A 144,179-nucleotide genomic window follows, 5' to 3' on the forward strand; every position below is an offset into this window, starting at 1 on the left:
GGTGTGTAAGGGGTGTAAGGGAAGGGTAGCAGCTCTCACAGGTGGGCTCGCCGCACTCCTTGGGGTGGCTCGTCCTGTATTGGTCCTCACCTTCACCCAGCTTTCATTTGTGGCTGCAAGTAGCTGCTAGCATGCTGCATTGGCCACACCCCGGTAAACCGCTTTGACGGATGGGCCAAACTAGGCAAGGGCAGACTAGGCAAGGGCAGCCGTCAGGTCTACTACCTGGGCAAATTCAGGTTTTGTCTGCCCTGGCATGCAAAGGCTGATCCCAGTGGATTGGGCAGATGAGACTAATCTAAGGTCCAACAGCCTTGAAGGCATTCCATGTTGTGGAATGTGTAGAGCTCAACAAGTCACAGAAGATGTCCTCATCTGCCATTGCATCTGGATCTACCTCCAGCCATCTCGATTCCTCTTGTCACTGGACCAAGATAGGTCAGGACAAGAAATTGTGGCTGACGATGCACAACTCTCCCTCAGTAAAATTCAATTCACATGCAAGTCATGCTCATCATTTTCTTTATCTGTCATCCATTATCCATCTGTTACCAGTCCTGTGGCGATGGGTGAGTGACGTAGCAGCAGGTGTGAATTCACTGGGAGCTGTAGCCGTGAACCAGCGCACAGGCGGCTCACGCCATAAGGTCGTTTTTCATGAGAAGGAAGCAGTAGTGGAACTTGGCAGCCCCCTGAGTGACTGAGCAGCCCTTTTTAGGTCCACACTACTCACCACCCTAGAATGAGGAAGGGGCTAGAAAAGGTGCCCCTTCACCTACCCTGGCCAGTAGGCAGCAGCTGGCAGGGATTCCATCAATGTGGTCGTAAGTCAATCTCTAAAATGGAAGTAAGGGAGACACTGGTCACCACTGGCATGTGGAATGTGCGCAACCTCATACACAATGCCACAGCTGACAGACCTGAAAGAAGAACTGCTCTTGTCTGTAGAGAGTTGGCTAGGTACGATATCCAGGTTGCCGCCCTCAGTGAGACTCGTTCACCTCAGGAGGGTCAGTTCAAGGAAATTGACGCAGGTTGAAGTGGCCATGGAAAAGAAGAATGGCGCAAAGCCGGTATAGGTTTTGCTGCCATGAACCATCACGTCAGTAAGTTGACTTGCCTTTCCAGGGGTGTTAATGATCATCTGATGGTACTTAAACTCCCCTTGCACAGCAACAGGTAAGCAACTCTCATCAGTGTGTATGCCCCTACCATGACCAACCCTGATGAAGTCAAGGATAAATTTTATGATGACCTACAGTCCTGATTGCTGCTGTGCCAAAGCCAGATAAGCTAATCATTCTTGGTGACTTCAACACAAGAGTTGGTGCAGATCACCAGGCGTGGGAAGGGGTCATCGGAAAAAACGGGGTTGGTAGTTGTAACATCAATTGTCTCCTCTTGCTAATATGTATGCTGAGCATGAGCTCTTAATCACCAACACAGTTTTCTGCCTCCCTAACTGCAATAAGACATCTTGGATGTCTCCCTGTTCCATGCATTGGCATCGAGTCGACGATGTCATCTCCAGGCAGAGAGATAGGCAGGATGTTCTTGTAATGAAAGCCATGTGTGGTGCAGACTGCTGGACTGACCACTGTCTTACTATCTCAACGCTAATCATCAAGATCCATCCCCTCAGATGCCACTGGGGATCAAGATCCAGAACCATCTCAAGGCTCAAACAGGCTGTAGTGAAGGAATCTCTCTCAGAAAAACTCGAGAGTTGCCTGTGTACAGCAAAAGTGGACAGGCACTGCATCGAGGATGACTGGGTGACCTTCAGAGATATATTATACTCCATTGCTCTAGAGGTCCTTTGGCTTACCTCTCATATGCATCAAGATCGACTTGATGAAAACAATGAGGCCATCCAGAACTACTGGAGGAGAAATATCGCCTCTATAGGGCATGATGCCCACCGTAACATTCGCAAGACTGTCCAATGCAAGCTCAGAGAGATGCAAGATACTTGGCTGATTCAGAAAGCAGACAAACTCCAATCCTATGCCAACAAAAAAGACTGAAGGAGATGCTATAATGCTCTGAAATCTATCTATGGGCCCCAGTCTACAGATTCATCATCAATTCTTATTGCTAATGGGTCAACACTGCTCAATGAAAAAGCACAAATTTTAGAAAGATGGGTTGAACACTTTAACCACATCTTCAATCAGCCTTCATCCATCAATTTTTGAAGCAATCAACAGGCTGCCATAGGTTGCCATCATCTGTTCTCTTGATGACCCTCCCACACTGTTACAATGATGAAATCTATGAAACTCTTATCCAGTGGCAAAGCTCCAGGTGAAGTCTACAAGGCTGGAGGTCAATGCCTGATCAAGAAGATCACAGATCTCCTTCAGTCTATGTGGGATCAAGGAACAATCCCACAAAAATACAAAGATGCCTCCATTGTCCACCTGTACAAGCAGAAAGAAATTCTCCAATTTTGTGTCAGTCACAGAGGAAACTCACTGTTCTTCATTGCTGGCAAAATTTTCACCAGAATCCTTCTGTACTGCTTAGTGCAACATCTCAACTAGAATCTGTTGCTAGAGTCAGTGCGGTTTCAGACCAGGTTCAGGAACCACTGATATGATGTTTTCAGTTAGCCAGCCTCAGAAGAAATGCCAAGAGCAAAACATGGACCTTTACACCATGTTTCTTGACCTGACCAAGGCCTTCAACACATCCAGTCAGGGGGGTATTTGGAAGGTAATGGAGAAATTCGGCGGCCCTGAGAAATTAATCACAATGGCTCGACAGTTCCAAGATGGCATACTCGCGCATGTCCTGGATAAAGGTGAGCCCTCTGACCCATTCCCAGTCACTCATGGAGGTTGCATGCTAGCACCAACCCTCTTCAGCATGTTTTTCACTGCGATGCTCTCCGATGCGTTCCATGGTAGTGATCCTGGATATCGCACGGATGGGAAGCTGCTCAATCTGTGATGGCTCCAGGCAAAATCCAAGGTCTCCAAGGACATACTTCATAATTTCCTGTTTGCTGATGACTGTGCACTAGTTACCGGTTCAGAGCTGGACACACAATGCAGCATGGACTTGTTCTCCAATGCATGCGACAAGTTCAGCCTTACTATTAGCACAGAAAAAACTAAGAAATACACGGCCTGCTCCAAGGAAGCCCTAACTTGAACCCAAGGTTTCAGTCCACAACTAGAACCTGTCAGCAATGGATAAGGTCACTTATTTTGGCAGAACACTCTCAAGCTGTCTTTATCAATGACGAGACACATGCAATAATTGTCAAAGCAAGTGTAGCCTTCGGCTGACTTTGAATATCAGTCTGGGAATGAAGAGGAGTAGGTCTGCCGACCAAACTGAAAGTCTATAGAGCAATAGCCCTGCCCACTCTGCTTGACGCATGCGAGAAGCTCAAACACTTTCACTTCAGCTGCTTTCGGAAGCTTCTGAAGATCAGATGGCAGGACAAAATACCAGACACTGACGTGCTCACCCAGGCTGGCATGTCAAACATCCACACCATATTGAGACAGTCACACTGAGTTGGGCTTGTCATGAAAGCAGAATGCCTGACACTTGCTTATCAAAACAATTATTCTGTGGACAGCTTGAGGGTAGGGTGCACTCTCATGGCAGTCAAAGGGAGTACTACAAGGACATACTGAAGGTTTCACTTAGGAGTTTGGATATCGACCCTGAGTCCTGGGAGAAGCTTGCCCAGGATCGCTGCACCTGGCGCAACCAAATAAAAAGGGGTGCAGCCTCCTTCGAAAGCAAACGCATATCAGAGGCAGAGAGAAAATGCAAGGAGAGGAAATCCTGAGCCAGCAGCTCGTCAAAAACTCAATTGTCTGCTTTATCCTGTCCTATTTGCAGCAGAACCATTCGGGCGCAAATCAGCCTGAGCAGTCATCAGTGTTCTGATGAAAGGTCACAAACCTGAAATGTTAACTCTCCTTCTCTCTCCACAGATGCTGCCTGACCTGTTGAATATTTCCAGCACTTTCTGTTTTTATTTCAGTCTTAGCAGTCACCTATGTATGCATTGGAACCCTACAAAACACCCCAAATGATGAACATGGACGAAAAACAACTCTCTTGGAATGCAGAGCCCTTATGCAAGAATAGATGGCAAACTGGGAGATGGTGCAAATATCACCTGCTCAACCAGAAAGAAGCCCAACTTAAAAACATTTTGTTCTTTGGTAGAATTACCTAAAATTTATTACTTTGCACTATTTTTCTGTGTTGGCCATTCTTGGTTGGCAGTTGGCAACTCACCTTTTTAGCTATTTGTTGAAGAGTGAGAAGAGATGAATTGACAGGGACAAATGGTGGAATTATTCAATGGATGGTTGGTTAGTAGCAGAACTGATTTGTGCCAGTGAGACTGGGGGTTTGGATCGGGTGGGAACAGAGGGGTAAGGGGGAATTAAGAGTGACTGTTGGATGTGTTTGTTACATGGGTCCAGTGATGGTAACTGACTGAACCTTACAACTGTAAGGAATCTCTGGCATCCTGGGCAGCAATGTGAGCTGCTGGTGCTGCAATGGGTTTCCATCTTCTTTCTCCTCTTCCACCTCCTCTTCTGCCTCTGATTTTTTCACAATGTGTCCTCCGTGCCTTATTCTTTCAGCAGCACTAATCCTCATTGGAAGGGTGTCTTGCAGGTGTCATTAGCCAAGTTTGAAGGGGTATCTTTGTCTCTAAGCAGCACCCCTTAAGTCCATTTGCACATACAAAGAAGTGAGGGAACTTGGATGTGACTCTGGCAGAGCCGTGGAGGGATCCAGAGGCAAAATAATTGGGGCCAGTGATCACTTTCACAGTCACTGGTAACGTGTAACTAGCAGGTCCAGCAGGAAGCAAGTATTGCACCAGAAGGCTGTAGATGTCTGCCACAACCAGACATGCCAATCTCAGATCTCAGGCTCCTGAAACACTGCTCTTCTGAGAGGAAGTGGGCCTCTGCCTGTACACCCTGTCACACAAGCGGTGCATCTTGCCAGCTCCCCTCACTGATTCTCCTCTCTTTGCTTGGATATGGCGGAGCAGGCCCGGAAGGCCGAACGGCCTATTCCTGCTCCTATTTTTTATGTTTCAATGTTGCACTTTTCTTTGCTGACCCCCTGCAGGTCTCTCCATAACATGCTGTTGCTGTAGGTGATGGCCATCCTATTCCTTGTTCAAGGTCCAATCTAAGGTAGCCAATGTGACACCCATCCTGATCTGAGTCTCAAACCTCCAAACTGTAGAAATTAACCTCCCATCATAATTACAGTGAGCATATCCTTGCCCAACAACAATTTCAACAGCAACTTGCATTTATATAGCATCTTTAAGGTAATTAAACACCCCAAGTCACTTCACAGGAACATTATAAAGCAAAATTTGACACTGAGCCACATAAGGCAATATTAGGGGAAGTGATCAAATGCTTGATTAAAGAGGTAGGTTTTAAGGAGTGTTTTAAAAGAGGAAAGAGAGGGAGAGAAGTAGAGAGGTTTAGGGAGAGAATTCCAGAGCTTAGGGCCTAGGCAGCTGAAGACACAGCTAGTGACACAGGAGAAATTAAAATCAGGAATGCCGAAGAGCCGAGAATTGGAGGAGCACAGCTATCTCAGAGGATTGTAGGACTGGAGAAGATTACAGAGATAGGGAAGGGGCAGGCTATGGAGTTTTTGAAAATAAGGATGAGAATTTTAAAATCGAGGTGCTGCTTAGCCAGGAGCCAATGTAGGTCATCGGGTATACCAGTAAACGGGACTTGGTGCGAGTAAGGACACGGTCAACAGAATTTTGGATGACCTCAAGTTTATGGGGGTATAATGTGGGAGGCTGGCCAGAATAGTCAAGTCTGGAAGTAACATAAGCATGGATGAGGGTTTCAGCAGCAGATGAGCTGAGGCAGGGTGGAGCTGGGCGATGTTATTAAGTTTGAAATAGGCAGCCTTAATTTCTTCTTTGGCCTCCTTGTCTCGAGAGACAATGGGTAAGTGTCTGGAGGTGGTCAGTGGTTTGTGCAGAAGCACCTGGAGTGGCTATAAAGGCCAATTCGAGAGTGACAGACTCTTAACAGGTGCTGCGGATAAAATTGGTTGTCGGGGCTGTTACACAGTTGGTTCTCTCCTTGCGCTTCTGTCTTTTTTCCTGCCAACTGCTAAGTCTCTTTGACTCGCCACGCTTTAGCCCCGCCTTTATGGTTGCCCGCCAGCTCTGGCGATCGCTGGCAACTGACTGCCACGACTTGTGATCAATGTCACAGGACTTCATGTCGCGTTTGCAGACGTCTTTAAAGCGGAGCCATGGACGGCCGGTGGGTCTGGTACCAGTGATGAGCTCACAGTACAATGTGTCCTTGGGGATCCTGCCATCTTCCATGCGGCTCACATGGCCAAGCCATCTCAGGCGCCGTTGGCTTCGTAGGGTGTATATACTGGGGATGTTGGCCGCCTCAAGGACTTCTGTGTTGATAGTATGGTCCTGCCACCTGATGCCAAGGATTCTCCGGAGGCAGCGAAGATGGAATGAATTGAGACGTCGCTCTTGGCTGACGTATGTTGTCCAGGCCTCGCTGCCGTAGAGCAAGGTACTGAGGACACAGGCTTGATACATTTGGACTTTTGTGTTCTGTGTCAGTGTGCCATTTTCCCACATTCTCTTGGCCAGTCTGGACGTAGCAGAGGAAGCCTTTCCCATGCGCTTGTTTAATTCTGCATCAAGAGACAGGTTACTGGTGATAGTTGAGCCGAGGTAGGTGAACTCTTGAACCACTTCGAGAGTGTGGTCACCAATATTGATAGATGGGGCATTTCTGACGTCCTGTCCCATGATGTTCGTTTTCTTGAGGCTGATGGTTAGGCCAAATTCATTGCAGGCAGCTGCAAACCTGTCGATGAGTCTCTGCAGACACTCTTCAGTGTGAGATGTTAAAGCAGCATCATCAGCAAAGAGGAGTTCCCTGATAAGGACTTCGCTTTTAGACGGGCAAGGTTGAACAACCTGCCACCTGATCTTGTGTGGAGGAAAATTCCTTCATCTGAGGACTTAAATGCATGTGAGAGCAGCAAGGAGAAGAAGATCCCAAACAGTGTAGGTGCAAGAACACAGCCCTGTTTCACGCCGCTCAGGATTGGAAAGGGGTCTGATGCGGCGCCGCTATGCTGAATTGTGCCTTTGATATTGTCATGGAATGAGGTGATGATACTTAGTAGCTTTGGTGGGCATCCAATCTTTTCTAGTCGTCTGAAGAGACCACTTCTGCTGACGAGGTCAAAGGCTTTGGTGAGATCAATGAAAGCAACATCGAGGGGCATCTGTTGTTCATGGCATTTCTCCTGTAGCTGGCGAAGGGAGAACAGCATGTCAATGGTGGATCTCTCTGCTCGAAAGCCACACTGTGCCTCAGGATAGACCCGCTCAGCCAGCTTCTGGAGCCTGTTTAAAACGACACGAGTGAAGACTTTCCCCACTATGCTGAGCAGGGAGATTCCACGGTAGTTGTTGCAGTCACCACGGTCACCCTTGTTCTTATAGAGGGTGATGATATTGGCATCGCGCATGTCCTGTGGTACTGCTCCCTCATCCCAGCACTGGCAAAGCAGTTCGTGCAGAGCTGAAAGGAAAGCAGGCTTGGCACTCTTGATGATTTCAGGGGTGATGCCGTCCTTCCCAGGGGCTTTTCCGCTGACTAGAGAATCGATGGCATCACTGAGTTCCAATTTTGTTGGCTGTACGTCCAGCTCATCCATGACTGGCAGAGACAGGGTTGCATTGAGGGCGGTCTCAGCGACAACATTTTCCCTGGAGTACAGTTCTAGGTAGTGCTCCACCCAGCGGTCCATTTGCTTGCGTTGGTCAGTGATTGTGTCCCCTGATTTAGAATTGAGCGGGGCAATCTTCTTGACGGTTGGCCCAAAAGCTCTCTTAATACCATCATACATCCCTCTGATATTTCCTGTGTCAGAGGCCAGCTGAATATGACTGCATAGGTGTTGCCAGTAGTCATTTGCGCAGCGCCTGGCAGTTCTTTGTGCAGCGCTTCTGGCTGCTTTAAGTGCTACGGATGTTAACTCGCTGGGGGCTTTCTTGTAGTTCAGCAGTGCAATGCGCTTAGTGGCTATGACAGGTTCCAGCTCTTCAATGTGAGATTGAAACCAGTCTGCATTCCGCTTCACACAATTTCTATAGGTGGTCATTGCTGAGTCATAGATGGCGTCTCTGATGTGGGCCCACTTGGTCTCTGCATCCCCTGTAGGAGTGTTTTGGAGGGCTTTTTCAAGTGAATTTAGAAACTTGCGTGACAGCTGTGGATGAGAAATTCTGCTAGTGTTGATGCGCGGGCGGCCCTTCTACTTGGAGTGATGCAGCTTCTTTGGTTTGAGGCTAACCTTGCTGCACACCAGGGAGTGGTCGGTGTCGCAGTCCGCACTGTGGAAGCTGCGTGTGATTTGAACATTGTTTAAAGAGGCTCGCATGGTGACGATGAGGTCCAGCTGGTGCCAACGACGTGATCTTGGGTGCCTCCAAGAAACCTGGTGACAGGGTTTAGTGTGAAAGAATGAGTTGGTGATGCAGAGGTTGTGATAGGTACACAACTCAAGCAGTCTCTGTCCATTCTCATTCATCCTTCCAATGCCATAGCGCTCAAGGCAGGAGGGCCATGAGTCATGGTCGGCCCCAACCCTGGCATTAAAGTCCCCCATCAGGAATAGGTGTTCGGTGTTTGGGGATGCTACTAATGATATTATGGAGTTCCTCATAGAACTGGTCTTTAGCTTCAAGTGGGGAGCAGAGTGTTGGAGCATAGATGCTGAGTAGGTGTACTGGACCAGAGGCGGTGAACAGTTGGATGGACAGTATGCGTTCCGAGCCATTTGAGGGTGGCTCTATCATGCTGAGCAAAGAGTTTCTGATGGCGAAGCCCACTCCGTGCTGTCTTGGTTCTTCGGGATCCCTATCCTGCCAGAAGAAGGTGTAGTCTTGCTCTCTTAGAAATCCGCTTGCAGGGAGGCGTATCTCCTGAAGTGCCGCAATGTCCACATTGAGTCTACTGAGCTCGTTGTTGATGATGGCAGTCTTCCGAGAATCGTTGATTTGTGTAAAGTCTTCCGACAGGCCAGAACACATGGTTCTGACATTCCAGCTTGCAAAACGAAGGGCTGGTAACTTTTGTCCTTTTTTTGTTGTGCTGTTTGGTGCGGTGTTACAGTCCACTTGTCGGGCAATGACCCGGAGCTCCAAGCACCCATTGAAGCAGGTGGACTGTGGCGGGACAGAACCTTACTGACCGGTTTGAGGCGGGCGGTAGCTGTCCAGTGAGATGCGATGACCTCTCCCACTGACAAAGGCAACCCGTGGCGCCCAATCTCTACGCCAATTGAGCTGGACTTATAACCCGTAACTGCTGCCTTCTGTGTTGATTTGGTCGGTGTGAGGCGACTATGGAGTGACCTCTCCATGGCGCATGTCTGGGCGGATGTATGGAGGTTGCGTGATGCCCAAGCGTCAAAAACCCCCTCTCGGCCTTCCTGGTGGGGTCCAAAGGAGTGCGGAGCACGACGTTTGGCACCAGTGTGGCTGCAGGAACTGCCGGAAACATGCCAAAGGTGACACATGACCGCCTTCGAGGTTCCGCTTCGGATTTTCTGTTAGGGTTGACTCCCTTAACGTTGGTCTCTCCCGAGACGCCCACAAGGCAGTGGGGTTGATGGGGCCCCTACACAGGGGTAGGTGGATGCCGGTGGGAGGAGGTGGAGGGAAGGGGGGGAAGGGGGAAGGGGGGGGCGGATGCGAGAAGGAGGAGTGCGGTGGGAAGGGGTGGAGGGAAGGGGGTGCGGGGGGAGCTGGGAGGGGGGCTGCAGGGGGTAGGGGAGAGGGGTGCAGGGGAAGGGTTGCGGGGGAAAGGGTGCAAGGGGGGAACTGGGAAGGGGGTGCGAACGGAGGGTAGGGGGAAAGGGGTGTGAGGGGGGTGAGCTGGTAGCGGGTGGGGGGGGAGGGGGTGCAGGTAATGAAACATTGCATCAGCTCCCACCGATGTCCCTTTTACAATGGTGCTCGTCGTAGAAATGCTATATTCAGCAGCTTCCATTCCCCTCTCCAGCCGCCCATGCTTTTAAATAACAAGTGATGCAGGCAGAACAGTTAATATTCTCTACAGTGCAATATAGAGTCCGCAGCGTTACTCGTTCTTAAATGTCCAATATAATTGAAATTGATTGACGAGCCGCCGAGTGACCGGGAGCCGCTGCCGGGACCATGTGGCCGCTCTTCCTCCTGATCGTCGCCGTGGACGGGCTCCCTGAACACAACCAAGTGGCCTTCCAAGCTTGGCCACAACTGGTAGGGTCTTCATCAGCAGTCCTTACCTGGATTGCCAGCCGTTCACCCTCTCTCTGCGGTGAGTTCCTCTCCCGGCCTTACGCGACCACCGTCCTGGACAGTGCTTATTTAGTGTCCTTAATGATGGTGTGCATATGTGGTCAGAAGCTCATAGCGGGGTAGAATATAACAACAATATTCAGCCAGGGAGAGAATGGAGTCAGTAGCTAGAGAGTGGAGTTTGTAGTGGGAACCGAAGACGATGGCTTTAGTCTGCCCAGTATTTAATTGGAGGGAATTTCTGCTCATTCAGTTTTGGATGTCAGACAAGGTGTCTGATAATTTAGTAATAGTGGATGGGTGAGAGGAAATGGTGATGTGGTAAACCTGGGTGGTGCTAGCATACTTGTGAAGTGCTGTGTTTTCAGATGTTGTCGCCGAGGAGCAGCATGTAGATGAGAAATAGGAGGGCACCAGAGATAACATTGCGGGAGGGGGAAGAAGAGCCATTGTGGGTGATACTCTGTCTACGATTAGATGGATAAGAATAGAACCAGGCGAGTACAGTCCAACCCAGCTGGACAACAGTGGAGAGACATTGGAAGAGGATGACGTGATCAACTGTGTTAAAAACTGAAGACAGATCTGCACTGTGGCATGGATAAAAACCTGATCGGAGGGATTCAAACATGGAGTTCCAGGAAAGATGAGCATGGATTTGGGAGGTGACAATACATTCACGCACCTTGGATAGGAAAGGAAAGCTGGAGATGGGCCAGTAGCTTGCTAGGACGGTGGGGTCATAGAACATAGAACATAGAACATAGAACATACAGCACAGAACAGGCCCTTCGGCCCACAATGTTGTGCCGATCCTTTGTCCTCTGTCAAGGACAATTTAATCTATACCCCATCATTCTCCTTTATCCATATACCTATCCAAAAGCCTTTTGAAAGTCCCTAAAGTTTCTGACTCAACAACTTCCCCGGGCAAGGCATTCCATGCCTCGACCACTCTCTGGGTAAAGAACCTTCCCCTGACATCCCCCTTATATCTCCCACCCTTCACCTTAAATTTATGACCCCTTGTAACGCTTTGCTCCACCCGGGGAAAAAGTTTCTGACTGTCTACCCTATCTATTCCCCTGATCATCTTATAAACCTCTATCATGTCACCCCTCATCCTTCTCCTTTCTAATGAGAAGAGGCCTAGAATGTTCAGCCTTTCCTCGTAAGACTTATTCTCCATTCCAGGCAACATCCTGGTAAATCTCCTCTGCACCCTCTCCAAGGCTTCCACATCCTTCCTAAAATGAGGCGACCAGAACTGCACACAGTACTCCAAATGAGGCCTTACCAAGGTCCTGTACAGCTGCATCATCACCTCACGGCTCTTAAATTCAATCCCTCTGCTAATGAACGCTAACACCCCATATGCCTTCTTCACAGCCCTATCCACTTGAGTTGCAACTTTCAATGATCTATGCACATAGACCCCAAGGTCTCTCTGCTCCTCCACATGCCCAAGAACCCTACCGTTAACCCAGTATTTTGCATTCATGTTTGTCCTTCCAAAATGGACGACCTCACACTTTTCAGGGTTAAACTCCATCTGCCACTTTTCAGCCCAGCACTGCAACCTATCCAAGTCCCTTTGCAGACGACAATAGCCCTCCTCGGTATCCACAACTCCACCAACCTTTGTATCATCTGCAAATTTACTGACCCACCCTTCGACTTCCTCATCCAAGTCGTTAATAAAAATCACAAACAGGAGAGGACCCAGAACTGATCCCTGCGGCACGCCACTGGTAACTGGGCTCCAGGCTGAGTATTTACCATCTAAGACCACTCTCTGCCTTCTATCAGTTAGCCAATTCTTAATCCAACTGGCCACATTCCCCACTATCCCATGCCTCCTGACTTTCTCCATAAGTCTACCATGGGGGACCTTATCAAATGCCTTACTAAAATCCATGTACACCACATCCACTGGTTTACCCTCATCCACTTGCTTGGTCACCTGCTCAAAGAATTCAATCAGGCTTGTGAGGCAAGACCTACCCCTCACAAAACCGTGCTGACTGTCCCGAATCAAGCAGTGTCTTTCCAGATGCTCAGAAATCCTATCCCTCAGCACCTTTTCCATCAACTTGCCTACCACCGAAGTAAGACTAACTGGCCTGTAATTCCCAGGGTTGTTCCTATTCCCTTTCTTGAACAGGGGCACAACATTTGCCACCCTCCAATCACCTGGTACCACCCCCGTCAGCAGAGAAGATGAAAAGATCATTGCCAACGGCTCTGCAATTTCATCCCTTGCTTCCCATAACATCCTTGGATATACCCCGTCAGGCCCGGGAGACTTGTCTATCTTCAAGTTATTCAAAAACCCCAACACATCTTCCCTCCTAACGAGCACTTCCTCGAGCTTACCAGTCTGTTTCACACCGTCCTCTTCAGTAATACACCCCTTCTCATTCGTAAATACCGAAGAGAAGTACTCATTCAAAACCTCACTTATCTCTTCCGGCTCAACACACAGTCTCCCGCTATTGTCCTTGACCGGACCTATGGTCCCCCTGGTCATCCTCATATTTCTGACATACGCGTAAAAGGCCTTGGGGTTTTCTTTTATCCTACCCGCCAAGCATTTTTCATGCCCTCTCTTAGCTCTCCTAATCCCTTTCTTCAGATCCTTCCTGGCCATCTTGTATCCCTCCAGAGCTATGCCTGTGCCCTTTTTCCTCAACTTTATATACGCATCCTTCTTCTTCCTAACAAGACTCTCAACCTCTCTTGTCAACCACGGTTCCCTCACATGACCATCCCTTCCCTGTCTGACAGGGACATGCTTATCAATGGCCCCTACTATCTGCTCCTTGAAAAAGTTCCACATTTCGACCGTGCCCTTCCCTGCCAGCATATGCTCCCAACTTATGCTCCTCAGTTCCTGCCTGACAGCATCATATCTACCCTTCCCCCAATTGTAAACCTTGCCCTGTTGCACATACCTATCCCTCTCCATTACCACAGTGAATGCTACAGAATTGTGATCACTATCTCCAAAGTGCTCGCCCACCAACAGCTCTATCACTTGCCCTGGTTCATTACCTAGTACCAAATCCAATATTGCCTCCCCTCTGGTCGGGCAGTCTACATACTGAGTCAGAAAAGCTTCCTGGACATACTGCACAAACACTACCCCATCCAAACTATTCGATCTAAAGAGTTGCCAATCAATATTTGGGAAGTTGAAATCCCCCATAATTACTACCCTGTGACTTCTGCTCCTTTCCAAAATCTGTTTCCCAATCTGCTCTTCCACCTCCCTGCTGCTATTGGGGGCCTATAGAAAACTCCCATCAAGGTGACTGCTCCTTTCCTGTTCCTGACCTCAACCCACAGTGCCTCAGTCGGCAGATCCTCCTCGAAAATTCTTTCAGCAGTTGTTACACTATTTCTAACTAACAATGCCACCCCCCCCACCTCTTTTACCACCATTCCTAATCTTATGAAAACATCTATAACCAGGTACCTCCAAGAACCATTCCTCCCCCTCACCTATCCACGTTTCAGTGATGGCCACAACATCGTAGTCCCAAGTGCCCATCCACGCCTTCAATTCACTCACCTTATTCCTGATGCTTCTTGCGTTGAAGTATACGCACTTTAACCCTTCTCCGTGCCCATCTGTCCTCTGTGACAGTGCTACCTTCCCCAATACCTCACTACACTCTTTGTCTTTCTGAGTGGACCCACTGGTCCCTGGATTACAAGTCCGGTTCCCATCCCCCTCCCAAACTAGTTTAAACCCTCCCGAACAGTACTAGCAAACCTCCCTCCCAGGATATTGGTGCCCCTCTGGTTCAGATGCAGCCCGTCCTGTTTGAACAGGTCCCATCTTCCCCAGAATGCAGTCCAATTATCCAAGAACTGGAAGCCCTCCCTCCTACACCATTCCTGCAGCCACGTGTTCAGCTGTGCTCTCTCCCTATTCCTAGCCTCACTATCACGTGGCGCCGGCAACAAACCAGAGATAACAACTCTGTCCGTCCGAGCTTTCAGCTTCCAGCCTAACTCCCTAAACTCACTTCTAACATCTGTGCCACCCTTCCTTCCTACGTCGTTGGTGCCAATGTGCACCACGACCTCTGGCTGCTCCCCCTCCCCTTTAAGGATCCTGAAGGCGCGATCACAAACATCACGGACCCTGGCACCAGGGAGGCAACAAACCATCCGTGCGTCTCGCCTGCGCCCACAGAACCGCCTGTCCGTACTCCTCACCATCGAGTCCCCGATGACTAGTGCTCTCCCATTTTCCCTCCTTCCCTTCTGAGCCACAGTGCAGGACCCCGTGCCAGAGGCCCGGTCACTGCAGCCTGCCCCCGATAGGCCGTCCCCCCCAACAGTATCTAAAACTGTATACTTGTTGTTGAGGGGAACGACCACAGGAGATCCCTGCACTGACCTCTTCCCACCTCTAACTGTTACCCAGCTGCCTTTGATTTGTGGAGTAACGACCTCCGTGTAGCTTCTATCTATCAACCCCTCAGCTTCCCGAATGATCCTCAGTTCATCCAGCTCCAGCTCCAATTCCCTAACACGGTCTGATAGGAGCTGGAGACGGATGCACTTCCAGCAGGTGAAGTCGGCAGGGTCACCGGAGGTTCCCCTCACCTCGAACATTCTGCAGGAGGAGCAATACACTACACTGGCTGCCATTTCTTTTATTCAATTACCCCTTAGTTAAGTACAACTATAGATATTAACAAAAACAGTAAATAGCTTACCTGCTCAGTCCTTTTTGGTTAGAGGAGGAGGGTAAAAAGGGTCTTATTATTAGGTTAGAGGAGGAGGATGGGTGGGACACACTACATGCGTAGTGGCTCGGGTTTACTCAGCTCCGCACCTTTAAGGAAAATACCTACCCAGGAGTCCTCGCTGCCGACCAGCTTCCGGTTCCTCCGGCGCCAAAAGAAACTCAAAGACAAGGAAAACAGTAAGTAAAACAGTAAGTACTTACTTTTAAAACACAGCTCCTGATGCCTTCACTCACCCAACGAAGAGTCGCTACCTTCTCCTGCTGCTCCGCCGGGAAATGAGGCCGAGTCCACGGAGCTCCGCACCTTTAAGGAAAATACCTACCCAGGAGTCCTCGCTGCCGACCAGCTTCCGGTTCCTCCGGCGCCAAAAGAAACTCAAAGACAAGGAAAACAGTAAGTAAAACAGTAAGTACTTACTTTTAAAACACAGCTCCTGATGCCTTCACTCACCCAACGAAGAGTCGCTACCTTCTCCTGCTGCTCCGCCGGGAAATGAGTCAAGGATTGTTAAAACACAGCTCCTGATGCCTTCACTCACCCAACGAAGAGTCGCTACCTTCTCCTGCTGCTCCGCCGGGAAATGGGTCAAGGATTGATTTTTTGAGGAGAGGGGTGATGAAAGCAGATTTTAGGGAGAGAGGGCAAGTGCTTGATGAGAGAGAACTGTTAATTAATATCAGCTAACATGGGGACCAGGAAGGGAATGTAGGAAAGTAGTGGTGAGCACTGTTTATTTTTTGCAGTATTTGCCTTTAGTTCCATGAATTTCCATTGTGTTCTTCCCTTGGTTTCAACGGCAAGTTTCAGGAAATCTAGGATACCCATGGAGGCACCATTATATTTGAACACCATTTGAAGTTTTGATGCAATGGAGCAATTACCATATTTAAACTGCTTCCCAAAGGATGTTTGGTGCAACTTGTCAAGCACACCTGATTAAACTTGAAAGCTGGCATGTTGGAACTGGCTTCAGACACGATCCATTTTCAGCCACTTTAACCTCGAGCCTGCACTTAAATCCACATGCTCCTCCACATTAAAGGTGCCCCTATATTTTTCTATTTTGCAAGAAATGTTGTATTTGCTTGCAGTGTAGAGAAGCTGTCTGAACAATTTTCCCCAGGTGACAAAAGTTGTTAAACTGACCTTGCTGGCATCTGTTTGCTAAATTCAGTTGCAATCAATCTCTCTAATCTCCTTTATGATCTTTTCCCTTGCCTCTGGAGTTTGCTGGGTCATTAAGAGGACACATAATTAGTATGAGGCAGGCTGACATCCATGCCACTATAGATTCATTTTGGCTGTCTGCCTGCTCCAAGCTTCCAGAAACTCGTACATCCACCAATTGTACAGGGGAGTGTTGGGGACACTCCCCTGTAGTCCCCATTTGAAGTTACCTTCAGGCTCCATTTGAAGTTTAAAAGCAAAATACTGTGGATGCTGGAAATCTGAAATAAAAACAGAAAATGCTGGAAAGTGTTGGTTTTTCATGTTTGTGCTTTTGGACAGAGCTGTTCATTATTCAGTCATTAACACTCTCTCTGCACTAATGCTTTGTCTTTCACCACACCATTAGCACACTCCCTTTGCCTTTTCCCCTTGACCTCCTTGTCAGTTAATCTCTCCTGCCCTCTGCCCTATCACACACCTACCCTTTTGTTCTCTTATCCCCCCACCCCTGCTTCACTTGCTTAAGACCTATTATATTTATAACCTTTGCCAGGTCTAATGAAAGGTCACAGACCTGAAACGTTAACTCTGCTTCTCTCTCCACAGATGCTGCCAGATCTGCTGAGATGATCTGGAGTGTTGCCAAAGCTTCAGTTTTGTTAACAGATTGAACCTGTTCCGCTCAGGTGATTGTGTGAAACAACAGTTCACCTGCAGTGTCTTCACCTCGATCCACCTCATCCATTTTGGTCAGATGTTCCCCCATTTCGTGGATGCTTTTAGTGATGCGTGGAATTGTCTTGCCTCCCTTCAGCTCTAGGTGGTGTAGTTCTGCAGTCTGAGCTCTGCCTGCTCTGTCTTCTCCCCGCGTTCCTGCTGCTGGACCTTCTGCAAAGTTTAGCCCAGTGCCCTCTAAACCTGCATACCTTGCACATGTCTGCATATGCCGGGCTGTTGGGAGAATGCACAGTTACTGCACACCTTGTTCTGCCTGGGTGCCTTGGATATTGTACCGACAGGCATTTTGGGCCCTAAGGCTTGCAAACACTGTCTCCCTGCGATAATTAGCTCATATCTGCTTCTGTCCTGTAGCAAACTCTCCACACCGTGTCCCTTCGGCTTTTCCAGGAGGTCTTTCTGGAATGCCTGAATAGGACTGGAGGCGATAACCAACTCCATAATTCATTCTGAAGTTCAGTATCAGAGAAGTCACAGTCTTTTGCTTTCTCTCTGCATCGGTTAACAAAGTCATCCAAGCTCTTGTTGGCTTTCTGTCTATACCGCATGAGTTCCAGATGGTGTACTCTGAAATTAACTTTAATCCTAAACTGACTTTCGAATGTTGCCCATAGCTTAGGTGGATCCTTCTTGTCAGGATCAGATAAACCAGAGGTATTTGGTGTACTTGTCCGTAGATCACAGAAGGCAGCAGCACAAGTAGATAAGGTGGTTAGGAAGGCATATGGGATACTTGCCTTTATTAGCCAAGGCATAGAATATAAGAGCAGGGAGGTTATGATGGAGCTGTATAAAACGCGAGTAGGCTACAGCTGCAGTACTGTGTACAGTTCTGGTTGCCACACTATAAGAAGGATGTGATTGCACTGGAGAGGGTGCAGAGGAGATTCACCAGGATGTTGCTTGGGCTGGATCATTTCAGCTATGAAGAGAGACTGGATAGGCTAGGGTTGTTTTCCTTAGAGCAGAGAAGGATGAGGGGGGGACCTGATTGAGGTATACAATATTATGAGGGGCATAGATAGGGTAGATAGAAAGAAACTTTTTCCCTTAGCGGAGGTGTCAATAACCAAGGGGCACAGATTTAAAGTAAGGGGCAGGAGGTTTAGAAGAGACTTGAGGAAAAAAGATTTCACCCAGAGGATGGTTGGAATCTGGAACATTCTGCCTGAAGGGGTGGTAGAGGCAGGAAGCCTCACAACATTTAAGATGTATTCAGATGAGCACTTGAAACGCCAGAGCAGACAAGGCTACAGGCCAAGTGCTGGAAAATTGAATTAGAATAGATAGGTACCTGATGGCCGACATGGACACGATGGGACGAAGGGCCTATTTCTGCGCTGTATAACTCTATGACTTTATTGATTCTGCGCAGACCTTCGTTTCCTATGGAACCTGGCCTCAAGTCACTGGAGTGGGACTTTAACCCACAACCTTCTGATTCAGAGGCAAAAATGTTACCACTGAATCAAGGCTGACACCTAAGCAGCTGACTTTCACTGAAATGAATCTTCCTCCTCCTTAAGAACTCAGGGCTATTTAAGATGTAATTGCCTTCATTTTCCATTTGAAATTAAGCACTCATATTCTAAAGACCCTGGCTTCAATACGTCCTGATTATATTTTCAATTGAATAAAATATTTCACCTGCAACCTATTTTAATCCTTATGTATATCTGGTGAATGTTAACGTCCTATGAAATAGATCAAAACTGCATCAGAATACAGACATACCATGAGTAACGTATGCATCAGTGCAATGAACAAGAATAGAGCTCAAGTTTTCAAATTTACGGTTGCGGAACACACATCACTATGCACTGATATGCACAGTAAACTAAAGGTCTACTTATAAGCCTGGAAAATAATATTTAACTGTTGTAGTAAGGCACTTAACCATTGCGTTGTTGAGCTATCTGCATGAACAGAGATGGTAATGGATGCTTCATAAAAAAACAGGGAGCATAAGAATGCCAGATGAGAGCAGCAGGGAAATTTTTATTGCCGGTTCTTCAGTTTGTCATACTAAAGACAATGATGACTTGACACAACAGAAAATTGCCACATTCAGTTTAACTAATTGACACAATGGCATATGATGAGAAATAAAAGAATCTTCTTAACATGAAAAGGACATTCCAAAATGTGTAAGAATATAATGGTTCTCAGAATCTAATTGCCAGTTGTGTTTTACAGTAGTTTCATACTCGTGAATGCAATATACTTATTTACTAAGATGTGTGTGTAAGATGAAAACTACATTTCTGCTTTTTCATTCACCACCAGTAGATGTGTGAGTCATTGCATAGATACAGCACAATACATTCTCCACAGTACAACACATTCTTCTACAATACAACAAATTCTCTGCAGAACAAAACATTCTCCACAGTACAACAGTCTTCACAGCTTCCTATTTAGTGGGATTTCGTAACAGATTCTGTGGCCATACTGAAAATAGGCTTTAAGAGTTCTTTTTTAACATTCAGCATATTAGTCTAAAATCAAGTTTCATTCAGTAGCCTCAGGAATTCATACAGCAACTAAAGACACATTTAAAAGTTTCTGCCCAACGCAATATTCTGATTTTTTTTGCATTTAGTGTGTTAGTTGCCAACATGTCCTGAAATAATCCCATTACAACAATGCTAAAGATCAGAGAATTTTGCCTTGTGCAGAAACCCAACTGTACAAAGACATCCTTTAACAGAATATGTATACATTAAAATCTACACCTGGAACATTTTACTTATTTAATTGTTTCAACTTGAGAGAATGGACAAATTATTACAATAGTGGAAATGTTTGATTTTGTTCCATACAGTTATTTTCCCTTCTTGTTTTCCCACTGATGTAAAGCCAGATGTAATTATTTGCAATCATGAAGACCCTATTCAGAGATAAATATGATTGAAAAAATATTGAGTTGTGGCAGAGGAGAGTAACAATTTAATTTAATGTGATCATAGATGTTGGGCCGGATTTTATTTTGGTGGCAGGCTCCTGGCAGCCGGTCGGAAGGTGGAGGGAGGCACCACCTCGGCCTACTGTCGGCCCTCTGTTGCTGTTTAATGGTGGGCAGACAACTAACTGCCCGCCTTTGGGGATGCCATCCTTTTAAGGGATGAGCTCCTGCCTCCAGAGCTGCCGGCCAACTGGAAGGCTGGCAGCTCTGCAGTACCGGCAGCATCGCTGGCAGCAGTGGCCACTGCTGGTACTGCAGGAGGTCTTGCAGTACAAGGAATGGAGGAGACCCAGGGAGAGGTGAGTAGGGTTGGGGTCACTGTGGCCATTCAGGCAAGCCTTAATGGTAGGGGGGGGGGAGGGGTTAGTGTGGGCATGTTGGTGAGGATGGGAGGGGCATTCTTCCCTAGGGGCAGCCCCTGGATTTCCCCCAAAGGAGGGACCACCCTGACCCCACTAGGTTAAATGGCCACTTAAGGGCTTCAAATGACCTGAGGTGGGAAGGCCATCCCCACCATTTCAATATGGCAGGGGGCCCAGGCGACGTTGGGAATGGCACCCCGCACCATTTTGATTTCCCCCTCCACCTCCATGCTCGTTTTCAAGGGTGGAATAAATCCTGCCCATTTTCACACTTGATAGTGCTAAGGATATTTTATGCATTTTCATTCACAACGTTAAAGAAAACTGGCAAAATAATAGTAGAAACAACAATTAAAAGTGCAATAACTGTAGTAACAAGAATAAAAGCTGAACAATGGGCTGGATTTTATGGAGTCAATGGGGGTCCCAATTCTGGGCCTAAACAGCGAGCGGAACCCTACTTCACCCCGTTGGAGCCCCTCCCCTCTCCTGGCTCTACTTCACAGCACTTGGGCACATAACTGCATGATGCTGGGGTTGCTGTCCCTATAAGGATGGAGATCCCACCTCCAAGAGCTGCTGGCCAATGAGAGGGCTGCAGCTCAGTAGTATCAGGAACGGTGGCTACTGCCAGTACTACAGGATGCCTGGGACCAGGACCAGCGCTGGAGCCCCGGGCCCGAGGTAAGTGTGGTGCGGTCACCCGGGCCACTCTGGCAGGACCCAGCGAAGGAGGGGGGAGTGGACATTGAGGGCAGAGCGTGTGTTAGCTGAGGGGTGGCCTTATCTGCCGAGGGCCCTCTGTGGGCCACAGATTGCCCATGGAGGAGAACACCCCCAAGCCTGCCAGGAGGCTGCCTCATTTTACTGGGCAACCTCCCCACAAGGCGAGGCTCCCACCAGTCGTTGGTAAAATACCAGAAGCGGTGGGCAGAGGCCTTTAGTGACGATTAATTGGCCACTAGATTCCAGGGCTCGTGTTGGGCACTCCGCCTTCCTAAGCAATTTTATGGGCCTTCCCCCCAGGCTCCGTTCCCATCCCTAGGTGGCCCATAAAATTCAATCCAATGTCCTGGGAGCATAGGTAAATATAATATGAGCATCGTTCGAGGAAAGCTTCATATCAGGCACTGAAGATGGTGTAATTTTGAAATCTAGAAATGGAAAGCCAGCAAGTTATAAAGTAATAATATGAAAATGACTTCATAAAAATGAACCTAACACAGGCAGTCAAGCCAACATTTAAAATAAAGAGGAGTTTTGGATCCAATTTTTACTTCCCATCCACAGGAAGATGTTCCCCAGGTGCCAGTCAAGGTATGGTCCCAGAAAGAGCACCCCTGCTTCTTGGGGGCTGACCAAAAATAAAAATTCCTTCAGCCTTTTTTTGAGTGTCATCCTGCAATTTCTTTAAGGACTGCTGGTTCGGCTGCTCAATGTCTGATCGATTGCGAAGAGCAAGCATAGGGCAACACACATCTGAATTTCCTCAATTTCTTTTGCGCTGGAAATCAGCATTACGTCATTGTTTCAGCACAAGTTTTCAGAAAATTCTGAGATCGTGCATCTGTATAAACCAAGATTTGCTACTCAGTTCCTACCCTCTGAGTGTTTTATCTTGAAGTCCAATATCATGAAGGCCTAATGAACAAACACCAGCTTCAGTATCAGGTTTTGATACCAGCACTAGGTCTCCTGTAGTCCTAACACTGATTTCCACATGTACCTCCTCTCTAAACTCTCTAACCTAAATCTCATTTTCAAGATCAAAAAAGGAATTCTTAAAAATGTTCCAGAGAAGTCATTATAATGAGAATTAGACTTGTATTCATGTACCTTTATATAGGCATATCTCAAAGTTCTACAATATTACTTTCTTTTGAAGTGCTTTGACTATTGTTATGTAGGAAAATATAGCGCCAATGCATATTGCAATGAGATCTTTAATACCAAACCAAATAATTGGAACAATCAGTTGAGATCTTGGCTTCACATCCTGTCTGAAGAATGGTAATTCTGACAATGAATCACTCTTTTTGTACTGCACTGGTGTCAACCATGATTTTCCTGACACAAAGGGATCTATGGTGAAGGGTCTAAACACTAAAGAAAGTAAATTGGAAATTAGGTGATACTGCTGGTAATTTCCTGATGTTCAACTTTTGGAGTTGAGCCTCATTTGGTGGTTCCACCTTCCACTTTTCATCCCGCCTCAGCTCATCTGCTGGTGAAACTCTCATCCATGCCTTTATTACCTCTAGACTTGACTATTCCAACACGATCCTGGCCGGCATCCCATCTTTCACCATCCATAAAGCTAAACTCATAAAAACTCTACTGCCCATGTCCTTAGTTACATCAAGTCCCATTTACCCTTCACCCCTGTTCTTGTTGACCTACATTGGCTCCCAGTCCAGCAATGCCTTAAATTTAAAATTCTCATAGTTGGTTTCAAATCCTTCTATGGCCTTGCCCTTCCTTATCCTCCTGTCCTACAACCCTCCAAGATCTCTGCGCTCCTCCAATTCTGGCCTCTTGTGCATCCGCCATTTTAATGGGTCCACCATTGACGCTCGTGCTTTCAGCTGGTGAAAATCAAAGCTCTGGAATTCCCTCCAACAAGCTCTCCACTTCTGTAGCTCTCTCTCCTCTTTTAAGACGCTTGCTAAAACATCTGTCTTTGACCAAACTTTTGGGTCCTCTTTCCTAATATCTCCTTATGTTGCTCCGTATCAATCTTATTTGATAATGCTTCTGTGAAACAGCTTGGCATATTTTACTACATTAAAGGTGCTATGAAAATGCAACTATTTGTTGGTAGAGCACTTTGGAATTTTGGGCAGACGCTATAGATTCTTTTTGAGTTTTAAATGAATGGTTAGAAAATTGCATAGCTTATATCCACATTTCCGATAATTCAATACTGTTAAGTGAGGCTTCCTGCCACACTATTCAAATGCTGCCTTAATGTCAAGAGCCTCACCTCTAGGATTCAGCTTTTTTGTTCACGTTTGGACCAAGGCTGCAACGAAGTCTGGAGCTGGGCCGTCCTGGTGGAAACCAAACTGAGCATCAGTGAGCAGGTTATTGGTCAGTAAGTGTCACTTGATAGCACAGTCAGCGACATCTTCCATCACTTGGCCTTTCCCTGTTCCTAAGAGTTCCTACAAGAATGCTGAAACCGTTTTGTTAGCCTTTATGATTCCACTAATTATGATCTTTCTCCTTATAACCTGTGTGCTTTTCCTGTATTTTCCCTGAGTTTTCTTTTGCTGTCTTGCCTCACAGTGCTTGGTGGTACATTTTAATTATGGGAGTGTAAAATGGACAATATCGAGTTGGTCGGCCAGTATACACCCCATCTAATTTTCCCTTCCATTGACTTCAAGATAAATCAGGTGAGGCATGGAATTCATTATTGCCTGTTTTACATGGTCACCCAAAGTTAAAATTACCCTCCTTGCGCTTACTCAGCATGAAACATAGAAACTGAAACTCTGCTGAACACTCAACATTTCACTGATGTTGCATTAGTATTGGAGCTATGGTCTATGACCAGTACAAGTGGTATATTTCCAGCCACATATCCTGGTTAGAACTTAAATTCGGCAACCGATGAGAAATTTCAGCACCTGTGGTTACAAATGTACACTAAGATCCTCTTCTAAAAGATATATTTAAATATTTAGAGACTGTGGGTAGCAGCATTCATACTGTATGTACCTTTAAATCAACAGTGAGTATGTTCATGTGTTAGCCAATGAGTTGTACTGTTTGGCTTTATAGCAATGCCGTAATTGTAGTGTAAGCGTACCCTGAAATGGAAGTTGAAAAAACCATGTACCAGTGTGGTAATGCTTCCTTTTGACACTAGATTGACCTGTCCCAGAGGGTAGCTCTGCAGGCTTAATTTTAAAGTGAACCAGTTAATTTCTTGGTTGGTGTCCCAAAAAGAGTTTTAAAAAGTGAACAAATGCAATGCAAACCTTCACCTCAGGATGTGATCCCAAAATATACATCTGAATACCCTCATGCACAAAGCTCAATAATTTAATACAATAAGTGCCACAAAATGAACAGTAAAGGGAAATAAGCCACCATTTTACCTCTGGACGGGTTTTAGGTGAGTACATGGCAAGGTGAATTGGAAACTCACCCACTGCTGCAGAAATCAGGACCAGGCTGTTTTAATTTCCAGGCCACATTAACATTTTGTCAGTCCATTTCCGGCCTGAAGTAAACAGGATATGGATGGAAAGCAACTACTGGCCTCCAGAAAGTTAGGTAGCACACAGCTGCCTTCCAGCACTCATCTAAAAGCAGAAATTTATTCCGCTCTTGGAGGTGGGGTGGGGGCACAGAGGTGGAGGGGTGCAAACAAGTTGGCAGGGGGCGGCGCTTCCAATGTTCAATTCTGTGGATGGCAGAGGGGCCCGCCTCCACAGGGAGATGCTGCCAGGTAAAGCTTGGCGGCCTCCGAGCGAGGTTGGGGTGTCCCTCCTTTGTGGGCAACCCAGGGTCACTGGAATACCACCCCCCCCCCACCCCAGTGGTGACCGCTGCTCCCCCAGGAAGACCCCCCATTCCCTCACTAAACCCCTGGGAAGACCCACTCACCGTCACCAACCCCGCACTCCCCCTCCACCCCACCCCATTACCGGGGCCTGCCTGAATGGTTCCAGCGATCCCAACCCAACTCACCTGTCCCACAGTCTTCTCCAGTCCTGCAGAGCCTCCTGCAGTACTGGCAGTGGCCACTGCTCCCAGTGGCACTGCCAGTACTGCAGAGCTGCCAGCCTTCCGATTGGCCGGCAGCTCTGGCAGCAGGGGCTCGTCCCTTAAAGGGACAGCATTCCTGATGGTGGGCAGTTAATTGTCTGCCCCCTGTCAAATGGCTTTGGGGCTATAACAGAGGCCAAGGTGGGGTCTTACCCCATTGCCAGAATAAAATGCAGTCTTAAGTGTGGGGGAGTGAGCTCTGGGAGGGTCCAGGCAAGGGAAGGTAGAGGTGCAGGACAGGCATGACCTAAATTTCCCTTGAGGGGCCTGGAGGATCAAGAATAAAAATCTTCAATTTTAGGGCCTCCACATCCTGATGTTCTTCTGTTCAGGCTAGCTGAAAAGCAGCAGCAGCTTCCCCAATCAGTACTGACTCAAAATCGCAGTTAAGGCTCAATAATGGAATATTTTCATTTTTAATGATGGTCTCTTCCAGATTTGAGTAGGTGGCTTAACCACCTGTCCAGAAGCCTGTGCAAAAATTGTTTTCAAATCAGGGCAGCTCGAAGGGTGGTGAGCAACCAGGCTAATTTTAACTGTCCACCGGCCTGGTTTTGGAGTATAAGAGTAAAGACATTTTATTGCAATTAATAGGGCCTTGGTAAGACCACACCTGGAGTACTGTATACAGTTTTGTTCTCTATACCTGAGCAAGGATATACTTGCCTTGGAGGAAGTGCAAAGAAGGTTCATCAGACTGATTCCTGGGATAAGGAGATTGTCCAGTGAGGTCAGATTGAGTAGAGTAGGCCTATAATCCCAGGAGTTTAGAAAAAGGGGCTCTTCAGGGTACGTGCTGGGAGTCTAGAACACGGGGTCAAAGTCTCAGAAAAAAGAGTTGGCCATTTAGGACTGAGATGACGAGAATTTTTTTCACTCAAAGGATTGTGAACCTTTGGAATTCTCTATCACAGAGAGCAGTGGATGACTAATCATTGAGGATATTCAAGATAGAGATTGATAGTTTTTGGATACTAAGGGAATCAAATAATATGGGGATAGTGTGGGAAGGTGAAGCTGAGGCAGAAAATCAGCCATGGCCTTATTGAATGGTGAAACAGAATCAATGGGCCAAATGGACTATACCTGATTCTATTTCTTGATTTTTTAATTTTTCTGTTGATGGATAGAATTAATATTCTTCCATTGAGAGACTTAATCAGGTGACTAATGTTCCAGATAAGTGTCATTTCAAAGATAAGGTAAATTTTAGGTAAATAAACTTCCATTGTTTCTTTGCTGTCCAGAAAATAATTGACGATTTATTTTAGTATCTAAAATCTCATTTAAAGTACCAAACACAGATTACACAGTTCCCTATTACAAATGTTTTTGTTATTAGATAAGAAACAATATGCTTCTTGTTTTCTTTTCCTTGACATTTTCACAGTTTTTGTTTGATTGATTTCCTTTTCTTGCTTGAATATTTGCTATTACTAATTACATTACACAAAATAACTTTTTTTTGCCCAAGTTAGTGATAGAAGGTGGGAAACAAAATATAATGCAAATTCCCTATCCCTATCTCACACACAAAAACAAATGATGAGAAGTATTTCTGCACTGTTTATAATGGTATCGGGCTGTACTGAATGTCCCAAATGACAGAAGCAATTTGAGGAATTGCAAAGCTACAGCAAATTCCAATTGCACATGAATATTTAATAAATAGCTCTCGAACATACATCTAAATGAAAAAAAATCAAACTTGCGCTGTATTATTATATATCAGTTATATATTTGATGCTGTTACATAGCATTTACAGAACAGAACAGGCCTTTCGGCCCAATGTGTTTAGGTTGATGTTTATGCTCTGCAGAAGCCTCCTCTCACCCGACTTCATCTAACTCTATCAGCATAACCTTCTATTCCTTTCTCCATCATGTGTTTGTCTTGCTTCCTTTTAAATGCATCTATGCTGGTCATCTCAACTACTCCATGTGATAGCAAGTTTCACATTCTAACCACCCTCGGGTAAAGAATTTTCTCCTGAATTCTTTTTTGATTTATTTGCGACTACCTTTTATTCATGGCCCCTATTTTTGGATTGCCCCACAAGTGGAAACATTGGGCCGGATTTTCAATCCCTGCTGAGAGCAAGAATGGCAGTGATTCGAAGATCGCGCTTTCGGAGGTTGGCACTGGGACCCGCCGCCTTTGGAACGCGATCCTATTTTTAAACATCAGCCAGCAGAGAGGTAATGGATTGGGTGCCCATGTCCAATTAATTACCTATTGAGCTAATTAAAGAGCTCATTAACAGGTTTGTCAGAGCAGGGAGCTACTTTTAAATGCTGCGAATGGGGTAAATGCCATGGGGTGGGATGGGAGCGGAAACACAGCCGGGTAGTGAGGACGTAAGCATTGTGGAGGAAGATGGAAATGGCTGGTTAATTTGAAGCAGAGGCAGCAAATGAAGCTTAGCTGCCTCAGATGTGTTGCATTGAGGATATTGTTACAGATGAAGGAGTTAAATGTTACATTGGAGATTGACATGTGGGAAGTGAGCCCACTGGCATCACTGTGGCAACTAGGCTTGGCACACGAATGCCTGATGAGTGTTAAAGGCCCAGCTGACATTGGACAGAGCAGCCAGGATAAGCTACAGCATACATACCCACCTGGGCAGCAGGAGGCCAGAGGAGTACAGCAGGGGGCTGCAAGGGGAGGCGCTGCCCAAGACATTGGGTGCACAGCCCAAGAGTCAACTACCTGCAATGACAGAGCGACAGTGCCATAGGAGGCATGCGCCTATCCAGGCAGATGGTCTCGGTCCTGTGTGCTCTGATCCATAATGATGTGAGAACTCACAGCTACATGGCAGTCCCAGACCTGCAGCCATCAAGATCTGAACTTCTATGCAACTGGATTGCTCAAGGGATCAGCTGTGAACCTAGGTGGCATCTCGCAGTCAACATCTCATTAGGTCATCAGACAGATCACGGATGCCATTTTTAGGAGGGCAGGGACTACACCCACTTTGACACAGATGAGTCTGCACAGACACAGGGGACATTGGGTTTTGACTCCATTAATGGATTGCTTCAGGTTGCAGGGCATCATCAATTATATCCATGTGGCCATGAAGGCCATGTGGCCAGTGACTGGCCAGTCAACAGGAAGGGCTTCCATTCTCTCAACGTCCAACTGGTCTGCGACCACAACAAGAGCTTCCTCTATGTGTGTGCTTGCTTTTCTGGCAGCTGCCATGATTCCTTCATCCTCCGCTAGTCCAGGCTGCCTCTATCCTTCACTCCATCCCCCAAAGTGCATGGATGGATCCAAGGGGACAAGAAAAATCCCTTGAAGAGATGGTTACTGATCCCTCTTTGGGAGCCCCAGACAGAGGCACAGAGATGAAACAACCATTGCCAGCTGCTCAGCAAGACGAGCATTGAGCATGCCATCGGGTTTGTGAAGATGTGATTCCGGTGCCTGAATCGGTTAGGTGGCACCCTCCAATGCCCTCTGAAAGGGTCTTGGTCATTGTGGTGGTCTGCTGTGCTCTCCATAGCATGTCCCTCCAGAGAAGTGTGTATCTTAAGGACAGTGAGGCCCTGGAAGGTGACAGCGGAGGAGCAGAAGGAAAGAGAGGAGGAGGAAGAGGGCTGGTGGGGGATAACACTGAACAGAGAGATGGCCTCCTCCTGCCACCCTCTGGGAAGAGGACCTGCCTCCTCTCCCTCACAGCGTCCAGCATTAGATGCATGTGGGCATCAATCAAGCGAGGGTCTGCCCTACCCCTAATGCCAGGCCTCCAGCTCCCCTGTGACATCTCGTTTCCCTCTGGTGCTGTGGAAGGCAGATTGCTCCCTTAGGACAACCAGCAACCTCAGTGATGGCTGCCGTGGAGGTCTTGATCTGACCCACTGCCATTTTTAATCCCACTGGCTCCAAGAGGACAGGATACCCGTCTCCATACCAATTAAGGCTTCCACTTGAAAATTGCAATCTGAATCAGTTTCCCAGAGGTGGCAGGTTTCTGAACCAAAACCAGACCAGGCTCCTCTTTCCCATCTCCAATTTGAATATCTGGCCCATTTTCTCTATGCCTACCTATGCCTCTAGGCACGGACAATCGCGATAGGTGGCGGGGCGGAGGGTTGTTCGCTAAACGATCTTACCGGGGGCAGGATAGGCCGATGACAACCTTCCTACTCAAAGGCCAATTGAGGCCCTTATGGGGCCTATTCACGGCCAATTAACAGCCTCTTCCTGCCGCTGCTGGATCTTAGCAGCGACAGGGGGTGCCTCCGCCATGTAAAACGAGGCGCCTCCCTGTGGGATTGATGAGGGGGTCCCTCCTCCGTGGGCAATCTCTGACCTCCCCTCTTGCCCAGGGCATTCCGGACTGGCTCCGGCAACCCCACCTCACCTACCTCTGCTCCAGGGTTCCAATGCTGGTCCTGGATCCGAGGCCTCTGCAGTACCGGCAGTGGCCACAGCTCCCAGTGGTGCTGCTGATATTGCTGAGCTGCCGGCCCTCAGATTGGCTGACAGCTCATAGAGGTGGGATTGCAGTCTTTAAAGAGATGGGGATCCCTGCTCATGAAACTTTGATGTATAAAGACCAGAGGATCATTCTGGGGGCAGCAGGAAAAGGCCGAGGAAGGGCTCCCCCTGTATTTTTGGCCCAGCGCTGGAAGCCCTGCCTCCTACACAAAATCCAGCCCTCTGACTCTATCTATAAGTAAAAAAAAACTAAAAAAATTAATGGTTTGAGATTAACAAATCCAAATCCTACCTATATATGTATATGTATATCAGCCTTTTCTACAGAAAGCAGCTCTGGCCTGTTCAGTCTTTCCTGATAGTTATAACCTCCCAGTTCTTGTAAATCTTTTTTGAACCTTCTCCAGTGCCTCTATATCCTTTTCACAACATGGAAACCAGAACGATTCACAGTATTCCAAGTGTGGTCTAACCAAAGTTTGATACAAGTTTAACCTAACTTCTCTGCTTTTCAATTTTACTCCTCTAGAAATGGACCCCAGTTCATTCTGTGTATTTTATGGCTTTTTTGACCTGAGTTGTTACTTTTAATGATTTGTGAATTGGTAAATCTCTTTGCCCCTCTACCCCAATTAGTTTCTTATTTTCCAAAGAGTCTGAGACCTCCTTGTTTCTCCTACCAAAATACACCACCTCACACTTCCTGTATTGAAATTCATTTGCCATTTACACACCCATTCGTCAAATTTATTAAAGTCTTCTTGATCTTGGTCCAGTCGTTCTCAGTATTAACCACAACCTCCAATTTGGTACCATTTTACTTATGATTTACAAGTCCAAATAATTTATATAAATGACTAACAACAGTGGTCTGAACACTGATCCCTATGTGGAACATCATTTTCCACCTTGCAGCAGTCTGAGCAAATACCCTTATCTGTTTTCTGGTTTGTAGCCAGTTTGCTATCCATTCCATGACAATCAATGTTAACATATATGATAATATTAACTTTCTAACAGAATGAATTTGTAAAGGAAATTACTTAAGAAGGCAGCTTCATGTTATAGAGAAGAGACATATGCTTTTGCCTTTCAGATAGAATTAGTTTTTTAAAATGTAAGTCATCAACTATAGTAAGAAACAAATAAGCAACAACTATTTTCACATTTGTTTTTTTAAAATTACATTTTTACGAACATTTATATTTTATCACGTCATTGTACATTTCCATGATACATTGTTTGCAGGAGAAGTACAAGATTACAATATATTTTGAGGGAAGTTATTTCTCACAGACTTTCTTGAACATGAAATACCTTACTACTCATAGCTCGAGACAAAAACCACATAACACAAAAGGGATTTAAATAACTATTTGAAAAGGAAGAATATAAAAGGATATGGGGAAAAAAGCAGTGAAACGGGATGATAGTAGCCAGCTTCAATTGAAGAGCTCTCGAATACAAATGACATAGCTCACTTCATTCCTTCATTTTAATTTCCGATAAGTACATAATAGCTGTTAATTATGCTTAATTGTAATGTGTAGGCTGCATGATAGTCTAAATGCAGTGAAGAAAAGTAACATAGGAAGCAGAAACAACTGCTGCGAGACAACATAAAAGCTAATTCTGCCACACAGATGTAACCACTTTATTGAGGAGTTATTGGAAAGATATGGTGGAGACTTTCAATTTGCATCCAGAAATGTGGCTGAGTGGGCAGAGCTACTGCATTGCCCACCTGATGGTATCAGCGCGAGGCACAAACTCTTTTTAGGTTCCAACTTCCTTTGCCACCCACCTGTCCAAAACCTGCCCAGAATTATAAAATGTAGTGGTACTAAATGGGCTGCCAACTCACTGTCACCCGTTTTACATTGTCACACAATGTCAAGATTTACCCCAAAATTTGCTTGGGGAAAAATAGGTATTTTTGTCCTTTGAATCATTTACATTGAGGTGCTAGGTTGGATTTTATGGGGCACCTCTGTGACGGGGTTAGAGGCAGAGGGGCCCATAGAATTGCAAAGGGAGGCGGGGGGCAGAGGGCATGTCGCCTCCTTGTCACCAAGCAATTTTGTCGGGAGCTGGCTAGTCCTACAACAGCCTTTCCATTCGGAGCACACTATTAATGGCCTCTCCCCCCACCATTGGGATTTAACCAGCGGCAGGGGGTGTCTCTACCATGCTGGGGGAAGGTGTTCACCCAGTAACATGAGGTACCCTCCCTGTGGGCTTGGGGGGAATCCCTCCTCCGTAGCTCAGGGAGGACCCCTACTGGGAAATACTCCACTTCCCTGGACACCTTCCCCTGCAATTAATGTCCACCCTCTCACCCCTCTCGCAAGGGCCTTCCGGATTGGTGCTGGCGACCTCACATCACATCACCTACCTCTGGTCCAGGTTTCCAGTGCTGGGCCTGGGTCCAATGCCTCTGCAGTATCGGAAATGGGCACCATTCTCTGTGATTGGCTGGCAGCTCTTGGAGACAGGATCCCGGTCTTTAAAGGAACGGGGATCCCGGCTCTGGGCACTTAAGTGCCAGAACAATGTAAGATTGCGCCGGCGGAGCTCGGAAAGACCAAGTCAGAGATCCCCCCGCCTTTTTGACCCAGCACTGGGAGCCCTGCTGGCGCCACAAATCCAGCCCAATAATATTCCCTATTATGTTTTCTTTTATTTCCACCTTCTTTAGGAACATGCACTGTGCATATTCAGACAGGCTCTTAAGCCAACAACTCGGAAAAATCTTTGGTGTTTAGGATGTCTTCTGACTTTGTCTTTTTCCTTCAGGCCATGTCTGTTTTCATTTCATCCGATGATCAATAAAAATGGGAGCTCACCATATGTTGGGGACGAACTTGTGTACAAGAGCATGTTGCAAAATGCTAGTACATCCATGCACTGCACCATAAATTGTCAATACCAGTATAATTACAATAGTATTAAATAGAATATAATTGGAATAAATGAGTTTTTTTTTAATCTCCTTGTAAATTCTACAAAGAAATTGCAATACACTTGAGCCAGAGTACATTAGTGATGATTAATGGTTTAAGTGTTTGGATCCCTAAATACAGGTTATAGTTCTGAACATGAATAAAATTTAATTATCTTAAATAATCTTATAATTTTAATTGGGTTTTCGTTGACAGCTTTCAGAGATAATTTAAAAGCATAATCAATCAAACCTACACAAGTTGAACTTTTATTTCCCACTACTTCCCTCAGTCTCAATCATGTAAGGCTTCTGAAGTTAGTTTGCAGGATCATATCAGAGCCTAGAATCCATGGGAAAAAGTATACCTTATTTTAAACTTCTCCTGTAGTATCCTGTAGGATTTCTTTCCAAAATGACTACACCTCAAAAGTACTTCATTATTTGCAAAGTGCCTTATATCCTGAAGTCATGAAAGATACTATAAAAATGCAAGTCTTTCTTTTACATCACAGTATTTGTCAGATCAATGAATAAAAGTAATTGTTTTTCTACAAAACAGTAAACTCAGTCGGGGGTGAGGGGGAGGAATTGCTTTTGGCCTATTTTTGACTGGAAAATGTGCAGAGCAATTATTTTGATCATGTGAGTGAGAGGCACAAGTGATTTTCATGCTCGTGCCTCATTTGGTTAAAGGGGGTCAAACTGCCAGCACTACTCGAGCTGTTCATTGACAACTCACCTAATCAGCGTCAGGAAGTTCTGGCCTCCTTGATGAGATTTAAAGACAGGATACCTCTTTTAAAAGGGAGGTTATCAAGCCACTTGAATTCTCTTTGCAACAGTCAAAATGGAATTTGTAGCTGGTGCTACAAAAGCCCTCAGATTCTCTGATGGCTCATTGATGGCTCATTGGAGGTCTTGGTACAAGATGTTATTGGAGGAGGGAGGTGATCTCCCTCTTGGGGAAGTCCAAAGCTCTCCTTACAAGTGATGTGGTACCAGTGGCAAGTGGTGGCAGTGAAGAGTAATGCCAGGAGCAATGACGCCAGGACCTAACTGAAATATAGGGTGACATTTAATGAGCTGGCTAGAGTTGTTAAAGCAAGACTCCTACCTGTCAGATATGTTACTCTCTGCTCAGCCCTGCACCACCTGCTTTCCCTCCATTGCTTCCTTAACTCTTCTCCAATCACACCAGCACACGTCATTCCATCTCCTCCTGCAGCTTCTAGTACACTTTCCTGCTGCTAATGTCCTCACACTTCTGACACCTTTTACACAACATCCATATGTCTGTCCATATGCTCAAAACATCTCACTAGACGACCACCAGCACACTCCTATCTTGTAAGAGAAGCTTGTGCCTAATACCCATGAGCAGACATGCAAAGGAAAAAAGAAAGCATATGTCCATGTCCAGTCCACACTGGAGGAGCAAGCATTCAAAAGAGGGTGCATCACCACTTCTTACCTTCTTTTTTTCTCTTCTCACTGCAATCTCACCCTACTTCCTCCTCCTGCTGCTGGATTTCCTCTTCTCCAGGTGACTCTAAGTGTTGACTCTTTGCAGGGCAAGATTATGGAAGCAGATAATGACAAATTTGGAAACACTATCAGGCTGTACTGCAGAGTGCCTCCAGAATGGTCCAGACAATGGAACCTCTGCTTCACAGAATTGTAAGGTCAATGATTTGTACAAGAGCTCTGGTGAAGGTTTGATTCTGATTATGGTTCTACACTGCATCTGTGCCCAGGTTTGTGAAAGAAGTCATGGACCAGGTGATCAGGGATTATCCCTTGTCCATAAGCAGTTGGCCTTACACCTGGTACAGAGAAGGGCCACAAATTTCGACTCTGTAGTGCCTGTTTTATCAGCATTACAGGTACTCTGATGACTATATTGGTGCTGTTTCCTGTTCTCACCCCAAACTGGAAAACTTCATCACTTTTGCTTTAAATTTCTACCCTTCTCTCACCTTCACATGGTCCATCACTGACACTCTCCTTCCCTTCCTCGACTTCTCTGTCTCCATCTCTGGGGATAGGCTGTCCACTAATATTCATTATAATCACATCGACTCCCACAGCTATCTTGACTACACTTCCTCACACCCTGCCTCCTGTAAAGGCTCCATTCCATTCTCCCAGTTTCTCAGTCTCCGATGCATCTTTTCTGACGATGCAACCTTCCACAACAGCGCTTCTGATAGGTCTTCCTTTTTCCTCAACTGAGGACTCCACCCTACAACTGCGGTTGACAGAGCCCTTGACCGTGTCTGACCCATATCCCGCATGTCTGCCCTCACCCTGTCCCCTCCCTCCCAGAACCACAACAGGGTTCCCCTTGTCCTCACTTTCCACGCTATCAGCCTCCACATCCAAAGGACCAGCCTCTGCCATTTCCGTTACCTCCAGCATGATGCCACCACCAAACACATCTTCCTCTCCCCTCACCAGTCTGCATTCCGAAGGGACTGCTCCCTCCGCGACACCCTGTTCCACTCCGCCATCACCCCCAACATCTTGTCCCCTTTCCACAGCCCCTTCCCATGCAATCGCCAGAGGTGTAATATTATTATTATTATTAGCTATCCCTCGCAGGTGAGGATAATTGTCTTCTGTGAGTCCGAAGATGGCTGATGAGACCAATTTGGAATCTACAGACTTTATGGCACATAGGGCATTTGTTCTCATGTGGGATGTCTGGTCATGTATGTTTGGGTCATGGCTTGTTCTTTCTGCCGCTTTCACTTTTCCTCTTCATTTTGTCAACGTTGGGGCTCAAAATGCTAGGATCCTTCCCACAGGCTCTGCCTCCATCTGGTTCAGTCCAGGGCGATGGTCTCTCAGGAGTTGATGTCAATGTTGCATTTCTTCATATTGGCTTTCAGCATATCCTTGAAGCACCTCTTTTGTCCTCCGCCAGTACGTCTGCCTGACTGAGCTGGGCGAAGAAGACCTGCTTTGGGGGCCTGGTATCTGATATCCAATCTATATTACCAACCCAACGAAGCTGATGGAGGAGAATAATAGCCTCGATATTTGTGGTGCCTGCTTGTGAGAGGACACTGATGTTGGTGTGCCAGTCCTCCCACTTGATATGTAGGATCTTCCACAGGTAGTGTTGATGAAATGACTCCAGTGCTTTGAGGTGCCCCCTGTATGTTGTCCATGTTTCAGTCCCGTATTGTAAGGTAGGAATCACAACTGCATGGTAGACCATGAGCTTGGTTCAGTTTTGATGTTGCGATCTTCAAACACTCGCATCCTCAGGTGACCAAGGGCAGCACCAGCAGATTTCAGGCAATGTGAGATTTCTTCATCAATGTCAGCCTTCTGTGAAAGATAACTTCCAAGGTACAGGAGGTGTTCCACATTTTCCAGGCATTCATCATGAATCCTAATCATTGGGGCTGGGGTGTGTGCATTTGGAGCTTGCTGATGGAGGACTGTGGTCTTCTGAATGTTCAGTGTGAGTCCCATCTTCTTATATTCCTCAGTAAATATATTGTCAATTCTGTGAAGATCTGTTTCTGACACAGCACTTACTGCGTGTCATTAGTACATTGGAGCTCAATGACTGAAGTTGGAGTGGTCTTAGTTTTTGATTTGAGCCGCCTGAAATTAAATAGTTTACCGTCCATTCCATAAATAAGCTGCACTCCAGTAGGGAGCTGGTCTATAGTCAGACGGGCATGGCTGCTAGGAAGAATGAAAGAAGAAATAAAAACAAGAAATGCTGGAACCACTCAGCAGGTCTGGCAATCTGTGGAAAGAGAAGCAGAGTTAACATTCTTCCGAAGAAGGGTCACAGACCCGAAACGTTAACTCTGCTTCTCTTTCCACAGATGCTGCCAGACCTGCTGAGTGGTTCCAGCATTTCTTGTTTTTATTTCAGATTTCCAGCATCCACAGTATTTTGCTTTTATATTAGAATGAAAGAAGAGTTGGGGCGATGACACAACCTTGTTTAACTCCTATCTTAACCTCAAAGCGGTCTGTAATGGATCCGATACTAAGGATCACCATTCGCATCTCATCATGAAGCAGGTGAAGGATGGTGACGAATTTTTGGAGGACATCCACACTTCAACAGAATCTTCCAGAGTGCCTGACAAGGTGTAATACCTGTCCTTTTACCTCCTCTCTCCTCACCATCCAAGGCCCGAATTATTATATATTTGTTTTTTTATGCTGCCACAGAATAGAGTCTAGCCAGAGAGGTTCTTAGACTGTATTGTTTAAATATTAATATTTGTTGTATAGTAACTATATACACTCCACACTAGCCTGTGTGTCTCCTTCAAAAGCCATGCTGTAACTGTTCTCAATTCTCTCCCACATGATCTCTTACATCATCATGGTGGACGGTAATCTTTACAATGTCTCAAGATTAATCCTTTGATACCCTTATACATCTCCCCCCAAGTCTTTATCCCAATATATATTTACATACATTCACTTTTTTATTTACATTCTACCTCATCTCCCCACCCCACCGAAGTCTCTGACTTCATAGATTCAACCTATCAGGAGGCTTCACAACTCTCCCTAATCTTGTTGTCATTGGATGTGGAAGATTGGTAGTCTTTCTTTGATCCTTTGCTTCTTGACTTGGATGGCCTTCATTGAGGTTTTGGTGCTTTTTGAATTTTTATTTCATCATTTGAGTCTTCTAAATGTATGACCGTTTGACGTCTATTTCTCCAGATAGAACCTTCTTGAGTTCATACTAGAGAAGATCGCTGTTGATTCTTGTCTTTCTGGAGAATTACCCCTTCTCCATTTTGGTCTCATACCTATACCTTTTGCCCTTCTGACAACTTTGGTAGATGTCTTGCATGGTATTTTCTGTTATAATTATGGGTCTGTTTGTTTTAAAGATGACTTTTCTTTGTCTTGTACTTTCTGATAATCCTTGCTTTGCAATCCTGGAAGTAATTTCTTGAGTAGAATTAGAAGTTGTGTTTGAAGTTTTCTTCCCATTAAGAGTTCTGATGGTGCTAATCTACATAATAATGGAGTAGTTCTGTATGTCAGTAATGCTAATTGGAAATCTTGATTTTTCAACATGGTTCTGACTGCTCGCTCAGCTTCTCCATTTGATTGTGGATACTTAGGAGAGCTTGTTAGGTGAACAAATCCACAATCTTCTGCAAAGTGTGTGAAATAATTGTTTGCAAATTGTGGTCCATTATCAGATACTATCTGATTAGGTATACCATGAGTTGCGAAAACTTCTTGTGAAACTCTGATGACTGCTTCAGTAGATGTTATGTAACTTAATTCCATCTTGAGAAGTAATCAACTATAACTAGATAGGATCCTCCCTCAAAGAAGAATAAATCCATCGCCAACCATTTCCACGGTCTAGTTGGAAATTGGGTCGAAAGTAATGGTTCTCTTTAATCTTGTCTGTGTACCTGAACAAATTTGTTGGACTTGCTTCTTCCCAAGTTCTGTAACTGTGTAGCACTCCTGTAGGAACTTGCTGCATTTCTCTTTCTCGCTCTGGTAGTCTTTGAGCGGCATGGTAGGCTGTGCTGTGTTGTACGGGTTCTCTCCGCATTGTGCAGGCTCTCTGGTGGAATCCGGTCTTTCTGCAGTGCTCAGGTCAGGTTGGGGAACTCTCTCTCTGTCCTGGCTCCTGGATTCTTGTTATTTATCTACTTAAACTTTCTTTATAAGATGAAGGACAATACAAGCTCTTCTACTCAAGAGTGAGAACTCCTGATTTCTTAGGACATAACATCTGCTTTCCCTTATATTGAAGCGTTGCTTGTAACTTCCCCTTTACTTCAAGTACAGCACCTCCTGGGCCATGTAACTGAGTTTCTGTTGGTTGCAGAATGTGTGTGGAAAGCAAAGGATCTTTATTTGACAGGATCGTCACACTCGCTCCGATGTCGAGTTTGAAATTTATGATATGTCCATTGACATATACGTCTGCTGACCAAAATGCTTGTTTGGGATCATTGATTTTACCCAGAAAATATTCCAATTGGTCTGCTGCAGGAGGTTGCATAACTTCATTTACCTCTCTATTGTTAACTACTTTTCCTTTAGAGGTTGAGGTAGTTGAGATTTTATTTTGGTACATCTTACTGAAATGCCCTATTTTTCTGCAATAAAAGCATTCTGCTCTATTGATGGGACATTGTTCATGCCTGTGGGAAGTTTTTGCGCCATTGTGCTAGTAGGGTTTAAAGGCATCTTTCCATCTGGATCTCTCCCCCTCCCCCCCCCCCCATGTACCTTTTCTCCTGGTGCCTCCTGTTCAGCCATCTGTTGAAGGAACTGAACAGTTGCTGGAGGTTTTCTGAACCAAGGTCTTTTCTCACCTTGCAGGACTGGTCTGTTATTGCTGAGCAAATTGAAGTAGGAATCACAAGCTTTTAAGACTTCATCATATTTGGCTGATGTTTCATCAATACATTGTCTTGCTATTACATCATCAGCTACAGCACCAGAAAAAGACCTCTCTCTGTAAAGGAGACTTGCATCTCTTAAAAAGAAATCCTGCATTTGAAAGGTGGCAGATTCCTATTGCTCCCAGTCTCTGAAGATTTTCTGCATCCAGTGAGATTCCTGTTGCCACTTGTATTTTGGGAAATCCTGGAACCTGAATAAAGTTTCTACTACTGTGTTACTGCTGTGAGTCCTGAGCAGACCGGTTGCTACACCCCCGCTGAAAAACCTGTGTGATGCCTGCTGTAGTCAAATTGCCTTGAACACTGACCCATCAAAGATTGTTCATCAACCTTACCTGGAGAGATTTTGAGTGGCATCCAACTATTCGACTCTGGGACACCTCACTGTACAGAAAACATCTCACCAGAACGTGACGAACTGATTTTTTTTATTATTCCTTCTATTCCTAAGAAACAGCTGTAAACCAAAATCATTTTTCCCCAGTTAACCATTTTTTAAAATGTATGTGTATGTGCATGAGGGCTAAGGAACTAAGGAGCTTTACATATATATATATATAGATTTATATCATTAGTAGTTAAAACTTATTATTTCTTTTCTAATAAATAGTTATTGCTGTTGTTGTTTAAAGAAACATGGTTTGATGTGCTTTATTCTGGGGGACAAATAGAGTATCTAATTTGGCTATTTTTCGGTAGGTGGAAAACTTTATTGATATGCTGTGACCTGTGGAGTAGTAGACAGAAGTAACAGTGCATTTCTCCCACTTTGGTCGTAACAACAGGCAGTATATAGTGAAGTTCCGCAAAGATCAGTGCTGGGGCCTCAGCTATTTACAATCTATATGAATGACTTAGATGAAGAGACAGAGAGTAATGTATCTAAGTTTGCTGATGATACAAAGGTAGGTGGAAAGGTAAGCTGTGGGGAGGACACAGAGAGACTGCAAAGGGATATAGACAGGTTAAGTGAGTGGGCAACAAGATGGCAGATGGCGTATAATGTAGGAAAGTATGAAGTTATGCACTTAGGTCGTGAGAATAGAAAAGCATTATATTTTTTAAAGATGTGCAACTTGTAAGTCTCGATGTTCAAAGTGACTTGGGTGTGCTTGTACAAGGAATGCAGAAAATTAACATGCAGGTACAACCAGCAATTAGGAAGGCAAATGGCATGTTGGCCTTTATTGCAAGGGGGTTGGAGTACAGGAATAAGGATGTATTGCTACAATTGTACAGGGTTTTAATGAGACCACATCTGAAATACTGTGTGCAGTTCTGGTCTCCACATTTAAGAAAGGATATGCTTGCATCAGAGGCAGTGCAGCAAAGGTTCACTAGATTGGTCCCTGGGATGAGGGAGGTGTCCTTTGATGAGAGACTAAGTAAATTGGGCATTATATGCTCTGAAGTTTAGAAGAATGAGAGGTGATCTCATTGAAGCATATAAGATTCTAAAGGAGCTGGATAGGGTAGGCACTGTGAGATTATTTCTGCTGATCAGGGAATTTAAAACACAGGGGCACAGTCTCAGGATAAGGGGCCGATTATTTAGGACTGAGATGAGAAGAAATTACTTCACTCAAAGGGTTGTGAATCTTTGGAATTCACTACTCCAGAGGGTTGTGGATGCTCCATCGTTGAATACATTTAAGGCTGGGATAGACAAATTTTTGGTCTCTCTGTGAATCCGGCGAGCGGGCAGGAAAGTATAGTTGAATCCTAAGATCAGCCATGATCGTTTTGAGTGGCAGAGCAGGCTCGATGGGCCATATGGTCTACTCCTGCTGCTATTTCTTGTGTTCTTGTGCTCATATATGTGTCATCTTGTCCTAAAAGACACAGGGAAGTATGTCAGTAAGTGTGGTGTGATGTTTTTGGGTGATGTCGTTGTCACGTTGTATAGCTAACAGTGTGTGCAAGCTGTGAGATGTGGGTGTGAGGCTTGCAGTAGTGCTAAATGTGTGAGGGTGAGGTAAAGCTATGAATGTTAGGTATGAGTTGTGGTTGATGGATATTGGGGTACGGTGCATTGAGCAATGTGTGCAATTGGTGGAATGTAATATTTGAAGATGCATTGATCACTCGTGTGAGGTCACTGAATGTCTTTTGGCACTGTATCCAGATACTTGGGGCTACACTACTAACATTGACCATGACAGCTATCTGCTCTCATTGCCTTCTCAGAGTTTGGCTGGAGGGCTTCCTGATCCCCTGTGGATAGAGGGCTTCTCTCCTCTTGTCCACCTTCTGCACCAAAGCCTTCCATTTTGTGCCAGAGAAACATGGAGCCTATTTCTCCAGTGTTGTGCCATTCCTGTGTCTTTCCTCAGTCAAAGTCACTTGTTGAATGAATTCCAGTAGCTACGCAAGCCATGCTCCTCCCCTTTAAGAGCTGCAGGCTTGCTTTAAGTAGTGCAGGCTTCTTTGAATTTGTGCTAGCCTCCCATGATTTTGTGGCCCCTACTCAGTTGTGCAGTGACTCAACAGCATGCTCAGTGCTGGCTACACACTGCAGAAATGAAAATTAGCAGGCAGCATGAACCTGTGTGCTGGTTGCATCAAAATGAGTGGGCAGTGCTTCATCTCACTTTGTAATCCTCCTGCCCAATTTTCACCCAGGGTATTGAGCACAAGCATAGGATAAAGGCATCATGACTATTGCCAGGAAACCAGGCACAGCCCTGCATAAGTTATTGCCTATTATCACACAGGGCTAGACATTCAGGGGGAAAATAAGAAAGACTAGACATTCAGGGGGAAAATAAGAAAGACTTGCATTGATATAGTGCCTTTCGCAGCCTCAGGCCATCCCAAAGTGCTTTACAGCCAATAAAGTACTTTTGAAGTGTAGCCACTGTGTATCATAGGAAACCTTTCAAGTATATCCCTGGATCATCATGTGAAGCATGCAAGGAAATATTCATGCAGTTTGTAATGTCTCACTGGAAGCACACCATCCTGTCAAAATTCCTTTCTTCTTGGTTCACTGCCTCCGTGGAGAAGTTGAATTGATTCCCCTTGGAGTACAGTACTTCTGCCATATCCCTGATGCATCAGTGCACTGAAAACTGTGTGAAGCCCCTTATGCCAACTGTTGTAGCATGTAATGACCCTGTGGCACGGAAATTAAAGGCCACCATCACCTTGGCAGCCACAGGCAGTGCTGTACATGCCATGATGTGGGCTAAAGTTGGTTCTGCAACAGGTGACACAGCTCAGCGATAACTTCTGTTGTGAAGCAGAGATGCTTCACACACTGCTTTTCAGTCAACTTGAGGTGATAAATACAGTGTACAGCGTCCTCCTTCATCTTCTTCAGGATCTCCAGGCCTGTGCACTCTTATTTATTTAGAGATACAGCACTGAAACAGGCCCTTCGGCCCACCGAGTCGGTGCCAACCATCAACCACCCATTTATACTAATCCGACACTAATTCCATATTCCTACCACATCCCCACCTGTCTCTATATTTCCCTACCACCTACCTACACTAGGGGCAATTTATAATGGCCAATTAACCTATCAACCTGCAAGTCTTTGGCATGTGGGAGGAAACTGGAGCACCCGGAGGAAACCCACACAGACACAGGGAGAACTTGCAAACTCCACACAGGCAGTACTCAGAATTGAACCCGGGTCGCTGGAGCTGTGAGGCTGCGGTGCTAACCACTGCGCCACTGTGCCGCCCCCATTTGCTGGTGCTTCTTCTCCTCATCATTCGGCCCAAATAATAATGCTGAATACAAAGAACAGAAACACTCATGCATCGCCAGTGAGTTTCTCTGAAAAATTTTAAACACTGCCACTGCAGCCAAAGCACCCAAAAAAATCTACGACCACCCGAACAGCCTAAAACAACTAACAAGACACTTTTGACAAAATGTTAACTCTGTTTCTCCCTCCACAGAGGCTGTCAAAGCCTGCTGAATCAGAGAAATCGTTAAAAATATATGACTCAGAACAAGGCCATTTGGCCCATCATGTCCACTGGTTGACAAAGAGCTTCTCAGCCCAATCCCATCTTCCTGCACTAGGTCTGTAGCCCTGAAGATCGTGGATCTTCAAGTAGCCATCCAAGAGGCGGTGGTGTAGTGGTAATGTCACTGGACTGGTAACCCAGAAACCCAGCCTACTGCTCTTGGGACATGGGTTTGAATCCCACCCTGGTAGATGGTGAAATTTGAATTCAATTAATCGAGGAATTAAAAAGCTAGTCTAATGGTGACTATGAAACCATTGTCGATGGTTGTAAAAACACATCTGGTTCACTAATGTCCTTTAGGGAAGAAAATCTGTTGTCCTTACCTGATCTGGCCTACATGTGACTCCAGACCCACCGCAATGTGGTTGACTTTTCAAATGCCCTGAAATGGTCTAGCTAGTTCCAGGGGAATTAGGAATGGGCAATAAATGCTGGCCTAGCCAGTGATGCCTACAAACAAAGCAAAAAGAAAATGTTTTTAAATGCGGTGAGAGTTTCTGCGTCTACCACCCTTTCAGGCAATGAGTTCCAGGTCCCTACCACCGTCTGGGTGAAAAAATGTTTCCTCATCTCCCCTCTAATCCTTCTACTAATTACTTTAAATATATGCCCCCTGGTTTTTGACCCCTCTGGTAAGGTAAATAAATCATCCCTACTTACTCTATCGAGGCCCCTCATAATTTTATACACCTCAATTTATTCACCCCTCAGCATCCTCTGTTCCAAGGAAAGCAACACCAGCCTAAACAATGTACCCCATATCTAAAATTTTCCCGTCTTGGCAACATCCTCACAAATCTCCTCTGCACTTTCTCCATTGCAAGCACATCTTTTTGTAATGAGGTGGCCAGAACTGTATGTAATACTCAAGCTGTGGTCTAACTAGTGATATATAGGCCTGAATTTTATGAGCGCATCGCCACAAGTGTGACGGCATGTTTTGAAGTTAGCGGTCCGCCTGCATGGATTGCCTGTCGCTGATCCCCCGCTATATTAAGCACGGGGGCTCATTAGCATCATGGCGACGTGCCACCCACTCCCCCCCACCCCCCCATATTACATAGCAGGAGGCGGGACATCCAGTGCCATGATGGATTTCAGCACAGCTGATGGTCATGTGCTGGGGCCCTATTTAAAGGGCAGCCAGCACATTAGCAATGCCTGCACCTACAGAGGACATTGAAGCACACAGCTGTTGGACTGCAGAGTGAAAATCGTCAGAGGGAAGCAAAACCTACCTGCATGGCGACAGAGGGGCGTTCTAGCGTGGCCTCACAGTTCAGTGATGCCTCCCTACTTACTCTCCTGCAGGCTGTGTGGGCAAGCTGTAGGTCCTCTTCCCCAGCGATGGCAAGAACAGGCCCTCCCGCAAGACCAAGGCAGCCTGGCTGGAGGTGGCAGAGGAGGTCAGTAGCCACAGGGCCACCCGCCAAGACTGGGTCCAGTGTCGCAAAAGGATGGATGACCTGCTGCGAACTGCAAGAGTAAATGCAACTTTACATCAGGGCTCCACTGAAACTGGGTATGTCCACAAAGAGTGGCACATGTGTGCCACTGCCATGCCAATGAAAGGGAGGTTGGGCAGGGAGGAAAGACGTGACATGAATAGAGAAATGTATGATAGAACTTACCCATGTCTGCTGCTCAGAGAATGGCACCTACATGAGTGACTCACTCAGTAGTGTGCACCGAGCATCCCCACCATTGTGCCCACCAACCCTCTTGTGACATGTGTCTTGCTGGTGAAATACCAGACATAATAGCTGCCTCCTTGCTTCTCCAGGTGAAGAGGGCCCACAATGCAAGGGAGGCCGCCTGTACCGGTGGAGCTGCTCCTGACTTACAACGACTGACAGACGCTGTGGAGGTGGCCCTGGAGATATCAGCAGCTGAGTAACCCGCTCATTTGGTGATGTTGGCGTCCATGATGAACATGCTCCCGATAAATATAAAGACTGCTCAATGTGGATGCAATGCTGTTGTAATTGCGAAATGTGTTACATCAGGACTGACAGTGTGCTCTTCCCGCTGTGTCTTACAGATGAACGCTGTGAGCCAACTCCAGGCGCACAGGACCCCTCCCACACCTCGGAGGAAGAGTCGCCCTCCAAGGAACCAGTGTCCCATAACACTAACACACCTTCCACCAGCACAGATACAGTCACCTTGGTGGGAATCCGTTTGGTCTTAGCGTGTGCGTCACAAGCTGGTGAGAGCACTGCACACGTGCCCAAGCAGCTGAGTGAGGCTCAGATAGCTGAGGCCCCTGACAATCGGAGGGCTGTAGGTGTCGAGGTCCATGCTGACCCCCAGACAACTAATGACCCTCTGCTGTTAGCAGCACAGGGCATGTTGGAACTGATGCAGAAGTACTGGCAACAGCAGGCAGAAATGCCACAGGCCATGCGCAGCCTTGGGCAGATGGTGGGGGAGTCCATCCACGCCGTGACAGCTGCCATTTCCCAGGCATATGAGTGCCTGGCATCAACCATTGAGGCGGCGGTGGCCCTCTTGTTGAGCCAGTATCAATTAATATGCGCCGACCAGCAATCCATCGCCGCTGCCGTGACATCCACTCAGCAGTGTCAAGGTTAGAGAGGGACCAGGAGCATGGAGACTACCCTGCCCCTGGTCCTTCCCGGGAAACGGAGGGGTTCAAAGGAATGCTGAAATGGAGCCAGCGTGACATTTCTGGGGATCCCCCAACTTGATTCCAATGTGGACGCTAGCACTTCCACCCCTCCGCCTGTGAGTCAAGCTCCGGCAGCTGTGACAGGTCATCCTAGGCGGTGGCAATGGCCTGCACGGAATGTCCTGAAGGCCCTACGGGAAAAGGAAACGGTGGATCCTGTCGGATGGTTCCCCGAGCAGACCGCCAAAGTCATTTGGCGGAATGCCTCATCACCAGAACTTTCAAACAAGCACCAAGATGTAGCTTGGCTGGTGGTGAGAAGAGCCCTCCCTGTCAGACCCTTCCTGCACGCCCGAAGTCTCGCCCCCTCCACACAATGCCCCTGCGGTGGCTGTGGTGGGGAAGAGATGGTTGCCCACCTCCTCCTGGAATGTGTCTTTGCAAAGCAGGTGTGGAAAGAGATGCAGTGGTTTTTGTCGAGGTTCATCCCAAGCAGCTCTGTAACACTGGAGAATGTGCTCTACGGGCTGTTCCCAGGGACGCACACCGAGACAAACATCAACTGCTGCTGGAGGACTATCAATTCGGTGAAAGACACCCTTTGGTCTGCCCGAAACCTGCTGGTCTTCCAGCGCAAAGAGTTGTCCACGACCGAATGTTGCAGACTGGCACATTCCAAGGTCCAGGACTACGTGCTGAGGGACGCACTAAAGCTTGGGGCAGCCGCAGCAAAGGCTCAATGGGGAAAGACCACAGTGTAAGGGCCCCCAACAAGCTGAACTGAGGGGCTGGATCCATGGGAAACCCCTCGAACTGTATCGGGAAAATTTCTGTTTCCTGTATAATGTAAAAATGTATCTGGCACAACAAATGTGAAATGGAAGGGCTGTGAGGCAACTCATGATTGTATAGAAGGAAACTGATCTCCTTTGCACTGTTTGTATTTTTTGACTTGATGCTGTTTTAAACTGTTTGGGAATGTATTTTTTACAGATTTTTATGAATAAAGTATATTTTGGAAATTTAAAAAAAAGGTCATCCTTGGCGGTAACTTCAACTGCATCATCGATGCGGCTGGACGATCCGGCAGAGACGACAACAAACTGGACGCTACGTCCAGATTCCTAATAGAAACAGTTAAAGATGCCAAACTGCACGACGTCTTCAGCAAACCTGCTGACGGAGCGCAGCGCAGATACACATGGTCAAGATCGGACGGGTCTGCCCGTTCCAGGATTGACTTCCTGTTTGTATCCCATGCTGTCACGGTCTGATCCACCGACATCAAGCCAGTGTTCTTCTCCGACCATTGCCTCTTACTGGCCAACTGTCACTTACAGGACGACCAGCGGGTTGGCAGAGGGATGTGGAAGCTCAATGCTACACTGCTGACCCCAGAGAACGTTGAGGAACTCAAAAGGGATTACAATGGTTGGAGGACCGTGAAACCCCTCTTTGAGTCTCCAGTTCACTGGTGGGAAGCGATCAAGGAGAACATCAAGAGGTTCTTTATCCACAAAGGTGTTCAGAGGGCGAGAGAGAGACAGAGGGAAATGTCCCGACTCCAGAAAAGTATGCAAAATCTGCTCCGGCTGCAGTCGATGGGGGTCGAGGTCAAGGAGGACCTCCAAGAGGTGAAGAGCCAGCAGGCCTCGCTCTTTGCCACAGAGGCCTCCAAGATCATCTTCCGGTCCAGAGTACGCTCCATCGAGCAGGATGAGACGTGCACGCGTTACTTCTTCCAAAAGGTACACAGAGAGAGCTCTGTTATCAGCAGCCTGAAGGAAGAGGATGGCTCGGTAACGTCTTCGCAGTCCGACATACTAAGGATCAGCAAATCCTTTTATGCTGGGCTGTATGACACGAAGCCCACAGACAGCAGAGCCTCCCAGTCCTTCCTTTCATCTATCACAGAGGTCTTAGATGACAGCACGAGGGAGAGACTGGACAAGCCGCTAACTCTTAAGGAGCTGACAAAGGCCGTCGAGTCCTTCGAGATGAGTAAAACCCCTGGAAGCAACGGCTTACCGGTCGAGTGGTATTCGGCCCTGTGGGACTGGGACGGCCCGGACCTGCTGGAAGTATACGAGAGTATGCTCCTGGCCGACAGCATGTCAGAATCCGTGAGGAAAGGCATCATCACCCTCATTTACAAGCGGAAGGGGGAGAGGGCAGAAATCAGAAATTGGCGGCCCATCTCACTGCTTAATGTTGACTACAAGATTCTGTCCAAAGTCATAGCCATTCGAGTCAAGTCTGCTCTGGAGTTGGTGATCCACCCTGATCAGACCTGTACTGTACCCGGAAGGAAGATCTCCGATAGCCTCGCTCTACTTAGGGATACGATCGCCTACGTACGGGACAGGAGGGTGGACACCTGCCTCATCAGCCTGGACCAGGAGAAGGCTTTTGATAGGATATTGCACACCTACATGATGGACGTGCTTTCCAAAATGTGGTTTGGGGAGGGAATCTGCAATTGGATCAAGCATCAGTAGCGCAGTCTCAATCAATGGGTGGGAATCGGAACGTTTCCCGATCCAATCTGGAGTCAGACAGGGCTGTCCTCTCTCCCCGGTCTTGTTTGTTTGCTGTATTGAACCCTTTGCTGAGTCGATTAGGAAGGATGCGAGCATAAGAGGGGTAACAATCCCAGGCAGTGGAGGCACTCAGGTTAAAACCTCCCTGTACATGGTTGACGTTGCCGTCTTCTGCTCGGATCCGCTGTCTGTGCGCAGACTGATGAGCATCTGCAACCAGTTCGAACTGGCCTCGGGAGCCAAAGTTAACCAGGGCAAGAGCGAGGCCATGTTCTTTGGGAACTAGGTTGACCGATCCTTTGTCCCCTTCACCGTCAGGTCAGACTACCTGAAGGTGCTGGGGATATGGTTCGGAACAGCCGGGGCGTGCACCAAAACCTGGGAGGAGCGAGTAGCCAAGGTACAACAAAAGTTGAGCATGTGGGGGCAGCGATCTCTCTCCATTGTGGGTAAGAACCTGGTCATCAGGTGCGAGGCGCTCACGTTGTTGCTGTACGTGGCGCAGGTCTGGCCCATACCCCACTCCTGCACTGTGGCGGTCACCCGAGCCATTTTCCGCTTCATCTGGGGATCTAAAATGGACCGGGTCCGGAGGGTCACGATGTTCAAACCTCTGGATAAGGGCAGAAAAAACGTACCCAACATTGCCCTAATCCTGATGACCACCTTCGTGTGCGGCTGCATCAAGCTGTGTGTAGACCTCCAGTACGCAAACTCCAAGTGTCATTACGTGCTGAGGTTCTATCTGTCCCCGGTGTTGCGAAGGATGGGCCTGGTCACATTGCCGCGGAACGCTCCATGCAGTTGGACCGTGCCGTACCACCTATCCTTCGTGGAGCAGTTTCTGTGGGAAAACACCTTTGACCACCGATCCATCAAGCAGTGGTCTGCATGGAATGTCCTCAAGGCCCTACGGGAAATGGAGACGGTGGATCCTGTCAGATGGTTCCCCGAGCAGACCGCCAAAGTCATTTGACGGAATGCCTCATCACCAGAACTTTCAAACAAGCACCAAGATGTAGCTTGGCTGGTGGTGAGAAGAGCCCTCCCCGTCAGATCCTTCCTGCATGTCCGAAGTCTCACACCCTCCACACAATACCCCCTCGGTGGCTGTGGTGGGGAAGAGACGGTTGCCCACCTCCTCCTGGAATGTGTCTTTGCAAAGCAGGTGTGGAAAGAGATGCAGTGGTTTTTGTCGAGGTTCATCCCAAGCAGCTCTGTAACACTGGAGTCTGTGCTCTATGGGCTGTTCCCAGGGACGCACACTGAGACAAACATCAACTGCTGCTGGAGGACTATCAATTCGGTGAAAGACATCCTTTGGTCTGCCCGAAACTTGCTGGTCTTCCAGCGCAAAGAGTTGTCCACGACCGAATGTTGCAGACTGGCACATTCCAAGGTCCAGGACTATGTGCTGAGGGACGCACTAAAGCTTGGGGCAGCCGCAGCAAAGGCTCAATGGGGAAAGACCACAGTGTAAGGTCCCCCCACCAAGCTGAACTGAGGGGCTGGATTCATGGGAAACCCCTCGAACTGTATCGGGAAAATTTTCATTTGCTGTAAAATGTAAAAATGTAATTGGCATGACAAATGAAATGGAAGGGTTGTGAGGCAACCCATGATTGTCATGAAGCAAACGGACCTCCTTTGCACTGTTTGTATTTTTTGACTTGGTGCTGTTTGAAACTGGTAATGTAATTTTTACAGATTTTTATGAATAAAGTATTTTTTGGAAATAAAAAAAAAAATCTGGGGAAAGAGATGCAGTGGTTTTTGTTGAAGTTCATCACAAGCAGCTCCGGAAAACAGGAGTCTGTGCTCTATGGGTTGTTTCCAGGGACGCACACCGAGATAAACATCAACTGCTGCTGGAGGACTATCAATTCAGTGAAAGACACTCTTTGGTCTGCCCGAAACTTGCTGGTCTTCCAGTGTAAAGAGTTGTCCACCACCGAATGTTGCAGACTGGCACATTCCAAGGTCCATGACTACGTGCTGAGGGACGCACTAAAGCTTGGGGCAGCCGCAGCAAAGGCTTAATGGGGAAAGACCATTGTGTAAGGTCCTCTCACTAAGCTGAACTGAGGGGCTGGATCCATGGAAAACCACTCAAACTGTATCGGGAAAATTTTCATACGCTGTAAAATGTATATGGCACGAAAAATGAAATGGAAGGGTTGTGAGGCAACTCACTCCTGCATTGAAGGAAACTGACATCCTTTGCACTGTTTGTAATTTTTGACTTGGTGCTGTTTAGAACTGTTTTGTCATGTATATTTTACACATCTTTATGAATAAAGTATATTTTGGAAATAAAAAAAAATCTGGGGAGAGTTCTGCACTAACGTAGGATTCCCCCAGCCAGCCGGGGCCCTCCAAGCCTCGTGTGCACAGAAGACGACCACTGAAGTCATCCAAGCCAAAGGGCAATCAGATTATTAGCCTTCCTCCAGTCAGGCTGCTAGCACTGAGGTGGCACCGAGAAGGGGCACTCGCAAGCGTTTAAAGAAAACACACTGACACAAATGGGAATGCACAGGTATCATTGCAATGTCAATACATTTTTCATTAAATGTTCTTCACCAACATGTGTGTCCTTTTTACTGTGTGAATGACATGAGCCAGCAGGTACCGCTCATGCCTCATCCCGTTTCATCACTGGCCTTTCAGGGGTGCCAATATGCAATAACAGCATTGCTGCGCCAGAATTACTCATGTGCATCTCCACGGATGCAGTAACATGGACAATAGCTCAGTCTGTTGCTGCCTCTAATAGGTCAGACAAAGATGTTGCAGACGCAAACTGTTGCACAGCAGGTGATCGAGGGTGCTGTGTGGCTTGCAGATCTCATGGTGGTTCTTATGGAGCAGAGACCCTTTGTCTGATAAGCCACTGCCATGTATCCCTAGCTCGCTGCTCATCCTGAAAGTGGAGCCTGGGTGCCCTTTGCTCTCCCATGCGCCTTTCCTGTTGTAAGTCCTCAGCGTCATCATAGTCCCAGGAGGATTCCTGCTGACGTCTCTCCTCATCATGCCAGGCCTGCCCCCTATTGGGTGCGTAGTGTGCAAAGCACAGCGAGCAGAAAAGGAAGGAGCTGCCCTTTTTGGCCCGTAGCTCAGGTTACCACCCGATCTATCCAGGCACTGGGAGCACATTTTCAGCATGCCGATCGCCTGCTCAATGGTGGCTCTTGTAGCTCAGTGGTTGGCGTTGTATCTCTCCTCTGCAGCAGTGGTGGGGTCTCTCACTGGTGTCAGAAGCCATGTCTGCAAGGGGTATCCCTTCTCTCTAAGAAGCCACCCCTCCATCTGAGCCAGTTCAGTGAACAGCAGCGGCAACTGGGACTGGCGCAGGGCCCAGGCGTCATGGCAGCTGCCTAAGAAGTGGGCACAGAGTTGCATGAAGCATGTCCGGTGATCACATACCAGCTGTACCTAGATTGAGATGAACCCCTTAATAGTAACATCTGCAGCTGGCAGCCTGGTGGGAGGCCTGATGGTCACAGGGGTGCAGTCTATGACCCATTGCACCTTTGGTTATCTGGCGCTGGTGCCGAAACAGATGGCCCTCTGGGCCTGGCTGTTAGCATCCGTCCTGACGTGCACATACTCACTGGCCTTCCGGTGCAGGGCATCGGTGACCTCCCTGATGCAGCGGTGCACTGCTGACTGTGTGACCCCACAAGGGTCTCCGGTGGGCCCCTGAAATGATGCATAGGTGTAAAGGTTAAGCGCCGCTATCACTATGAGGGCCACAGGCATAAGGTGTCCACCGAAGCCCATCAGCTGCAGGTCATCATTAAGCAGGGCACAGAGATGTGTCACCACCTCTCTCGACATGTGCTGTCGCCTCTGACACCGACATTCTGACATCCGCTGGTGTGTCATGTGGGACCTGTAGATGCGCGACGTTCCATAATGGTGAGCTCTCCTTGGGGGCAGCTGCTGCTCACGACTGGAGGCTTCTACGTGGGCTGCCTGTTGGTTTTGCCTGAAGCGCATACGGATCCTCAGGACCCATATCCATCTCCATGTGACAAATAAAGTTGTATCCTTCACTTTTTTGGAGGTTCCTAACAGGGCAGGCATTGTTGTTGACGGATACATCAGGTGCTTTCATGGATCAACTTTGTGGCATGGCATGGCATTGCCATCTTTGCTCACACTAAGATTGGCACAGCATGACCAAATAAAGATTCTACCAGCTTCATCGAATGCCCCACCAGCCAGATAACATTTATATGCTTACCGTTTCTGGCACCGTCCCCACAGACAGGGTGACTGGAGTGCCATTGCTCCTTCACTCACACAAACAAACAGTGGCACAGAGCAGATACCGTTTAAGGAGGGAAGATACGCAGTACCTCCCTTCATACCTGCAGAGCTGTACCCCCAGTAATACCATCTCCCCTCCCACCTCCTTTCCAGTATGCAGAATTGTGCACTGATAATCCCATGCCCACTCCCACCTCCCTTCAAGTATGCAGAGTGGAGACCCCGGTATATTGAGACTTACATGCATTGTCTCCGATTGCTCCCTCTTCTGCTGTCCCGCCAGCTTCTCTCATTCATGAACAGGACGGCTCGTGACAGCCGCTCATTCAGCGAAAAATGCGGAACTGAGGAGCGACGAGCAGCAGATGCATAATCTGGCAAGGTAAGTAGCGCTTAGCATATTTAAATTAGGGTTCCGCCACCAAACGGCAGGGGGGCCCATACCGAGGTCCCGCCACCGCGGTAAAATGGGGCAGGCCATACCCGACATCGGGGGTCGTAGCGGGCCTCTCCTGCTAGAATATTCCAGGCACCCCGCCAAAACCCTGACGTCAGAGAGCTGGTAAAATTCAGCCCATACAATTCTAGCATAACCTCCCTACTGTTATATTTTGTACCTCGGCTAATAAAGAAAAGCAAGCCATAGGACTTTTTAACTACCTGCTGCCCTATCCTGCTCTATCCTGCTACCTTTAAGGATCTGTGGACATACACTTCAACATCTCTCTGTTCCTCTACACTACTCAATATCATCTCATTTATTGTGTATTCCCTTGCTTTGGTACACCTTCCAAAATGCATTACCACACACCTTTCTGGATTGAATTCCATCTTCCACTTTCCTGCCCAACTGACCAGACCATCTATATCTTCTTGCAGTCTAAAGCTTTCCTCCTCACTGTCAACTACACAGCCAATTTTTGAATCATCTGCAAACTTCTTTATCATGCCCCCTACATTTTATTCTAAGTCACTAATATAAACTACAAAAAGCAAGGCATTGAGTGCGGAGGCATGCGGAGCCCCACTGGTAACAGTCTTCCAGCATGTTTTCTGTTTGTATCTAACAAGAGACTTACCAGAATGGAGGCGAGGATCCGTTGAAACAATGTTTCTGCAGTTTGTTCTCGACTGTTCCCATTATGATGGTGGGCTTCAGAATTTGTGAATCAGGTGAAGGTACCGAGCAATTTCTAAAACAGTCAAAGAATCCTAATTTAAATATTTTAATTGAATGGATGGTCATTTTAAGTCACATTCCAGGACAAATAAGTGGTGATTGTCCTAAAATGGTGAGTGTTGCACTTCCTTCAGACTTCAAGAACTTAAGAGCATAAGGAAAAGAAGCTGGTGAGTCCACATGGCCCATTGAGCCTGCTCCAGCATTCAATATGATTGTGACTGATCTTCGATCTCAACTCCACTTTCCTGCCCGATCTCAAATCTCTTGATTCCCTCACAGTCCAAAAATCTACAAATCACATCCTTGAGTATGCTCAAAGGTTCAACATCCATAGCTCCCTGGAGTAGAGAATAACAAAATTCACAACCATCCAAGTGAAGACATTTCTCCTCATCTCAGTTTTAAATGGCCAACCCTTATCCTGAGATTATGCACCACCCTGCCAACCCCCCCAACCCAGTTCCCGATGCTCCAGCCAGGGAAAACAACCATGGTGCATCTACCCTGTTAAGCCATCTCAGAATCATATATTTTTCAATACCTCTGAATCCACTGAAGACACATGAACCCCAAGAGAGAAAAGTCTTCTACAGCGAACAAGGTTTTAGAAGAACACTGGGCCCCAACAAAAAGCAAGATCTACCTACAATCAAGGACTCTTCAGTGAGCTCAGAGAACTGTAATAACAACTCTTCAGATATTACCTCAAACCTTTCCACTTTATTTTTCTTCTGCTCTTTTCTGTCTCAATTTGCATGTGTATATCACGTATGCATGCTAGCGCCTCGTGTATCCATAGGCATTAACCTAATAAAGCCTGTTTGTGCTGGTTTCTTTGTCTTATAATTGGAAAGCGGTGAACAAAGATTCACCAAGGGGAAGCTAAAAACACAGTGTGATTAAAATTAAACTCACTGTCCAGTGATCAATATCCATTGTGGGTTGAATGTGTCAGGGAATGGTCCTTTGTCCTTCCAAATACTGTCTGTTAGTATGCTGTCTTTTCCGTCCACGGCTGTCTGTTTAACAAGTCATTTCCTCGCTCCAGCAGCAGTTAAAAAAATCAATGTTCATGACAAAATTAATGTGCCTCATTCTTGGCAGGTGGGGGCCGAGCATGACAAGCTCAAAATATGTATTTGCCTATTAGCGCCTTATGCTATTTTCTCTAGCAGATAATTCAATTTTATTGTATTGAACATATAGTAAAAGATTTTGTGGGAAAGTGGATTAAATTCCCTCCACCTCTGGTGAAAATCAGAAGTCGACCATTATGTTATAGCTAATTGCAACAACCACTTAATTAAATAAAACGAACAAGCGATGCTTTATATTGTGCTATTTCACAAGTCAATTCACTAGACCAACATGTTATAAAATATTAACATTCACATAAGACATGCAAGCCTTCACAAATACATACTACCATGGGCAGAAGAAAGTTTAGGGCATGCAAAGTGATTAGCTCTAAAATATTGTGAAGTGCCAGGCAAGCAAATGAATAGCAGAATGACAAACGAAAAGGAAAATAAAACACACAGGGAATAGAAATGATCATAATCTTTTGCATGATCCCCAAGCTGCAGGCTGGATCAGTTTGGAGCACATGCAAGGGAGACAAAAGTCAGTATATGAAGACCTCATAAAATCAATAGAAATGCCTGATGGGAATACACAGCAGAGCAATTTTAAAATGATTGGCTCAACCCTTATATTGTTGGCTGATCTCAGCAAAGCCAGCAGTGCCCAAATTCACAATTCAAGAATGGCCAAATGGAAGGAGTCCCAGAGTGCTTCGACTGCCTGGGGAAATGTTGCTGCCCTCATGATAGATGAAATAAGGGGAGAAATTGCAAGAGGAAAAGAACCAATGTCTCCAGACAAGATACACAATACTGCAGGTAAATTAACATCTCAGCATGGGGTGATCAGGTAAGTCAGAAAAACCCATTGAAGTGAAAACCATTCGAAAACATGCATAGCTAAGGTCATTAAAATAAACATTCAAGTGCAGAAAATAAATCACATAAAGCAATTTTAGATTATCAGACACTTTAACCCAAGTCAAAAAATAAATCACATAGAACTCGTCCACCAATACTGCATTAACAGCAACCATTGAAAATATATTGTGGTAATTCCCTGTTAAAAAAAAATCTTGTAAAATTATTCTTTCAAGAATTATTCTCCAGTTGTATCAGAGACAGTGAGGCTGAAATTTGAGCGGGGTGGGGGGTGGCAGGTATGGGGGCCACCAAGAGGCCTCGCCGCCATCAGCAATATCGGGCCGGGCACCCACTTCATCGGAGTGTGTGGTGGCCCTCTCCCAGAGGCATTTTCCACACACCCCCACCCCCTGCCAGGACCCCTGAAGTCGGGGGTGGCTGTAAAATGCAGCCCAGTTTTCTCTAATCCTCCTGGTTTGTACTTAAATTTGTACAAGTATCATAAACCTGAGAGACATGGATTGATGTGCTTGTGTCCCATGATGTTTAAGGAAGTTTGAATATTAATCAGAATTTAGTACTGACTTTGCAAAATTCATTGAATTTTCAGGCCTCTCAACTAGAAGCTGAATCTCCAAGTTGCTTCAGAGAATATCTCAATAACTGTCAGACTCTGACCCTCCCTATATCCCAGCCATGATAGTTTGTTTATCTTCAAAAATAATGAGTTATCTGAATTCAAACATCCCCCATAAATCATTTCTGTTGCATCCTCAGAGCATAGTTGGCATCAAATCCCTTGATTAAGTAATAACGTTCTTACTCATTTTATAATTTATTGACATTTGTAGGCTGATCATAATTCACCTGCTACTTTGTCATTTATAAATTGTATGGTCATTTCATTCTTTGAAGGCAAAAGCATGTATAAGATAGGTTCCAATGAATTATCCTCCTTTTAAAACAATGCAATTTCTTTCTCCCCTGCTCCCATGCATATGTACATCTAACACACTTTAGACTAGATTTTCTTGCAATTGGCAGGTTAGTAGCATGGTGGCATACTGTCTGCCCATGTAATTTCACACTAAGCCACCAAGTTTTCCTCCTGGAGTGTACTGATAGGTTTACTGCTGCAAGATGTTACGACCAAGGTGGGAGGATTGCACTGTTTTTCGGGTTCCACTTACCTAGAAATCACAACGTATATAATTTTTTTCTCAGTTACCGATATGGTCAATCATAGACTCTATTTTTATCCCAGAATAAAATATACCAACCAGGTTTCTTTAACAAACAACAAAATTATCAGTTTATTGTAAAACAAGAGATAACAAATAATTAAGCAAAGCAATAACACACAGATTAAAGTATAAAAGTTCCCTTTTTACCTTAGCCCCTCACACACACACACACACACACATCACAGAATCACAGAACCGTTACAGTGCAGAAGGAGGCCATTCTTCCCATCATGTCTGCACTGGCTCTTCTTCAGTCCCATTCCCCTGCCTTCTCCCCATAACCCTGCACATTCTTCCTTTTCATATAACTGCCTAATTACCTTTTGAATACTTCAATTGAACCTGCTTCCACCGCATTCTCAGGCAGCGCATTCCAGACCTTAACCACTCGCTGCGTGAAAAAGTTTTTCCTCATGAAACTTTTGCTTTCTTACCAAATACTTTAAATCTGTGCCCTCTCACTCTTGATCCTTTCACGATTGGGAACAGTTCCTCTCTATCTACTCTGTCCAGACCCCTCATGATTTTGAATACCTCTATCAAATCATCTCTCAGACTTCTCTTCTCCAAAGAAAACAGAACTAACTTCTCCAATCTGTCTTCATAACCGAAAGTCCTCATCCCTGGAACCATTCTCGTGAATCTTTTCTGTACTCTCCCCAGTGCCCTTATGTCTTTCTTCAAGTGTGGCACTCAGAACTGGACACAATACTCCAGCTGAGGCAAAACTAGTGTCTTCTATAAGTTCAACATAACTTCCTTGCTCTTGTACTCAATGCACCTATTAATAAAGCCCAGGATACTGTATGCTTTATTAACCGCTCACTCAATCTCTCCTGCCACCTTCAATGACTTATGCATATAAACACCTAGGTCCCTCTGCTCCTGCACCCCCTTTAGAATTGTACCCTTTATTCTATATTGTCTCTCCATGTTCATCCTACCAAAATGAATTACTTTACATTTCCCTGCATTGAACTTCATCTGCCATCTGTCTGCCCATTCCCCCAATTTGTCTATGTCGTTTTGAAGTTCTACACTATCCTCCTCACAGTTCACAATGCTTCCAAGTTTTGTATCCTCTGCAAACTTTGAAATTGTGCCTTGTACACATACACCAGTTAACCTAAAAAAAAAGAGAAATTTACTCTTTAGAGCTCTAATACAAAATAAAACAGATAAAAAGAATACTTTGGCTAAATACTTGTTAATTCTTGAAGAAAAAAGACAAGGTATGGAAAGATGTCAGATGTCCTTTGTTTTGGTTTGGCGTCCCAAATACGCATAAGCAGCTGTCACTGGGATCTTCCGAGAACACTTCTTGTCAGGTGATGTTGAAGATCAGTTTGGGCAGGCTTTTCAGGAAAAATGCAGCAACAGGGGTTTCAGGCAGTTTTTTACACTTGCTTCTCTAAGAGATAGAAATGATGGCAAGCTTTTTTAAAGCGATGGAACAAGCTGAGTTGGGGTTTGCTCCATTGGCAAGTTTTCTCCAACTGTCTTTTTAACACTGTCCATATCACCAACTCACTGTCCAAAGTAAAACTAAAAACATCGTAGGAGTCAAGCCTCCTCACCCCTATACATCTTGACCTGCCACTTCTCTGAAACATCTTCCCCAAGTCAAAAGCCCACTGCTGGGTAATTGTCTGAAGACAGGTGTCTTTCAGTAAGGGCTTGTTTTTTGCACTCCTTGATTCTTCCAGTAATTGTTTGTTTTCAAACCAAGCTCAGTGCAAAAGATCTTCTGAGGACCTCTTTTAAAAAAAAACAAAGTTCAAGCATCCATGGAGTCTTGTTTTTCAGTTTTACAACACAAATTCTGATAATTTAACAAAAAAAAGGAAGCACTCATAACAAAGAACAAAATTCAGTGCTGCAGCATTTAAAATGGTTGCATTTAAAATGCTGCAGCCATTTAAAGAGGCATATTTGTTTTTGAAGAGCAGGAGGGAGGACAGGTCAAGGTTTAAGTGTGCAACAACCTCAGGGATGGCAACTTCTCCATGGACATCGAGATTATAAGGATTATCTGTAGAGATCCTTTGAAACTTAAGTAATTCACAGAGAACCACCATGAAACCATTGTCGATTGTTGTAAAAACCCATCTGGTTCACTAATGTCCTTTAGGCAATGAAATCTGCTGTGCTTACCTGGTCTGGCCTACATGTGACTCCAGACCCACAGCAATGTGGTTAACTCTTACATGCCCTCTGAAATGGCCCAGCAAGCCACTCAGTTATATCTAACTGCTACAAAGACAATAAAAAGGAATGAAACCAGACAGATCACCCAGCATCGACCTAGGCACCGGAAACAACAACGGCAAACCCAGCCCTGTTGACCCTGCGAAGTCCTCCTTACTGACTTCTGGGAGCTTGTGCAAAAGTTGGGAGAGCTGTCCCACAGACTAGTCAAGCAACAGTCTGACATAGTCATACTCACGGAATCATACTTACAGACAATGTCCCAGACACTGCAATCACTATCCCTGGGAATGTCCAGCCCCACCGGCAGGACAGACCCAGCAGAGGTGGCAGGGCAGTGGTTTACAGTAGGGAGGGAGTTACCCTGGGAGTCCTCAACATCGACTCCGGACCCCATGAAGTCTCATGGCATCAGGTCAAACATGGGCAAGGTAACCTCCAACTGATTACCACCTACCGCCCTCCCTCAGCTGATGAGTCAGTACTCCTCCATGTTGAACACCACTTGGAGGAAGCACTGAGGGTGGCAAGGGCACAAAATGTACTCTGGGTGGGGGACTTAAATGTCCATCACCAAGAGTGGCTTGGTAGCACCACTACTGACCGAGCTGGCTGAGTACTAAAGGACATAACTGCTAGACTGGGTCTGCGGCAGGTGGGGGAACGAACACGAGAGAAAAACATACTTGACCTTGTCCTCACCAATCTGCCTGCCGCAGATGCTTCTATCCATGACTGTATTAGTAGGAGTGACCACTGCACAGTCCCTGTGGAGACCAAGTCCCGCCTTCACATTAAGGATACCGTCCATCGTGTTGTGTGGCACTACCACCGTGCTAAATGGGATAGATTTCGAACAGATCTAGCAATGCAAAACTGGGCATCCATGAGGCGCTGTGGGCCATCAGCAGCAGCAGAATTGTACTCAACCACAATCTGTAACCTCATGGCCTGACATATCCCCCACTTTACCATTACCATCAAGCCAGGAGACCAACCTTGGTTCAACGAAGAGTGCAGGAGGGCATGCCAGGAGCAGTACCAGGCATACCTCAAAATGAGGTGTCAACCTGGTGAAGCTACAACCCAGGACTACTTGCATGCCAAACTGCATAAGCAGCATGCAATAGACAGAGCTAAACGATCTTATAACCAACGGATCAGATCTAAGCACTGCAGTCCTGCCACATCCAGTCGTGAATGGTGGTGGACAATTAAACAACTAACTGGAGGAGGTGGCTCCACAAATATCCCCATCCTCAATGATGGGGGAGCCCAGTACATCAGTGCGAAAGATAAGGCTGAAGCATTTGCAACAATCTTCAGCCAGAAGTGCCAAGTTGATGATCCATCTCAGCCCCCTCCTGAAGTCCCCAGCATTACAGACGCCAGACTTCAGCCAATTCGATTCACTCCGCATGATATCAAGAAATGACTGAAGGCACTGGATACTGCAAAGGCTATGGGTCCGGACAATAGTCCAGCAATAGTACTGAAGACCTGTGTTCCAGAACCTGCCGCACCCCTAGCCAAGCTGTTCCAGTATAGCTCCGACACTGGCATCTACCCGGCAATGTGGAAAATTGCCCAGGTATGTCCTGTACACAAAAAGCAGGACAAGTCCAACTCGGCCAATTGATGGAAGTTGTCATCAACAGTGCCATCAAGCAGCACTTGCTTAGCAATAACCTCTTCAGTGATGCTCAGTTTGGGTTCCGACAGGGTCACTCAGCTCCTGACCTCATTACAGCCTTGCTTCAAACATGGACAAAAGAGCTGAACTCAGGAGGTGAGCTGAGAGTGACTGCCCTTGACATCAAGGCAGCATTTGACCGAGTATGGCATCAAGGAGCCCTAGCAAAACTGGAGTTAATGGGAATCAGGGGGAATACTCTCTGCTGGTTGGAGTCATACCTAGCGCAAAGGAAGATGGCTGTGGTTGTTGCAGGTCAATCATCTGAGCTCCAGGACATCACTGCAGGAGTTCCTCAGTGTAGTGTCCTAGGCCCAACCATCTTCAGCTGCTTCATCAATGACCTTCCTTCAATCATAAGGTCAGAAGTGGGGATGTTCGCTGATGATTGCACAATGTTCTGCACCATTCGCGACTCCTCAAATACTGAAGCAGTCTGTGTAGAAATGCAGCAAGACCTGGACAATATCCAGGCTTGGGCTGATAAGTGGCAAGTAACATTTGTGCCACACAAGTGCCAGGCAATGACCATCTCCAACAAGAGATAACCTAACCATCTCTCCTTGACATTCAATGGCATTACCATCACTGAATCCCCCACTACCAACATCCTAGGGGCTACCATTGACCAGAAACTGAACTGGAGTAGCCATATAAATACCGTGGCTACAAGGGCAGGTCAGAGGCTAGGAATCCTGCGGCGAGTAACTCACCTCCTGACTCCCCAAAGCCTGTCCACCATCTGCAAGGCACAAGTCAGGAGTGTGATGGAATACTTTCCACTTGCCTGGATGGGTGCAGCTCCAACAACACTCAAGAAGCTCGACACCATCCAGAACAAAGCAGCCTGCTTGATTGGCGCCCCCATGCACAAACATTCACTCCCTCCACCACTGACGCACAGTGGCCGCAGTGTGTACCATCTACAAGATGCACTGCAGCAACGCACCAAGGCTCCTTAGACAGCACCTTCGAAACCTGCGACCTCTATCACCTCGAAGGAGAAGAGCAGCAGATGCATGGGAATATCACCACATGCACGTTCCCCTCCAAGTCACACACCATCCTGTTTTGGACTATATCGCCGTTCCTTCACTATTGCTGGGTCAAAATCCTGGAACTCCCTCCCTAACAGCACTGTGGGTGTACCTACCCCACATGGACTGCAGCGGTTCAAGAAGGCAGCTCACCACCACCTTCTTGAGGGCTATTCGGGTTGGGCAATAAATGTTGGCCTGGCCAGCGACGCCCACATCCCATGAATTAATAAAAAAAAATCTCTGGTCAGTGAAAGGATGAGGTTGGACAAGATCTCTGTTCATTGGTGGGTAGCAGGAATAATGCGCAATGTTTGTTTGCTCCATGGATGGGGTTTTCATATGCTCTGCTTCAGCTGTCAAGTATCGTCACACTTACTGTCACCGTCAGCTCTGATTCCTGTGTACAGATATCTGAGGTCTCTAACAGTTATTGTGGGAGCCATCTGGTCCTTTATCATTTTTTCAGCCTCCTGCTACTTTGTTCATTCTTTTCTCTTTGATTATCAGCAAGGGACAAAAGGGCTTACTGATTTCTGTCCATTGGGATGGGATTGCGTGATTTCTACTTCGGGAGGATGTGAACTGCCAGCTTTCACTTATTTTGCATCTTTGCCGCTCCATTCTATTGTAATGTTGCATTCCACAATCTTTCAATGCTTCATTGATAAGGACGGCACTCCAGTAGTCTTATTCTTCCGCATAATTGACCACCTTGATCGTGATTGTTGACGCATCCAGTTTCGTTTATGGAGCACGACATTTCGGGTGCACATTCTCGTTTATTTGCACTCGCATTTATAAAATTCCCAGGTGTGCTTCTACTTCCATTATCTTTTCTAATGTTCTTTTTGATTTCTATTTAATGATTGGAAACAGTACAGATTTTTGTTTCAATGTTCCGCGTGGGAAGCTTTATGGCTCTTGCGAGACTGCTACTGTGTTTTCTTGAGAAAATTAGAACAAAAATGTTTGAAGTTTCAGTCTGAGACTCATCTAGCATTAGGCCCTGTGCAATTGTTTTTAAATAGTCATGCAACGTTAGATCCGCTGGATAAGCACAATAAAGTTGGAATTCTAAAACCATTTTTAATATGCTTATATATAAAAGCCTGAAAATTGTATAAACTATGAATTTTCTGAAGTTATATGAAATGCTTCATTTTTTATGGACATTAATGTTGATTGATGATTGTTAAAGTCAATAAACACACTGATAATGAGCTGAATTTCATAAGGCCGCTGCCGAAATTGGCGGGTTACACGCCAAAGAGCCGCCGCGATTCCAAGCACAGAACTCATTTAAATAGCCGGGGCAGGCCACCACACCCCCCACCACTCACTACCCACTCCCCCCAATCACGGGGAGGGGGCGGGCAGCCCTTCCTGGGCAATGGCATCAGCTGCCTGTGCGCAGACTGTGACACCATTTTTTAAGGGCTCTCAGCCCGACCAGGAAATTTTAATATTTGAAAGGTGAAGTGATTGAAAGTGAATAAATACATTTCCTTTGCCCCTCTCCCACCCCCTCATAACAATTAAATTAATTATTTTCCATTCCTCTCCCAAACCACTTACCTTTACCATCTGACCTTCCCCCTTGCCAACCGCACAAACGTTAAACTATAAGCCTTCCCACCATCCCCTACACCCATGACGTGAATTTGATCCCATTCTCCAATGCCCACCCCACCTCCCGCACTGAGAAACCTACCTTCTCCCCCCTCCCCACCAGTGTCGTGCCTTGTTTTCCTGGACAGGGACCCAAAGGCTTAGGCGTGCTGTTTGCTGGGCTGAAGTTCGCAGCGGGACAGCAGGAGGTGAGGCAAATTTATTGAAATTAATTATTTTAATTGATTTAAATATTCAAATTATGGTCTGTCGCCCAGTGACGGGGTGGCCACCATGGTGCCTCACCACCGCCAGGAGGATCAAGCGTCGAGGTCTGTGGCAGGCCTCATCCAGAGTCATCTTCAGGCCCCCCCCGCCACAGATCCCAACATCGAAGGCTGCTTAAAATCCAGCCACATATCTTAAGTTTGTTTTCATTTTTAGTCTTGGTTTTGTTTTTGTATTCCAACATAATATCAAACCCATATAAAAAAAACAATTACTGGGATCATCATCAATTTTACTGAATAATATAATTTCAAATTTGTTTGTCTCGTGTTTCCAGCAATGGGTTGTTCTTGAAGGGAACGTGGAACTGCTCTCGGCTGCAAAACTGCACTGCTGATTCTCTGGGGAATTTACCCCGATATATCTCCAATTAAGATGTGCACCGTGCCATCTTAATTTATTTTTAAAGAGATTAAATCTTGCAAGTGATAAAAGAGCACTGATATGAAGGTGCTCTGATATGTTAATTGCATCAATGATGTCATTTTTTAACACTACAGTTTGCAAAACAAGCTTCAATTACAATAAATTCTCATGCAGTCTATTGTGTAAATGTGTAAAAGACTGCAGGTAAGATGCATTTCCAAATGAAATGTATAACCCCTCACCCATTCAAAAATCAATGGATGAATGTGGCTTTGAGCTATAATAATCTGTTTCACAATTCTTTCACAGAAATTGATGACCATTATTCCTACTATTTTCCCAATGAGTAGCAAACCAAATGGTGATTAAATAAACTCAGTGATCTAATCATCATTCTGCATTTCAGAACAATCTTTTAAATATTTTACATGGGGGTAAGAGAGAGTTTATCTGTGGTTATTTGTCAATAAAATGCTCATTATTTATGCTGCCTTGTAGATTAGCAAATGTTTCACTCATATAAATCTCTGTCTGCCACAGTCTTGGATTCTTTGACATCAGTCACTTCTGTAAGCATTATCAGGCCTAGGAATTGGTTTGCAGGTACAAACTGATTGCAGGGAATATTCCCCTTGCTGGAATGGGTCAATCCACCCAAAATTGCATCTTGGGCCTCATTTACATCGGCTCAACTAGCTATAGACACCTGTTGTTCATTGGTGAAGATGTTTTAATTTTAATTTTGCATTACTGAAAGAAGCTGTCTGATAGGTCTTGGAAGAGGGAGAACTGATTGGGAGGGAGGGGCATGAGTAGGAAGGTTGGTGGGGGTGTTATTGCAGGAATCATGAGGGAGAGTGGCAGTAATCAAGAGTTGATAGGGGTGTTGAAGGCGAGGGCACCCAGGGCAGGAAAGGCCAAAGTTGCCATGTGGGGCCCATAGAAGCACTTGTACACCATCAGGAAACAAAAAATAATTATAAATGTTTAACTTTTCCTTGTCTCTTCTGACTCTGAATCTGCTTACTGTCAGGTTGGCCTGGAGAGAAGACACAAAATCTACTGCTCACAAGCCTCGTGTTGAAATTGCAGTTGAAACTCGATATGGCTATTTAAAGAAGTACCCCACTGATTCTGGTGGGTGTCCCACATGCCTGCTCAAAATAGCAGGTTAAAATTACAAACTATGAAGAAACAGTGGGATTCGAGAGAGTAAATTGTTGTGACCATTGGTTTCCTCTGGACACAGAGGGTTAAAGTTGTATTTTATTTTAAAAGTGTAATAGTGCATCAATGCTTTTGAAGGCAGACAGAGTTATTATTAAGTGAGGCAAGACTTAAAACAAATCATTAAGCTATTTATTTCACAGTAAGGTGAACATGCAGAGCAACAGTTATGATCAGATTAATTTAGCCCAACCAGAACGTAAAACTTTATACTTCTCCACATCAATGAGTCATTTTAAGAAGTAAAATCAAATACAAGAAAAAAAATTGATAGAACCATAGAAAAGTTACGGTGCAGAAAGAGGCTATTCAGCCCATCATGTCTGTACCAACTGAAAAAACTAGCTGCCCATTCTAATCCCACCTTCCAGTACCTGTCCATAACCTTGCAGGTTACAACACTTCAGCTGCAGGTCCAGGTACCTTTTCAAGAGTAGGTTTGTGCTGAGGGTTTCTGCCTCCACCACTGATCCAGGCAACAAATTCCAGATACTCACCACCCTCTGGGTGAACACGTTTTTCCTCATGACTCCTTTAATCCTTCTACCAATCACCTTCAGTCTGTGCCCCCAGGTTATTGACTTCTCCACTAGGGGAAACAGGTCCTTCTTGTCTACTCTATCTAGGCCCCTCATAATTTTGTACACCTCAATTAAGTCACCCCTCAGCCTCCTCTGTTCTAAGGAAAACGACCCGAGCCAATTCAATCTTTCCTCATAGCAGCAATTTTCAAGCTCTGGCAACGTTCTTGTAAATCTCCTCTGTACTCTCTCCAGACCAATTATAACCTTCCTGTAATGTGGTGTCTGCAACTGTATGCAATACACCAGCTGTGGCCTAACCAGCCTAACCAAGTGGATAAAGCAACAGGACCAGATGAGATGCATCCAAGGATACTGAGGGAGGTGAGGGTGGAAATCATGGAGGCACATAATTTTTCAGTCTTCCTTAGACTCAGAGGTGGTGCCAGAGGACTGGAGAATTGCAAACGTTACACCCTTGTTCAAAAAAGGGTGTAACGATAAGCCCAGCAACTACAGACCAGTCAGTGTAAGTTCTGTGGTGGGGAAACTGCCAGAAAAATATAATTTGGGACAAAATTAATAGTCACATGAACAAATGTGGGTTAATTAAGGAAAGCCAGCATGGATTCCTTAAGGGAAAATCATGTTTAACTAACTTGCTGAAGTTTTTTGAGGAGGTAACAGAGAGAGTTGATGAGGGCAATGCTATTGATGTGGTGTACATGGACTTTCAAAAGGCATTTGATACAATGCCACACAACAGACCTGTGAGAAAATTATAGCCCATGGAATAAAAGGGATGCTAGCAACATGGATTACAAAATTGGCTGAGTGACGGGAAACAAGGGGAAGTGGTTAATGGATGATTTTTGGGCTGGAGGAAGGTTTGTAGTGGAGTTCCCCAGGGGTCAGTGTTGGGACCCTTGCTTTTCCTGATATATATTAATGACATAAACCTTGGTGTACAGGGTACAATTTCAAAGTTTGCAGATGATACAAAACTTGGAAGCATTGTGAACTGTGAGGAGGATAGTGTAAAACTCCAAAAGGACATAGACAAGTTAGTGGAATGGGTAGACAGGTGACAGATGAAGTTCAATGCAGAGAAATGTGAAGTGATTAATTTTGGTAGGAAGAACAAGGAGAGACAATATAAAATAAAGGGTACAATTCTTAAGGGATGCAGGGGCAGAGGGACTTGGGTGTATATGTGCATAAGTCATTGAAGATTGCAGAACAGGTTGAGCGGTTAATAAAGCAGACAGTATTCTGCGCATTATTAACAGGAGCATAGAGTACAAGAGCAAGGAAGTTATGTTGAACTTGTACAAGACACTAGTTTGGCCTCAGCTGGAGTATTGCGTCCAGTTCTGGGCACCGCACTTTAGGAAAGACGTGAGGACATTGGAGAGAGTACAGAAAAGATTCATGAGAATGGTTCCAGGGATGAGGAATTTCAGTTATGAAGATAGATTGGAGAAGTTAGGACTGTTTTCCTTGGAAAAGAGAAGGCTGAGAGGTGATTTGATAGAGGTATTCAAAATCATGAGGCGTCTGGATAGAGTAGATAGAGAGAAATGAGAACGAGAGGGCACAGATTTAAAGTATTTGGTAAGGGAAGCAAAAGCAACATGAGGAAAAACTTTTTCATGCAGTGAGTGGTTAAGGTCTGGAATGCACTGCCTGAGAATGTGATGGAGGCAGGTTCAATTGAAGCATTCAAAAGGGAATTAGACAGTTATATGAAAAGGAAGAATGTGCAGGGAGAAGGCAGGGAATGGAACTGAGGGAATTGCTCTTTCAGAGATCCAGTGCAGACACGATGGGTTGAATGGCCTCCTTCTACATTTTAACAATTCTGTGATTCTGTTTTATACAGTTCCAGCATTACATTCCTGCTTTTGTATTCTATACCTCAGCCAATAAAGGAAAGCATTCTATATGTCTTTTTCACCACTCTATCTACCTGTCCTGCCACCTTCAGGGACCTGTGGACATGCATTCCAAGGTCTCTCATTTCCTCTGCCCATCTCAATATCCTCCTGTTTATTGTGCCTTCACCTACTTTGTTTGCTTTCCCCAAATGCATTACCTCACACTTCTCCACATTGAATTCCATTTGCCACTTTTCTGCCCACTCAACCAAACTATTGATATCATTCTGGAGTCTACAGCTGTCCTCTTCACTATCAACTACATGGCCAATGTTTGTGTCATCTGCATATTTCCCAATCATGCCTCCAAATCATTAAAATATACCACAAACAGCAAGGGACCCAACACTGAGCCCTGTGGAATGTCACTGGAAACTGCTTTCCATTCGCAAAAACATTCATTGACCATTACCCTTTGTTCCTGTCACTGAGCCAATTTTGTATCCAAGTCGCCACATTTCCCTGAATCCCACTGACCAGTCTGCCAGGCGGGACTTGTCAAATGCCTTACTAAAATCCATGCAAACGAATTTCCACTGCACTACCCTCATCAATCCTCCTTGTTACCTCCTCAAAACATTCAATTAAATTAGTAAGACACGACCTTCCCTTAACAAATCCATGCTGACTATCCCTGATTAATCCATGCCTTTCTAAGTGACAGTTTATCCTATCTCTCAGAATTGATTCTAATAATTTGCCCACCACTGAGGTCAGACCGACCAGCCTATAAATATTTGGCCTATCCCTCACACCCTTTTTAATCAATGATACAATGTTCACAGACCTTCAGTCCTCTGGTACCTCACCTGTATCTAGTGAAAATTTGAAAATGAGCCTCAGAGCATCTGCTATTTCCTCCCAGGGTTCCTTTAACAGCCTCCGATACAATTCATCTGGCTCTGGCAATTTATTCACTTTGAAGGATGTCAGACCCTCTAGTACAGGGTTGTCCAACTTCCGGCCTGCCAATAGTTTCCATCTGGCCTGCAGCCATTCCTCATCCTCGCCAGGGCACCATGAGTGGAGATGGGAATTTTCCTTTAGTCTTCCTGCAGAGTGGCCTTTTTAAAAACATTGTGCTGTCAGTTTTACAGCATTTTTTAAAAATTCGCTGGAAGCCCGGAATCTGTCTAATGTTGGGAAGCGTGTTCCTGCTTCAACAGCTATCATCTGTGAAACTGACAGCGTGATGCTTTAAAACAAACTGACCAATGCCTCAGAAATCTGAAACCCTCTACTCCTGCATCATCTCTGCAACCACGCATTCAATATGGATTATTCTCCTGTTTTTATATTTACTAGCATGTAGCCTTGGGAGTAATCTGGAGATTATTACATTTGAGGTCCTGCTTGCTAATCTCTTTCCTAACTCCCTAAACTCAGCCTTCAGACCTTCATTCCTTTTTCTACCTATATCGTTGGTACCAATGTAGACCACGACCTCTGGCTGTACACCCTCGCCCTCCAGAATGCTCTGTAGCCGCTCAGCAATATCCATGACCCTTGCACCAGGGAGGCAACATACCATCCTGGAATCACGTCTGCGACCCCAGAAATGCCTGTCTGTTCCCCTAACTATAAAATCCCTTACCACTATTGCTCTCCTGTCTTTTCTCCTCCCTCCCTGCACAGCTGAGCCACCTATGGTGCTCTGGTCATGAGTCTTGCTGCACTCTCCAGATGAACACTCTCTCCCATCGGTACTTAGAACAGAATACCGGTTAGAAAGTGGGATGCCCTCCGGGGACTCCTGCACAACCTGCCTTGTCCTTCTTGTCTGTCTGGCAGCCACCCAGTCCCTCTCTGCCTGCACTTTCTTAAGCTGTGGGATGACCACCTCCTGAAACGTGCTATCTCTCATCCTTGCGAATGCACCTCAGTGACGAGTATTCTATTCAATGCTATAAATTAACTTGAAAACAGTCATCACAGATCTTGGCAATTCTGGACACTGAGGTATTATAAACTGAAATAAATGACAGATAAGGAATAAAGCATCAGAGCCTCAGCACAGACAATGGGCAATTATTGGCCTGGTCCCATTTTCAAACAACTACAACAACTTATATTTATGTAGCACCTTTAACTTAATAAAATGTCCCAAGGCTCTTCAGAGGAGTGTTATGAAGTAAAATTAGACACCGGGCCATTTGAGGAGATATTAGGACACATGGACAAAAAGTTGGTCAAAGGTACGTTTTAAGGAGCGTCTTAAAGGAGGGAAGAGAGATCGAGAGTTGGAGAGGTTTAGGGAGGGAATTCCAGAGATTAGTGTCTAGGCAGCTAAAGGCACGGTTGCCAATGGTAGAGAAATTAAAATAGGGATTGCTCAAGAGAAACCCAGACAATACTGTGTGACTCGTGCGAGCCTGAACCGGGAGACCCAACGATCAATGGAAATTGGCACTCAGGCCTCATCAGTATGCAAGCACAAACTGTCGGTGCTGGCCACGGCTTCACAGACAGCTCGTCTGAGTGAAGAGACAGTGTCGGATCCATCTGCTTCAACAGCAGTCCTCAGGTAAGTCCTGGGAGAGGGGACTGCAGCAGGTTATGTGGGGAGGGGGACCAATCACAACTCCTGTGGAGTCAGAGGAAGTGACAGGAAGCTGACTAATTTCTGGATGGGGACGTTCACCAGGCGTTAGGCCCTAATTTACAGTAGGCAAACGACCAATGCTCCTCTAAGCTGCACATGTGCACGGCCACATTCCGGAATGCGCTATGCAGGGAACAAACTCTCTGCGCATGAGCAATGTTCCCTTTAAGATGCACGCATGTGTAGCGGTGCATCAATCTTAAAGGGACTGTGCAGTGCAACAAGCCAGCCGTGAACAATAAACAAAAGTTAGAGGGAACATTGCCCAGAAATAAAAGTGCCCAATTAATTTTGCACTGCGACGAACACCTGCGCAGATCAGGTGCAGACTGTCCCTTTGCCAAAATTATATGCTTTGTGCATAAAAACAAGTGTAACACTTAACAATTTCTACCCCCATTTTATCAAAGCACAATTGTTGCTTATGAATCCAGAAATATATTATGTACCTGATGGCTATATAATTCACAAATGCAATCAGCATATTTGACCGCCATGCAGAATTATTTTTCTTTCTTTTAATTTTTAACTCCAACAGTGCATTGTGGATCTGAATAATTTCTGCTGAAACTAATCTTTAGTGTGGACACAATATAAATAGATATCCACCAAACTGCAGAGATAATGCAATGCACTGATAAAAGACTTAAAAACAATTTCCCATGTGGCTGAAATGCCCTGATATGTGTTCCTCGTATGACAAACAATAATCAATCTCTGCAAAGATTTATGCTGTGCAAACAAACTGCTCTTGATTTCTTTCAGGAGATGCAAACTTATTTAGAAATATATTTTGCAGTGAAAACAGCTTTGACTTGCATGGATAGATCTAAGAAAGTTCAGCTTCGGTCAGTATAGTGAGCATCTTTTGGACTGTTTATTTTGAAGGGTTTGCACTTAAAGCAATGCAGCAGTATAAACTGGAAAGCAAGGGTTAAAAAAACATATACTGAACTCTTGAATACTGGAAACAAAACGCAAAGGATCCTTTTACAGGAATTTGAAAAATGGGAATAATCATATTGCAAAAGCTGAATCATTCTGAGAGCTATGTTTGAAGAGATTTTTAGGGTTATTTTGGCCAATGGGTGAAAACAGGCACTAAATAGGTGCAGTGCTAATAAGATTAGTCTGAAAGTCTGGATTTAACACCCAATTTTGGTCCTAATTCCTGATTACCAAAATTTGAACTTGCCTGAAGGTGCTAATTAGAAACCTGGAGCTAAAAATTTGATAGTGGCAGTTTTCAGGATCATGATGCGTGATTACCCCACGCATAATCAAGATTATACAGATTGCATGCAAGCTTCTTGCTGTATGATCATCACCATGATTGTGGAATGCAGCCCAGCACTAAATGCACTGCTAACTGGCTGTACACTCAGCAGGAGGCCCAAGTGCGTGCATGGTTAGCATGAGTTAAAGCTAGTCTGCACTTAAAGCCATCCTGCACCTCTTAAAAGGGGCACAAAAACAGAAAATGCGAGAAATGCTCAGCAGGTCAGGCAGCATCTATGGGGAATAAAACAGAGTTAATGTTTCAATGTCCACATGCACACTCTCGACCTCTCTCTTAAGAAGCACCAACTCACCCTGTCTCAAATCAGTTCTGGTCCGCAGTTTCATTCTATCCTTTGCCTCATCCAGTGCTTTAACAAAAAACTTTTTGTCTTCCTTTCAGGTGTGAAGTATAGCAAGCTTCAACAACTCATGGGTCATTCTTCCCCTTCCCTTCCCTCTGACTCCATCTCTTCTTCAAATCTGGAGGAGGTGGCTCCACAAATATCCCCATCCTCAATGATAGGGGAGCCCAGCACATCAAGATAAGGCTGAAGCATTTGCAACAATCTTCAGCCAGAAGTGCCGAGTTGATGATCCATCTCGGCCTCCTCCTGAAGTCCCCAGCATCACAGATGCCAGACTTCAGCCAATTCGATTCACTCACTCAGCGTGATATCAAGAAATGACTGAAGACACTGGATACTGCAAAAGCTATGGGCCCTGACAATATTCCGGCAATAGTACTGAAGACCTGTGCTCCAGAACTTGCCGCGCCCCTAGCCAAGCTGTTCCGGTACAGCTACAACACTGGCATCTACCCTGCAATGTGGAAAATTGCCCAGGTATGTCCTGTACACAAAAAGCAGGACAAGTCCAACCCGGCCAATTACCTCCCCATCAGCCTACTCTCAATCATCAGTAAAGTGATGGAAGGTGTCATCAACAGTGCCATCAAGCGGCACTTGCTTAGCAATAACCTGCTCAGTGACGCTGAGTTTGGGTTTCGCCAGGGCCACTCAGCTCCTGATCTCGTTACAGCCTTGGTTCAAACATGGACAAAAGAGCTGAACTCAAGAGGTGAAGTGAGAGTGACTGCCCTTGACATCAAGGCAGCATTTGACCGAGTATGGCATCAAGGAGCAAATGGGAATCAGGGGGAAAACCCTCCGCTGGCTGGAGTCATACCTAACGCAAAGGAAAATGATTGTGGTTGTTGGAGGTCAATCATCTGAGCTTCAGGACATCACTGCAGGAGTTCCTCAGGGTAGTGTCCTAGGCCAAACCATCTTCAGCTGCTTCATCAATGGCCTTCCTTCAATCATAAGGTCAGAAGTGGGGATGTTCACTGATGATTGCCCAATGTTCAGCACCATTCATGACTCCTCAGATACTGAAGCGGTCCGTGTAGAAATGCAGCAAGACCTGGACAATATCCAGGCTTGGGGTGATAAATGGTAAGTAACATTCGCGCCACACAAGTGCCAGGCAATGACCATCTCCAACAAGAGAGAATCTAACCATCTCCCCTTGACATTCAACAGCATTACCATTGCTGAATCCCCCACTATCAACATCCTAGGGGCCACCATTGACCAGAAACTGAACTGGAGTACCATATAAATACCGTGGCTACAAGAGCAGGTCAGAGGCTAGGAATCCTGAGGCGAGTAACTCACCTCCTGACTCCCCAAAGCCTGTCCACCGTCTACAAGGCACAAGTCAGGAGTGTGATGGAATACTCTCCACTTGCCTGCATGGGTGCAGCTGCAACAACACTCAAGAAGCTCGACACCATCCAGGACAAAGCAGCCTGCTTGATTGGCACCCCACCTACAAATATTCACTCCCTCCATCACCGACGCACAGTGACAGAAGTGTGTACCATTTACAAGATGCACTGCAGCAATGCACCATGGCTCCTCAGACAGCATCTTCCAAACCCGCGACCTCTACCAACTAGGACAAGGGCAGCAAATACATGGGAACACCACCACCTGCAAGTTCCCCTCCAAGTCACACACCATCCTGACTTGGAACTATATCACCATTCCTTCACTGTCGCTGGGTCAAAATCCTGGAACTCCCTTCCTAACAACACTGTGGGTATACCTACCCCAAATGCGGTTCAAGAAGGCAGCTCACTACCACCTTCTCAAGGGCAATTAGGGATGGGCAACAAATGCTGGCCTGGCCAGCGTCGCCCACATCCCATGAATGAATAAAAAATAAATAAATTCTCACCCCTTGCTGTGTATTCACGATACCCTCTGAGCTTCCCCTCTCTGACTCTGTACAATCTGTCCTCAGCAAGCAGTTCTGATGAAAGGTCATCGGCCTGAAACGTTAACTCGTTTCTCTCTCCACATATGCTGCCTGACCTGCTGAGTATTTCAAGAATTTTCTGTTTTTATTTCAGATTTCCAGCATCTGCAGTAATTTGCTTTTGTCCTCTTGAAGGGAAGGTGTATTCTGACTGCAGCAGGTGTGGAACTGTTCTCAAGTAGTATTTCTCACAAGGAACAAAGTGTACTAATGGAGCAGCAGGCCGGAGAGAGAACTCCCAAGTTCTTCCAAGTGACATTGGAGGCCTCAGTCGATAGGTGGAAAGGAAGATAAATTTGATGTTACCACAAGGGGTTGTAAGGCCCACAAGGCATACACTGTGAAGGCAGTGAGAGCAGGTAACCACGGAGGTCAATTCAAGGAGTGTGGCCCCATGAACCTGGTGGTAGTGCCGAAAAAGCTCAGTGACTTCACACGACTGGTCAAAGTCAGTGAATGCATCTTCAAATGCTATCTCCTACATTCTGCACCACCAACCTCACAGACTGCTCAAAGCACCACACCCCCATTACTCACCCATCAGCAATCGCTAGCAATCACAATTCATGCCTAATATTCATATGTTCCGCCTGACCCTCACACAGTTACCACTGCTGCAAGCCTTACACCCACATCTCAAAGCTTCCATGCACTTCCAGCTATTCAGCTATGACAGGCACCTCACCCAAACATATTGTAACACAATCATTGACACTCTGCACTCTTTCTTGCAGGACAAGGTGGCACATAACAGGAGGCAGCATGACAGTACTTACAGACGCAGCATCTGGTGACTGATGTCTCAGCTTCCATTGCAGCACAAGCAGAAGCCACCAGTGATAGCTCCGACTGTGGTCATGAGATTCCTGCTTCCTGCCATGCAAGCCCAGCTAGGTACCAAGCGGGTTCAGACAATTGTCATCATGGCTGCGGATACCAGTCTGACAGAGGCTAGTAGCCTCTCACAGAAATCCAGCAATCTGTGTTCCAGCAGATTATTAGAATTGCTGAAGTGCCACACTGGGGGAGTGACTGTGGCTCGATGGTGCAAGAACCTGTTGTCCTCTCTCAGGAGCACAGCTTTCTTCCTCCCACTGCCAGTGCCCCTGCTGATACCATTCAGCTAGCCAGTCCAGATTGCTACCATGCCCTGCCAAGGTGTGCAGTCCAAAACCAGGTGTTGTAGGCCCAGAGTGGTTCTTGCAAAGCATTAAGGTAGATAAGTCCCCAGGGCCTGATGGGATCGACCCCAGAATACTGAGGGAGGCAAGGGAAGAAATTGCATCCTCATTGGCTACAGGTGAGGTCCCAGAGGACTGGGGAATAGCCAATGTTGTTCCTTTGTTTAAGAAGGGTAGCAAGGATAATCCAGGAAATTACAGGCCGGTGAGCCTCACGTCAGTGGTTGGGAAATTATTAGAGAGGATTCTTCGGGACAGGATTTACTCCCATTTGGAAACGAACAAACTTATTAGCGAAAGGCAGCATGGTTTTGTGAAGGGGAGGTTGTGTCTCACTAATTTGATTGAGTTTTTTGAGGAAGTGACAAAGATGATTGATGAAGGAAGGGCAGTGGATGTTATCTATATGGACTTCAGTAAAGCCTTTGACAACGTCCCTCATGGCAGACTGATACAAAAGGTGAAGTCACATGGGATCAGAGGGGAGCTGGCAAGATGGATACACAGATGGGCGGCACAGTGGCGCAGTGGTTAGCACTGCAGCCTCACAGCTCCAGCGACCCGGGTTCAACTCTGGGTACTGCCTGTGTGGAGTTTGCAAGTTCTCCCTGTGTCTGCGTGGGTTTTCTCCGGGTGCTCCGGTTTCCTCCCACAGCCAAAAGACTTGCAGGTTGGTAGGTAAATTGGCTATTATAAATTGCTCCTAATATAGGTAGGTGGTAGGGAAATATAGGGACAGGTGGGGATGTGTTAGGAATATGGGATTAGTGTAGGATTAGTATAAATGGGTGGTTGATGGTCGGCACAGACTCGGTGGGCTGAAGGGCCTGTTTCAGTGCTGTATCTCTAAATATAAAAATAGAACTGGCTCGGTCATAGAAGACAGAGGGTAGCAGTGGAAGGATGCTTTTCTGAATGGAGGGATGTGACTAGTGGTGTTCCGCAGGGATCAGTGCTGGGACCTTTGCTGTTTGTAGTATATATAAATGATTTGGAGGAAAATGTAGCTGGTCTGATTAGTAAGTTAGCGGACGACACAAAGGTTGGTGGAGTTGCGGACAGTGATGAGGATTGTCAGAGGATATAGCAGGATATGGATCGGTTGGAGACTTGGACGGAGAAATGGCAGATGGAGTTTAATTCGGACAAATGCGAGGTCATGCATTTTGGAAGGTCTAATGCAGGTGGGAGGTATACAGTAAATGGCAGAACCCTTAGGAGTATTGACAGGCAGAGATATCTGGGCGTACAGGTCCACAGGTCACTGAAAGTGGCAACGCAGGTGGATAAGGTAGTCAAGAAGGCATACGGCATGCTTGCCTTCATCGGTCGGGGCATAGAGTATAAAAATAGGCAAGTCATGCTGCAGCTGTACAGAACTTTAGTTAGGCTACACTTAGAATATTGCGTGCAATTCTGGTCGCCAGACTACCAGAAGGATGTGGAGACTTTGGAGAGTGTACAGAAGAGGTTTACCAGGATGTTGCCTGGTCTGGAGGGCATTAGCTATGAGGAGAGGTTGGATAAACTCGGATTGTTTTCACTGGAACAACGGAGGTGGAGGGGCGACATAATAGAGGTTTACAAAGTTATAAGCGGCATGGACAGGGTGGATAGTCAGAAGCTTTTTCCCAGGGTGGAAGAGTCAGTTCCTAGGGGACATAGGTTTAAGGTGAGAGGGGCAAAGTTTAGAGGGGATGTGCAAGGCAAGTTCCTTACACAGAGGGTGGTGAGTGCCTGGAACTTGTTGCCGGGGGAGGTGTTGGAAGCACGTACCATGGAGACGTTTAAGAGGCATCTTGAGAAATACATGAATAGGATGGGAATAGAGGGATACGGACCCCGGAAGTGCAGAAGGTTTTAGTTTAGGCAGGCATCAAGATCGGCGCAGGCTTGGAGGGCCGAATGGCCTGTTCCTGTGCTGTACTGTTCTTTGAGGTCGTCGTGTAAGGCCAACTGCAGTCTCTCCCACTGAAAGTCAGTAGCCTTCCACCAGCCATGCTGCAGCCACTGGGATAGTGCAGGAGCACTAGGATGGCAAAGGTACTTGCAAGACAGGCATTAAGATAAAGCACAGGCTAGTTCAGTTTGTATGTATTATTGGAAGTGTTTTTGGATAAAGTTGGTATGGAATGGTGTTTTGGAGGTGCTTTTTATTTCAGGATTTTGGTCAAAAGGACACTGTTATGGTCGACAGCAGAGGGATGAAAAGCTGGGGAATTGTGGAGCAACACTGCTGGGGGCATGCTTTCAGGGGAACCAGAGTCTGACTAACTGCTCACAGACAGGCCGGATGTCTCCTTCCTTCCTCGTCCTCCTTTGCCTTCTCCCGAGGAGCTCATTGAAGGCCTGGTAGCAAGAGCTGCATCCTCACGAGGCCCAAGTTGTGTAGAATGCAGTGGACCATCTACGAATTTCGAGACTCACTCCCAAAAGTACAGGAAGGCTCCCCACCAAGTGGTCCAGGCAACAGAACAGTTGCTTCAGAACACCAATGGTCTGTTCCACGATGTTCCTGGTCGCAGCATTGCCCACTTGTAGTTGGGTGGCAGAGCCATGTGTACAGCGGATAGTCCTTGTCACCAAACAGCCACCCTCTGGTTCATCATGGTGGCTCGATTATGGTGGGAATGGTTGACTGGTGAAGGATAAAAATATTGTGGCTGCTGCCAGGATAGCAACATCATTGATGGTCACACACCACCTGCACGTTAAATGAGTGGAATACTTTGCTGTTCCAATGCATCTCCCTGTTGAGATGTGTTCACAGAAGAATGTGTGTGCAGTTATTGGCTCCCTGCACCATTGACTATCCCACCAGCCTGTTAAAACCACATGCCCACTTATTCTGCTTCTCTCTGCTTAGAGAGAAGCCAATGAGGTTCCCTCTACTTGTGTACAGGGCCTCTGTAAGCTCCCTGAAGTAGCGATGCACAGCACACTTTAAGATATTGGCAATGTTACCTGCTCCCACCTGGAAGGATCCTGAGGGGTGGAAATTGATTGCCATGGTGATCTTGATGACAGCACTGTCCTCACCCTGCTCTGCAGCTACAGGTCCAGTTGGAGGAAGTGGCACAGTTCAGTAACCACCTCCTTGGTGCATTGTAGCCGCCTCAGACGTTGCTTCTGGGTAAGTTGGAGGTAGGAGACGTGGTGTCTGATTATACTAGGTGGGTGCAGCCTTCCATTGAGACCCTCTTCCTTTTCCCTCTGCGTGCAGCTTTCCTATCTCTGCTGCCTGTGCCCCACCTCTCTGTCATGCTGCAGCCTAAAAGGATCTGCAACTACAGCCCACATGGGTGATAGCAGCCTTTCTGCTCAGAGGCCTTCAAACTCCACTGAACTCCTTGGAAAAGACCATCACCACTCCCTTCTGACTCCAACAACTTGTGACAGCAACTCCAACAACACAATGAACAGTCCTTCCACTAACTCTGCAGCAGCAAAAGAAAGTCAAAAGCATCTCACTTGGAAGTCCCATGCTGATCCATTTAAATAGCGCTAGTGAGGGGTCCCTTGTGCAGCTGAGTGCATGTTCAGCTGTGAGTATTTAAGAGAGGTCGTCAACTGGACCTGTAAGGCCCTAAATGGCAGGCCGGGCACTAAATCAGGGTTAGATGTTGAGTGACGTCAAGATCTGACACTTTGTATGCTTCTGGTGTACACACAGCAAGCCCGCACTATCGCCCTTCCCAATATAGAGTTTGGCGTAGGCCACAGAAAAAGTGTCCGGAAGCCGATCAGCTGCCATTTACTGCACCTCCAGGCTTCTGGAGCATTGACACCAGCTACAGAGCCCAATTTTTGCAGCCCTGCAAGTTTAGCACTCAAGCACTACTTAGAAGCAACTTTCATGGAGGATTATATGTGGGTTCTTCATACCCACTTCCACTGAAGGTGTGGAGTACTCTGGCTGGCTCAGAGACTGAGGGAGAAGACACACATGTTCTCAGATGCTGCGCTGGAGGTCGTGGTGGAGGAGGTCCAGAGGAGAGTGGATGTTCTAAAGAGTGTGCAGGAACAGAGGGACCTGGGGGTGCATGTGCAGTGATCTTTGAAGGTGGCAGGACACATTGAGAGAGTGGTTATAATGCATATGGGATCTTGAGATTCATAAATAGAGGCATTGAGTACAAAAGCAGGGAAGATATGCTGACCCTTTGGAATGCTCTGATTAGTCCTCAACTGTAGTATTGCATCCAGTTCTGGTCACCACACTGCAGGAAGGATGTGAGGGTCCATGAGAGGATGCAGAGGAGATTTACCAGAATGATTCCAGGGATGGAGGATTTTAGTTACAATGTTAGGTTGAAAAAGCAGCATTTGTTCTCCTTGGAACATAGGAGATTGAGAGGAGATTTAATAGAGGTGTACAAGATTATGACAAGCTTAGATAAGTTAGACAAGGAAAAGCTGTTCCGATTAACGAATGGTACAAGGACTAGGGACGCAGATTGAAGGTTTAGGGCAAGAGATGCAAGGGGAATATGAGAAAGAACTTTTTTAAGCAGTGGGTGGTAATGACCTGGAACTCACTGCCCAGGAGGGTGGTGGAAACAGAGACAATCACTGACTTCAAGAGGAAGTTGGATGGCCACTTGAGAGAAATAGACTTGCAGGGCTACAGGGATCGAGCTGGGGAGTGACTGACAGCATAGCTCCCTGGAGAGCCAGTATGGACTCGATGGTCCAAATGGCCTCCTTCTGTGCCATAAATGACTATGACTGTATGTGCTGTATCCACTGGGAAGAAGGACACCACCTCACCTGCCTGATCCCATCTCCTGCAACAGCTGCTGCTGCCCTGCCTGGCTTCATGTACTCCTCTCATTGCTCATCCAAACCAAGGTAGACTCCTAGCAAGACGCCAATGGCCAAGCATGCCCTTTTGCATGGTGACACCTACAAACTATCCAATAAGGTGGAGTATCACAGCATTTACCCTTATTAGGTGAAGTCCTCAGAAATTTTCTGGAATAAATGTTGCTCGAGTGTTGGTGAAGTCTTGTCAAAGTGTCCCAGAAAGATTCCTGATGTGTTTCAGAGGTTGTCTTCATAGGTTCAGCAACAAGTGAATATTAATTGTGAGTATCCCTTTAAGTGGTGAGTATCCCTTCATGTAACGCTTGAAATCAACATCGTGTTTATTCACAAAAAGCTGGTCACTGTTAGGAGAGGTGTTTGTTGAAGCGTTGGCTACCAAAATGTTCTGCAGCCTCTTTCAAGGGTAATAATATGCATTTCAAATGGCAATCAACTGTTTAACAAGTCTCTGGTAGACATTCCTAGCACTGGCTTCAATTCCCTTGCCAAGGTGGCATCTTGCGCTAAATGTGGGCTTAACCAACATTTCAGCTTAAGACCCATCTTCGTCACCTCTTTACCATTTTAGCGCCTAAAGTATTTGCCAATAATTGCCTGCCAGAACTGTTCCAAGACCACCCACCACCACCTTCTCAAGGGCAATTAGGGATGGGCAATAAATGCTGGCCTGGCCAGCGAAGCCCACATCCCATGAATGAATTAAAAAAAACATATGTATTCCCCGACCCAGTAAGTTGGAGACTGAATTGGTTCCCAAAGAGGAAAGCAAGCCATACCAATTTTTTCCACGTACTCAGTTGGTAAAGAGTGTTTAGCATAAGTAGCTATAGATGTAAACATTCATGTATTTCACACTATTGTGCAGCAGATTTTCACTTGGGAAAATTAGCATTAACAGGATGGTATGGAACTAAAAATGGGATTGTTATCCTTAACAGTCCCTTAATCATGTTGATTGGGCCAATGTACCATTCACAGTAGCCTCTCACTGGGCAGGCAAGGCACCTGCCTGAAACAAGGGGTAGGCCTCTCTTTTCCCAATGCAAATCAGAGTCCTAATGACATAGTCAGAATCCGGAATGGAATTATGGGACACGTGCGTAATTTACAACATGAATGCTCCGCTCAAGCTTTCCAAGCAATTGGATGGAAGTGTTTAAAAATATGGAAGGATGTGACAAAGTGGACAGAACAGAGGGCAGGAGAAATTATTTATAACGGGGTTGTGATGATATGCAATTCACTTCCAGAGTTAAATGAGGCAGAAACTACAGGCCCAATTTTGACCTAACTCACCCAGCAAGGTTTGTGTTGGATGATCATTTTACACTCTATCTGATTTTAGTCTCCATCAAAGTAATTGGAGAGTAAAGTCTGGTGTGGTCTAAAGTAGGTGTCCAACCAAAAACCAGGTTAATTTAAAATCAAAGCATATATCAACATTCAAAGTTAGATGGGATAGGTAGATGAAGGACATTGGAACAGGGTGCATAATTGTGATTAGAACTATTTGCTCGTGTGGACAGTAAACACTGACATGGACTGGTTGGACCAAATGGTCTGTTTCATTTTGAACTTCTATGTATCCTTTTGAGGATTTTGTGACCAGTATCTTTCAGTATGAACTGGATCATGAGATATGTCTACTCAATGAAGACTTTGAAAAGAGTATTTAGCTTATTATCTGCTGTCTTTTGAGCATGACTAATAGGACTGAATTATTTTCTGCCATATTACTTTAAATCAGTAATCAATAATGGAAAAGAATAGAATGTGGAGGCCAGACCCTTGCCCCTATACGCAGTAAATTAACATTCCTCCCATCCTATCCAACTTGGCTACCTCATCCTTGACAGTTCTTTTTTTAAATTCTTTCATGGGATGCAGGTGTTACTGGCAAGGCTAGCATTTATTGCCCATCCCTAATTGCCCTTGAGAAGGCTATGGTGAGCTACCTTCTTGAACTGCTGCATTCCATCTGGTGTGGGTACTCCGACAGTGCTGACTTTTCTGCAGCAATTTGGTACAACAGAATGGCTTGTTAGGCCAGTTCAGAGGGCAGTTAAGAGTCAACCACATTGCTGTGGGTCTGGAGTCACATGTAAGCCAGACCAGGTATGGACAGCAGATTTCCTTTCCATAGGGCATTAGTGAACTAGATACAATTGATGATAGTTTCATCGCACCATTACTAGATTATTAAAATTAATTAACTGAATTTAAATTCCACCAGCTGCCGTGGTGGGATTTGCACCCCTGTCCCCAGGGCATTAGCCTGGGCCACTGGATTACCAGCACAGTGACTACCACTATGCCACCATCTCCCTCTAAATGAAAATTAACAGGGTCAGGAACTGAAACAGGGCGCCCAGCTGTAGGCCTCTTTCAAAATGGCACCAGCCACATTATCGGGTTTAATGGGGCAGTAAAGCTACTAATCCCATTTTAAAAGTGCGACAACCCTATCAATGCCAACTGCAGCAAATTAAAATCACTCCCAGGTGTGGGAGCAAAACACGTTATCAGGCTGTGTCAGAACAGATTAGTTTATAATTCTGATTTGTGTCACTTCACAGTTCTTATTGTTCACATTATAAGTTTCTTTAAATTTCTTGCCCCATGAATGCATTGATTCTTTGTCTGGGATATGTTTTGATCAGTAGTCATCATCATTGGCATCTCACTAAGGTGACCTTTAGTCATGTGAGCCCTGATAATGGGGATGAAATTGGTCTACACTAGCAGCGTGAAAGAGGCTTGTAGCGAATTGACAACTGATTTTTCAATTCGCCAGTTTTTATTTTCCATTATTGGAAAGAATTTTAATTTCAAGCCAATTAAAAGTGACAGTGAGATTAGGAAACAAGTCTCTAAAAGGAGTTTGCGCTATCATTCTGTGAACTTGGCTGGAAAGAGGTTTGGGCGTAGTGAAAAATCAGCTGCTGATTTACTATGAGTCTGTTTCTCACCACTGGCATAGACCAATTTCACACCCTGAGTGTCAGCAGCCTATCTGCCTGAGGTTGACATCACAGTTGAACCTCATTCTGCACTTGCAGCAGTGATCACTGTGTACAGACGAGGAGACAATTTTATTACCACCCCAGTTGAGATCAGTTAACTCAGGGCTGACTGAGATTCAGACCCAGAACTTTCTTGGTTTATATGGTTAAGGGAAGTGGGACCTATTTTAACTGTTTCTTAATCAACTGGTGGAATGTGCTGGTCGGCCACCCATTACAGCAACAATGAAGTCTGTGCGACTGTAAGGCCCCTGCCTCATTTAACTCTGGCAGGTTAGCTGCGGGGAGTCAAACAGGAATCTCTGTGGAGGTCGCCAGATTGAGGTCTCAACAGCAAGGTAAGCTGCAGGACGGGAAGGACCACAATCATGAAGCATGACATCTTGAGATGGAAGCAGTCCAAAAAATTTTCCTGGGCACCAGAGAAGCACTCCTGCTTCTCCGAGACCCACAATAATAATTTGAAACACCCCTTTAGCAGGTCTCTACTGTTCCATTGCCCGTGGAACCAGTTGAAGTCTGCAATTATGTCTATTAAGCCCGATTTCTATATTTAAAAGAGCCTATAGCCTGACACCCTGTAATAGGCCCTTTTCAAAATAGAGCTCCTGCATTGCTGGTGTTAACAGGGTAGTGAGGCTACTGACTCCATTCTGACTCAGCAATGACCACCTATGGCAAACGTGAGAAGCAGAATGCAGACTGGTTTCAATCTCACTTTGAAGAGCTGGAACCTGTCATAGCCACTAAGCGCATTGCACTGATGAACTACAAAAAAAACCCCAGCGAGTTAACATCCATAGCCAGAAGAACAACCAGGCGCTGTTCAAATGACTACTGGCAAAACCCATGCAGTCATATTCAGTTGGCCTCCGACACCGGAAACATCAGAGGAATGTATGATGGCATTAAGAGAGCTTTTGGGCCAACCATCAAGAAGATCGCTCCCCCTCAAGTCTAAATCGGGGACACAATCACTGACCAACGCAAACAAATGGACCGCTGGGTGGAGCACTACCTAGAACTGTACTCCAGGGAAAATGTTGTCACTGAAACCACCCTCAATGCAGCCCAGCCTCTGCCAGTCATGGATGAGCTGGACGAACAGCCAACAAAATCGGAACTCAGTGATGCCATTGCTTCTCTAGCCAGTGGAAAAACCCCTGGGAAGGACAGCATTACCCTTGAAACAATCAAGAGTGCCAAGCCTGCTATACTCTCAGCACTCCATGAACTGCTTTGCCTGTGCTGGGATGAGGAAGCAGTACCACAGGACATGCGCGATGCCAATATCATCACCCTCTATAAGAACTAGGATGACCGCGGTTACTGCAACAACTACCGTGGAATCTCCCTGCTCAGCATAGTGGGAAAGTCTTTGCTCAAGTCATTTTAAACAGACTGCAGAAGCTGGCTGAACATGTCTACCCTGAGGCACAGTGTGGCTTCCGAGCAGAGAGATCCACCATAGACATGCTGTTCTCCCTTCGCCAGCTACAGGAGAAATGCCGCGAACAACAGATGCCCCTCTACATTGCTTTCATAGATCTCACCAAAGCCTCTGATCTCATCAGCAGACGTGGTCTGTTCAGACTACTAGCGTAGATCGGATGTCCACCAAAGCCACTAAGGGGCGGCACAGCTGGTGCAGTGGTTAGCACTGCAGCCTCACAGCTCCAGTGACCTGGGTTCAATTCTGGGTTCTGCCTGTGTGGAGTTTGCAAGTTCTCCCTGTGTCTGCGTGGGTTTTCTCCGGGTGCTCCGGTTTCCTCCCACAAGCCAAAAGACTTGCAGGTTGATAGGTAAATTGGCCATTATAAATTGCCCCTAGTATAGGTAGGTGGTAGGGAAATATAGGGACAGGTGGGGATGTAGTAGGAATATGGGATTAGTGTAGGATTAGTATAAATGGGTGGTTGATGGTCGGCACAGACTCGGTGGGCCGAAGGGCCTGTTTCAGTGCTGTATCTCTAAACTATGATCACCTCATTCCATGACAATATGAAAGGCACAATTCAGACCCCTTTCCTATCCTGAGTGGTGTGAAACAGGGCTGTGTTCTCGCACCTACACCGTTTAGAATCTTCTTCTCCCTTTTGCTCTCACATGCGTTCAAGTCTTCAGAAGAAGGAATTTTCCTCCACACAAGTTCAGATGGCAGGTTGTTCAACCTTGCCCATCTTAGAGCGAAGACCAAAGTATGGAAGGTCCTCATCAGGGAACTCCTCTTTGCTGATGATGCTGCATTAACATCGCACACAGAAGAGAGTCTGCAGAGACTCATCGACGGGATTGTGGCTGCCTGCAACGAATTTGGCTTAACTATCAGCCTCAAGAAAGCGAACATCATGGGACAGGACATCAGAAATGCTCCATCCATCAATATTGGCGACCACGCTCTGGAAGTAGTTCAAGAGTTCACCTACCTAGGCTCAACTATCACCAGTAACCTGTCTCTCGATGCAGAAATCAACAAGCGCATGGGAAAGGCATCCGCCGCTATGTCGAGACTGGCCAATAGAGTGTGGGAAAATGGCACACTGACACGGAAAACAAAAGTCCGAGTGTATCAAGCCTGTGTCCTCAGTACCTTGCTCTACGGCAGCAAGGACTGGACAATGTATGTCAGCCAAGATCGACGTCTCAAGCGGCACTTGAGATGGCTTGGCCATGTGAGCCGCATGGAAGATAGCAGGATCCCCAAGCACACATTGTATAGCGAGCTCGTCAGTGGTATCAGACCCACCGGCCGTCCATGTCGCCACTTTAAAGATGTCTGCAAACGCGACATGAAGTCCTGTGACATTGACCACAAGTCGTGGGAGTCAGTTGCAAGTGATCGCCAGAGCTGACGGACAGCCATAAAGGTGGGGCTAAAGAGTGGCCAGTTGAAGAGACTTAGCTGTTGGCAGGAAAAAGGACAGAGCGCAAGGAGAGAGCCAACTGTGTAACAGCCTGGACAACCAATTTTATCTGCAGCACCTGTGGAAGGGTCTGTCACTCTAGAATTGGCCTTTATAGCCACTCTAGGTGCTGCTTCGCAAACCACTGACCACCTCCAGGCGCTTACCCATTGTCTCCCGAGACAAGGAGGCCAAAGAGAAGAGAAGGCTACTGACTCCATTTTGAGGCCGTTGCTGGCCCATTAACACCAAACGAAGGTAATCAGAATGAACTCCTCTGCCTTTATTTCTGAATCTTTGGGACAGCCTCATTAGGTGTGTCAGCCTTGACTCAGTTGGTAGCTTTTCCTCTGAGTCAGCAGGTTGTGTGTTCAAGTCCCACTCGACGCCTTGAGCACAAAAATCAAGGCTGACATTCCAGTGCAGTTATGAGAAAGTGCTGCACTGTCAGAGGTGCTATATCTTGGAATAAGACAAACAAAGAACAAAGAAAATTACAGCACAGGAACAGGCCCTTCGGCCCTCCAAGCCTGTGCCGATCCAGATCCTCTATCTAAACCTGTCGCCTATTTTCTAAGGGTCTGTATCTCTTTGCTTCCTGCCCATTCATGTATCTGTCTAGATACATCTTAAAAGATGCTATCGTGCCCGCGTCTACCACCTCCGCTGGCAACGCGTTCCAGGCACCCACCACCCTCTGCGTAAAGAACTTTCCACGCATATCCCCCCTAAACTTTTCTCCTTTCACTTTGAACTCGTGACCCCTAGTAATTGAATCCCCCACTCTGGGAAAAAGCTTCTTGCTGTCCACCCTGTCTATACCTCTCATGATTTTGTACACCTCAATCAGGTCCCCCCTCAATCTCTGTCTTTCTAATGAAAATATTCCTAATCTACTCAACCTCTCTTCATAGCTAGCGCCCTACATACCAGGCAACATCCTGGTGAACCTCCTCTGCACCCTCACCAAAGCATCCACATCCTTTTGGTAATGTGGCGACCAGAACTGCACGCAGTATTCCAAATGTGGCCGAACCAAAGTCTTATACAACTGTAACATGACCTGCCAACTCTTGTACTCAATACCCCATCCGATGAAGGAAAGCATGCCGTATGCCTTCTTGACCATTCTATTGACCTGCATTGCCACGTTCAGGGAACAATGGACCTGAACACCCAAATCTCTCTGTACATCAATTTTCCCCAGGACTTTTCCATTTATTGTATAGTCCACTCTTGAATTGGATCTTCCAAAATGCATCACCTCGCATTTGCCCGGATTGAACTCCATCTGCCATTTCTCTGCCCAGCTCTCCAATCTATCTATATTCTGCTGTATTCTCTGACAGTCCCCTTCACTATCTGCTACTCCACCAATCTTAGTGTCGTCTGCAAACTTGCTAATCAGACCACCTATACTTTCCTCCAAATCATTTATGTATATCACAAACAACAGTGGTCCCAGCATGGATCCCTGTGGAACACCACTGGTCACACGTCTCCATTTTGAGAAACTCCCTTCCACTGCTACTCTCTGTCTCCTGTTGCCCAGCCAGTTCTTTATCCATCTAGCTAGTACACCCTGGACCCCATGCGACTTCACTTTCTCCATCAACCTACCATAGGGAACCTTATCAAACGCCTTACTGAAGTCCATGTATATGACATCTACAGCCCTTCCCTCATCAATCAGCTTTGTCACTTCCTCAAAGAATTCTATTAAGTTGGTAAGACATGACCTTCCCTGCACAAAACCATGTTGCCTATCACTGATAAGCCCATTTTCTTCCAAATGGGAATAGATCCTATCCAGAATCTCACCCATTTTCTCTGACTCCACGCGTAATTTTCCTCCTTTGTCCTTGAGTGGGCCAATCCTTTCTCTAGTTACCCTCTTACTCCTTTATATGAATAAAAGGCTTTGGGATTTTTCTCAACCCTGTTTGCTAAAGATATTTCATGACCCCTTTTAGCCCTCTTAATTCCTCATTTCAGATTGGTCCTACATTCCCGATATTCTTCCAAAGCTTCGTCTTTCTTCAGCCGCCTAGACCTTATGTATGCTTCCTTTTTCCGCTTAGCTAGTTTCACAATTTCACCTGTCATCCACGGTTCCCTAATCTTGCCATTTCTATCCCTCATTTTCACAGGAACATGTCTCTCCTGCACGCTAATCAACCTCTCTTTAAAAGCCTCCCACATATCAAATGTGGATTTATCTTCAAAAAGCTACTCCCAATCTACATTCCCCAGCTCCTGCCGAATTTTGGCATCGTTGGCCTTCCCCCAATTTAGCACTCTTCCTTTAGGACCACTCTCGTCTTTGTCCATGAGTATTCTAAAACTTACGGAATTGTGATCACTATTCCCAAAGTAGCCCCCTACTGGAACTTCAACCACCTGGCCGGGCCTATTCCCCAACACCAGGTCCAATATGGCCCCTTCCCGAGTTGGACTATTTACATACTGCTCTAGAAAACCCTCCTGGATGCTCCTTACAAATTCTGCTCCATCTAGACCTCTAACACCAGGTGAATCCCAGTCAATGTTGGGAAAATTAAAATCTCCTATCACCACCACCCTGTTGCTCCTACATCTTTCCATAATCTGTTTACATATTTGTACCTCTATCTCACGCTCGCTGTTGGGAGGCCTGTAGTACAGCCCCAACATTGTTACCGCACCCTTCCTATTTCTGAGTTCTGCCCATATTGCCTCACTGCTCGAGTCCTCCATAGTGCCCTCCTTCAGCACAGCTGTGATATCCTCTTTGACCAGTAATGCAACTCTTCCACCCCTTTTACCTCCCTCTCTATCCCGCCTGAAGCATCGATATCCTGGGATATTTAGTTGCCAATCGTGCCCTTCCCTCAACCAAGTCTCAGTAATAGCAATAACATCATACTCCCAGGTACTAATCCAAGCCCTAAGTTCATCTGCATTACCTACTACACTTCTTGCATTAAAACAAATGTACCTCAGACCACTAGTCCCTTTGCGTTCATCGTCTGCTCCCTGCCTACTCTTCCCCTTAGTCACACTGACTTCATTATCTAGTTCCTTACAGGCTTTAGTTACTACCTCCTTACTGTCCACTGACCTCCTCATTTGGTTCCCATCCCCCTGCCACATTAGTTTAAACCCTCCCCAACAGCGTTAGCAAAAGCACCCCCAAGGACATTGGTTCCAGTCCGGCCCAGGTGTAGACCGTCCAATTTGTAATAGTCCCACCTCCCCCAGAACCGGTCCCAATGTCCCAAAAATCTGAACCCCTCCCTCCTGCACCATCTCTCAAGCCCCGCATTCATCCTGACTATTCTTGTATTTCGACTCTGACTAGCACGTGGCACTGGTAGCAATCCTGAGATTACTACCTCTGAGGTCCTACTTTTTAACTTGGCTCCGAACTCCCTAAATTCTGCTTGTCGGACCTCATCCCGTTTTTTACCTATATCATTAGTGCCTATGTGCACAACGACAACTGGCTGTTCACCCTCCCCCTTCAGAATGTTCTGCAGCTGATCTGAGACATTCCTGACCTGTGCATCTGGGAGGCAACATACCATTCGGGAGTCTCGTTTTCGACCACAGAAGCGCCTATTTACTCCCCTTACACTCGAATCCCCTATGACTATAGCCCTTCCACTCTTTTTCCCGCCCTTCTGAACAGCAGAGCCAGCCACGGTGCCATGGACCTGGCTACTGCTGCCTTCCCCTGGTGAGCCATCTCCCTCAACAGTATCCAAAACGGTATACCTGTTTTGGAGGGAGATGACCGCAGGGGACACCTGCGCTGCCTTCCTGCTCTTTCTCTGCCTTTTGGTCACCCATTTCCTTTCTCCCTCAGTGATCCTAATCTGCGGCGTGACCAATTCGCTAAACGTGCTGTCCACAACCTCCTCAGCATCGCGGATGCTCCAAAGTGAGTCCATCCGCAGCTCCAGAGCCGTCATGCGGTCTAACAAGAGCTGCAGCTGGACACACTTCCAGCACGTGAAGGAGTCAGGGACATCAGCCGTGTCCCTGAGCTCCCACATTGAGCAAGAGGAGCATAACACGGGTCTGAGATCTCCTGCCATTTTTAATCTTAAGCTTAACTTAGTCTTAACTTAGATAAATGAAAAAGGAACGAAAAGTTTTTACCAATCACACGAAAAAAAAAGAAATAGAAAAAGCCTTACCTTATCTACACACCACCGAGTCCTTTTTTTTTGGTTAGAGGAGGAGGGCGGGTGGGAGACACTACAGGTGTAGTGTCTCGGGTTCAGCCGCTGCCCAAATATATAGGACTTACTTACCCAGCTGCCACCTCGCTCTCCCTGTCGCCGCTGCAAAAAGAGATTAAACTGAGGCCCTGTCTGTCCTTTTAGGTGATTGTAAAAGATCCCATGGCGCTATTTTGGAGAACAGGGGAATTATCCCTGATGTCCTGGCTGATATTTATCCCTCAATCGACATCACAAAACAGATTATCCGGTTATTATCACATTGCAGTTTGTGAGAGTTTACTGTGTGCAATTTTGGGCTGCCACATTTTCCGCATTAAACAATGTTTACACACCAAAAAGTATTGCATCATCTGTAAAGCACTTCGGGATGTCCTGTGATTGTGAAGGCACTACATAAATGCAAGTCTTTCTTTTCCATTCACTAATATGTCACTTTTGAAAACTGCTGACAGGCACAAATATACAACAAACTTAATTTTAACCATGTTTGCAACTGTACACAGTGAATCTATTTTTAACTTATGTTGGCTGAGTTTCCTGGCCCTTGCAAATCTCGGCGGGTGAAAGGAGACGAAGGAGTGGATCTATCAGGTGAGTATCTTTACAGCACTGGTTGTGGGTGAGGAGGAGCAGGACTGTTTCCACCAGGCCCAACAAGCAAGTGCTGGAAGCACCACCCCATCTCACCTCCAAGGTCTCCCTCGACAGCCGCCCATCACCAAGCCCCCATCTCCCCAATTCTCAAGAGTCATCTAACTCCCGTTTCTTCTCCTACAATCACCAAACCCTGATCTTCTCTGACCTCCCCCGCATTCCCCTCAGTGCCCATGATCTCCAACTCTCCCCCAATCTCCATTTATGCTCCCTGTTAAATAACTCTTGGCTGTGATTTTCCCCAACTCCTCCATCAAACTCTATCTGGCACCCCATTTCCCGGCACATCCCCACCCCTGCAATCTCTACCCCACATCAATCCTCAACTTCATCCTTTTCTGGAAAACTGCCCCGTTGTGACAGGCAGCCAAGCCAAAGCTGGTTTTTGGGCAGGGAATCGGTTTAAAATTCCACGTCGTTTGGGGAAACCGACCCTTCTGGGTTTTCCAGACATAATTCTGCCCCAGTGAATATCATAGTTGCAACATTTTAGTCAGAAAATATTCCTGCATAACAGTAACTTCACCTCCCCAGATGTCAAATGGCTCCCTCTTAATATCTGTCCTTTGATTAAAGCAAAGTATGATTATAGTTTATGTTTGATCCCATTTTTATTACATTAAAAAGGCACGATAATAATATGATTCTAATCTTTCTACTGTGGCCATCCCCCTCTCTAACAGATTTCCTGCTTTGGATACTGTTGGGGGGGATAGCCTCCCAGGGGAAAGCAGCAAGAGCCAAGTTGGTGGCACCACGGATGGCTCTGCTACATAGCAGAGAAGGAAAAAGACTGGGAGAGCCATTGTGATAAGAGATTCAATTGTAAGGGGAACAGAGAGGCATTTCTGAGGCCGCAAACGAGACTCCAGGATGGTATGTTGCCTCCCTGGTGCTAAGGTCAAGGATTACTAGGAGCGGCTGCAGGGCATTCTAAAGGGGAAGGGTGAACAGCCAATGGTTGTGGTACATGTCGGTACCAACGACATAGGGACAAAAGGGATGAGGTCCTGCAAGATGAATTTAAGGAGTTAGGAGCTAAATTAAAAAGCAGGACCTCAAAAGTAGTAATCTCAGGATTACTTCCTGTGCCATGTGTCAGTGAATATAAGAACAAGAGAATCACAGAATAATACAGTGCAGAAGAGGCCCTTCGGCCCATCGAGTTTTAAAACCGATGCATTAAAAACACCTGACCTGTCTACCTAATCCCATTTGCCAGCACTTGGCCCATAGCCTTGAATGTTATGACGTGCCAAGTGCTCATCCAGGTACTTTTTAAAGGATGTGAGGCAACCTGAATTTACCACCCTCCCAGGCAGGGCATTCCAGACCGTCACCACCCTCTGGGTAAAAAAGTTCTTCCTCAAGTCCCCCTTAAACCTCCCGCCCCTCACCTTAAACTTGTGACCCCTCATAACTGACCCTTCAACTAAGGGGAACAACTGCTCCCTATCCACCCTGTCCATGCCCCCTCATAATCTTGTATACCTCGATCAGGTCACCCCCTCAGTCTTCTCTGCTCCAGTGAAAACAACCCAAGCCTATCCAACCTCTCTTCATAGCTTAAATGTTCCATCCCAGGCAACGTCCTGGTAAATCGCCTCTGCACCCCCTCCAATGCAATCACTTCCTTCCTATAATGTGGCGACCAGAATTGCACACAGTACTCCAGCTGTGGCCTTACCAAAGTTCTGTACAACTCCAACATGACCTCCCTGCTTTTGTAATGTATGCCTCGATTGATAAAGGCAAGTGTCCCATATGCCTTTTTCACCACCCTATTAACCTGCCCTTCTGCCTTCAGAGATCTATGGACAAAGACGCCAAGGTCCCTTTGTTCCTCAGAACTTCCCAGTGTCAGGCCATTCATTGAATACTTCCATGTCACATTACTCCTTCCAAAGTGTATCACCTCACACTTTTCAGCATTAAATTCCATCTGCCACCTTTCTGCCCATTTGACCATCCTGTCTATATTTTCCCGTATCCTAAGACACTCCACCTTACTGTTAACCACTCGGCCAATCTTTGTGTCATTCGCGAACTTACTGATCCTACCCCCCACATAGTCATCTATGTCATTTATATAAATGACAAACAATAGGGGACCCAGCAGAGATCCCTGTGGTACGCCACTGGACACTGGCTTCCAGTCACTAAAACAGCCATCTGTCATCACTCTGTCTCCTACCGCTAAGCCAATTTTGAATCCACCTTATCAAGTTACCTTGTATCCCATGTGCATTTGCTTTCTTGATATGTCTCCCATGTGGGACCTTGTCAAAGGCTTTGCTGAAATCCATGTAAACTGCATCCACTGCACTACACTCATCTACACACCTGGTCACATGTTCAAAAAATTCAATCAAATTTGTCAGGCATGACCTCCCTCTGACAAAGCCATGCTGACTATTCCTAATCAAATTTTGCCTCTCCAAGTGGAGATAGATTCTCTCCTTCAGAATTTTCTCCAATAGTTTCCCTACCACTGACGTGAGACCCACTGGTCTGTAGTTCCCTGGCTTATCTGTGCAACCTTTCTTAAATAGTGGGACCACATTCGCTGTTCTCCAGTCCTCTGGCACCTCCCCTGTGGCCAGAGAGGAATTAAAAATTAGGGTCAGAGCCCCTGCAATCTCCACCCTCACCTCCCACAGCATCCTGGGACACAAATAGTCCGGACCTGGAGATTTGTCCACTTTTAAGCCTTCCAAAACCTCCAATACCTTGTCACTCCCTATGACAATTTTCTCAAGAACCTCACAGTCTCTCTCTCTAAGTTCCATATCTACATCCTCATTCTCTTGGGTGAAGTCAGATGTGAAGTATTCATTCAACACCCTACCAATGTCCTCTGGCTCCACCCACAATTTTACCCCTTGGTCTCTAATGGGTCCTACTCTTTCCCTGGTTATCCTCCTCCCATTGATATACTTATAGAATATCTTGGGATTTTCCCTACTTTTACCAGCCAGAGATTGCTCATATCCCCTCTTTGCTCTCCTAATTGCTTTCTTAAGCTCCATCCTACACTTTCTGTACTCCACTAATGCTTCCATTGATGTGCTCTCCTTGTATTTGCTAAAAGTCTCTCTTTTCCTTCTCATCATACCCTAAATGTTTCTGGTCATCCATGGTTCTCTGGGCTTGTTGCTCCTACCTATTACCCGAGAGGGAACATGTTGGGCCTGCACCCTCCCCATTTCCTTTTTGAATGCCCCCCACTGCTCTTCTGTAGATTTCCAGTCTACCTTGGCCAGATCCTGCCTTATTTTACTAAAATTCGCTCTCCCCCAATCCAAAACCTTTTTTTGCAACTTGTCTATTCCTTTCTCCATAACAAGCTTAAACTGTACCATGTTATGGTCGCTATCACCAAAATGCACCCCCACCAACACATCAACCACCTGTCCGGCTTCATTCCCCAGAATTAGGTCCAGTACTGCACCCTCCCTTGTTGGATCCTCTACATATTGAGCTAAAATGTTCTCCTGTATACATTTCAAGAACTCCACTCCATCTAAGCCCTTAACACGATGTCTATCCCAATTAATGTTGGGAAAGCTGAAATCACCTAATATAATTGCCCTATTATTTTTACACACCTCTGTAGGTTGTGCACATATTTGCTCCACAATTTCCCGTTGACTATTTGGGGGTCTATAATAAACACCTAGCAATGTGGCTGTCCCTTTTTTATTCCTAAACTCTACCCAGAAAGCTTCATTTGATGCCCCCTCCAAGATATCATCTCTCCTCACTGCAGTAACTGACTCCTTAACTAATATTGCAATGCCCCCTCCTCTTTTACCCCCTCCTCTGTCTCGCCTGAAGATTCTATATCCCGGGATATTGAGCTGCCAATCCTGCCCCTTCCTCAACCATGTCTCCGTGATGGCTACTATATCACAATTCCACGTGTCAATCATTGCCCTTAACTCATCCGTTTTACCTGCAATACTCCTGGCATTAAAGTAGAGGCCTTCCATCCTGGTCTTACTCCCTTGAAACTTACTTCCACTGTATTCCCTCTGACTTGTTCGCTTTCCTGTGCTTCGCTGTGTCCCTATTGTGCTAGGAGTCTGCGTCTCCTACCCCTGCCAAATTAGTTTAAACTCCTCCCAACAGCACTAGCAAACCCACCAGCAAGGATGTTAGCCCCCCTCTGGTTCAGATGTAGACCATCCCGCTTGTATCGGTCCCCAGAAATGGTCCCAGTGGTCCAGGAATCTAAAACCCTCCCTCCTGCACCAACTCTTAAGCCACACATTTATCTGTGCTATTCTCCTATTTCTATACTCGCTGGCACGTGGCACTGGGAGTAATTCAGAGATTACAACCCGAGAGGTCCTGCTTTTTAGTCTACTGCCTAACTCCCTGAATTCTTGATGCAAGATCTCATCCCTCTTTCTACCTATGTCATTGGTACCAACATGTACCATGACCTCTGCCTTATCACCCTCCCCCTTCAGGATGCCCTGCAGCCGTTCAGTGACTACCCGGACCCTGGCACCAGGGTGGCAACACACCATCCTGGAGTCACGTTGACGGCCACAGTAGTGCCTATCGGTTCCCCTGACTATAGAATCTCCTATTACTATTGCTCTTCCTCTCTTTCCCCCTTCCTGTGCAGATAGGCTGCTAGCGGTGCCAGAAGCTTGGCTCTCTCCACACTCCCTGGAGGAACCAGCCTCATCAGCCTCCAAAATGGAATACCAATTTGCAAGCAGGACCCCAGGGGACTCCTGAACTGCCTGCCTGTTTCTTACCTTCCTTCCTCAAGTCCCTTCAGCTGCGGTGTGACCACCTCTCTATACGTGCTATCCACAATGCTCTCAGACTCGCGGAAGCTCCACAGTGTTTCCAGCCGCCGTTCCAGCTCTGAACCCGCGCTTCCAGGAGCTGCAGCTGGACACACTTTCTGCACACATGCTGGTCCCGGGGAATGGAAATGTTCCTGGAGTCCCACATGCAGCAAGAGGAGCAAACCACGGCTTCAAGGTCTCCTGCCATGACTAAACCCTTTAAATTTAAAACTATAGAAGATTATAATTAAAAAAACAATTAAGTCTTGCTAAAACAATGACTTACAATTCAATCCACTTTGAAAAATACCCACCAGGACTGACTCACCAGTCAGCTGTGCTCTTTGTAAGCTTTCGGTTCACCTCACTCTGAGGACAGGTGGGAAATGAAAGGAGCTCCTCGCTCCCTCCTCACCGAACTTCCTCAGTTACCAAACTTCCACTGTAGCACTCTAATGCAACCCAAGTCAGCACTCCAGTGCAAACAAAGAATAGACCAGATGAATGTGTGGTTGGAGAAATGGTGCAGGACGGAGGGATTTAGATTCCTGGGACATCTGGACCGGATCTGGGGAAGTTGGGACCTGTCCAAGCGGGATGGGTTACACCCAGGCAGGACTGGAACTGATGTGATCACGGGGGCATTTGCGAGTGCTGTTGGGGACGATCTAAACTAGAATGGCAGGGGGATGGGAACCTGAGTGGGGAGACTGAGGAGGAGGAAACAAGGATAGAAACGAAAGACAGGAAACAAAAAGGCAAAAGTGGAAGGCATAGAAATCAAGGGCAAGAAACAAATAGGACCATAGTGCGAAATAATTTTAAGATGACTAAGAATGCTAAAAAGACAAGCCTAAAGGCATTGTGCCTCAATGCGCGGAGTATTCGCAATAGGGTAGGTGGATTAACCACCAAATAGATGTAAATCGATACGATATAGTTGCGATTACAGAGACATGGCTGCAGGGTGACCAAGGATGGGAACTGAACATCCAAGGGTACTCAATATTTAGGAAGGACAGGCAAAAAGGGAAAGGAGGTGGAGTAGCATTGTTAGTAAAAGAGGAAATCAATACAATAGTGAGGAAGGGTATTAGCTCAGAGAATCCTTATGTGTAATCTGTATGGGTGGAGCTAAGAAACGCCAAGGGGCAGAAAACATTGGTGGGGGTTGTATATAGACTCCCAAACAGCAGTGGTGATGTAGAAGATGGCATTAAACAGGAAATTAGAGACGCATGCAATAAGGGTGCAACTGTAATTATGGGTGTCATTAATCTACATATAGATTGGGCAACCAAATTAGCGATAATACTGTAGAGGAGGAATTCCTGGAAAGCGTACGTGATGGTTTTTTGGACCAATACGTTGAGGAACCAACCAGAGAATAGGCCATCCTAGACTGGGTATTTATTGTGTAATGAGTAAGGTTTAGTTAACAATCTTGTTGTGCGGGGTCCCTTGGGGGAAGAGCGACCATAACATGCTGGAATTCTTCATTAAGATGGAGAGTGAGAGAGTTGATTCCGAGACTAGGGTCCTGAATCTAAATAAAGGAAACTATGAAGGTATGAGGCACAAGTAGCCAATGTTGTTCCTTTGTTTAAAACGGGTAGCAAGGATAATCCAGGAAATTATAGGCCAGTGAGCCTTACATCAGTGGTAGGGAAATTATTAGACAGGATTCTTCGGGACAGGATTTACTCCCATTTGGAAACAAACTTATTCGCGAGAGGCAGCATGGTTTTGTGACAGGGAGGTCGTGTCTCACTAATTTGATTGAGTTTTCTGAGGAAGTGACAAAGATGATTGATGAAGGAAGGGCAGTGGATGTTATCTATATGTACTTCAGTAAAGCCTTTGACAAGGTCCCTCATGGCAGACTGGTACAAAAGGTGAAGTCACACGGGATCAGAGGTGAGCTGGCAAGATGGATACAGAACTGGCTCGGTCATAGAAGACAGAGGGTAGCAGTGGAAGGGTGCTTTTCTGAATGGAGGGATGTGACTAGTGGTGTTCCGCAGGGATCAGTGCTGGGACCTTTGCTGTTTGTAGTATATATAAATGATTTGGAGGGAAATGTAGCTGGTCTGATTAGTAAGTTTGCGGACGACACAAAGGTTGGTGGAGTTGCGGATAGTGATGAGGATTGTGAGAGGATACAGCAGGATATAGATCGGTTGGAGACTTGGGCGGAGAAATGGCAGATGGAGTTTAATCCGGACAAATGTGAGGTAATGCATTTTGGAAGATTTAATGCAGTTGGGAAGTATACAGTAAATGGCAGAACCCTTAGGAGTATTGACAGGCAGAGAGATCTGGGCGTACAGGTCCACAGGTCACTGAAAGTGGCAACGCAGGTGGATAAGGTAGTCAAGAAGGCATACGGCATGCTTGCCTTCATTGGTCGGGGCATAGAGTATAAAAATTGGCAAGTCATGCTGCAGCTGTACAGAACTTTAGTTAGGCCACACTTAGAATATTGCGTGCAATTCTGGTCGCCACACTACCAGAAGGACGTGGAGACTTTGGAGAGGGTACAGAAGAGGTTTACCAGGATGTTGCCTGGTCTGGAGGGCATTAGCTACGAGGAGAGGTTGGATAAACTCGGATTGTTTTCACTGGAACGACGGAGGTGGAGGGGTGACATGATAGAGGTTTACAAAGTTATGAGCGGCATGGACAGAGTGGATAGTCAGAAGTTTTTTCCCAGGGTGGAAGAGTCAGTTACTAGGGCACATAGGTTTAAGGTGAGAGGGGCAGAGTTTAGAGGTAATGTGCGAGGCAAGTTCTTTACACAGAGGGTGGTGAGTGCCTGGAACTTGCTGCCGTGGGAGGTGGTGGAAGCAGGTACGATAATGACGTTTAAGGGGCATCTTGACAAATACATGAATAGGATGGGAATAGAGGGATACGGTCCCCGGAAGTGCAGAAGGTTTTAGTTTAGGCAGGCATCAAGATCGGCGCAGGCTTGGAGGGCCGAATGGTCTGTTCCTGTGTTGTACTGTTCTTTGTTCTTTGTTCTTTGAGTTGGCTATGATAGATTGGGGAACGTTACTTAAAGGGCTGGCAGTGGATAGGCAATGGCTAGCATTTAAAGAGCGCATGGATGAATCTGGCACTAAAATAAAACAGGAAGGGTGGCTCAACGGTGGCCTACAAAAGAAATTAGGGCTAGTTATAGATCCAAGGAGGAGAAATATAAAATGGCCAGAACAAGCAGCAAACCTGAGGATTGGTAGCAGTTTAGAATTCAGCAAAGGAGGACAATGGGATTGATTAAGAAGGGAAAAATAGAGTATGAGAGTAAGCTTGCAGAGAACATAAAAACTGACTGTAATAGCTTCGATAGATACGTGAAGAGAAAAATATTAGTGAAGACAAATGTGGGTCCCTTACAGTTAGAAACGGGGAATTTATAATGGGGAACAAAGAAATGGCAGACCAATTAAATACATTGAAGAAGGGTCACTGACCTGAAACGTTAACTCTGCTTCTCTCTCCACAGATGCTGACAGACCTGCCGAATATTTCCAGCATTTCTTGTTATTATTTCAGATTTCCAGCATCCGCCGTATTTTGCTTTTATTTATATTTAAATAAATACATACTTTGGTTCTGTCTTCACAAAGGAGGACACAAATTACCTCCCAGAAATGTCGGGGAACATAGGCTCTAGTGAGAAGGAGGAACTGTATGAAATCAGTATTAGTAGGGAAATGGTGTTAGGGAAATTGATGGGATTGAAGGCCGATAAATCCCCAGGGCCTGATAATCTACATCCCAGAGTACTTAAGGAAGTGGCCCTAGAAATAGTAGATGCATTTCTGGTCATTTTTCAAAATTCTACGGACTCTGGAACAGTTCCAATGGATCGGAGGGTAGCCAATGTAACCCCATGATTTAAAAAAGGAGGTAGAGAGAAAACAGGGAATTATAGACCGGTCAGCCTGACATCAGTAGTGGGGAAAATGCTAACGTCCATTATCAAAGATGTGATAGCAGAGCAGTTGGAAAACAATGACAGGATCGGACAAAGTCAACATGGATATACAAAAGGGAAATCATGCTTGACAAATCTACTGGAATGTTTTGAAGATGTAACTAGTAGAATAGATAAGGGAGAACCAGTGGATACGGTGTATTTGGACTTTCAGAAGGCTTTCGATAAGGTCCCACATAAGAGATTAGCGTGCAAAATTAAAGCACATGGGATTGGGGGTAAGGTACTGATATGAGTAGGAATACAAAGAGTAGGAATAAACGGGTCTTTTTCCGAGTGGCAGGCAGTGACTAGTGGGGTACCACAGGAATCAGTGCTAGGACACCAGCTATTCACAATATATATTAATGATATAGATGAGGGAATTAAATGTAATATATCCAAGTTTGCAGATGAAACAAAGCTGTGTGGGAGTGTGATCTGTGAGGAGGATGCAGAGAAGCTCCAGTGTGATTTGGGCATGTTGAGTGAGTGGGCAAATACATGGCAGATGCAGTATAATATGGATAAATGTGAGCTTATCCACTTTGGTGGCAAAAAAAGAAAGGAAGATTATTATCTGAACAGCGATAGATTGGGAAAAGGGGAGATGCAGCGAGACCTGGGTGTCCTTGTGCACCAGTCACTGAAAGTAAGCATGCAGGTGCAGCAGGCAGTTAAGAAGGCAAATGTCATGTTGACTTTCATAGCGAGAGGATTTGAGTACAGGAGCAAGGATGTCTTGCTGCAATTATACAAGGCATTGGTGAGATCACATCTGGAGTATTGTGTGCAGTTTTGGTCCCCTTATCTGAGGAAGATGTTCTTGCTACGGAGGGAGTGCAGCGAAGGTTCACCAGACTGTTTCCTGGGATGGCAGGACTGAAGTATGAAGAGAGATTGGGTCAATTAGGCTTGTATTCGCTAGAGTTCAGAAGAATGAGAGGGAATCTCATAGAAACCTACAAAATTCTAACAGGACTGGACAGACTAGATGCAGGAAGGATGGTGGGGGAGTCCAGGACCAGGGGTCACAGTCTAAGGATAAGCCATTTAAGACTGAGATGAGGAGAGATTTCTTCACCCAGAGAGTGGTGAACCTGTGGAATTCTCTACCACGGAAAGCAGTTGAGGCCAAATCATTAAATATATTCACGAAAGAGTTAGACATAGTTCTTATAGCTAACGGGATCGAGGGATATGGAGAGAAAGCAGGAACAGGTTACTGAGTATGGATGATCAGCGATGATCGTACTGAATGGCGGAACAGGCTCGAGGGGCCGAATGGCCTACTCGTGCTCCTATTTTTCTATGTTTCTATGATTAGGGACCAAAAAGGGGATTTACACATGGAGGGGAATGGCTTGGCTGAAGTGCTAAATTACTTTCTCTTTACCACGGAAGAAGATGCTGCCAGAGTCATAGTGAATGAGGAGATATTTGAGATACTAGAAAGACTAAAAACTGATTTAAAGGAGGTATTAGAAAGGCTGGGTGTACTTGAAGTTAATAAGTCACCAGGACTAAATGGGTTGCATCCATGGATGCTAAGGAAAGTAAGAGAGGAAATTGCAGAGGTACTGGCCATAATCTTCCAGTTCTCCTTAGATACGGAAGTGGTGCCAGAAGACTGGAGAATTGTAAATGTTACATCCTTGGTCAATGTGTAAGAATCAACCCAGCAACTACAGGCCAGTTTGTTTAACCTCGTTGGTGGGAAATCTTTTAGAAACAATAATCTGGGACACAATTAACAGTGACTTGGACAAGTGTAGATAAATTAAAGAATGACAGCACAAATTTGTTAAAGACAAATCATGTTTAACACGCTTGATTGAGGTTTTTATAAGATAACAGAGAGTGTTGATGGGGGCAATGCAGTTAATATGGTGTATATGGACTTCCAAAATGTGTTTGATAAAGTGTCACATAATAGACTTGCCAAAAAATTTGAAGCCCATAGAGTAAAAGGGAAAGTGTCAGCATAGATACAAAATTGGCTGAATGACAGGAAACAGAGACTGGTGGTTTTGCAGACTGGAGGAAGGGAGGATGCCCAGCGATTAGAACTAAGACCACCTCTTTATCGATGTATATTAACGGGCTAGACTTCAGTGTGTAAGGCACAATTTTAAAATGTGTACATGATGCAAAACTTGGAAGTATTGTGAACTGTGAAGACAATAGACCTCAAGAGGACGTAGACAGGTTGGTGGAATAGGTGGACACTTGGCAGGTGAAATTTCATGGAGAGAAGAGTGAAGTGGTACATTTTGGTGGGAAGAACGAGGACAGTCAATATAAAATAAAGGCCACAATTCTAAAGGGGTGCTGGAACAGAGATACATGGGGGTATATGTGTATAAATTGTTGAAAGTGGCAGGACAAGTTGAGAAAGTGGTTAAAAAGGCAAACGGAATCCTGGGCTTTAAAAATAAAGGTATAGAGTACAAAAGCAAGGAAGTTATGATGAACCTTTATAAAACAATGGTTTGGCTTCAACTGGAGTATTGTCTTCATTTCTGGCCACAATTTCTGTTGCATGTGTTTATAGTTGACTTCTATTACATTTAAGTAACAGGTCTTTTGGAATATTTCTCAGAGGTTGTGCCTCCACAAGAATGCCCTTGGTCCTTGGAAGGCACTCATCTCTCATCGTGCCTCTAAACATTTGTTAGAACATGCCAAAGCTCGTATACTAGGAAAGTATCTGAGGTGAGGAGCTACACCAAGTGAGGTAGCTGAAGTAGCTATTATTGACATGGCATAATTTAGGCAGGCTTTGTGTGCATTGTATAGGCTTGTCCAGAATCCATGGGGTAATAAAGTGCATTCATATTGTTCTGCGTGCTCCCAATCATCAGCCTGGCACTTTCGTCAACAGAAAGGCATAATATTTTCTGATTGTCTAGTTTGTTTGTGACCACAAGCAGTGTATGTTGCAGGTGGGTGTCTGGTTTCCTAGCAGCAGTCATGATTCATTCCTAGACTGTCAGGTCAGAGGCTGGCTACCTGGCGATAAGGGATATTGGCTGATGACTCTTGTCAGGAACCTGGGCACAGACACAGAGCAAATAAGAGTCATGCCACCACCAGAAATCTCATTAAGCAAATTTCAGTTTGAAATGGATAGTACAATGATAAGGAGTTTTTAAAAATATGCTATTAAATTATTAGTGATCTATGTCTGAATTTTGCCATTTAGGGTGAAGGCATGGTTGTAAGTGTTCAAATGCCTAAAATATAATAGCAGCACTGATATTAGTCTTAATCTGAATGTATTTTTTACACTTACCAGTGTTAAAACTAGTAATAACAGGCAGGCTGGTAAACCTAATGCCATCAATAAAATGCAATTTTATTTAGCCCCCGAGTGCCTGATTAAAAGCAGTGTTTAGTTTAGTTTAGAGATACAGCACTGAAACAGGCCCTTCGGCCCACCGAGTCTGTGCCGACCATCAACCACCCATTTATACTAATCCTACACTAATTCCATATTCCTAGCACATCCCCACCTGTCCCTATATTTCCCTAACACCTACCTATACTAGGGGCAATTGCTAATGGCCAATTTACCTATCAACCTGCAAGTCTTTGGCATGTGGGAGGAAACCGGAGCACCCGGAGGAAACCCACGCAGACACAGGGAGAACTTGCAAACTCCACACAGGCAGTACCCAGAATTGAACCCGGGTCGCTGGAGCTGTGAGGCTGCGGTGCTAACCACTGCACCACTGTGCCGCCCAGTGGGTGGGAAATTCTTTTGAACTGCTCCCATTCATCAGCATTACTTTTCTGAAAGTGATGCAGAAATCCCCCAGCTCCAGTGTTACTTTATAGAGCACTCTCAAACCATTTCATTAACCAGTATCCAAAATTAAGAAATGCAATACAAAGTAGCTAGCGTTTCTGGAAAAGTAGCTTCCCTGTCGATCTCAAATTAGTGCTTGGACTGGCAGTAAAATCAAGCTGTTTAACTAAGCACAGTATGAAGTTGTACTGTTTTGATATTGATAATGTTCACATAATATTGCACATTACAATATCTTTGCAGTGTTAGATAAATAGTAAAAGTCTAGAATTGCTTTCTATTCACTTTTATGAATCTTTTATTATACATGGTGCAATCAACATAAAATGATTGCTATTTTTCACAGAAGTCTGAGTGCTATTAAGAAATATATGCATATAAACAGGCCACATTGTAATTTATTATTATATTATCATATAGAATTTATAAGGATGCACAAAAGAACACAGGGAAAGGAGTAGACCATTTAGGCTCTCATGCCTGCTCCACCATTCAATTAGATCATGGTTGATTTGTACCTCAACATCCATTTACCTGCCTTTACTCCACATCCCTTACCTAATCAAAATCTCTCACTCTCAGTCTTGAAAATTTCAATTGATCCAGCATCTCCCAACTCTCACCATTAAGAAAATATTCCAGTTTGTCTTTCTGAGATCCAAAGTGGATGACCTCACAATTCCTTACATTGAACTCCGTCTGCTATAGGTTTGCCAACTCAGTCTATGTCACATTGTAATGTCCTGCTCCCATCCACACAATATACTGCACTCCTAACTAAGCATCACCTGTAAACTTGGATATATAACTCTTCATTCTTTCATCCAAGTCATTAATCTATATATAAAGCTAAGGCATCAGTACAGATCCTTGGGAATACCATGTGACATCCACCAATCAGAGAAGGATTCTTTTATAATAAAAGCAAAATACTGCAGATGCTGGAAATCTGAAATAAAAACAAGAAATGCTGGAAATACTCAGCAGATCTGGCAGAGAAGCAGAGTCAGTGACCTTTCATCAGAACTGGCAAAGGTTAGAAATGTAATAGGTTTTAAGCAAATAAAGCGGGGGTGGGGCAAGAGATGACAGGGTCACAGAGAATAACTGACAAGAAGGTCATAGAGCAAAGGCAAACGGTATGTTGATGGTGTGCTGAAAGACAAAGCGTTAGTACAGAGAGGGTGTTAATGGACAGAAAAATGAACAGCCCTGGCCCAAAGCACAAGATGAAAAAAAAACCTGAGGGCAGGCACATGGTAAAAAAAAGAATGATGAAACAAACTAAAATAAAATCAAAAGAAAAAAAAGAAAAAAGTGACTACAAATAAAAAGGGGGGCCCGTCTTGCTCTGAAATTATCTATTATCTCTACTTTCTATCTCCTACATCCCAAACAATTACCAACACAGAGAAATATGCAAAGTACATCTCCACAGTATAACACTTAAATTATTTATACTATTGCTTGGGTATATCTCGAAGTTCTCTGCATAATCAGTAATACAAGTGTCCAGCTTCATCAACACCATGTTACACAAGCTGAAACATTAACTATTCTTTACAAGAAATAAACAGGATAGGAACTGATATGCTTTCAAAAAATAGCCCAATAAAATATTTGTATTTGCTTGGATCGTCAAAAATAAAATGGTTTCTTAACAGACATCACAGGTGAGTAATGTCTAGGGGTCTTTTGTTATCTTTACCTGGTCTTATTGTAACAGGGTTTAATTTTAAACACACCGTGTATTGAGCTCCTCTTTTTTGTGAATCCATTTTCACAGTTTCCAATTATATGGCAAATAAATGAGCACAAACAGGCTTTCTTTGGTTTAAAGCAGAAAAAGGAAATTTATTAAAACCTTAAATCTTAAACTCTAATATGGTTCACGCCTACAGATATATGCCGCATTCATGCTAGCGTGCACACGCGATATAAACATGCCGATAGGAATAGAAAAGAGCAGACGAAATGATAAGTAGAACAGTTTGAGGCAATATCTTGTTACTGTTTCTCGAGCTCGCTGTAGTCCTTGATTGAAGATATGGTCTTGCGATTCGTTGGGGTCCAGTAATCTTCTTAAAACCTTTATCACGTGACAAACCCTTCTTTCTTTGAGTTTCACGTATCTTCAATTGTTTCAGTTCCTTGAGATGAGATGAAGACAGGCAGGCAGGCAGGAGAGATGTTCTTGGCTCAGTTCCAGGAGTACACGGTGTTCTGCCTCAAATCCCTTTGTTTGGGAGTTCCAATTCAAAAAAAAACTCCAAAGTTGCCCAGCAGGCTAGTCATGTGACTTGCTCCTGATATGGAACAGTCTCTTCAAAAATCCTTTGTGGGAAGTGCAACTTCTCTGCAACAGCCATAGTTATGTGGCTAAAACTGGTCTGACCACTTCTGTGTATCAGGAAGAAACTGCTGGGTCCCCCATCGTTTCAAAATTGTCTGGTATTATGCAAATGTCCTTCCACTCAGGGCAGTCTTGGCAGGTGGTGGTTTGCCTGACACTGTATAACAGTCTTCTGCCTTTCTTGATGAAGAACTAAGCCCCAGTTGTGAAATCATTCCTTTAATTAGAGTACTCACTCTTCTTGCTATTTAATTACTGTCAATGTTCCTCATTCCTTTGCTCAGAAGAATCTGTGCTCATTAATTTAGGTCACCTGTGTGCCACAATTTCTACATTAAACCCTGCCCCCTCTACCTAATTTTTTTCTAAGTGATAAAACTAGTACCTTGGGAACAGGTTGAGAAAATGTTGTTCAGTACTTACGGCCCTGATTTTAACTCCCCAGCCTCATGGAAACTGCAGTTAAAATAAGGGGAATGACTTCAGCTCTCTGATCCTGCTCTTTTCTAGTCGGGTGTGAATATTAAAATGCTCTTTGGAAGAGGTGAGAACACCCACCCCAAGCTGACAGGATCCTCTTAAAAATTTGCAATGATGTCATTGGAACCCAATCTGTTCTTTTAGACTTAGGCCTGACCAGGGGAGCAGCGATGGTTTCTCTGTCAAACAAAATCTGTCGGGAGGGGATTGTGGACCAGAAGATGCTCAGGAGGTAGGTTTTTAATTTTTACTTTCAGTCTTCTTTATGGGCCAGGAAGTCCAGAAGTGGTCCTCTGAAGTGAGAGAGAGGTGAGGCATGCCAAGCGAGAGAGTGAGTGAGACAGTGAGATGTGGGAAAAGGAGAGCGAGTAAGTGGGAGAGGTAAAGAGGTGTGTGAGAGAAAGATGAAGTGAGACAGGTCATAGGAGATACTGAGTGAGATAGTGAAATGAGAGAGAAAGAGAAAGAGGGAGAAAGATGAAGTAGTGAGTAAGTTAGAGAGAAAGTGATAAGGCAGGTCAGTTGAGAAAGTGAGAGAGAGATAGAGGTGAGGAAAATCAGGCAGAAGAATCCCTCTAAGATCCACAAGGAAGCCTTGGGCCTCCCTCACTCAAGGCTTCTTACCCTTTCCAATCACCTTCGGCCACAACCCCAAACCCCACCCTCCCCCGGCGCCCCGAACCTCCTCTTACCACATACTTTTTTTTGCAGAATATTGTGTTCAGCAAAATGGACAAGAATAGCAACATCTCATGATTGTGAGGGAGGGAGAGGCCAGATATCAGGTGAGGGGGGCAGAAACCTGTGATCAGGAGAGGGGAGAGATGCTCATGATTGGAAGAGGAGAGAGGTGGGAATTGGGGCTAGGAGTGGGGCCTGCGATCAGGAGTAGGCAGAAACCCATGATGGGAGTGGGGAGAGACCTGTGATCAGGAGAGGGTAGAGGCACTCATGATTGGGGTGAGGGGTGGGGGGGTGGTGTGTGGAGGAGAAGTCTGTGATTGAGAGGCCGGAGAGGCGGCGATCGGGGTTGGGCTGAGGCCTGCAATCAAAATGGAGGCAAGGCCCATGATGAAGAAGGGAGAGAGGCCGATGATCAGGATAGGTGTGAGGCCCATGATCAGGGTGGTGGAGAGGCCCATAATTGGGAGAGGGGAGAGATCTGTGATCAGGAAGGGGAAAAGGCCCATAACTGGGAGAGAGGAGAAGCCCGCAATCAGGAGAGGGGAGAGGTCCACGATCAGTTGTGGGGAGAGGCCTTCCATCAGGAAGTGGGAGAGGATATGATGGGCCCCCCTTTTTATTTTTAGTTATCTTTTTTCTTTTCATTTTATTTTAATTTGTTTCATCATTCATTTTTTTACCATGTGCCTGCTCACTTTCTTTTTCCTGTTTGTGCTTTTGGCCAAGGCTGTTGATTTTTCTGTCAATTAACACCCTCTCGGCACTAATGCGGTGCGGGGGCCGGTAAAATCCTACGGAGAGAGGCCCGTTTCAATCCGCGATGTCGGAAGGATCCGTCGCATTTTACCAGCAGCAGGGGGACCTCAGTGTAGCCCCCTCACCGCCAGGCGGGTGGGCCCTTCATATACATATGCAAACCGTACCAAATAAGATGCAAATAAACTTACCTGCAGACGGCAGCTATCCCACGCCGATATTATGGCTGCTTTTCGTGCTCTGCACGCCTTCGGAACTCCACACGGAGTTCCGGGCGAGAACCTGATGGGGAGTGGGAAGCAACAGAATTTTCAGGGCCGGAGGGGTGGAGGAGCGCGGTAAACAATCTCTCTTGGCTAATGGGATGGAGGTCGCTCTGCCCCCTCTATTTAAATGAGCCCCCGCATGGCGGCGCACTCGTAAAATTCAGCCCTTTGTCTTTCACCACACCATTAACACACCCTTTGCCTTTGCTCCATGACCTTCTTGGTCAGTTATTCTCTGTGACCCTTTGTTCTATAGTTATGACCGACTGCTCCAGTAAAAGCCCCTAATCAAAATATACAATTCTGAATGTGGTAGGAGAAACACATTGATAATTCAATCCCGTCACTCCACAGATCGCCTAACATATCATTTAAAACTTTCCAAGTTAAAGAAAGACCCAGCCAAATTGTACTATCTATTAACCCCCAAATGAGGCTCACCAAACCAGGTGTCTTTAAATCAACAAATTAACTCTTTAATTAGAAGAACCAAATTCTTAAACACTATGAAGATAAAAACAACATTTAAAATAGAAAACATTAGAGTCTTTGCAAATTTACAGTCCAATGCTGCTTGAAGTCCTCACAGAATGTTGCTTGAAGTCCTCACAGTCATCCAATGCAGAAAAAAAGGTTCTTCCACAGTAGACCAGTCTGTAGTCTAACTCCAGCAGTATGTGATGCTTTCCTTATCCAGCGAATTTCAACAGTTAACAACTTGCAAACACTTTCAATAGAATCAATTTGACTTTAGAGTTTTTGAGGGATAAAAAATTGTCACAGTCTAACTTCCCTTTCTTCACTTCAAATTACCAGAGATCTCTGTTTTGGCTTGACTTTTTTTAGAATTTCGAGAGATAATAATTAAACAGACAAAAATCCTATTCCTTCAGTTTAAATGGTTGAGAGCTTCAGCTGCTAATCACCACAGCTGTCTGTCTGTGTGTCCTCTGTGTCTGTCTTCTGTTAGAACAAACTGTCTTCAACTAAAAAGTCAGTTCAAAATTGAATTGTAACAAATGTATCGCTTGATACTCACTCCCAGTGGCTGTATCTATGGTAACGAGAATGCACCCTTTGAATCGCAGTTTCCAAATGCCTGTTTCTAAGACAACGAAAATGCACCCTCCTATAATTCCTGAGGCTTGCTGGTTCTTAAAGCAATACTGATCCTTTGCAAGCCTTAAAGGCAAACCGCATATTCCTAAAAAAAAACTACAGGACCATGACACTATCAACACCTTCCCTTTTGTTATCTCTTGCCCACCCCTGCTTTATTTGCTTAAAACCCATTACATTTCTAACCTTTGCCAGTTCTGATGAAAGGTCACTGACCTGAAACGTTAACTCCGCTTCTGTCTCCACAGATGCTGCCAGACCTGCTGAATATTTCCAGCACTTTTTTGTTTTTATTTCAGATTTCCAGCCTCTGCAGTATTTTGCTTGTATTTCAATTACAAGTGTTCCGCCTCTCCATAAGAGTACATTCTGTTGTGATATTACTTTAATTGCTTTAATACTGATTAACATGCTATTGAATATGTAAATGGTTTAATATACATCATCACAGGAAGTGATGCAAGTTAACATGTGATACAGTAGTTGGAGCAGTGTTAGTCAGCAAGTAGCACATGTATTGAAGAGCTGTCCTAGAATCCTGAGACTTGCAGGCCCCTACCTGCCAAGAATGAGGCATATTAATTTTGTCATATGATCATACATTTTAAACTGTTGTTGGAGTGAAGAAAGGACTTGTTAAAAAATCACCAGACACTTAGCTGGAAGGACATTTGCGTACTAACAGACAGTGCTTGTGGATACAAAGGGCTATTCCCTGGTCCACTTAACCCACAATGGATTTTGATCACCAGACATTGAAAGTGTCAGTAAGAGCATTCCAGAGACTGCTAAGGTGATACAATCCACAAAATCCAGGACTGGTTAAACCAGCTGGTCACATGACTAGCTGGCTGGTCCAGGCCTTTTTTTTGAACTAGCCACAGAGAATTTGAACTCAGAAAGACTGTTTGCTCCTGGAGTGAGGAAACCTCTCCTGTCTGCTCCCATTTCTTTCTCAAAAGCCTCTGGACCCACTGAGGACACATGAACTTCAAGAGAGAAAAGTCTTCTACATCGAACAAGGTTTAAGAAGAATACTGGTCTCCAACGAAATCAATCAAGGACTTTACAGCGAGCTCGAAGAACAGTAATCAAAACCATCTTCAGATATTGCCTCAAACTCTTCTACTTTATTTCTTCTGCTCTTTTCTGTCTCTATCTGCATGTGTGTATCGCATATGCATGCTAGCGTGGGCGTGTCATGTATCCGTAGGCTTTAACTGAATTAGAGTTTAAATTTAATAAAGTTCAACCTTTTTTCTTTAAACCTAAGAAAACCTGTTTGGCTAGTTTCTTTGCCTTAGAACTGGAAGTTAGTGAACAAGGATTCACTAAGGGGGAGCTGAAAAAAAATGGTATGTTTAAAATTAAATCCTGTTACGGTAAGACCAGGTGAAGGTTGAGAGGGAACCCTAGATCTCTTTCTCACCTGGTCGTAACACCTGTTATTTTTCAATAAAGAACCCTTTATTTAGTTTGTCAATCATTGTTATAGTGTTTGGTACTTTTGTGTTAAGAGCCAATAAGATAATATGGTGGTAACAATGTAAATGAACTCAATATAGTGGCAGGGATGCAGATGTACACAACATGTGAGCAGCAGTGTTTGACATAGTGACATCGATCATAGATTAGATTAGATTAGAGATACAGCACTGAAACAGGCCCTTCGGCCCACCGAGTCTGTGCCGAACATCAGCCACCAATGCTAATCCTACACTAACCCCATATTCCTACCAAACATCCCCACCTGTCCCTATATTTCCCTACCACCTACCTATACTAGTGACAATTTATAATGGCCAATTTACCTATCAACCTGCAAGTCTTTTGGCTTGTGGGAGGAAACCGGAGCACCCGGAGAAAACCCACGCAGACACAGGGAGAACTTGCAAACTTCACACAGGCAGTACCCGGAATCGAACCCGGGTCCCTGGAGCTATGAGGCTGCGGTGCTAACCACTGCGCCACTGTGCCGCCCTAAGTACGACTTTGTGGACAACGGGAGAAGCCATATAACTCCTGGGACAACATTGAAAATAGCTGGAAGAAGCAGCAGCACCAAGATTTCGGACTGGATTAAAAAATCACCTTTGAGAATCAGTACTGCGAGAGAGTGAGTAATCTAAAGGAAAATGTATCTGAACAGTAGTCTACTAGAAAGGCAGTGTTTTGGTGGAATCAGGTTTTCAAAAAAGCTTCACTGCCATTAAGGGGCGTGAGATTTTCCACCAAAAGGAGCTCTGTGGGTGGACTCTCCCCATGCAGAGGCTGAAAGCCTGTGCTGCAGCCACAGAGCTGAAGGCATGGCAGAGGTCCAGTGCTGTAAGCGCAGTAGACCTGCATTGTTTTTCCTCAAAGAAAACGCATTGAAGGAAAAGTAGGGCTTTTCTGGCAAAAAGAGTTCTTGTGAAGCAAGAAATTTTGATGCCATGCCAATGAAAGATCCAGCTAAAGGTCTGCAAAGGAAACCTGACCCGAGCCCGAATGCCGGACCTGGAGGTGCGACCCAACCCGACCCAACCTGAACTCAACACATGTCGTCGGGTCCTGTCAGGGTTGGTTTGGGTAGCAGGCCTTTAGATCCAGATATGAATTGGAACCAGGATCCAGATGTCCTTCATGAATTCCAACTATTTCAACAGCTTTTGGAGTTATGCTTTTTAGACCTTGCAGTCACAGAACCCGACAAAAAAGCAATAAAAATAAAAACAGTAATTGGCAATGAAGGTCTTCATCACATTAACACTCTTGGACTGTCAGAAGCAGACCAAAAAGACCCATCTAAACTCTGGACAATGCTGGAAGATCAGTTAAGAGTTAAAGTCAAATTCAGAATCCATCGACTCAAACTGATGGCCTATAGACGACAGTCCAAAGAAACTATTGACCAGTTCATCGGTAGATGTTGAAATAAAGGCAAAGATTGTGATTGTATCAAAGATTGTATCAACTCCAATAGAGGCATTCCAAAAGGATCTACTTGATAAGAAAAAAAGATACAACATCAACAGTCTGCTGAAAGATAGCAGAAAATACAAAGACATAGTTGGGAATAGGCAATATATACAAGTACTTGGAGCAGCAACAATCATCAGGGAGATAGCCAATGCACCTCGGCAGGGCAAGGCATGTGGCAAGTGTGGTCTAATGCATCAGCCAAATAACTGTCCTGCAGTCAGAGATACCTGCAAGATGTGTTGTCTAAAGGGACTCTGGGCAAGACTGTAAAAAATCTGGCAGTAAAGAAATGGTCAGAAGCAACAGCAAGCTACACCTCAAAGAAAAACAGAAGCCACCTAATGACAAGAATAAAAAAAAGTTCACCAAGTACCGTTTCAAGCACAGGCACATCCATGAGGTAGGCAGAAACCTGGACAGCAAAGAAAGCACTATAAGAGGAAAACTCAATCTGGAAAGTGAACAAACTTTCCATACAGTGACAGTCACACATGGATGTAATCACACAACTGAAAGCTTTCGCCACAGTTGAAATTATATGTCCTAACAATAGTGGCAAGCACAAAATGTGACTGAAGATAGATACTGGGGCAAGAGCCAACATTTTACCACTGCAGATGTTCAAAGTCCCACCTAGGGAAGTGGGAGTCTATGTTACAGCCAACAAGAGCTAGACTCATTACATATAACAGTTCACCAATCTACTGCATGGCAGCATTGACATTGAAGTGCAAATATGGAAGTACTGCCTGGTCGCCACAAGTATTCTATGTTGTTGACACCAATGCTTCAGTGGTAGCAGGACTACCAGCATGCGGTGAACTCCAGATCTTGATGATTCACAAGATCAATAAAATGCCAATGCTAGATAATCAAGGCAGGTGAGACCCTATTGAGTCTATTCAAGATCTTCAACAGAAATATTCGGATAGATTTGACATCATGGGAAGTTTTATAGGAGACACCATTCTTCACCTGAAAGACCAGTTACCTCCATAGATCCACAGAAGTGCAGTGTCTACATAAAGGACAAGTTAAAGGCCGAGCTTGACACAACGAAATGACATGAGAGGCTGAGTAAATTGGGCTTAAATTCTCTAGCGTTTAGAAGAATGAGAGGCAATTTCATTGAAACAAACAACGTTCTGAAGGGGCTAGATAGGGTAGATGCTGAGAGATTGTTTTGACTGGTCGGGGAATCTAAAACAAGGGGGAACAGTCTCCAGATAAAGGGCCAATCATTTAGGACTGAGATGGGGAGAAATTACTTCACTCAAAGGGTTGTGAATCTTTGGAATTCTCTACCCCAGAGGGTTGTGGATGCTCCATCGTTGAATACATTTAAGGCTGGGATAGATAGATTTTTGGTCTCCCAGGAAATCAAAGGATAAGGCAAGAGGGTGGGAAAGTGGAGTTTAAGCCTAAGATCAGCCAATCAGTATTGATTGGTGGAGCAGGCTTGATGGGCGTATGGTCTACTCCTGCTTCTATTTCTTGTGCTCTTGTGATTATTCGCTGCGTTCAGCAACACACTGGGCTGGATTTTACCAAGTCCTCAGCGTCATAATCTGTGGCGGGAGGGGCTGGAAGAATGGTCCAAATGAGGCCTGCCACAGACCTCATCATTGGCAGGGGCTGGCCAGATCCTCCCGGCAGCTTCGAGGTTCCATGGCGCCCCCCCCCCACTGCTGGGTGATGGGACTTGTATTTAAATATGTAAATTAATGAAATAAATATTTTAACATACCCTCACCTGGAAACTTACCGGCCCGCGGCAATCTTTGGCATGGAGGCTGGCACTCCCATGCCTTCAGATCCCCGTCTGGGGGAACGCAGTGTCATACTGGTGGGGAAGGCGGGAGGAGGTAAGTTTGTCAACGCGGTTGCGGGGGACAGGGTCAAATACATGTAATGCATGTAGGGGATGGTGGGAAGGGTTGAACCTTAAACTTTGTGCAGTTTGAGGGGGGAAAGGTCTGGTGTAAAAGGTAAGTGTTTTGGGTGGGAAGGGCAAATAGTTATTGTAATTGTTATTGGGGCTGTGGGAAAGGGGCATAAGAAATTTATTTAATTTTAGGGGGATATCTCTTTAAAAATTTAAATTTGTCAGCAGGGCTGGCTGCCCTTTAAAAAGGGCACCAGCGCACAGGCAGCTGACGCCATTGCTGGGGACGGACAGCCTGCCCCCTCCACATGATTGTGGGGGTTGCAGGCTGCCTCAGCTACTTAAATGAGCTGCCGCGCTTGAGATCGCGATGGTTCTTTGGCATGCGGCCCGCATGAGCAGGCCGCCATTTTTTGAACTCGCTGCCAAGATCATCTCCGGGATCTTAAAATCCAGCCCACTGATTGTTGGAGCTCTATAAGCACTGTGATTAAGAAAGATGGTACCATTAGAGTTTGCTTAAATCCCAGAAGATTAAATAAAGCATTCAAAAGGTGTCCTCCCAAGATTCCAGGAGGTGCTCAACCCAAGGTTTGAGAGAGCTACTTTCTTCTCAAAGTTGAATGCAAAACATGGTTATCGGTCAATCCACCCTTCCAAGGATTCACAGGAACAAACAATATTCAAAACATCACTTTGGAGGTATTGCTTTCCATGGTTAGCATTCAGTCTGTCAGTGAGTCAAGACCTGTTCCAACAGCACATGGATCGCATTACTGAGCATGTTCCTGACTGTGTTTGCATTGCTGATGACATAGGAGTCATGGGAAGTACCAAGGACGACGACTAGAAGCGAAGGTCTCATGTTTAATAGCAAAAATTTTCTATCAATGTGAGCCACATTAATTTTTTCAGCTCAATCTATTCTGACATGGCAATACAACCAGATCCCAGTACAATCAATGTCTACTCCTCAAGGAGGAAAGATTTAAGGAGGCGGTTTTGCCTGTTTAACTTCTTAGCACCATATATTGCAAACTCCTCTGAGAAAGCATCATTACTGCGTGAACTTCTCAAGAAGATACGCCATTCTTGTGCATGAAGATCATCAGCGTTTGATTCATTAAAACAGTCACTTTCTGCTGAAGCATGTTTACAATATTACGACCCAAGGAAAGAAACTACACTCGAAGTAGATGCTTCACAGAAGGGTTTCAGAGCATGTCTGTTACAGGAAGGTAGACCAATTGCATTGGGTTCCAAAAATGTGTCACCCACTCAGATTCAAACATAGAATGAGAAACATTGGCATTAGTGTTTGGTATCACCAGCTTCCATGTGTATCTATTTGACAAACACTTTGTTGTCGAGACTGATCACAAGCCATTAGCAATGATTTGGCAAAAACCACTCACCAGTGCGCCACCTTGACTCCAAAGACTACTAATCAAAGTACGGGGTATGATTTTAAGGTCCAATATAAACCTGGAAACCACACAGTTACATGTGACACTTTGAGCCAAGACACTTTGACACACACCCAACCCCAAGAAGACAGAAGGTATACCATTGGATGTCCAAGTAGATGAAGTAGATGTGGAACTAGAAGATGTGTACAACATTGACCTAAAGCGATTTGAACAGAACAAATGTGAAGAACTCCAAAAATGTATAATCCTTAAATTCCAATACCATTGCTTTCATTTTTCAGCACTGCCACATTCATTCAGTATATCATTGACTAAAAGCATTGCTATCTCCAAAGCAACTTTTTGCATGGTCCATTACAACAATTGCTCCTAGTATTCCTCTGGCCTGCTCATTTAGTATACAGTAAAATACACAAGACAGTTGATTTCTCTTCTTTTGAAGATGGAAATTAATTTTGCATTGCTGGGGAATACAAAATTGTATCACTTCAATCGCTGTTTTTAAAAAAAATTCATTCAAGGGAAGTGGGCACCGCTGGCTAGGACAGCATTTATTGCCCATCCCCAATTGCTCTTGAGAAGGTGGTGGTGAGTTGCCTTCTTGAACCGCTGCAGTCCTTGTGGGCTAGGTACACCTACAGTGCTGTTAGGAAGGGAATTCCAGGATTTTGACCCAGCGAAGTTGAAGGAATGGCGATGTAGTTCCAAGTAAGGATGGTGTGTGGCTTGGAGGGGAACTTGCAGGCAATGTCTGCTGTCCTTGTCCTTCTAGGTGGTAAAGGTCTCGGGTTTGGAAGGTGCTGTATAAGGAGCCTTGGTGCTTTGCTGCAGTGCATCTTGTCGATGGTACACACTGCTGCCACTGTGCATCGGTGGTGGAGGGCTCTATATAAAAAAGTAGTCATTATTTAAGAGCAAAACAATTAGTATATGTCCTTGATCATTGTGAGTGGGAAGACCATTGTTGTGTTGCTTGACTCTATCTCTTTGTCTCCTCTGCTTTTATTTATTTTCTTTTTGCTTCTTTCTGTGTCATCTTTTTCTTCATGCTTCCATTCTCTTCTGCTGGTTTCTCTCTGCTCTTCTGTGTTTTATTTCCCTTTCTTCATTATTGTTTCATTATTTGCCTCTTCCCTCATTGTGCGTGGTAGGTTGACAGTGAAGGGAGTGGGAGGGAACACAGAATCTGCCCAAGGCTGCAGTTCAGTGGGAGGTGGCAGCTCATGGCTTAGGTCAGGGATCTGGCCAGAGCTGCAGTTTTTCATCACAATGAATTAACATGACATTAGCTTTGACATGTTAATGAGGTGGGGGAAGAGTTTCCAGCCCTCCTAATTCAATTTCATGTCCATGTGTCCCAGGGTGAAGATTTATAATGGTGCCCCAAGAAGCTTCATCAATCTCTCTGAAATCAGATTGAGCAAACACTTGATGAGATGGAGCTGGATGTGAATTTTTAAACTGCTTTATTTCACCATAAGGTGAACATACTGTAATTATGATCAGAATCACTTAATTCAATCAGTCCAACTCCTTTTCAGGTTGTAATACAAAATGAAGAACAGCATGCCTCCATACATCAGTGGATCATTTACTGACTTAAGCATCCTCACATAAAATTGTCCTCCAATATTTTCAACCACTTAGTCTAGGCCTTTGCTGGTCCTGACTGGCTCACAGCTTTAAAACCCTGACTAACCTTGCAGCATTTGTGAGATCTGAGTGCTTGTGTCTGTCTCATTTCCCTCTGTAGAGTCTGGACAGGTAGGCTTGCCAGAGCCTTGCCGAATGCCCTGGACCAGAACCTTCCCAACACAATGGGGGAAATTTATGCTCTCCTCTGCATCGTGTTTGGAGGTGAGGAGAGCATATAATCGGGCAGGAGGGTGGCAGTTGAGGGGGGGTTGGGTGGAGGAAGTCCTGTGAACGACCTCATGGCGGCCGCCCCGCCACTCAGTGGCGGGATCAAAATTTCAATATGTTAACTTATTTAAAGTTAGGAATTAAATACTATCCGCTCCAGCCGTTGGTCCCGGTGCGTATTTGTGTCGGTGGCCTGCACACCCGTGCCTTCGGATCTCTTTCTGGAGATCCGATGCAGAACACTGGTGGGGAGCAGGGAGTAGGTAAGTATTTCAGTGCGGGGCGGGGGGAGCAGGGTCAAAAGCAATCTGATTGATGTAGGAGATGGTGGGAAGGGGTTGAAGTGAAAAGTTCATGAACTTTGGCGGGGGAAAGGTCAGCTACACAAGGTAGGATTTTTGTGGGGAGAGAGGGCAAGGACTGAACTGAATGGTTATTGCGGGGGTGAGGAGCAGTAGGAGAGGGGCTGGAAACATTTCTTTAATTTTTTCATTAAATGTAAAATGCCTATTTCTTTAAATATTTAAACTAAAAGGAAGGCTGGAAGCCCTTTAAAAATGGCAGCGGTACCTACGCATTGGCACCTGCGCCATTGCCGGGGATGGACCGCCTGCCCCCTCCACATCATAGGGAGGGGGGAGGGGCTGTGATCCGTCCCGGCCATTTAAATGAGCCGCCGCGTTTAATATCACAGCAGCTCCATGACAAGCGGTCCACACGGGCGGACCCTATCTTTGAACGTATTTAAAATCCAGCCCGTTGTCTTTGGCATTTATACACACATTGGGCAAAATTGAATGTGGCCGTTTAAGGCGGGAATTGCAGCAGAGGGGGGGAATGGAGAATCACATTGGAATCGTCTGCCCGGAAATCCGGTGTTGTGACGTCGGTTTCAGATTTGGTCAGCGACAGGAACGCACCAAGGTGGCATTGCAGCCCCAACACAATGAGAGGCTATTTTAAATTGCTGAGCAGCTGTTTTACAATGCATTTACATCTAATTATCCTCAATTTATTGGTTGGCTCATGATTTAGTGGATGGCGGGCAACACACATGCCTTCGGCTTCACGCCTGTTAAAGCCTGGTGGCACGGAGGTGGGAGATTTTAGTGCCACGACAGTGAGGCAGCCCCATGCATTGTTGCATAGGGGAAGAGGGGGGTTTGGAGGCCATTGTCTGACTGTGTTGCCGTGTGCTCTGCAAGGGGGTTTGGGGTCTTGGGGACTTATCAAGGAATTTTCGGGGTCTCGGGGGCTCTGCAAGAGGTTTATATGGGTTTGGGGGCTGCTGTATTGAGTTGCCAAACTGCTGTGTGACATCTCTGGTCACTCAGACTGCTGGAAGAGAGGGCTGGCTATCAGCAAGAGTGGGCAATGAGGGCCATCAGGGGCTCCGCTGGGAGAATTGTCAAAAGCTCAGTTGCTAAGGTAGAGTTGTCTCTGCAGGCCCACTGGTCAACTGGCATGGGTCTCACACACCCTGTATTTTTGGACACACATAGCGTGAAGAGGGGCCTCCAACAGAGGGAGAGCCAAGAGGCAGCTGCACTTGACCATGAAGCTCCACGGCTAGAGCAACAGCAGCCAGCCATGCTAATAGGGGCTCACCTATGCCACAGAGTGTACTGGATTCGAATAAGGTACCTCCAGATGTTCGAGCGGCATTGTCAATGAAGTCTACGGCTCTCCAGGGAGGCCTTTACCAACTCATGCACTCTGTAAGTGGATATCAAAAATACCCCCGTGTAATATCAGCCTGTCAGCATGGGAGTAGACAATGCCCTCAAACAGGTTGAATATGCTGCAGGACGTGTTGCGAATTCTGGGATTTGAGGGGCACCCAATGCAAGTGGCCCTGAAGATCACAGTGGCACTAAATGTTTATGCATCTGGATCTTTCCAGGGATCCACTAGGGACATGTATGGGGTCTCCCAGGCAGCAGCCCAGCGCTGCATTAACAAGGTGACCAAATTCCTGACCAACCCTGGCAGTCAGGCCAAGAGGCCAGCAGCTTCAGGGCCATCACTGGATTCCCCCAGGTGCAAGGTGTGATAAACTGCACACATGTGGCCATCAAGACTCCCACAGACCAGCCAGCTGCATTCATCAACAGGAAGGGCTTCCATTCAATCAACGTTCAACTGGTCTGCGACACCGAAAGCAGGTGTGTGCCTGCTTCCTGGAAAGCAGCCAAGATGCCTACTGTTATGACCAGGTGAGAACGGTGTCTCGGGGTCTGTTACTATCATCACCTGGTCTTATTGTAACAGGATTTAATTTTAAACACACTGTCTTTTGAGCTCCGCCTTGGTGAATCCTTGTTCACTGTTTTCCAATTATAAGGCAAAGAAATGAGCACGAACAGGCATTTTTTGGTTTAAAGAAACATAGAAAAATAGGAGCACGAGTAGGCCATTCGGCCCTTCGAGCCTGCTTCGCCATTCAATATGAACATGGCTGATCATCCAAACTCAGTAACCTGTTCACGCTTTCTCCCGGTATCCCTTGAACCCATTAGCCCGAAGAACTATATCGAACTCTTTCTTGAATATATTTAATGATTTGGCCTCAACTGCTTTCCGTGGTAGAGAATTCCACAGGCACACCACTTTCTGGGTGAAGAAATCTCTCCTCATTTCAGTCCTAAATGGCTTACCCCTTTCCTTAGACTGTGACCCCTGGTCCTGGACTCCCCCCGCCATCGGGAACATCCTTCCTGCATCTAGTCTGTCCATCCCTGTTATAACTTTGTAGGTTTCTATGAAATCCCCTCTCATTCTTCTAAATTATAGCGAATACAAGCCTAATCGACCCAATCTCTCTTCATCCGTTCGTCCTGCCATCCCAGGAATCAGTCTGGTGAACCTTCACTGCACTCCCTCCATAGCAAGAGCATCCTTCCTCAGATAAGTGGACCAAAACTGCACACAATATTCCAGATGTGGTCTCACCAAGGCCTTGTATAATTGCAGCAAGACATCCTTGCTCCTGTACTCAAATCCTCTCGCTATGAAGGCCAACATACCATTTGCCTTCTTTACTGCCTGCTGCACCTGCATGCTTACTTTCAGTGACTGGTGCACAAGGACATTCAGGTCTCGCTGCACCTCCCCCTTTCCCAATCTATTGCCGTTCAGATAATAATCTCCCTTTCTGTTTTTGCCACCAAAGTGGATAAGCTCACATTTATCCACATTATACTGTATCTGCCATGTATTTGCCCACTCACTCAACGTGTCCAAATCACACTGGAGCTTCTCTGCATCCTCCTCACAGCTGACACTCCCAGCCAGATTTGTGTCGTCTGCAAACTTGGATATATTACATTTAATCCCTTTATCTATATCATTCATATATATTGTGACTAGCTGGGGCCCAACACTGATCCCTGCGGTACCCCACTAGTCACTGCCTGCCACTCGGAAAAAGACCCCTTTATTCCTACTCTTTGTTTCCTGTCTGCCAACCAGTTCTCTATTCATGTCAGTACCTTACCCCCAATCCCATGTGCTTTAATTTTGCACACTAATCTCTTATGCGGGACCTTATCGAAAGCCTTTTGAAAGTCCAAATACACCATATCCACTGGTTCTCCCTTTTCTAGTCTACTAGTTACGTCCTCAAAACATTCCAGTAGATTTGGCAAGCATGGTTTCCCTTTCGTAATCCATGTTGACTTTGTCCGATCCTGTCATTGTTTTCCAAGTGCTCTGCTATTACATCTTTTATTGTGAACTCTAGCATTTTCCCCACTACTGATGTCAGGCTAACCGGTCTATAATTTCCTGTTTTCTCTCTACCTCCTTTTTTAAATAGTGGGATTACATTAACTACCCTCCAATCCATTGGAACTGTTCCAGAGTTTATAGAATTTTGAAAAATGACCAGAAATGCATCAACTATTTCTAGGGCCACTTCCTTAAGTACTCTGGGATGTAGATTATCAGGCCATGGGGATTTATCGGCCTTCAATCCCATCAATTTCCATAACACCATTTCCCTATTAATACTGATTTCATACAGTTCCTCCTTCTCCCTAGACCCTATGTTCCTCGACATTTCTGGGAGGTAATTTGTGTCCTCCTTGTGAAGACAGAACCAAAGTGTATATTTAATTGGTCTGCCATTTCTTTGTTCCCCATTATACATTCCCCCGTTTCTGACCGTAATGGACCCACATTTGTCTTCACTAATCTTTTTCTCTTCACATATCTATAGAAGCTTTTACAGTCAGTTTTTATGTTCTCTGCAAGCTTACTCTCATACTCTATTTTCCCATTCTTAATCAATCCCTTTGTCCTGCTTTGCTGAATTCTAAACTGCTCCCAATCCCCAGGTTTGCTGCTTGTTGTGGCCATTTTATATTTCTCCTCCTTGGATCTAATACAAGCCCTAATTTCTTTTGTAAGCCACGGTTGAGCCTCCCTTCCTGTTTTATTTTCGCGCCAGACAGGAATGAACAATTATTTTAATTCATCCATACACTCTTTAAATGCCTATCCACTGTCAACCCTTTAAGTAACATTCCCTAATCTATCATAGCCAACTCGTGCCTCATACCTTCATAGTTTCCTTTATTTAGATTCAGGAACCGAGTCTCGGAATCAACTCTCTCACTCTCCATCTTAATGAAGAATTCTATCATGTCATGGTTGCTCTTCCCCAAGGGATCCCACACAACAAGATTGTTAACTAATCCTTTCTCATTACACAATACCCAGTCTTGGATGGCCTGTTCTCTAGTTGGTTTCTCAACGTATTGGTCCAAAAAACCATCACGTACACACTCCAGGAATTCCTCCTCAACAGTATTATTGCTAATTTGGTTTGCCCAATCTATATGTAGATTAAAGACACCCATAATTACAGTTGTACCCTTATTGTATGCATCTCTAATTTCCTGTTTAATGCCATCCTCTACATCACCACTGCTGTTTGGGGGTCTATATACAACCCCCACCAATGTTTTCTGCCCCTTGGTGTTTCTTAGCTCCACCCATGCAGATTCCAAATCAGGATTCTCTGAGCTTATATCCTTCCTCACTATTGTATTGATTTCCTCTTTTACTAACAATGCTGCTCCATCTCCTTTCCCTTTTTGCCTGTCCTTCCTAAATATTGAATACCCTTGGATGTTCAGTTCCCATCCATGGTCTCCCTGCAACCATGCCTCCGTAATTGCAACTATATCGTATCCATTTACATCTATTTGCGTGGTTAATTCGCTTACCTTATTGCGAATACTCTGCGCATTGATACACAATGCCTTTAGGCTTGTCTTTTTAACATTCTTAGTCATCTTAGCATTATTTCGCACTATGGTCCTACCTGCTTCTTGCCCTTGATTTCTATGCCTTCCACTTTTGTCTTTTTGTTTCCTGTCTTTTGTTTCTATCCTTGTTTCCTCCTCCTCAGTCTCCCCACTCAGGTTCCCATCCCCCTGCCATTCCAGATTAAATCCTTCCCAACAGCACTCGCAAACACCCCTGCGAGGTTCTGGTCCTGTCTGGGTGTAACCCGTCCCGCTTGTACAGGTCCCACCTTCCCCAGAACCGGTCCCGATGTCCCAGGAGTCTAAATCCCTCCCTCCCGCATCATTTCTCCTGCCACACATTCAGCTGGTTTATTCTTCTGTTCCTATCCTCACCAACACATGGCACAGGAAGTAATCCTGAGATTACTATCTTTGCAGTCTTGCTTTTTAATTTAGCTCCTAACTCCTTAAATTCATCTTGCAGGACCTCATCCCTTTTTCTACCTATGTCGTTGGCACCGACATGTGCCACGACCACTGGCTGTTCACCCTCCCGCTTCAGAATGTCCTGCAGCTGCTCTGAGATATCCTTCACTCTAGCACCAGGGAGGCAACATACCACCCTGGAGTCTCGTTTGTGGCCACAGAAACGCTTGTCTGTTCCCCTTACAATTGAATCTCCTATCACTATGGCTCTCCCAGTCTTTTTCCTCCCCTGCTGTGCAGCAGAGCCATCCGTGGTGCCACGAACTTGTCTCTTGCTGCTTTCCCCTGGGAGGCCAACCTCCCCCCCAACAACAGTAAAGTAAGAAGAAAGATGAAATTTATTAAACCTTAAACGGTTAACACCTACGGATATACGACGCGCCCACGCTAGCATGCACACGTGATACATGCAAATAAGGACAGAAAATAGCAGAAGAAGAGATAAAATGGAATAGTTTGAGTCAATCTCTTGTTACTGTGCTTCGAGCTCGCTGTAGTCCTTGATTGAAGATATGGTCTTTTGTTTCATTCGGGCCCACTGTTCCTTTTAAACCTTGTTCATGTAGGCCACCTTTTCTCTCTCTGAGCTTACGTGTCTTCAATGGTTTCCGAAGTTGGTGAGAGCAAGATGAGGGCAGGTGGGAGAGAAGTCTTATCAAACCAGGAGCCAGGGGCTTTCTGATCTCAAGTACTGTTTTCTCCAATTTAAAACTCTCATTTCAAACCTCTGCAACTGCCAGTTAGCCATGGGACTAAAACTGGTCTCACCACTTCTGTGTATTTGGGAGGCAACTACTGGGTCCCCATTGTTTCAACATCGTCTGTTACAATGCTAAAATGTCTTTCCAGTCAGGGGTTTGCACTTTTTAAGTTTTAATGTTCATGTGGCAAAATAATGTGTGCCTCAGTCTTGGCAGGTGGGGGGTTTGCCTGCCACCTACATACTTCGATAGTCCCAGATGCAGCAGCTTTTCAATCCCTCCGCCCGCCTTCAGGGATGGTTTCTCGGGGACAAGGGCTACCCATTGAAGACTTAGCTTCTGACGCCTGTGAGGAACCCTCGCAATGCAGCGGAGGAGAGATACAACAATTACCATGGCTCCATCCGAGCAACCATCGAGTAGGACATTGTCTGTTGAAGATGTGATTCCACTGACTGGATCGAACCGGTGAACCTTGCAGTATGCCCCGGCAAGGATCTTGCATATCGTGGTGGTCTGCTGTGCTCTGCAAAATCTTGTACTGCAGAGGGGGAAGGTCTTACATGATGCTGAGATGCCTGAGAGACTCACCTCCACTGACGAGAAGGATGCAGAGGAGGGAGAGAAGCAAGCAGCACTGGATGGTGATGACCTTGCACTGGAGGCCCGGTAGATTGATCAACGTGCTGAAGAGGCAAGAGACAACCTTATAAGCACCCACTTCCAGCCACCCTGATGTCCGCTCACAGAGAACCCAATAAAAATTAAACTAATTGCATGTAATCTGTCATTTCCTTTCTATTTGTGTTCCCTGACTTGTGACCAGCTGCAATTTGTGCGAGTGACCATGGGAGAACATATGTTAATGAGGGCTGTGATCACATTGGCATTGCATTAAGGGGGAAAGGGGAAGTAGGCAGCTCACAATCATCGAAAATGTCTTTCAGACAATGATCATTAATGATTTGAACAAAAGAACTTTTAATTAATCAATACTGTAATATTTCCTCGACCTGTGAATCGCAGCTGAGGCTTGGTGGGTTTTCTTAATACATTTGCGAGTGCTCCTATATGGTGCGATCCCTGTGACAGTAGCTGGGCTGGAGACAGGATGCTGATCAGGCTGCCCCTTGTCTTGTGATGACTTTGGCGGCCGTCCTCTGGCTGCCTGAGGCCTGGCGGGCCCCTGCTGTCTGAGGGTGTCCTATACTAGTGCAAGACACTCCTCAGGGGTCACAGTGCTGGAGCTGGGCTCATTGGCAGAGGGAATATGGAGCTGATGTCCACACTCGGTCCACCCTGAATGGAGCTTCCCCTCTTCCCTTTTAAGGCTCACCTAAACCTCCCTGCTCACCAGTGAAGGATGAGGAACAGAAGAAGACTAAAGGTGGCTGGTCCTTCTTTCACTTTGCCACGACTGCATCCAGCTCATGACCAAAGTGATGATGTATGTGGAAGTGAGCAGAAAGGCATGGCACTATGCTTGATGGGAAATTTAGCCAAGTTAGGAATAAGCTTGTTTTTGTAGGACAAGGAAATAGATCAGCAGAATTCAGCATCTGTATTTGTGTAGTCACGCCGGCAGGCTGCAGGCAGTTAATCGCACCCCTTACTGGAAATAGACTTTAGAATAGACTAGACATAGGTAGATTGTGCAATGATATTAAGAACACGATGGGCTGTTAACCTCAGTAATTAGTATGTAAGACGAACAGAATGTGCTGCTAATGTGCTGTTAACCTCAATAAATGGTTTAACAAAGAGGTATAGCACGAAGCTGAGTTGTACCGCACTGATTGGTTGAACAAGGAGGTATAGCATGAATCCTAAATGTATAAACGATAGTATCTGTAACACGAGGGCACTTACTCTTGTGGACCCGACAGACTCTGTTGGAGTCAGTACCACTGTACCAGACTAAGTCCGCCGGCTAGTGCGCAAATAAAGTAATTGATTTTAAATGGTGTCGAGACTTCTTTACCTATACAGGTCTGAACCGATTCTTACATGTACAGGTCTGTATGCATCTGTGGGATCTGGCTCTCCATGAGGGTTGTCAATCTCTCGATGGAGGAAGCCATGCGCTCACGTGCCTGAGACATGGCAGCACTCATGTCATGGATGGACTCCTCCATCGTCTGCTCATGGCTGCGAATGGCCTCTGGCATCTGCGCCAGATGTTGCCTTACCTCTCCCTGCAACTCCAGCGTGTCCTGTGCTGTCGACACCAGAGGCTCGTCATCACCCTGGGGTTCAGCATGGGCCTGGCCACTCACAGTCTTCCGACCGTCTGGCCTCTGCTGTCTCAGCCTCAGCCAGCTGCTCAGGTGTGTGTGCGGTGCTCTCAACAGCTTGTGACCCTGGCTGGAATGTTTTTATGTCGGGGCGAAAGTCCCACCCACTGGCTTAAAAGTCAGGGGTAACCTGCCTCCTCTGGGCCTGGGAGCCATGCAGAGATTTTACATGGCCCAGGCCCTTAATTGTCCTCGGGCGGGACCTCTGCCCCTCTGCCAATCAGAAGACCGCCAACTCCTCAGTCCCAGCAGCGCCACTAGCAGCGGTGGCCACTGCTGTGACTGCACCCAGCTTCAGGAGGATCATGGATGCCGACGCCAAAAAGGTAAGTGGGGTAAAAACAGTAATTGCTGGAAATACTCAAGAGGTCAGGCAACATCTGTGGAGAGAGAAGCAGAGTTAACATTTCAGATCTGTAACTTTTCATCAGCTGGTTTCCCAATTGTCTGGGCACCGGTGAGGGGGGTGGGGGTCAATCAGGAGGGCAGTGGGAGGTGCATTGGCGGGGGTGGCAGGAGCTGCTGGGGTGGGGCACGGGTTCCCGATAAGGAGGACCCCCCCCCCCCTCGGGCCTGCAAGGAGGCTACCAGATATTGCGAGGCAGCCTCCACAGCTGACAAAGTGGCCACCTGCCATTAGTAATATACCAGTGGTGGCGGAAGAAGGCCTTTAAGTCGCAATTGATTGGCCACTTTAAGGCCTCAATTGACCTGGGGCGGGCAGGCAGTTTGTCACCTCTCCCACTTATGAAATTGCAGCGGGAGTGGGAAGGCGACAGGAATAGCATCCTCGCCTCCCACACAATATTATGCCCCCCACTCGCCTCTAGCCCACTCCCGCGGGGACGTGAAATTCCAACCCCTGATTCCAAAGCCAAGTGGTTACCCACCGAGGTGAATGTATCTGCACTGGTGGAAGGTGTAGGAGAGTCATGGGATGGTTTATCCTTTGAGTGGTCCTCCTCCTTAGAAGTGGATGTCTGTCCACCTGCAACTGCAGTCTCCTGCGCGTACCGACCTGCATGAGAGAACACAAATATGTGTGGGTTAGGCTGTGCAGATCTCGTCAGGCCAACCATATGTGATGTGGGCCTCCAGAAATGATGCGTATGTCGATGGAAGCCAATCCTCACTCTCTTGTACAGGGACCCCAGTCTCTCAGTCTGAGATTACGCAGCCACCCTGGATCCCCATCAATTCCAAGGCCTCTTCGTCGCCGGTGGCGAGAGGATGTAGATCCAGAACTCCTCTGTCAGTCTGCGTTGTCTCCCTCCTGTTGTGGGCCCTCTTATCCTGCAAGAAGAAGGATGGGGGTAGTAAAAATTTGCAGAGAGGTCACCATGACAGTTCTGCTACTGACAGCCCCTTGTTCCCTGCTGGGGTCTGATATATCTCATGCTGACTCACACTATCATGGGAGTTAAGGGGGGTGAGTTATGAAGAAAGCCTGTGGCTGAGATGTAGCCATGCATCTGAAAGGATGGGGTGATGCCTGTTCCCTTCTGCCATTGCTGTGGTAGTGCTACCCTCCCCATGTCGTGTACGGACCTGCATCGTCACATGCAATCCCCAAAAAGGAGAGTGGTATGGAGTTCTCACTTTGGCGCTGCACCCAGTTCTGGTGGGTTACCCCACAGCTGCTGACCTCCTCTGCAATTTCCACCCAGGCTTGTTTGGTCAGGCGGGAGGACCTCTTCTTGCCATGCTGGGGCAGAAAACCTCTCACCTTTCCCTTGCAGCCTGGAGGAGAATCTGCAAGGAGGCATCACTGAACCATGGGGCCACCCTGTGTCTTGCCTCAGCCATCCTGTGCTGACCTCTTCAGAGGGTGGGAAGGTACGTCCAGGAATCAGTCCAGCAACATTTTCAGCTGGACAGAGCTGCCAATGACTCTAAGGCAGGAGTGAATGCAGGGCTGGCAGGATTTTAAATATGGCACCAGCACCTGCTCCGGAGTCATTTGAAGCCATAATCGATGACTCACATTCCGCCCCCACCATGTGACTGGGGGGTGGTGGGGCAGGGGGTTGCTCGCATCTCCAGTATGCAAAATGGTCACGCACAGCGTGATCGCGGTGGTTCAGCCACCCATGTGACAGACAGGAACGCCACCCATTTCCGGGACGGACTCATTAAATTCAGCCCACTAATACAATGGTGTAGATTTTCCAATTGCTGCCCTGCTGTAAAACTGGTGTGGATTGGCTGCCCATTATAGGAACTGTCTGATTTCCACAGAATAAATTGCCCTCTACGAACATACGAATTAGGAGCAGAAGTAGGCCATTTGACGCCTCTAGCCCGCTCCGCTATTCAATAAGAGCATGGCTGATTTGTTTGTGCCTTGAATTCCACACCCCCATCTACCTACCCTTGCCTAACAAGAATCTATCCACCTCCGCCTTAAAATTATTCAATGACCCCGCCTCCACCACCTTCTACCTACCCTTGCCTAACAAGAATCTATCTACCTCCGCCTTAAAATTATTCAATGACCCCGCCTCCACCACCTTCTGAGGCAGAGAATTCCAAAGTCGCACAACCCTCTGAGAGAAAAAATTTCTCCTCATCTCTGTCCTAAAAAGGCGACCCCTAATTTTAAAACAGTGCCCCCTAGTTGGACTCACCCACAAGAGGAAACATTCTTTCCGCATCCACCTTGTCAAGACCGTTCATAATCTTATATACTTCAATCAAGTCTCCCCTCACTCTTCTAACCTCCAGTGAAAGCAAACCCAGTCTGTCCAACCTTTCCTCATAAGACAACCCACTCATTCCGCATCAATCTAGTAAACCTCCTCTGAACTGCCTCCAATGCATTCACATCCTTCCTTAAACAAGGAGGCCAAAACTGCACACAGTATTCGAGATGTGGTCTCACCAATGCCCTGTATAACTGAAACATAACATCCTTACTTTTATTTTCAGTTCCTCTCATAATAAAGAATAGCATTCCATTATCCTTCTTTATTACATGCTGCACCTGTATACTAACTTTTTGTGACTCATGCACTAGAACACCCAGATCCCTCTGCACCTCAGAACTCTGCAGTCATTCTCCGTTTAAGTAATACTCTGATTTTTGATTCTTCTTGCCAAAGTGAACAACTTCACATTTTCCCATATTATACTCCATCTGCCAGATTTTTGCCCACTCACTCAACCTATCTATATTGGTCTGCAAGCTCCTAATGTCCTCTTTACAACCTATCTTTGTGTCATTTGCAAATTTAGCTGCCATACCATCGCTCCCCTCATCTAAGTTATTGATATAACTTGTAAAAAGTTGAGGCCCCAGCACAGACCCCTGCGGGACTCTACTCATCACATCCTGCCAATCAGAAAAGGACCCATTTATGCATACTCTGTTTTCTACCAGTCAGCCAATCTTCTATCCATTCTTATATTTTACCCCCTGCCCCATGAGCTCCTACTTTGTGCAAACACCTTTTATGTGGCACCTTGTCAAATGCTTTCTGGAAATCCAAGTACAGTACATCAATGGGCTCCCCTTTATCCATGGCACATGTTACTCCTTCAAAGAACTCCAATAAATTGGTTAAACATGATCTACCTTTCACAAAGCCATGCTGACTATTCCTGATTACCTTGGGTTTTTCTAAGTGCCTGGCTATAGCCTCCTTAATGATCGTTACTAACACCTTCCCCAGGGCAGACGTCAAGCTAACTGGCCTATAGTTACCTGTTTTCTGCCTCCCCCTCTTCTTGAATAGAGGGGTTATATTTGCTATTTTCTAGTCTGATGGAGCCTTTCCAGAATATAGCAAATTTTGAAAAAATGTTTGGCATATTGGCAAGTTGGCAAATTTTGGCAATATTACTCAGGGAGACCATAGGAATGATTGGCATAACAAATGAATTATTAGATTGGTGTAGAAGAGGTTATTTTCTAAATTTCAGGTCCAGTACATTGTGGAACAACATCAAAGCATGTTTACTCAGCATTTTTACCATGTTATAGGTAAGATCATTAATCTGAGCCTCTGGATTACTAGTCCATAACATTACATTATAAATTGCCCCTAGTATAGGTAGGTGGTAGGGAAATATAGGGACAGGTGGGGATGTGGTAGGAATATGGGATTAGTGTAGGATTAGTATATATGGGTGGTTGATGGTCGGCACAGACTCGGTGGGCTGAAGGGCCTGTTTCAGTGCTGTAACTCTAAACTAAACTAAAATAAACTAAACTAAGATGTAACTTTCTACCCCTTGACAGGTTACTCTACTGTTCGGATATGAGAATTATGAGAAATAATGAGACAACACTCAAAGCCCAAATTAAACACTAATGTGTTTACTATGTTTGGTAGGAATACCAGTTAACAATACAATACATCCATTAGCAATACACCCATTAGTCACAAATACATTACAAGGAGTTATACTTTAGATTACCCAGCGAGCGGTCACTTCCCGTTGAGGTTCTCTTCAGCTACTGACTAAGTTGCTTGGCTTAAGCACTGAATCACTCTTTGCAATGATTTTTATACCTTTCTTTCCACGGTGGGCAGGGTATTTTATTGACAAGATTGTACTGTCAAATCAAAATCCACCTTAAGCGATAATTGTCCAATGTTGGCAGCTTTCACCAACATGAGCGCAAATTTCACCAATAATAAATAGAAGCTCCAGCCAAATTACTGCACGTTTTGATCCTTACAAAATATCCAGAGTGAGATCCCTTTAAAGCACCATGATATCATTAATGTCTCAGAGGAATATAGGCACATAGGAACAGAAGTAGACCATTCAACCCTTTGAGCCTATTCTGCCATTTAATGGCTGATCTGTATTCTAACTCTGTCCATCGCCTTAGTTCCATATCCCTTAAAAGCCTTGGCTAGCAAAAATATATCTAATTCATATTTAAAACTATGAATTGAGCCAGCATCTGCTGCTTTTTATGGGAGAGATTTGCACAGTTCTACTAACCCCTGCATGAAGACATGTCTCCTAACTTGTCCCCTTGTTATGACCAGGTGAGAAAGAGGTCCAGGGTTCCCTTTCAGCCTTCACTTGATCTTACTGTAACACGGTTTAATTTTAAACACACTGTTTTTAGCTCCCCCTTGGTGAATCCTTGTTCACCTGCTGTGGCTGCTGCTGTTTTCCCCTGATAGGCCACCCCCCAACAGTATTCAAAACGATATACTTGTTAGAGAGGGGGATAGCCACAGGAGATTCCTGCACTGACTGTCTGCCCCTTCTAGCGGTCATCCATCTATCTGCCTGCACCTTGGGTGTAATCACTTCTCTAAAACTCCTGTCTATGACGCTGTCTGCCACCTGCATGCTCCTAAGTGCATCCAGTTGCTGCTCCAACTGATCCATGCGGTCTGTGAGGAGCTGCAACTGGGTACACTTCCTGCAGATGTAGTCTGGAACGCTGGAAGCGTCACGGACCTCCCACATCTCACAGGTGAAGCACTTCACCCCTCTAACTGACATTTCTAGCACTAATTAATAACTTAATTTAAAAGAAATAAATACTTATTAAATCCTTACTAAATTGTTATAATTAATTATATGGTCCCTGAAGCTAGATTCCTACTATAAATATTAAATGCTAACTAAATACAATAATCTCCTCCCTCTGGTTTAGTTACTCTACTTATTAATTCGTTAATTTGGATTTTAATCAATTTTTATCAATGTTTTATTTTCAAATTCAGTACAAATTCCCTACCAGCCAATCAGGTCACAGCTTTCCTGTGACGTCACTTTTTCAGGTTTTTTAAAGTTTTTTTTTAGCCAGAGGTAAGTTTTTTATACTTACCGGTCCGGAACTCCGCCCTCCGAGTCTTCTCCCTGGAAGAGTTAATAAAGGAGAACGTGTAGATAGGACAACGTCACAGACAATTACCGGCCAAAAGGTCATGGAGAAAGGCAAACGATATGTTAATGGTGTGTTGAAAGACAATGCATTCGTACAGATTGGGTGTTAATGGACAGAAAACTGAACAGCCACAAGTGGGTAGGCAAACTGAACAAACTAAGATAAAATAAAATAAAATAAAATAAGCACAAAAAATATAAAAAAAAGAAAAAATAACTAAAAATAAAGGTAAAATGGGGGACCCGTCATGCTCTGAAATTATTGAACTCAATGTTCAGTCCGGCAGGCTGTACTCTGCCTAATCGGTAAATGAGATGTTGTTCCTTGAGCTTGCGTTGATGTTCACTGGAACACTGCATCAATCCCAGGACAGAGATGTGGGCATGAGAGCAGGGGGGATTGTTGAAATGGCAAGCAACTGGAAGCTCGGGGTCATGCTTTCGGACTGAGCGGAGGTGTTCCGCAAAGCGATCACCCAGTCTGCGTTTGGTCTCCTCAGATGCTGCCAGACCTGCTGAGTATTTCCAGCATTTCTTGTTATTTCAGATTTCCAGCATCCACGGTATTTTGCTTTTATTTTAGTGTATCGAAATCTTGCTCTTTTTTGCTTGGGAACAATTTGACTTCCCACTTCTCTCGTTTGACTGTGTGTCAATTCCGGATGCTAGCATCCAAATTTCTGTTACGACCAGGTGAGAAAGGGATCTGGGGTTCCCTTTCAGCCTTTACTTGGTCTTACTGTGACAGGGTTTAATTTTAAACACACTGTTTTTATCTCCCCCTTGGTGAATCCTTGTTCACCACTTTCCAATTATAAGGCAAAGAAACCAGCACAAACAGGCTTCCTTCGGTTTAAAGAAGAAAAGTTGAAATTTATTAAACTTAAGCTCTTATTCGGTTAACGCCTACGGATACATAATGCGGCCACGCTCGCATGCATACCCGATATACACATGCAGATAGAGACAGAAAAGAGCAGAAGAAAAATAAAGCGGAAACGTTTGAGGCAATATCGGAAGATTTTTTGTTACGGTTTTCTGAGCTCACTGTAGAGTCCTTGATTGTAGGTAGATCTTGCTTTTTGTTGGGGCCTGGTTTTCTTCTTAAACCTTGTTCGCTGTAGGAGACCTTTCTCTCTTGGGGTTCATGTGTCTTCAGTGGATTCAGAGGCGTGTGAGAGAGAGGTGGGAGTAGACAGGAGAGATCTTCTTAGTTCAGGAGCAATCAGACTTTCTCAGTTCAAACTGTTTGTACAATTCAGAAAACCCAGGTTGCTAAGCAGGTTAGTTATGTGACTAACTGGTCTGACCACGTCTTGGATTGTGTCACCTTAGCTGCCTGGAATGCACCTTTTACACACAATGCCTGGTGATCGAAGTCCATTGTGGTTTGAATGTGTCAGGGAATGGTCCTTTGTCCTTCCAATCACCATCTGTTAATATGTAAATGTCTTTTTCAGCCACAGCTGATCGGTTTAACAAGTCCTTTCTTCACTCTAGTAACAGTTTAAAATTAATGTTCATGCCAAAATTAATATGCCTCATTCTTGGCAGGTAGGGGCATAGCATGACACCCCTGAATGGCCTGATTCTGGTTTTAACGTTATGTACCCTTGTTCTAGAATCTCCCACCAGTGGAAAAAGTTTCTCTCTATCTACCTTTTCAATTCCTTTCCAAATCCTAAAAACCTCAATCAAATCACCTTTTTTCCTTTATATTCCATAATTGAAAGAATGACATTGAATGCTCAATTTATTGTTTTTGCTGGCACTTAAAATCATTATTTCAAACAAACAATTTAAACAACCCATTAGTAATTGATTTGGATTCCCCATTTACTCTCAATAACAAAATATATAAGTCATTGTTCCTGGCAGTTATCTATTTATTTTGGTGATGGCTGTTCAGTTCATAAAATTATACTCCTGAGATTTTAGCTTCACAATATTTAACCTTGTGATGTAGCTCTGCTCCATCAGCATAAAATCTCGAAATGCTTGGCCCAGCAAAAAATGACTTTCAATATGATTCATTAATAGAGTAGTTACAGATATATGGAAGACTTCAGAGCCTTTATTTATATGCAGAACTGAATCTACTTAAAGAAATTTAATTCAGCATTTTGGCAGAAGCAAAATTCAACAACCAATTTGGTAAGAATCCCTATTTATATAAATACCATTCCTGACAGTTACCTTAAGTGCTTTTGATTGGCCAATATTGTAATTTAGTCCAAAATAGTTTCATTGAAGCTTCTAAGTAATTACATCTTCTGATGTGAGGCTGTCAGTCTTGAGGTGGTTTGTTTACTACTTCATGACTCAGAAACTGCTTCTGATCCACACTACACCCGTAAGTACCTAACATTATGAAAAGAAACGAGTTCTTTCAAAACGTGCAACACGAGAACGAAGTAAAGTACAGCATAATGCCAATTCTCAGCACAAAAGATCAAGGATATTCGAGCTCAAGTGACTTACGGTATTTGCACAATTCTGTGAAAACTCTGCAAAAGACCTCTGCTTCTTATTAACATAACTCCACTCCCACTGCAAAAGAACAAAGCACCTGAAGCTTTTGTTTTAAATCATACTTCATGTCTTTACATATATGTACTGTAAACCTAATTTTGACCCCATTGCATTCCCTCTTGCGATGACCCCACCTCATACCTTAATATTTATTACTCTAGTGATATCTGTCTCTCCCAATCCTTTGTGCACTTTGATTTTTGTCTCTAATGCTACATCCTGGTTCCCATTTGCCCTGGCACATGAATTTAAAGCCTTCCCAATAGCACTAACAAACTGCCCCGCATGGTCATTTGTCCCGGTTCTGTTGAGGTGCAACTATTCCAGCCTGTATAGGTCCCACCTCTCCCAGAACCAGTCCCAGTGTCCCAGGAATCTAAATCCCACCCTCCTGCAGCATTCCTCCAGCCACATATTCATCTTTTCTATCCTCCTATTTATATACTCACTGGCACTTAGCACCGGGAGTAATCTGGAGATGACTACCTTTTGAGGTCTGCTTGCTAGTCTGCTTTCTAGCTCTCTAACATTAGCCTACTGAACCTTATCCCTCTTTCTACCCATGTAGTTGGTATCAATATGGAGCCTGACTTCTGGCTATTCACCCTCCACTCTCAGAGTGCTCTGCAGCCGCTCAGTGACATCCTTGGCCCTGCCATCAGGGAGGCAACATACCATCCTGGACTCTCATCTGCAGATGCAGAAATGTCTGTCTGTTCCCCAACTATAGAATCCTTTATCACTATTATGTTTCCAATCTATCTCCTGCCTCTCTGTACAGCTGAGCCACTTGTGGTACTGTGGTCTTGGTTCTGGCTGCACTCCCCAGAGGAAGCATCACTCTCACCAGTATTCAGAACTGAATACACTCCTGCACAAGCTACCTGGCCCTGCTTGACGATCTTAGGGTTACCCATTCTTTCCTTGCGTGAGCACCCTTAAGCTACTGGGTGACCACCTCTAGAAATGTTCCATCCATGAAACTCTCAGTCTCATGGATGCACTGCAGTGCCTCTAGCTTCTGCTCAAGCTCTGAAACCCAGAATTTGAACTCCTCCAGCTGAATACATTTCCTGCATATGTGGTTGTCGAGAACATGAGAAGGGTGGTGGATTTCCCACATGGAGCAGTATGTGCATCTAATAGGACAGAGGTGTCCTGTTGTGTCTTAATTGGACTACTAACTACATTTATCAGAAATAAATCTTAAACTTTAAAAACAAACATAAGATTTAAAACCAGATTTAATTATTCTAGTTCCTTATTTTAGATCTTAGTTCCTTATTCAATACTTATCCTCTATATTGATCTTTGTTCCCTTTGATTCTATCGCTCCTTCCACTGCGCACTTACTCTGACCTTACTCAGATGTCACTCTTTCAATTTCTGCCTGTGCTTCTTCTTGGTCTTGGGCTTGATCTGCTGCCACATCTTTTATCCCTCTCCACTCTCGCTCAGCTCTCACTCCTCCGGTCTAGGGCCTGCTTTTATCCCTGAACTAGAAATCCAGACACCCAGGCTAATGCCCTGGGGACACAGGTTCAAATTCCATCGTGGTAACTGGTGGAACTTAACTTCAATTAATTAATAAAAATCTGGAATTGAAAGCTAATCTCAGTAATAGTGCTATGAAATTATCATCAGTTGTCATAAAAACCCATCGGTTCACGAATGTCCTTTAGGGAAGGAAACCTGCCATCCTTACCTGGTGTGGCCTACATGTGACTCCAGACCCACAGCAATGTGGTTGACTCTAACTGCCCTCTGAAATGACCTAGCAAGCCACTCAGTTGTCAAGAGCAATTAGGGATGGGCAACAAATGCCTGCTTTGCCAGCAACACCCACATTCGATGAAAGAATAAACAAAAACTTAGCTGAGATCCGGGGTCCGGCACTAGGCCTGGATCCAAGGCTTCTACAGGGACCACTGCTCCCAGTGGCACTGCTGATACTGCTGAACTGATTGGCTGGCAGTTCTTCGAGGAGGGATCCCTGTCTCAGCGATGGAGATCCCGTCAGAGGAAACATCGCCTCCGGCACATTGGTAGATTATGCCAGGGGGGTGCAAAAAGGCCGAGGCAGGGTTCCCTGCCTTTTCGACCCAGCTCTGGCAGCCCCACCACCTCCACAAGATCCCAGCCTCTGCTTCTCTCTCCACAGATACTGCCAGACCTGTTGAGTATTTTCAGCATTTTCTGTTTTTATAACATCTATAAAGGCAGCTTCTGAGACTTTTCATCACTGCTTTGAGTAAGCCCAGAATTTTAAGTTTTTCTAAATTTGCAATCTGATTCTCAGCCCATCAGCATTCTTCATCTGAGTTTGAAGTACATTAAAACTGCCATCCATAGGCATAGATTTTACCTTGGGCTTCCTTTGTAAATGTAAATCTAGTGGCCTGAAAATAGCTTACCGCCTTCTTTACAACAGTGCTTGGCTGGCCACCATCTTCAAAGGGGACCTCTGCTGGGCTTCTGGAATGACCACCTGTTTCAGGTGCTAGGCCCTTTGAGGATGCAAATCAAAGTCTTATGATATACTTTGGATCCCAATTACAATTTTGATGACAGTTGGGGGCACAGTGAAAGAGGCACCAAAGGTAAATTTAAAATTATTTTTATGGAACAGGAGGAGCAAGAATATTCTTCCCAGTTCTACAAGAATAAGGAGGGTTGCTGACGATCCGGAACCCATCTGTGTGCATTTTTTTTCTATTTTCAGAATGAGTTTTCCTAACTCGTCAGTCTCAGCAGCTTCAATCCAATGTTTCTTTCTTAGTTGAGGGAGAAGGGGATCAAGTCTATCCATATAGGGGGCAGCACAGTGGCACAGTGGTTAGCACCACAGCCTCACAGCTACAGGCACCCAGGTTCAATTCTGGGTACTGCTTGTGTGGAGTTTGCAAGTTCTCCCTATGACCGTGTGAGTTTTCGCCGGGTGCTCCGGTTTCTTCCCACAGCCAAAGACTTGCAGGTGATAGGTAAATTGGACATTGTAAATTGCCCCTAGTGTAGGTAGGTGGTAGGGAATATGGGATTACTGTAGGGTTAGTATAAATGGGTGGTTCTTGGTCATCACAGACTCAGTGGGCCGAAGGGCCTGTTTCAGTGCTGTATCTCGAAATAAATATAGCTTCACAGATAAAATCAATGGCATTGTTCAAACTGCCAGGAGGCATTTTTGAGTAGTGTGATGATAGTCTCCACAGATCAAATAGCCTAGCTATGACTTGTGAAATTTGCAAAGCTTTTATAAGAATAATGTGCACACATTGTACAGTAGTGTTAGTGACTACCTCCAAATTATACTGGCCTGTAACAATGGTATGGGAGAAAATGACAGATCTCCATGCAATCATGCTCTACTGTATAACTAGAGTGCTCTTTTTAATCCGAAAAAAGTAGTACAGGAGGTCACTAAAGCTATACTAAAGCTGACAAAAAATAAATTGATGTGGCCTCACCGCTGCCACACTTTGTATGACACTGTTCAATCCAGACTGAGGAAAATCACCGTGCAGCTGACCTAAATAATGCAGCATTGTGTGAACTGGGAGCATGAACCCACCCACCATCAATCCATGGTTCAGTACCTTTATATACTGATATGCTTCATTGCCATGACACTTGAAGCGATGAACACATTCTAAGGTTTTTATTGTGGGTAAGCTGCTGAGTACTACATAATGACCATGACGCCCATCATATCATAAATAATGTTTGAAGCAACATAGATTCTTATTGTTAAAAAGTTAGTTTAGTGAAGAAAATAAGAAAACTTATGCGGTACATAAATCAAAATAGCTTGAAGTTGAATTTGTACAGCTTGGATTATGCCTTTGATCTGAAATTTCATTTGTGTTCTGCTTCTTTGTCCTGTGTGCCAAAATAAAGAAAGAACTTGCAATCATATAACGCTTTATCAATCTTCCAAACTATAAAAATACTTTTGAAGTGTTGTTACATAAAAAAACAGCAGTGAGCTTAGCACACAGCTGTAATATTCTGATAACCATTAAGGCTTAGTACAGAATATCTAAGGGACTGACTGTTACAGGAACTGGAGTTTATTTCCACACGTCTTGCATCATGGCTTCTACTTACACGAGGTCCTGTACAAATTTATTACATCACTTTTTGTTATGATGCTCACACTCTATTTACATATTCTGCCCAGTACATCTCCTCCAAGTCTCTGAATTCTCTTTTCAGATTGTTAACTGCTGTGGCATTTTTACATGTGGAATGTTTGCCATGCCACATTCTTCTCTCTTTCAAAGATGTTTAAGATTTTGAATCTTCTAGTTCCTCCTTATTATTCTTTTGTACTTCAGTAGAACTATTGGATGACTCAAGTTCTTCATTCAGGTTTATAACTGATTGCGGCATCACTGGTTCATCAACTACTTGCGATAACTGTTATGAAAGTGCTTTTTTTTTGAGTGTGTTAGAATTGTGGAGATGGATTCATTTAAGACTGGGGAGATTCCATAGATGTGGGACTTTGTTTTTGTTTGAAGGGTCGCTGAGAGGTCTTGTTTGAAAACAAGCCTTTACTGGATGTCACATGCCTTAATCTCAATGAACACCAGAAACCAGGGTGACTTGGGGGAGATCTTTACTAGACTAATGCCTGGAATGGGTGGGCTGTTCTATGAGGAAAGGTTGGACAGGCTAGGCTTGTATCTGCTGGAGTTTAGAAGAGTATGAGGTGACTTTTTTAAAATTTATTTTGAGATACAGCACTGAAACAGGCCCTTAGGCCCACCGAGTCTGTGACAACCAACAACCACCCATTTATACTAACCCTACAGTAATCCCATATTCCCTACTACCTACCTGCACTAGGGGCAATTTACAACAGCCAATTTACCTATCACCTGCAAGTCTTTGGCTGTGGGAGGAAACCGGAGCACCAGACGAAAACCCACGCAGTCACAGGGAGAACTTGCAAACTCCGCACAGGCAGTACCCAGAACCTGGAGCTGTGAGGCTGCGGTGCTAACCACTGCGCCACTGTGCCGCCCTTGACTTGATTGAAACATATAAGATTCTGAGGGTCTTGACAGGGTGGATGTGGAAAGTATGTTTCCTCTTGTGGGAGAATCTAGAACTAGAGGTCATAGTTTAAAAATAAGGGGTTGCCCATTTAAGACAGAGATGAGGAGAATTTTTTTCGCTCAGAGGGTCGTGAGTCTTTGGAATTCTCCTCCTCAAAAGGCACTGGAAGCAGAGTCTTTGAATATTTTTAAGGCAGAGGTAGATAGATTCTTGATAAGCAAGGGGGTGAAAGGTTATCGGGGGTAGGTGGTCATGTGGAGTTGAGGTCACAATCAGATCAGCTATGAATTTATTGAATGGCGGAACATGCTCGAGGAGGCGGGTGGCATATTCCTGCCCCTAATTCATATGTTCATATGTATGTTTGTATGTTCGTATGTTTACAGAGAAGTGACAAGTCAAGATTTATGATGATTAGGAGTTGGCTTCGCATCTCAGATACTGTTTTGGTTCAGTTGGGATATGGACTGTGTTTGAAGGCAGTTGGAGATCAGCCTGCCAAGAGAAAAACACCCAGCTCATCTCTTTCCTCCTGTCTCTGCGAAACCCTGCAAAAATCCAGTGTGTGAGAGCTAAAATGCCTGATGCCGCATTTCACCTGAGACGCTCCTGGAAGGCCTACCAGATTAATTTTTGATACCGCTTGAAAAGAACTGCTCCAGAAAAGATCCCAGTGACCCCTCTACTCGTACTTGGATGCAAGACTGTATGCCATTTGGGGACATAATATATCTCATCCGTTGTCTTCAAGAATTAACAAGTATTTGGCCAAAGTATTCTTTTTTTGTTTTGTTTTTTGCAAAAGATCTCTACAAAGAGTTTTTTTTATGTAACCAATCTGTGTGTGAGTGTGTGTGTTGGGTATTTAAAAAGGGAACTTTCATATTTCAATCTGTGTGTTAATGCTTTGCTTCATTACTGAATAAGTCTTGTTTCATAATAAACTGATTTTGTCGCTTATTAAAGAAAGCTGATTGGTGTTTTTTATTCTGGGATAAAGAGTAGAGTATATGATTGACCGTATCGGTAATTGGGTAAACATTTAAATATTTGTTGTGACCTGTGGAGAAGTGGAGCTAGAAAAGACAGTGCACTCCTCCCGTCTCGGTCGTAAAAATTGGTATTTGCTGCTTCTTTGGTATCACCACCAATGACCTTCTGTTTCTTCTTATATCCCTTGGTCAGCTTGGACAATGTATGATCATGGATACAGTTATTGTTCTATCATATCTCCAAAACTGATTTTGGTCTCTCACCCAAACTGATTCCCCAGGTTGGATGTCTGACAAGTTTCTGGTTCTGTGACATCTGTCATAATTTTCTGATTATTAAAATGCTCTCTATCCTCTCTCTCCCTCACTTTTTTCAAGTCTTCTGCACTCACTTGCAGCTTGAGTGTTCTTGGGAGTGTAAGAAGTTGGGTCTTCAACCTTCTTCCCATTAACCATTCGCATGGGGCTAAACCATTCTGAAGTGGTGTCTTTGTTTCATGATGATTGATAGCACACGTGATACATCTCAGTATCATCTCTTCAATTTCTTTCAATATACCAGGCCACCAAACTGATGGTCTTGCCCTGGCTCTACATTTTGTTATTCCCAAATATCCCTGCTGTAATCTCTCCAAGATCTCTAATCTTAGTATTCTAGGGATAACTAATCTCTCATCATAGATCAATAAATCATCAGCAATGCTTAGATGACCCTTCTGTTCGTAGTATTGCCTTAACACTGTTATGTTCCATGTATGCTGGTCATGCATTCAAGCAGTATTCTTTAATTTCTGCACATACTTCATCTACTTTCTGAGCATTTCTGATTTCACTCAGTTTCTGAACTGTAGCAGGTAAAGTTGATGCCATTGTCAATGCAAAAACTTCTACTTTATCAAGAAATAAAATATCACTTTCTTCAGGTCCTGCTGATGAAATATGTGATAAAGTTTCTGCCGTGATCTGCTGTTTCCCTTGAACAAATTCATTTTTTGTATAAAATCTCTTCAATCTTAATCTAAGCTGTAGGGTTTACAGCATTTTCATGCCTTACTTTTATGAATAACTTTATGATACCTTTTCTGCAAGAAACTACTGTCAAGGCTTGATTGCAAAGTATGATTGGCAGCTTCGCTGAAATAAGTCAATTTGTCAATGTTGAGACATATGTGTGAGTGGAATGGCACATAGCCTATAATGGAAAAGGAAGTCATGCAGCTGGGGAGGGGCCCACATTGCAGTGGCTATAGGCTATGACATATTTTACACTTGTGGAAAATAAGAACAGCTAAACTAATAGAATTAATTATATGCTATATACACTATTATATTTAAGTCTGTTTGAGCTAATGCTTGATTTATTATCAAATGGTTTTCCAAGGTTATGCTCTGTTTAAACCTTTGTGTAAGAACTATGGGGCAGATGGGTTGAAGACCTGAGCATTCCTTGCAGGGAGATGAGCTAAATGTGAATACAGCAGCATTGCAGAAATCGGTTGGTATTAGCAAGAATATGACATTTAGCATCCTTGCTAAAATGGAAAGAAACAGGAAACATCTGTAAAGTGTGTATGTTGAGCTATTAACGAACGAGGGTCCAACAGTAATGTCAACCTGGACCAATTAGGATACCTGAAACAATTCATAAAAGTAATATGGTAAAATCTTAGCACTGCAAAATGGATAAAAGAGAGGGAGTTATGGGACATCATTGGGCACACTTAGAAAAAGAAGATAGACCACGGTCAACAGAACACAGCAAGAGAGGAAGAAGGAGAGAAGACCGTTCCCCAGCGGACTCAGAAGCAGGAACCACTGGTGCTGAGTTGCAGCTGTATACCTTTGCCATTGTTAAGTATTAACTTTGTAAATCTTAGTTAACTTAACAAATGCTCTGACTTGATTAAAGAATGTAAGTCCATACCTTGAAGGTCTATCTTGGTCAAGAATCCCAAGGTAAGACAGGTTGGGTATCCTCTGGTAACACCGATATGATCCATGGCAATCACGTCTGCAGTAAGTGTCTATGGCTCGAAGAGCTTCAGTTTAGACTCAATGAGCTGGAGGCCAGGCACAGACACTGCGATGCATCAGGGAGGGGGAAAGATACCTGGACACTTTGTTCCAGAAGGCAGTCACACCCCTTTGGATTGCGTCTTTTCTTCATCACTGGTCAAGGACAGGGGGTTGTGAGTGCGAGTAAGACAGGTAAGAGGATCAAGAAGGCAGAAGTGGAGGAGTCTCAGACCTTGCAATTGTCCAAAGCAGTCTGAGGTTCTTTCAGCTTGTACGGATGAGAGCAAGGGCTTCAGGTTGGATGGGTAAACTGACCATGGCACCACAGTACACTCTTTTGGGTGGCATAAAATTCCAGCCTACATCATCCTTACACACCTACCAATGCTGCCAGCCTCACATGCACCTCTCTGCCTACAAATACCTCCAGCTGTTCAGCTATGGTAGGAATATCCCCCAAGCCCAGTGCTACAGAATCACTGACATTGTGCCCCCTCTCTTGCAGGACAAGGTGGCACACACGAAAAGGAAGCAGAGCATGCATCTCCTGAGCCCAGTGGAGGAGATGGCTCTCAGTATCAGGAAGCCTGCGACAACAGAGCCCATGTCATCTGGCATTGCAGAGAACATTGAGGATATTCCTGCTTAAGCACCTTCTCAATTCCCAGCTCACCTCATCCTGCTACCTGGCATGGTGAGCAGGCTACAGATGGTGTCATCATGGAGCTCTTGTTTCCCATCCCAAACCCCTTCCCTCACACCAACCTTCTTCTTCTGACTTCCTTCTTTCAAACACCCAAGAACTTCCACCTGCCTAGCCACAGCAGCCCAATCAGGAAGAGAAAGAGCAACAGCACAGGAATAATGAAGAAGCCCTGTCACTTGATATGACACAGTCACTAGCACTGCAAGTACCTTGGAGGCTAGTATAGTGTTGGGATCAGAACATGGTTGAGTCAACCAGGCACTAGTGGAATGAAGCCAGGTCAGGAGGAAAAGATAATTTGTTTGCCAGTTCATCGGAGGTTGACGTGGAGGATGAGCTTTGCTGTGGGGGGCTTAGATGAGCAACTTGAGAGGGCCACTTGCAGGACAGCGTGATGGGCATGCACACCAAGATGCTGAGCACATTGGCTGGCCTGCCAGTCAGCTTCCTGTCACTGTCAGGAAGCACTGAGGAGTCCGGTTCAAAATTGGCAGAGGTCATGGCGCAGAGCTTGCACTCTCTGCAGCATCTGCTCCATCTCCCTGTCGTGCTGCAGACCCAGAGGCACTGCCACTGCACCCCCATGCCTGGTGCAGCCTTTGTGTGGACAGGTCACCTATTCCTCTGCTATCCTGGTAAGGATGTAACAATATTCCCTGACATATCCAGGAGCACACCACAACACTTCCAAAAACACTCCTAAGTAACAAAGAACATAGAACAGTACAGCACACGAACAGGCCATTCGGCCCTCCAAGCCTGCGCTGATCTTGATGCCCGTCTAAACTAAAACCTTCTGCACTTCCAGGGTCCATATTCCTCTTTTCCCATCCTATTCATGTATTTGTCAAGATGCCTCTTAAGCGTCGCTATCGTACCTGCTTCCAACACCTCCCCCGGCAGCAAGTTCCAGGCACTCACCACCCTCTGTGTAAAGAACTTGCCTTGCACATCCCCTCTAAACTTTGCCCCTCGCACCTTAAACTTATGTCCCCTAGTAACTGACTCTTCCACCCTGGGAAAAAGCTTTCGACTATCCACTCTGTCCATGCCACTCATAACTTTGTAAACCTCTATCATGTCGCCCCTCCACCTCCGTCATTCCGGTGAAAACAGTCCGAGTTTATCCAGCCTCTCCTCATAGCTAATACACTCCAGACCAGGCAACATCCTGGTAAACCTCTTC

The sequence above is a fragment of the Heterodontus francisci genome, chromosome 12 (genome assembly GCF_036365525.1).
Source record: "Heterodontus francisci isolate sHetFra1 chromosome 12, sHetFra1.hap1, whole genome shotgun sequence".
Classification (NCBI taxonomy): domain Eukaryota; kingdom Metazoa; phylum Chordata; class Chondrichthyes; order Heterodontiformes; family Heterodontidae; genus Heterodontus; species Heterodontus francisci.